We start from the raw sequence: 144,179 nt of genomic DNA, 5'->3' as shown, positions 1-144,179 counted from the left end.
TTGTAATTGCTGATGTATTTGATCGTAACCCAGAAGGTTTTACCATCAGGCACATTGCATGCAAACAATTTTTCTATGAATAAAGAGTTGTAATTTGGTATCAGATCTTGCATTGTTGTTGTATTTCCATTGTGTGGTTATTTTTTCGGGGCTAGGACATCTCATTTGGGGATTCTTTTGTCTTGCACTGTGTCAGGTGGTATTAGAGCAAGGAGTTCCTGAGTGTGTAAACAAATCATTGAAGGTGAGGCAATTTACACCAAGACTTGGGTTCAAGTTTATTACAGAAGAGTTTGATCTTATGGTGGATTGTTCCTTCTAGAGTCCTCGATATCTTTGTTGTGAAGATGGGAGGTTGATCTTGTTGAGTAAAGATTGGATTTGGTTGAACATTTGTTGCAGAGAGCTTCCAAATATCTTGGAAAATGCATTTAAGAAGATTGGACCCTAGGGTGATTACAAATCTATGTGATGTGGCAGAGAAAAATATTTCAAAGATGTCTACTTAGTTGGAAGCTAGTTTGACTAATCAAGTTAAGAAAGGGATAGTTGAGTTTCATGGAGATTTATGGAGCTAGAGTCCACTGATTTGGAAGCGAGTTGTCTAGCCAATTAGAAGACTTGTTTGAGAGAGAAGAGGGCATGGTAAGATTGAGGTGTAAGTTAGTTTTGTTGATCAGTTTTAGGAGTCTAATGTGAAACCTATAGAGCAACTTATGGTTGTTGTTGAGGAGATTCCTCACTAGAGTTCTTGAGTGTGTAAACATATCGTCAAAGGTGAGGTAGTTTTCACCTGGACCTGGGGTGAAGTTTATCAAAGAAGAGTTTGATCTTGTGGTGGATTGTTCCTTCTAAAGTCCTAGATATCTTTTTTTTAAGGTGGTAAATTATGGTTCTGACTTATAATTGCATAGGGCTCATAGATGGATGTTGATATGAAGAGATGGTTGTGAAGATGGAAGGTTAATCTTGTTGAGTAAAGCTTGGATTTGGTCGAATATTTTTTGTAGAGGGCTTCCAAAGATCTTGGAAGATGCCTCCAAGAAGATTGGACCCTAGGGTGATTGCAGATCTCTGTGATGTAGTTGAAAAAAATATTTCAGAGATGTCTACTCAGTTGGAAGCTAGTTTGATTGATTGATTTAAGGAAGGGATGGTTGAGTTTCATAGAAGCTTATGGAGCTAGAGTCTACCAACACGGAAGTGAGTTGTTTGGTCGATTAGAAGACTTGTTTGAGAGAAAAGAGGGCATGGTAAGATTGAGGTGGAAGTTGGTTTTGTTGATTAGTTTGAGGAGTCTAATGTGAAACTTGCAGAGCAACTTGTGGTTGTTGTTAAGGAGATTCCTAACCATGTTGATGCTGGGATGGAGACTTGTTCTCATGACTAATTGGTTGTGTCTGACATGAAAATTGTAGATCACTTGGTCTTGGATAATCAAGTTGTTGTGGGTGATGATTTACATGTTGTAGAGCATCTTGTTGTGAGCAATGAGATCTACATGAGTTTGGCTTGTGTTAATGTGGTTGGAGATCTACCTATTGTTGCTAATGTGGAGTTAGATGTACTTGTTTCTGATATGGATTGATGTGATAAGTTGCATGTTGATTGGTTAGAGGTGATTCGGGCTATTTTGATGTTTGAAGGAATGATGTAGATGTGGATGATTTTCATATTGGTTCCCTCGTCCCTGATGGATTGGAAGCCTTTGGTGAAGATGAAATTGGTTGCAAATTTTTCTTTGGGTATCCAAGTGTGGGACACACTTTTTTATTTACCTAGGGAGTCTAATGTAGGAGCATTGTGGGTTTACTCGATAGCTACTTTAGAGTTCTTGGAGGGTTTCTAGATAGTTGCTTTGGAGAGTACTTAGAGTATCACTTGGTCGAAGAAGGGTGGATGCTTAGTCATTATTGGGTGTAGTATTAGCCAAGGAGCTTGGTTTTTGAAGGGCTTGAAACATTATTTCTCAGCATGTGTTGGTTACTTGACAATGCTTGGGAGTTTGCTCACACTTGGTAGTGTGATTGCGTTGACTGGAGTTCTTGATATTTTGGTTAGCAAACTTGGTACATTTAATGAGTGTTGTAGGTAATTATGATGTGGATTGATCTAGGGATGTGTGAGGACCTATGTGTGTCCTTAGTTATATCTCTTATGTACATTTAATTAGTGTTATAAACTTGGGGTTTATCCTAAGTATTTAGGTATTTCATGTGGTTGTATAATGCGTTAACATGAGGGTTAACATATTGTATTTAATATATGTTGTAAGCCAACTTGTAGCTTAAATATGCATTTAATGCAAGGGTTTATTTAATTTGTAACTTTCTAAGTTGACCTGTGGCTTAGTTGGGTATAAGTAAGGGGGTCTTGTGAAGTCTTGAGTCATTATTTAGCATGGATTCAACGTGGAGAAGACAAGTAACTAATAGGAGCGAAGTTGAGTAGAGCTAGTGGCTACGACTGAAGAAATAAGGTGATTGCTTATTGGGGCTTACAAGCAAAAGTTTAGATCTCATGCAAGGTTTCTCCTAGAGTGTTTTATTACATATCTAGACTAGCTGGGGTTTAGGTTGGATCTTGAGAGATCTTGTAGAACTATTATTTTGATTGTGGATGTATTTGGTTGTAATCTAGAAGGCCTTACAACCGAGCACATTGCATGTAACTAGTTGTTTTATGAATAAAGAGTCACTACTATATTTGGGCTCCAATTACGATGGCAGGCCATTGCAATTGTGATGGTCACCTGTCAAATGAGTGATAGTAACTGGAATTGGCCCTCGTCAGAAGAGCTTTAGACTTTTGTTGTCACAAATTACGATGGCGTGGACTTCTATTGTAATTGCAACAAAAAAAGCAGTCACAATTTTCAAAAAATAAGGTAAAGATTTGATGCAGGCTCGACAGGCATCCAATAGAAGGGACATCACAATGGCAATATGTGTACGATGACAACATTGTTGGAGTGACACCCAACCATCGATGGTTGTCATCACAGTGGCAACAATAATTCTGTCAGAGCAATGACTACTCGTCAGACTAGCCATTGCAATTGTGATAAATTGCTGCATTATCAAAAAATAATAATTTGCAAAGCTCTACACATATTAGTTGTCATGCAATCATAGGTTAATATTGAGCTTCACTTGGTTTTGAGAATTCTCTACTAATCAAGGCCAACCATGTGAAGGTGCAAGCTCATTTGACCCCACCCCCCTCCCCCTCTACACACCCCCAACATCTAACTTCCCTACTAACATCTAAAATCTTTAAGAAATTATCAATCTTTAAAGTGCAAAAAAGGTTCTAGACTTGCAAAAGTGACATCATTTTCCCATCTTTTGGTGCATGTCATTTTTCTGTCACATCCAAAATAAGATTTTGCCACTCTGAATCGAGAATGCACATGCAGTTGCATTCTGTATGCATGGACAATAGAAGGAGCTAAAAAAACCCAACACATTTACATTTATTTAATAGGTCTATGCAAACCTCTAACATAAATGCAAACTTGTTGGGTTTTTTCAGCTCCACTTGATGTTGTATGCATATGAATTGAGATTACATGTTGAACTATGACGTCCTTCTGCATTGCCTAAAACCAATAGATTCACACAGTTAGTTGTCATATAATCATAGGTTAATATTGAGCTTCACTTGGTTTCAAGGATAGTTTAATATTCTTTACTAAGAAGGGCTAACCACATGAAGGTGGAAGCTCATTTGCACACACCCCCCCCCCCCCCCCCCAACATCTAAACTCCCCATTAAAATCTAAAATGTTTAAGAAATGATCAATCTTTAAAGTACAAAAAAGGTTCCAAACCTACGAAAGTGACATCATTCTCCCATCTTCTAGTGCATGTCATTTTTTTGTCGCATCCAAAATAAGAATTTGTCACTCTAAATCAAGAATGCACATGTGTAGTTGTGTTCTATATGCACAGAAAATAGGTGCAGCTGAAAAACCATGGCACAATTACATTTATTTAATAGGCCTATTAAGTTTTTAAAATTATAGACCATCATGAACATTAGAACTCTAGTTGCAATGGCCAAGAGAATGTTCGTTATGGACTATAACATAAAATACCTAATTAAAGACCTCTAAGAAAAAATGTAAACTTGTTTTATTTTTCAGCTGCACCTAATGTCATATGCATATGAATTGAGATTGCATATTGAACTATGGCCTCCTTCTGAATTGCTTGAAACCAAGAGATTCACACAGTTAGTTGTCGTGCAATCATACAAGGTTAATGTTGAACTTCACTTGGTTTCAAGAATAGTTTAATATTCTCTACTGAGCAGGGCCAACCACATGAAGGTGGAAGCTCATTTGCCCCCCCCACCCAACACACAACATCTAAATTCCCTGTTAACATCTAAAATATTTAAGAAAGGATCAATCTTTAAAGTACCTAGAATGTCCTCGTCACCTCTTGCTACTCTCATGGGAAGTCCATCTTCATTGCTCACAAGCAATTCATCACAATTCTTTATTAATTCTCGTACATCTAACACGGTTACATCCAGAAGTGTCCTCATCACCTCCTACATAAAATGAATCCAATATTACAAAATGCCCTCAAGAAATAATAGTTCAAGTGAAATAAACACATGAAAAATGAGAGAGAGAAAGAGGAATATACTTACCAATAGGCATTGCCATCTCATCTATGGCCATGCTATGTGTTGAGTGAGTTTTATTGTTTTTTTGTTGTGCCAAGATCTATTTGTTTATATATACATACATACATACATAGACACACACATATGTGTGTGTATGTATGTATATATACATATGCATATGCATATATATGTATATACATATACACATACATACATATGTACGTACATATACAAAGATCACAAGGGCACGACAATGAGATGCAAAGATCACAAGAGCACGACAATGAAATGCAATAATCACAAGGGCACATACATACATACATACATACACACATACACACATACATATATAAATACATACATACATGTATGTATGCCTATATATAGAGAGAGAGAGAGATATATATTTTTTAAGGTGCTAAGTGACTTACCTCAAGATCCTCCGCAAAAATAATGCAGACTAAGAAAAATAGGCAGAGTTCGCAATAAATTTTACAAAAAACATATGATAGCAAATATTTTTAGAAAGAAACAAGCCATAACCCAATTAAATAGGTATAGTTGTTGATTAGATGGGTTGATTACAAATTCTTGTAGAACTGCCATCATATTAGATACAATAAAATGAATGAGATGTAGAGATCAGAAGGGCACGACAACGAGATGTAGAGATCACAAGGCCACGACAATGAATGCAACGATCAAAAGGGCACATCAATGAAATCCAAGATCTCCACATGATATATACATACATACATATACATACATGCATGCATGCATACATACATACATACATACATACATACATACATACATATACATGTATGTATGTATGTATACAAAGAGATCTTTTTAAGGTGCTTATTACATCTTAGCACAACAAAAAAATTGATCCAGCTACATACATATTCCAGAATCCAAATGATTAAACAATAAAACTCACTCAACCTGTGCTAAGTCATTTAGTTCAAGATCCTGCACAAAAATAATGAAGAGTTAATGGGTAGTATGTATATATATAATGCATGTACATAGGGGAAATATAATGCCCATTAACAATGACATTAACTCTGCCCATTTTTCCTGGTCTGTATATATATGTATGTATATGTATATACATACATACATACATACATACATACATACATACATACATATATACATACATACATCTGCATCCTTTGCATGGTTTAGAGGTAATGTCATGGTCGCAGAGGCTTCTGCAAGGGAATGAGCCTCGCGATTATGACATTTACACAAAACAAATGGTGAATGATTAATGTCATGTTTTCTTTTCTTTTTTGTCTATTTTATGCAGTCCTCCATATGGCCTATAGTAATATATGTATTGCATTTGCATTTATTTTTCCATTGCAACAACAACAATAGTAGGTACTTGGGATCCTCGCAGGGAGAGCATACCAATACATGCATGGTTATATCCTTGGCTTCCATTGTTGAGCTAGCATATGGAGCCTTTATATCAAACCATTCGTTATAAATTGGGGAATGCGCTTCATGCCTGGTATTCAAGTGATGCATCTACATATGCAATTTTATCACCTTCGAAAATTGTATTTGATCCTACTAGCTGGGAACAACTAATTGCTTGTTTTATTGTACCTAATATAATGACAATTCTACAAGAATTTGTAATCAACCCAACTAATCAACAGCTAGACCCATTTAATTGGGTTATGGCTTGTATATATATGTATTTTTAATTGAGTTATGGCTTCTACAAAGGAATGAGCCTCGTGATTATGACATTTACACAGAAGTAGAACTTGCTTTTTGAACTCCTTACACTCAACTCTTCACTAAAGTTATGTTTTCAGTAGTGAGAAAAGTTGCTACAAATTCCTACGAGCCAAGGGATCCTAAACCTATGGTACATTTTTGGGAGACATGGGAGAAGTTATTACCGGCTTCAGTACTTCATAACATTCTGGATCATATAGGGATGCCCAAATTAATAACACTAGTAGATAGTTGGGATCCTTGTAGGGAGAGCGTGTCGATACATGCATGGTTACATCCTTGGCTTCCATTTTTGTGCCAACATATGGAGCCTTTATATCCAACCATTCATTATAAGTTGGGGAATGTGCTTCATGTGTGGCATTCAAGTGATGCATCTGCATATGCAATCTTATCACCTTGAAAAATTATATTTGATCTTGCTAGCTAGGAACAACTGATTGTTCATTTTATTGTACCTAATTTGATGACAGCTCTACAAGAATTTGCAATCAACCCAGCTAATTAGCAAGTAGACCAATTTAATGGGTAATGGCTTGGGAATTTTTATTCCCATTTATCATATGGTTTCAATGATGGAGGCAAATGTTTTTCCAAAGTGACAGTAGATTTTGTAAAACAAGAAGTGCTTGCACAATTTGGAGATAGATGGGTGATTGCATCATTGGAGTAGCTAGTTGAGATGCACCGTAACTAGAGGAAATCAATGATAAACCAAACATATAATAAAGATAAATCTTGAAAAATCAAACGTTGAAATGGCTATCAAGGATCAAACACCTATGCTAGAGTTACAACACAATGTAAGTTGATTTTAGACATGGTAGAGGAAGGTATTCAGAAGTTTGATCAAAATTTAAAGTCATGAGAGAGAGCGAGTTTGTGGCAATATATCTAGAAAAGTTTTGTGGTAGGTACTCTGACATTGGAGTCACTTGCAATTATCTTTGAGAATTTACAGTCCAAATATCGGGAGGACTACAAGTTGTGCAATTTATCATGTATAGCATCTGCATTTAGAGGAATAACAAATTGTTTCTCATCTTTGTCTCATTGTTGGACACAAAGTGTTCTTGAAATAACGAAGTTTAATCATCTACCATTAGTGGATAGATATAGTCCTCTCACATATATAGTCCACATAAACAATACCAAAAGATCTATATTTAAGTCTACAGATGATTTCTAGTAGCAGAAGTCAGACCCATAATGAGACCACAAAAATAAAATCTACAAGATAATTTACAACATACACATCAAATCATAAAATGAAATATCTATCTACTTCACCGTACCAAAAGATTTATAATTTACATATGAACCATTTCAACTTGAATGAAACTCATCTCCATTGTTAGATCGTCAGGAGCTTCTAATCCTTTCATAATCTGCACACATATGTACCAATTAAAGTTGCAATTAAGAAACTCATCTCCATTACCAAATCATAAACATGAAATCCCTTTACAATCCACACTACCAAAATCTCTATTGAATCTACAAATGAAACACAACGTACCCACCAATTCAAAATTAGTTCCACAGTTAGACGATAAAAAGATTTATGTTTATAACCCACAACACTAAATGATAATCCTTTACAGGTAACTTAGAGAAAATCCTAATTGAGTTAAATGTGGGATGTGTTTTAGTGTCAGCATACTCCCATTTTCTAAACATATAACTATACCCATAGGTTTCATCACCTAATGCAAAATGAGATGGATTCTTATAATAAAATTAATAAAGAAATGAATGATAACAAGAAAAATGTATATGAAAATTTAATAATGGAAGTCACCTTGAGGAACTTTTGTATGCTCTCGGCAAACATGTCATCGAAAATGTTCATGACCTTTTTTGCTTCTACATATTTTTGCATGGAGGCTTCACACACCTAGTGCTCACAAATGTGATGCAATGCAAGGTAAGATAATCTGCAAAGGAGATATCCTAGTCCCCAGTAAATAACTACACAATGGAAGATAAACAACAATGCAAGATTTGAAGTCAAAGTCACAATAATTTATTCATAGATATAATTGATTACATGCAATGTGTTAGGATGTAAGGCCTTCCCAATTACAACCAAATACAAAGCAAGTAATAGTTTTGTAAGATCCCTCAAGATCCAATCCAAACCCTACCTAGTCCATATCCACACTCTGGTAAAAACCTCCAAGAAAGATCCAACTGGTACTCGAAAGCCCACCATGCAATCTCCTTATTTCCCAAGCCTCAGTTACTAGCCTTCTCAAAATTGCACTCCTCTACCACCTCCTCTTCTCCAAGATGGAAGAATAATTACTAAAGACTTCACCACAACCCCTTCTTATACCAATCTAAGCCACAAGTTGGCCCAGTAACCTACAAAATTAATATTCCTTACATTAACTACTTGAAGAGCCCCAAGTTGGCCACCAACAAAACTTAAATACTAAATGCCTTTAAAGGCTTACAATACTTATTAAATACATAAAAAATAATTAAACAAGACCCAAATAGGTCCACTCAACTCCACTAAAATCCATTAATCATTCAAGGTAGCCAACTACCTCAGGATGCTCCTGCATCAGACCCCCTAGGTGTGAAAATATGTTCTCAGTAGATAGATTCTAACAAGATTACTCCTCTAAGAAGATTCTAGTGTCCTCTAACCAACCAACACTCACCGAGCTAGCAAACTCTCCCATTGCTTAGGTTCATTGTCTTCAACCTCATTCGCAATAGCAGCTCTTCTATCACCAACCTTCTGTGGACACTCATAAGATCTATGTCCTTCTTTATGACATCTGAAACAAGTGCCTTTAAACTCACCTCTACCTATCCTTATCTTCTAATCAGTAGGTTTTGGTTCATCTTATGTAGTTGGTGTAGCCTTTGCTGAGTAGTCCTACTTCTCCTTCCCTCAAGAACTACCTTGATTCTTCCTTTTTAGCTTCTCTTGTACTCTCAAAGCATACTGGTAAGCATCCTCAACTAAAGAAATATTCAACATACCAACCTAATTCTGAATATTGAATCTCAAAGCATTAATGTAATGTGACGCCTTCTCCTTTGACAATTCTCTATGCCCAGACCGAATTGTCAACTTTTAGAACTCCTTTGTATAATCTTTCACAGTCATGTCCTACTTTAGATTCTGCAACATCTTAAACAAATCAATTTTATAATTAATAGGGATGAACTTAGCCTTCAATTTAGTTACCATCAACCTCCATCTAGTGATCTTCATTTCACCTTCCTCCTCTTTGTTTCATTGCAGTTCCTTCCATCAAAGAGCAGCATGTCCCTTCAACTTAGTTTGTGCCAACCTTACTCTGAGTGGATCCTCAATATCCTCAAGCTCAAAGTAGTCTTCCAATTCACCAATCCAATCAATCAAGTCTTTAGGATTCAAAGTACCCAGAGAAATTAGAATCCTCCATCTTAGGCTTCAACTTCAACTAAGATCCAAGTCTAGCAAACTAACCAACCCTATTTCCAATAGGTCTCTCCACATGATTAGTTCTGGCCTTACCACTCAATCCAGCAACTTTAAAGTCTTCAACAAATTCCTCATAACCATCTTTAGTACCTGTACGTCGAGGTACACCACCTATAACACTTATGATCTCAATGATCATATCACTCTTCATCAATGCCATCTCAGATTTGAAACTAGCTTTAACCTCCTCTATTTCAGATCTAAAATCTACTTTAACCTTCTCTAAGATCCTTTCTTCCACAACATCGCTAAGATCATCAATCGCCCTAGGGTCCAATCTTCTCAAAGGAATCTTCCAATATTTTTGCAAACCCTAATAAATCCCCTTCACAAGACCTTGGTGCAAACTACCTTAACTTTGATTCTCAGTCTACACACTCAGGAACAACCTTCACTCTGATACCACTTGATGCAATGCAAGGTAGGAGAATCCCCAAAGGAGATGTCCTAGCCCCCAACAAATAATTACACAATGGAAGATAAACAATAATACAAGATTTGAAGTCAAAGTCACAATAATTTATTCATAGATATAACTGATTACATGCAATGTACTGGGCTATAAGGCCTTCCCGATTATGACCAAATACAAAGAAAGTAATAGTTCTACAAGATCCCTCAAGATCCAATCCAAACCCTAGCTAGTTCAGATCCACACTCTAGTACAAACCTGCAAGGAAGATCCAACTGGTACTCATAAGCCCACCAAACAATCTCCTTGTTTCTCAAGCCTCAACTACTAACCTTCTCAAAATTGTGCTCCTCTACCACCTCCTCTTCTCCAAGATGGATGAATAATGACTAAAGACTTCACCACAACCCCTTCTTATAAGAAAATAAGCCACAAGTCGGCCTAGTAAGCTAAAAATTAAATATTTCTTACATTAATTACTTGAAGAGCCACAAGTTGGCCTCTAACAGAAATTAAATACCAAATGCCTTTAAAGGCTTACAATACTTATTAAATACATCAAAAATAATTAACCAAGACCCAAATAGGTCCACTCAAATCCACTAAAATCCCTTAATCATGCAAGATAGCCAACTACCCCAAGATGCTCCTGCATCAAAATGTCTACTTAAGAATGTTTTATTACTTAGATTCTAGAATATGTATGCAGTTGGATCAATTTTTCTGTTGTGCCAAGATCTCTTTGTGTATATACACATATATATATACATTACATACATACATATGCATAAATAATAGCAATATATGTATTGTATCTGCATTTGCTTTGCCATACTTATAAGAGTGTTTCAAGGTTGGGAACCACTTCAACATCTTATATGGTTTAGAGGTAATGTCATTGTGGTAGAGGCTTCTACAAGGGAATGAGCCTCATGAGTTAACATATAATGTCTTAAAATAGTTAAGTGCTACCTAACTATGTCCAAGGCATCTGCACACTAGAGGCATACTCTACCTACCAGGCTGCCTATATACCCATATCCATAGAATCAAGACCCTTTAACTACTCACTCTAATGAATATGTAGTTTTGGTTTCTAATTTTTTTTATGTAGTTGTATTCTTATAACTACTAGTGAGTTTTACTCACCTAATACAACTCTTCACCATCATACACCTACTCGGATGAATTAGGCAATTTTCTATAATTACAATACTATAATACCCTTGTGCAACCTTTGTATTGTAGTGTATAGTTGATATAGAGTTAACCTATATATGTCCTAACTCACTCCTTATATAGTTATGTTTAAAAGTTGGTTTTAAAGCACATATTCCTTTTTTTAATGTAAGGTTGATTACCTAAACATCTATACGTGTATAAGCATGGTAAGTTACCTGGAATGTTACGATATCAATCTTTAAAGTACCTAGAATGTCCTCATCACCTCTTGCTACTCTTAGAGGAAGTCCATCTTCATTGCTCACAAGTAATTCATCATACGGGTACATCCAGAAATGTCCTCATTGCCTCTTGCATAAAATGAATCTAATATTACAAAATGCCCCCAAGAAATAATAGTTCATGTGAAATAGACACATGAAAAATGAGAGAGAAAAAGAGGAATCTGCTTACCAATGGGCATTGCCATTGCATCTGTGGCCATGCAACTTGTTGAGTGAGTTTTTTTTTTTGTTTGTTGTTGTGCCAAGATCTCTCTGTTTATACACACATATACACATATACATATGTATATACATATACATATGTATATGTATATATGTATATATGTATACATACATACATACATACATACATACATACATACATACATATATACATACATACATATACAAAGATCACAAGGGCATGACAACAAAATCCTAGATCTCCATTAATCTCCACAATCCACAAGATCTCTCTTTATATATACATACATGCATAGACACACACATATGTGTGTATGTCTATACACACACACACACACACACACACACACACACACACACACACACACACACACACACACACACACACACACACACATACATATACATATGTATATACATACATACATACATACATACATACATATATATACACATACTTACTTACTTACATACAACATACATACATCTGCATATGCAATTTTATCACCTTAGAAAATTGTATTTGATCCTGCTAGCTGGGAACATCTGATTGTTTGTTTTATTGTACCTAATTTGATGATAGTTCTACAAGATTTTGTAATGAACCCAGCTAATTAGCAACTAGACCAATTTAACTAGGCTATGGCTTGTTTCTTTCTAAAAATACCTGCTATGATATGTTTTTCTAAAATTTCTTGCAAACTCTCCCCATATTTCTTAATCTGCATTATTTTTGTGCAGGATCTTGAGCTAAGTCACTTAGCATGGGTTTAGTAAGCTTTATTGTTTAATTATTTTGATTATGGAATATGTATCTATTGGTAAATAGATTTATCTTTGAATAAAAATCCCAAAATGAACCTTATTTGCCCAAACACGAAGACAAAAAAATCCACCAATAGTTGGGTCACTTTACCATTGGATTGTGCAAGTGCCCTATGAATTTTATAGCGTACAACTCCTTGGTTAGATATGCAAAGAATGAGATTTAAGAAATGCTTTTAAACTGAAAGTGAAGGTTGCCCTAGCTATTCTTGGATAGGGGCAAATAACTAAACAAAAATGAAAATAGATGACTTTCATAAACAATAATGTATACACACACAATTCTTTCACCTCGTATATGTGATTATAAAGATCAAGAAATGATTAATCAAAGAAGAACAACCTCTACAATAAATGAATTCAGTAGTAAAAATTAACTCCATTATCAGTCCTAGAGTAAGATCAATTCGAAGCACATAGTCTTCAAAATAATGGAATCTTCATTCGACCCAAAAACTATCCAATTTCTAAAAACTATTGATAATCAAAATACTTACAAATGGCCACCATTCACACACGCCGCGCCCCCAGGGTCCTTGCCACCACTATCCCAGTGGTGGACATGGTGGCTGGAGGCGCCGCTCCGCTTCCCCACTGCCTGGTGGTTCTGGCTGGTCCTCGACTCCTCCCCTGGGCGGGCTTCTAGCTGGCCCCCGACTCCTCCCCCTGGATGGGTGCACTCTGGCAAGTTTCCTTGACTGGCCTTGGCAATTTCTCCTCCGCGGCCAGACACGAAGGATGCGAAGACTACGACTACCCCAGATCCTGCTGATGCTGCTGACGGCTAGACTGTTCCCAGTCCGCCCCACAATCCCACTGATGCGTGGGGATTTCATGATAAAGATGATCCTCCCTCTGCTGGCACTGCCTTGGTAGCTTAATTTTTTTTTGATGAATAGTTAATAGTATCTGGCTGAGTCCATGTTGTTTTTTCTGGCTTCGGCCGTCTGAACTCATTCACGGGGTGATCCTGTATCCCCCGACCCCTTTTTTGTGAATTGTAATCTTAGTAAATTTTATTAATTGAAAAGGACTATTCATAAAAAAAAAATACTTGCAAAAAATTGGAAAATAAATCTAACTTAAAATAGGCATCTTTGATTACAATAAAAAAATTGCCCCTTTCATACAATTTGCATTTCCCCTCTCACGCAACACACAATCTGCCTAAATAGTGGAACCTCCAGGACTCTCCACCCTTGAAAAGAAGAAGCACACAGTTTGCCTCCTTTAGAAAAACAAGAACTAGTTTACATACTTGTCATGGCATATTTATCTTCCTCTTCCTATTCATTCCCATTTAGTTTTAATAACCGATTCTTAGGAATGAGTAGTTTTCCATTTTCCTTATATCCTCATCCCCCAACAACATAATGTCCATCTCCTTTATAATAATCAAACATCATAACTTATAAATTTATTAAAGTTTCCAATTGATCATTAGGCTTGATGGACTTTATATTATTCATTTTAACTCCACGTGATGTATGAGGAGAAAAAAGGAGAAATGACTTAAACTGATCCTTTTGCAATATTTCATGGTCAACTTTGGGTATTAATTTTGATGTGATGTTCATATTGATCATATTGGAATGACTTACTCAACTTCACCTTGAGGTTTGCTTATATTAGCAATGATTTTTTATTGCTCTTGCACTCAAATGATTGCACCACTTGAGTCATTTATAATTCAATGCTCTGCATTGATTGAGAACCTCCCTTAGTCGATGACTTGTTAGGCTATCTCCATGGAAGTTCTCACACCCTATTGAACATTTCACATGTGTTGTCTATATTTTTGCATATTGGGTTCCATTCGATGATAATATTGCTTTACTGCATGGTCATCTCTGTTCTTTCTCTTTGCATCATACTGCAGCAGGTCCCTTATGCATGAAATCATCACCATTAAACCTTGTGGAAGGCTTGTTGCCACTACTCTTTTATGCTTTAATTTCCACCATGCGAGAGTTAATAAGATGAAAGGTCTGGCCTAACTATTGTGAGTAAATGTTCGACATTACCACCAAAATACAAACCCACAACATATGCTCAAGTGTTTACCACTTTATCTATTGAGCTCAGGTATCCTTGACACACAACCACTTCGTTTTGTGAGGATCTTTTCTACTCGCAGCTTTCACAATTGATTTAGTATTTTTGTACATATGTGTTTCTTTGTTTGTGCCTTTGTATATCAAATGATGTAACCCAATCTCATCAAAGCATACTTTAGAAATTGACAAAAGACAGATGTTTCAGGATACCATAACTCTTTATTAAAACTTTCACAACTCTACTCTACCTCTACAATGAGAACAAACACCTACTTATTACAATTCCAAAAATTACCATATTTGGCAACTTTTTAGGAAAAATAGATTTTTCCATTTTTGGTAATTTTAAAAACTCATCCTATGAATCTTGATTTTTCCCAATAAAAGCCCCCAACTAAGGCAAGACAAATTGCCAACTAATCAACAAAATCAAAAATACAATTTCAGATTTATTACAAAACAAATTTCTAAAAAAATTGGAAAAAATACAAAAAGCCAAATTTGGAGGTCAAGATGAGATTTCACGCTCTAAAAAAAAAGTTGAAACGACCACCTATTGGGTTGAGCTCCATCGGTAATCCAAAATACTCCTTCTAATGCAATTGCTTGTAAAATTTTAGCCGAAACCCACATCCGAGTCAAAAGTTATGACCCCCAGAAGTAAATCTCGACCAAAACCACATCTAAGTCAACAACCTTGACCTCAAAATGCCCCTGCTTGAAAAGAACACAGCTCCTACAAGTTCCAGTCCTCAAACTACTTCCATTTAGAGCTTCTCGCTTCTACAAATCCCATTCTATAATCCAAGTGCTATCTATCAGTGCCAACCCTTCCCACTACATGAGATATCTATTGTAGGCACCCTAGTGAGTCTGAACAGTCTTCTTGTCTAGAATATGTGCAACCTTTTCTCTTTTTTTGAATGGTATGGTGTGTCCAGTCTACCACATCCTCCTTTTCAACAGAGGTATCATCACCATGGAAAGTATACAATCAGACATATTAAACATATGAGATATATCAAGACCACTGAGGAGCTCTACCTCATAAGTATTATCATTAATCTTCTTCAAAATCTTGCAGGGACCAATTTTCTTATATTTCAATTTATGATAAGTCCCGGTAGGAAACCTCTCCTTTATGAGATAAACCATCACTAGATCCCCTACACAAAAAATCTGATACCTTCAAGTAGCATATGTAGAAACTTTGTACCACTCATTGTTGTCCTACAAATTTTGTCTTACATCTTCTTGCAACTGGTAGATGTGCTCTGCAAAGGCTTCTCCATCATCACTGACTCTGTCACCCAAGGGAAGTTGCTCCAAATCGAGAACACCCTGAGGGTTATGTCCATAAACAACTTGAAATGGTGACTTACCAATTGACCTATTCACTGAGTTGTTATAAGCAAATTCTTCCTGAGGCAATGCCAAATCCCATTGTGTGGGCTTCTCTCCAACAATACATTGCAACATATTACCCAAACTATGATTGACAACTTCAATTTGTGGATGGTAAGCACTACTAAACTATAATTTTGTTCCCATTTTCTTCCATAAGGTCCTCCAGAAATGACTCAAGAACTTAGCTTCTTGATCAGAGGTGATCATTTTTGGAACCCCATGCAATCTGACTGTTTTAGAAAAGAATAACTTGGCCACCCTAGTAGCATCACTAGTTTTCTTACAAGCAATGAAATGAACCATTTTTGAGAGTTTGTCCATAACTACAAAGATAGAGTTATTACCTTGCCGTGTATGTTGCAATCCCAATACAAAATCCATACTCAAGCTTGTCCACGGTCCTACTGGTATTGGTAATGGCATATACAATCCGATGTTCTGGGAGTGCCCTTTGGCTACTTGAAAAATTTGACACCTGTCCACAAACCTGGTGATATCTCGCTTCATCTTTGGCCAATAGTACTTATCTGCCACCAAAGCTATTGTTTTATCCTTCCCAAAATGCCCAGCCATACCATTGCTATGAAATTCTTGAATAATATTTTTTTCACATTGAGCCTACAAGAACACACAACTACTTCCCCTTGAATAAGTAACCATCTTGCATTAGATACTCACCTTGAATAGTGTCTATGTGCCTAGGTATTAGATTCTTCAACTAATCAACAACTTCCCAAACGTCACTATCAAATTTATACAAGCCTTTGATTGCATCGAAGCCAACCACCTCTATTTCCATGATGGTTAGAAGAACAACTTTCCTGCTTAAGGCATCTACAACTTGTTTTTGTTTCCCTAATTTATGCTTCAGAACAAAGGTAAACCCATGTAGGAAAGAGAGCCACTTTGCATGCCTAGTGTTCAATTTATTTTGTGTGTTCAAGTATTTTAGAGCAATATTGTCTATAGACAACACAAATTCTTTGACTACTAGATAATACTTCCAGTGCCTCAAAGCTTGCACAATTGCATAGAATTCTATATCATATGTAGAATGTTTCTTTCACACATCATTGGATTTCTCACTAAAAAAGGCAATGGGCTTACCTTCTTGGCTGAGTACAACACCAATGCCCACATGTGAGGCATAACAATCCACTTCAAACACTTTGTCAAAATCTGGTAGTGCTATTATTGGAGCTTTAGTGACCTTCTTCTTTAGGTATTGGAAACTCTCTTTAGCCTCTTTGGTCAATGAAAACTGTCGACCCTTATTGTAGTCTTTCATAGGTGCTACAATGTTGCTGAAATTATGAATGAACTTTCTATAGAAAGTAGCCAAGCCATGGAAAATTCTCACCTCGGTGATACTATGTGGACTGTGCCATTCAAGAATGGCTCAAACTTTCTTTCGATCCATCTTGACACCATCTACAGAAATGATAAATCCTAGAAAAGCCAAGCTTGCTTGCATGAACCCTCACTTCTTCAGATTAGCATAGAGCTTTTCTCTTCTCAATACCCCCAATATGATCCTCAGGTGTTGCAAATGTTCTTCCCTTCCCTTACTAAAAATTAGTATATCATCAAAATAAACTACTACAAACTTGCCAATGTAGGGACATAACACAATGTTCATGAGTCTCATAAAAGTACTAGGTACGTTGGATAAACCAAAAGGCATAACCTTCCATTCATACAAGCCATACCTAGTTTTGAAAGTTGTTTTCCACTCATCCCACTCTCATATGCAAATCTGATGGTACCCACTTCGTAGATCAATCTTAGAGAAATATGTTGCTCTAGCAAGAACATCCATCATGTCATCCAAATGTGGGATAGGAAAACGATGCCTAATGGTTATCCTATTGATGGATCAATTGTTTATGCACATCCTCCATGCTCTATCTTTCTTTGGAGTTAATAATCTTGGGACAACATAGGGGCTCATGCTTTCCTATACTAAGCCCTTTTGTATGAGCTCAGTCACTTTTTTGTCCAGTTCTGCATGTTGTGTTAGACTCATTCTATATGCCATTTGATTGGGGAGACTTGCTCTTGGAATAAGATCAATATGATGTTGGATATCTCATTTTGGGGGAAGTCCATTAGGTAGCTCTTCTGGAATAACATTTGAATATTCTTCCAACATTGTAGCTGCTTCTGGTGGTATAGTCAAGTCTACCTCTTTTCCCTTTTGTACTACCAATGCATAACAACACCTTGTCACTTTCATCTCCTTGACAAATTCCTTTTCATACAACATACTTCCAGTTTTTCCATCACCCTTGAGAGGTAATAAGACTACATTAGATCCTTCCTTCCAGAAGGTATAAGTATTCTTTTCCCCATTATGAATAACCTTTCTATCATACTGCCAGGGATGACCCAAGAGGACATAGCATGCGTCCATCAAAATCACATCACACCATAGCTCATCCTTGCAGACCTTCCCTATGGAAAATTTAACTAGGCACCTCTTATCTACTGTGACTTCACTTCCCTTTTTATACCATGCAATCTAATAAGGAAGAGGGTGCTTTTCACATAGGATATTTAGTTTATCCACCATTTCTTTAGAAACCATATTCTCACATTTGCCTCCATCAATAGTTACTTGACATACCTTTCCTCCTGAGGCACACCTTGTCCCAAATATGTTGGTCCTAAGCCATGAATCATCAATGCCTTTCTCCTCTACATCCTCCTTGGCTAGAATAATCATTGTCCTTCTCATCATGAGACTTTCTCCCATATCTAAAGATGCTTCTTGTTTAGATTCATTGTTAGCCTGGACTAGGTTCACTCTTGATGGCCCTCCTTGATTTATATCCTACATGTTGAAATCAGAACACTCAAAAGCCTTGTGGCCTTCTTCTCCGCACCTAAAACAAGTGGCCTTCTCTGGTTTTCCCAGCCTCTTCTACTTCCATAGTCTCAACCTTGCTGAAACCCCCTTCCTCTTTCTTGATTTTGAGGATCTTGCCTAGTGTTTATATATTTTTTAGAACCTTGAAAAACTCTCCCTGACCATTATTAGAACCTCCCCGAAATGGAGTTGAGGTACCCCTTTGTCCACCTCTATTCCTCTAGTTATATTGCCTATTCTGCTTTTCTTTAGCCTTCAAAGCTAATTAGTAGGCTTCCTCCATACTGTTAACATGATGCATGCTTAGTTCATCTTGAATAGAGAATTTTAGGCCATTCACGTATCTAGCAGCCATCTACTCATTATTTTCTTGATGCTCTATGCACATGGATAGCTTGTAGAACTCATTTGTATAGTCTTGTACTGAAGACAAGTTTTGCTTAAAATTTTAGAATCTGTGAAAGAAGGTTTGTGAATAATCCATGGGTAAGAACTTTTCTCTCAACTTTTTCTCCATCTTGATCCATGTCTTAATCTTCTCCTTGACATTTCTAACTTGTTCCTTTTGGAGGTGATCCCACCATATCATTGCATGTCATTTTAGTTTTTTGCATGCAAACTTCATCTTCTTTTCTTCTATCATAGGTTTCCATTTGAAAAATTTCCCCATCTCATTCAACTAGTCTATTAGTTCTTCTATCTTAAGACTACCAACATAGTCTGAAACGTCAATCTTTATTGCTTCACTCCTTCCTTCTAAAGCCCTGAGAACTCTATCTTCATAGCTCATTTCTCCCAGTCTTTTGTCTACATTTTCTTCCTCTTCATCAAATTCGTTTCCTCGTTGTATTCCTTAATTATGTAGTCGCTCATCGAGTCATTCAATCTCCCTTTGTATATCTAGTACCAATCTTTGCACCGACATGACACCTCCTCTTCCTCTTTCTCTTCGTCTCCCAACCATCTAACCTGGCTTTGATACCAAATGATGTAACCCAATCTTGTCAAAGAATAATTCAGAAATTGACACAAAATAGATGTTTCAAAATACCGTAACTCTTCATTAAAACTTTCACAACTCTACTCTACATCTACAATGAAAATAAACACCTACTTATTACAATTCTAAAATTACCATATTTGGCAATTTTTTGAGAAGAATAGACTTTTCCATTTTTAGTAATTTTTAAAACTCATCCTACGAATCCTAATTTTTCCCAAGAAAAGCCCCCAACTAAGGCAAGATGAATTGCCAACTAATCAATGAAATCAAAAATACAATTTCAAATTAATTACAAAAACAACTTTCTAAAAAATAGGAAAAAACGCAAAAAGCCAAATTTGAAGGTCAAGATGAGATTTCAGGCTCCCAGAAAAATGTCAAAATGACCACCTATTGAGCTAAGCTTCATTGGCAATCCAAATAACTCCTTCTAATGCAACTGCCTATAAAATTTTAGCCAAAACCCACGTCCGAGTCAAAAGTTATGACCACTAGAAGTAAATCTTGACCAAAACCCACATCTGAGTCAACAACCTTGACCCTCAAATGCCCCTGCATCATCGGGTTACACCTTTTGATTTATAATTCTCTCATAATGTAAAACACCCCATTTGGAAACATAAGAAACTCAATCTTTGGCTTAGGTTGGTGAATGTGCACAGCTGGGAAAAGTGAAGAAAAAGTGATGAACAATCGTTGAGAATGAGTTTTGAAGGCCTGCAACTTGACTCCACTCTTCATGTATTAGTTTTTGCAAACACCCTGAAGTGCTTGAGCATATGCCATTCAAGGAAACGGTTAATAATAACTATAACCACAGTGATGATATTAGTAATTGCTAAATATTTCGTACCATCCTCTATGCCTTTCCATGTGCTCGGTTCATGACTTGGAGCTATTGAAAGTGTCACTCTCTCAATTGGAATGAAGGTCTCTTTGAGGGACATATCGGGTCTTTCGACTGTATATCCGAGTGCTTCCAAATTTTGATATTAAGTATTTTGACTCAACCTTTTACTTCTGCACATCTACCTTCATGATCATATGTGGGCATTTTCTCAACGACACTGGTTGCATGTGTTGCACGAACATAAACTTTTCAAATTGCAAATTGGTGTAGAGTTCCATATTTTGGATGACAGTAATCTTAGTCCATTTCATGAAGACAAAAGATGAAAATGAGAGATATCTGATAAGGTATGCTCTCTTAGTGCCTTCATATAATGAGTTTTCCTCCATAGAAAAAGAAGGGCTCTGTATCAATATGACTAGGTTGAATTTTAGTCAAACACTTTGCAATGTGTCTATCTCATTTGTGATTTGAGCACATATTCTCCTCTACCTATTTATGTGTGGACATTAGATATCTTAGGCTTGGTTTTAGGACTATTTTACTGCATTCCATTAACTATTCCCATTCTTTGAGAAAGAATTTTAATTTGAAAAATGAAAAATTGTCATTAATATGATTGTATATGGCACTCGGGTTCACTTATGGGGCCAAAAAAAATTGATTGTGTGCACCATAGATGTCATTATGTGTTGGCGTATGAAGCACTCAGCTTGGCCTTTTCATGACTATGGAACTTCAATTCGTAAACCAATATAGTAACTCCTTTAGACCTTTAGAATTAACCACACCGATTATTCCCATTAAATAGAGGAACTTAGGGATCTGATTGAAACTAATTGACCCTTCATACTTTTTTACACCACCAAAATTTGAATTGAAGAAGTTGAATCTTTGAATTCTAGAAACTGTAACTCTAAAGTGATAAATTTCAAATAGTAACCTTTGGGCTCGAGTGCTAGAACTTAAACCATGAATTTTGAAATTGGACTTCAATCTTGAATCTGGGGTCTGAACCATAATATTCTTGAAATCTATATTTGGAGTATTGGACTTGAACCAAGGAACTTACATCATCGAACCACTGAACCTGTTGAACCTCATAAACTTTTGAACTAGTTCAAATGGTACAAAGTGGTTTGGGACCACTTAATACTAGTTCAAGACTATTATAAATTGGTGAGCTAATTCGAACTTTCATCTGAACTTAGGTCTTTCAAATATATAATTTTACAATGCATTTTCAATATAAACTAGAAGAGAAATCATGAGAACCAAGGAAAATACCATTAGGAGGATGCTATTTTCAAGTTTAAAATTAGGGTTTAAAATGCCAAATAACACTATGCAACAGGATCATTTTTTTTGTTGTGAAAAATATTTAATAAGCACCTTAAAAAAGATCTCTTTGTATATATAAAGACTACAAGATATGCAATTTGTCATGCATTGCATCTGCATTTGCTTTGCCATTGCTTATAAGAGTGTTTCAAGGTTGGGAATGTACTTCATGTGTGGCATTCAAGTGATGCATCTGCATATGCAATTTTATCAACTTGGAAAATTGTATTTGATCCTGCCAGCTGGGAACAACTAATTGTTCATTCTATCATACCTAATATGATGATAGTTCTACAAGAATTTGTATATCGTACCTAATCTGATGGTAGTTATATAGAAATTTGTAATCAACCTAGCTAATCAACGATGAGACCAATTTAAATGGGTTATGGCTTGGGTGTGTGCTATTCCCATTTATCATATGGTTGCAATGTTGGAGGCAACATTTTTTTCGAAGTGGCAATAGGTTTTGTATCATTGGATTTGTTCAAGTCTTGATTTTAATGAAGTAACAAAGTGGTTTTCAGGGTGAAAGGGTTGTCTAATGAAGATGAAACTTGCAAACTTGAATGTTGAAATGAAAGCTATCCATTATCAAACACCTATGCCAGAGTTACAACTCAATGTGAGGTTGATTTTAGTTATAAACAAAAAAGAAGAAAATACGACATAAATCATTCCCCATTTGTTTTGATTGTGGAGAGCTACATGTGAAAGATGGTGGAGAGCTTCGAATGAGGGTGGAGAGCTCTGAATGTTGTCGTGCCCTTGTCATTGGTGCATTTCATTGTTGTGATCTTCGTATTTCATTGTCATACCCTAGGTGGAGATCAATGGAGATCCACAATTTTGTTGTCATGCCTTTGTGATCACTGGATTTCATTGCCATGCCCTTGTGATCTCTACATTTTGTTTTTGTGCTCTTGTGATCTCTATGCCCTTGCTTTGCAATTTCATTTGCATGTCGTGCTTGTATATGAGCAATGTTAGTATGCTAATAGAAACCAAATTTAAATAAAGCTTCTACAAACTAAAAAAAATTTATAAACTTCAAGATAGACTAAGATGAGCTCTCAATTGAGAATATGAGCCATTAATGGGCTCTCTCAATGAGAAGCTCTCTTATTGAGTAGCTTTGTCTAAATAGATAGGATGTATGCTCAAGCTTTATGCTTCAAAAAGGGCTTCAAATGGAGTTGGAATCTAGGTGTGAGTGTATGGTTTTGATGTAAAATGGCTTCTCAAAATGGCATTATGACTTTCCTTCATGGATTGTGTTAAAATGGCTTGGGAGAGGATTCCTTAAATAGGCAAAGGGCTTAAGGGATCAAGGGCTAGGATGCAAGGATGGGAAAAAACTTATGGAAGGCTCAGATTGCATGAGAGGAGAGCACATGGATTGTGCTTCCTTACAACCAATCAGAGAGTGACACATGTCACAGGGTGAGAGGATGGAGGAAAGGGGAAGGATGAGTCAACAGAGGGGGCTCATGTAATGACCCTTACTATAAAGGCCACTGAAACCCTCAAACTGGACTTAGGAATTTTGTCAAACAGTTGGCATGTAACCGAATAAGGCTGCAATATTACTAATTGTTGTACAATGAAACCTCAATATATGATGCCAATAATGTACGAACAACAATTCCAAATTATAACACTACCAATCTAAGAGATAGATGACAATGGAAACTCAAATATGAAGTCCAATGCAATTCTAATTTTATGACAACAAATAGAACTAATTACAATGAGAGACTGTCACAACTATGCACTTCTAATACATCAAGCTCTTGACAATGCAATGTTATGACATGAACAATAACCCAGTTCAGATTGCAAATGACGAAACTTTTACAACCGTTATTAATGACTGGAAATAACTATTTATGCAATGACAGTGCTGACTGTTCTAATCCTTAACATGCAATATTTTGGCAATCAATATTTTGTGCACCTGGAATAGCTCCAATTTTGTCGGATATAAATGCTGGATTAATGCCACACGAAGACCTCACAATCTGCCCCAAATCGACTCACAAAATTGCTGTTGCTGCCCAACTGACAAGGCCGTACAGGTACGACTGCTAGATAAAAAAAATTGCAGCATTTTTTGTCACTCCAAAAGCAATAAATTTGGCCGCCTAGGGTTGCTGAATAACCCCCTAAAATATGAAATTCATCCGTCAAGCCAATTAGGAGTTATGAGCAAAAATGTGGGTCCAAACCCTGGACTGACAGTCTGAAAATAATGCACAACTGTGTCTTCAAACCCTGTTAATCAATCCACAAATGCTAGGGCACAACTGAAACCCTTATTCCAACCAAAGTAAACCCTTATAACTGAATCTCAATGAAGTCCAAATGAGATGGCTGCATTACCAACTCCTCAAATGCAACAATTCAGGTGATATTTCACACTCTCAAAGTCGCCAATCCAAGGGAATGATTCGTTCCCAAAGATCAAATAATAATTTGCAGACCCAAGAGACTACAAATTTGCTCCACAATGGAAGAAGTAAAAGAAATCTCAAATCCAAGCATGTCCAAATGAGAGGCCCAGCCCTCTATTTATTCACTTTTCTAAGAAGTTGCTAGAACTTCTAGAAACATCCTTTATAAAATCTCATTATAATGCACTTTTTATAATAAAGTAATTTTATAAAATAAAAAGTGCAACTCGACTTAAAATTATAACATGTAGGCCCCAATAACACATAATAATAAAATATAACCTCTTAACACTTCTTCAAGAGCAAGATATGACCATCTGATCCGCAGAATTGACTCTCTCTCCACACCATTTGCCTACGAGAGTCTGGAATAGGAAAATCCATGATCAATGCCATGTCGAACTAAAGAGGGCACATTACAGTCCGCCCCTCCTGAAATTGCTTGGCCTCAAGCAATCTCAATGCCGGGTGCTGCAAAATAGCTTCCCCTCCCAAGTTGCATCCTCAATAGGTAGATCTTTCCACTTAACCAAGTATTCTCTGATCACTCTTTTGCGAAGCTATTTTTCTCTGCTCTCCAGGATAGATTCTGGCACTAAAATCAATTTTCCCTCATCGTCTAAAGGAGGTAATATTGCAGAAGGCACCACATTCTGACCCAACGCCTTCTTGAGGCGGGACACATGAAACACATTGTGCACCCTGCTGTCTGCCGGAAGCTCCAACTCATAAGCCACCTCACCAACTCGCCTGATAACCCTGAATGGTCTGTAATAGCGTGGCTTGAGTTTCTCTGCACCACTCTTCTTAAGAGTAGATTGCCTGTATGGCTGCAACATGAGGTAAACCATATCATCCACCTCAAAACTATGCTCAGTCCTCTTCTGGTCTGCATATTGCTTCTTCTGGTTCTGAGCTCTTGCAATATTATCTTTGAGAGTAGCAACTATATCCTTACTCTCCTGTAATAATTCTCCTGCACTGGGTACCCGGCTATCGCCCAACAACAAATCCAAGAAACTAGGTGCTTCATAACCGTAAAGTGCCATGAAGGGTGTCATTTGTATAGTGATGTGATATGTAGTATTGTAACAATACTCATAGAGATATATCCATCTGACCCAAGCTCGCTGCTGAGCTGCCACATAATTCCTTAAATACCCTTCCACCCATTTGTTCACAATCTCCGTCTGACCATCGGTTTGTGGGTGATAGCTAGTGCTGGGTGTAAGCTCCGTGCCACATAACCAAAATACCTCCTGCCAAAAATGACTCATGAAACGACTATCCCTGTCACTCACAATGTTTCGAGGCAATCCATACAATCTGAAAACCTCTCGAAAGAAAACCTCTACCACCTGAGCTGCTGAGTGGGTAGTGGTGATAGGAAAGAAATGAGCATATTTTGTTAATCTATCTACCACCACATAAATACAATCCCGTCCTTGTACCTTGGGAAAACCTGTGATAAAGTCCATGGAGATGCACTCCCACTTCCTATCAGGGATCGGAAGTGGCTGTAGGAACCCTACCGGATAGGTGTGTTCTTGTTTGTTTTGCTGGCAAACAAGACACTCTCAAACGTACTGTAAAACATCAGCTTTCAGCCCCTTCCAAGTGAACCGCTCTCGAACTGGCCTGTAAGTCTTGAAGTACCCGGGATGGCCTGCTGTCGGTGAGTCGTGAAATGCTCTCAAAATCAGTTGCTTAACCTTCGATCCTGGGACTAGGTAAATTCTGTTCTTGTAAATGATTAAATCATCTACAAGTGTGTATCTGGTATCAATCACTATTCCCTCCACTATATCGGAGGCCCATGTATCCTTGGCATACTCTGCTATAATCAAGTGTCGCCAATCCTCTAATATCTGAACCATAAGAGTGAGGTGTGGCCTTCGAGATAGAGCATCTGCAACAACATTCTGAGTTCCCTTGACATATGAGATGTCAAAATCATATGCCTGCAACTTACTTACCCACTTTTGCTGGCGATCATTCAGGTCCCGCTGTCCCAAGAAATTCCTCAAACTGTTATGATCAGTTTTAATACAAAACTTGCTACCCACAAGATATTGTCTGAATTTGGCCAAAGCATGCATGATGGCTAACATCTCCTTATCATATATACTGAATGAACACTCGGGGCCTCTGAGCTTCCTGCTCTCATAAGCTATGGGGTGCTTATTCTGCATAAGTACAACACCTACTCCCTCTCCAGATGCATCACATTGAAGCTCAAATGGCTTCATGAAATCAAGTAATGCTAGAACTGGGCACGTAGCCATTATCTCCTTAAATCTCATAAAACAATCCTGTGCCTTCTAAGTCCACACAAATTCCCCTTTTTTCAGTAGATCTGTCATGGGAGTTGCATGTCATGAGTAGCCACTGACAAACCTGCGATAGAAACCACATAAACCAAGGAACCCCCTCAACTATGTAAGGTTCTCTGGTGGAGGCCAATCAACAATAGCGCGAATCTTTTTAGGATCCATCCGCACTCCATCTGCACTAATAATGTGTCCCAAATATAACAGCTCGGTCATCCCTAAGTCACATTTGGACTCTTTTGCATACAAGGACTCCTTCTGTAAAATGCTCAACACTGTCTCCAAATGCTCTAGATGCTCCTGCCATGATCGGCTATAGATCAAAATGTCATCAAAAAACACTAGCACGAATTTCCTCAACTGATGGTGGAAAACTCTGCTCATAGTGGACTAGAAAGTGGCAGGTGCATTGGTCAGACCGAAAGGCATGACTACAAACTCAAAGTGCCCACAATGACATCTAAAAGCAGTTTTCTCAATATCCTGTTCACGGACTCTGATATGGTGATATCCTGTTCTCAAATCAATTTTCATGAAATAACAAGCCCCATGCAATTCATCTATCAACTCATCAATGCAAGGAATGCGATACCTGTTCTTAATGGTTTTCTTATTTAATTCCTTGTAATCAACACACATCCGAAGAGTTCCATCCTTCTTTTTTACCAAAACAACAGAAGATGCAAAAGGTGACTTACTTGGTCGGATGTGCCCCATAGCTAGCAACTCCTCGATGGTCCTTTCGATCTCATCCTTGAGTCGCTTTGGGTGTCGATATGGTGTGATCATGATAGGCTTAGCACCTTCCTCCAGCTCAATAATATGCTCAATGCCTTTGTCTGGTGGCCTACCTGGTGGAATCTCACTGAATACCTTTTCGTACTTGATCCTCAATTTTTGAATATCAGGATGATATTCTGTCTTATGTTGCTCCTCCTGTGTAGGTGTCAAAGTACAAACAACTGCCCACTCTATATCATTATGCCTAGTTAATCTCTCCAGCCGCCTAAATGAGATAGTCCTGATGTCTCCATTACGGATAGCCTTAAGCACATGAGTCCTACCATTCACTTCGAATTGTATCTCCATATCCTCTAGTCTCAGGGTAATCACCTTCAATGAATGTAGCCACTGCATTCCAAGTACTATATCCATGTCACCCATGTTGACCACATGATAGTCCACCTTAAACTCATAGTTGTTCAGGCGCAAAGGTAGGTCTCGTACCATCCTATCACAACGAAGAGTGTATCCATAAGCTACATTGACTCTTAGTCCCACGAACTCCTCAGTAATGAGTCCACACTTCTCCACGAATCGTGCATCAATGAAATTATGTGTGGCACCTGTGTCCAATAATGTAATAACCTTCTGCCCAGCCAAAACTCCCCGAAGTCTGAAAGATCCCTCTCTCTGGATACTAGACAGTCGTGCTTCCTGTAAGTGTAGCTTTGTTCCCTGCTGTTGCCCTGCACTGTCTATCTCCTGCTCTCCCTTTGCTTCATCAGGATCCTCATCATGATGTTCTGAACTATCTGAATCTGAGCCTTCGTAATAAACCCACATTGCTCGGTTGGCCTTCCCTTTTGGCCTCATAGGATAGTCATGGCCATACTCATACGGGCCTTTGCAATAGAAGCATAGCTTCTTCCTACGCAAGTCATTAAGTGTCTCCTTGTCCAACCTCTTACTTTCCTCCTTAGGTAGTTGTGCCTCTCTATGAAAGGGTTTCCTGTCCCTATCTTTTCCTGAAGGGAAACTCTTTGCCTGGAATTTATTTTTAGAAGCTGAAGAGGAATCCATGTCACGAGCTTTCTTAATGGCTTCCTGAAAAGTGGGAGGGTTGAGAGCTTTAATCCACCCTCTCAACGGATCAACTAGCCCATCCATAAATAAAACCAATAGCCTCCGTTCAGATACATCTGTTACTAACACTGCAAGTTTTTGAAACTCTAAAATGTATGTTTCCAATGATCCCCATTGTTTAAGCTGAGCTAACTCCTTGAAATGGAGTTCTGGATCCTTCTTATCAAAACATTCAATCAGTCTCTCCGTAAACTCCACATATGAGGTAATGTGTGCATGACCCATAATGATCATACCATGATGCCACCACTCGTGTGCTAACCCATCCAGGTGAATTGCTGCATACTTAATAGCTTCTTCCTCAGACATAGGGTTCAATTGAAAGTATGTGTCAAGTTTTTGAACCCAAGCTCTTGCTGTAGACTTCCCCGAGCCATCATAATATGGTAACTGAAGTTTCCCTACTTTCTTTCGTAGCTCATAGCTCTGAGTCCTATCATGTCCACGAGGCATATGCTTCATCCGCACATCCATATACTCTCTAAAGGTGATTGCAGCTGTAAAATCTGGACCTCCTGCTTCCCAATCTCTCCTCAGCTGATCCTGTATGTCAGTGATCTGGGATTCTGGTACTGGCTGCTCTGGAGCTCTAGGAAGGAACGTGGGAATCATAAGTCTCGAACTCACTATCCTTGCTTGCTGGGGTGCATGACCGAAATTGTTCCCAATTTGTTCACCTCCATTATGTATCCCATCCTGATTATTCCCATTCTGATTGTTACCATTCTGATTATTTCCTCCACCTATGTTAGCGTTCAACCCCATTTGACGAGCCATCATCTGCATCATAAGCTCCATTCTCTAATTCTTTTCCTGTGCTCTTTGTTTGGCTAATCGTTGTCCTTGTGCCAAGGTGTCTAATAACTGTAAAAATCTTTCCTCTTGCTGATCTGGACCGGCATTCCTGCCTCTATCCATATTGTAGTCGTAGTCTTGATCAAAGAATACCTCCCCTGTGTCTGTATGATTGGATTCTATGTCCACCTGTATAGATGAGCTAGACTGTTCGCTCTGCAGGTCTGAAATCCTATCTTGTCTTGCTTTGGTATTGCAAAAATTATAAAGCCTCTGTCGCATGCTCATAAATGTTCTGATTTTAGTGTTTTGACATTTTGTCAAACACTTTCCCTTCTATCCAGCTATTCCAAATTCCCTATAAGACCTCCACAGGATGGCAGGACTTATAGCTCTGATACCACTGTAATGACCCTTACTATAAAGGCCACTGAAACCCTCAAACTGGACTTAGAAATTTTGTCAAACAGTTGGTATGTAATCGAATAAGGCTGCAATATTACTAATTGTTGTACAACGAAACCTCAATATATGATGCCAATAATGTACGAACAATAATTCCAGATTATAACACTACCAATCTAAGAGATAGATGACAATAGAAACTCAAATATGAAGTCCAATGCAATTCTGATTTTATGACAGCAAATAGAACTGATTACAATGAGAGACTGTCACAACTATGCACTTCTAATACATCAAGCTCTTGACAATGCAATGTTATGACATGAACAATAACCCAGTTCAGATTGCAAATGACGAAACTTTTACAACCGTTATTAATGACCGGAAATAACTATTTATGCAATGACAGTGCTGACTGTTCTAATCCTTAACATGCAATATTTTGGCAATCAATATTTTGTGCACCTGGAATAGCTTCAATTTTGTCGGATATAAATGCTGGATCAATGCCACACAAAGACCTCACAATCTGCCCCAAACTGACTCACAAAATTGCTGCTGCTGCCCAACTGACAGGGCTGTACAGGTACGGCTTGGTACAACTGCTAGATAAAAAAATTGCAGCATTTTTTGTCACTCCAAAAGCAATAAATTTGGGCACCTAGGGTTGTTGAATAACCCCCTAAAATATGAAATTCATCCGTCAAGCCAATTAGGAGTTATGAGCAAAAACGTGGGTCCAAACCCTGGACTGGCAGTCTGAAAATAATGCACAACTGTGTCTTCAAACCCTGTTAATCAATCCACAAATGCTAGGGCGCAACTGAAACCCTTATTCCAACCAAAGTAAACCCTTATAACTGAATCTCAATGAAGTCCACATGAGATGGCTGCATTACCAACTCCTCAAATGCAACAATTCAGGTGATATTTCACACTCTCAAAGTCGCCAATCCAAGGGAATGATTCGTTCCCAAAGATCAAATAATAATTTGCAGACCCAAGAGACTACAAATTTGCTCCACAATGGAAGAAGTAAAAGAAATCTCAAATCCAAGCATGTCCAAATGAGAGGCTCAGCCCTCTATTTATTCACTTTTCTAAGAAGTTGCTAGAACTTCTAGAAACATCCTTTATAAAATCTCATTATAATGCACTTTTTATAATAAAGTAATTTTATAAAATAAAAAGTGCAACTCAACTTAAAATTATAACATGTAGGCCCCAGTAACACATAATAATAAAATATAACCTCTTAACACTTCTTCAAGAGCAAGATATGACCATCTGATCCACAGAATTGACTCTCTCTCCACACCATTTGCCTACGAGAGTCTGGAATAGGCAAATCCATGATCAATGCCATGTCGAACTAAAGAGGGGACATTACAGCTCAAGGGATAAAATCTTCATAAAGACCCTCATAATGGCTTGTAAGAGCAATAAAAGGGCTTGGAAGAGTCATTTATGGCCTAGTGGGCTTCATAAAGTTTTATGGTTGAGATATTTTGAGGGAGATGAGAGCAATTTCGACTTGGGCTTGATTAGGAGGGCTTTAAGCTTGCTTAGGCTTGTACAAATAATTAGAGGATGGATTAGGATGGTTTAGGATTAGCTTAGGGATAGGCAAGTGGATGACATTTAATGAGGGTGGGTGAAGGAGGAGATATTTGTTAACTTTGGCTTGGGTTAGTAAGTCTTAACCCATGTTTAGGGAATGTGACAAGGTTAGGAGGGGATTAGGATTAGGTTTAAAGACATCTTCTATAAGAGTCTAGACTTTGGATGAGGATAAAGACTTTCTAGAATAGTCTAGAACTTCCTAGGATGAGGATGAAGACTTTCTAGAAGAGACCAGAACTTCTTAGGATGAGGATAAATTAGATTTTAAGAAATAAATAAAGTTTTATTTATTTCAAGGGTTTGGGTTGAGGAGATATTTATTAAAACTTTTTAATAAACACGGGGATTAATATTTAATCTTTAATTAAATATTTTGAGTTGGGATTAGGGGTAGGAAATGATGGGATTAGCCTTTAATCAAAATTAAAGAAGGATTAGAAGATTTTGGAAGAGGTTAGTGGTCTTAAGGAAATTGGCCAAGTTTTGGGCAAAAAATATATTTTTTAATTTATTTTGGGTTTTTTGGTCAATTTATTAATTAAACAATTAATAAATAAGGAAATAATGTTTAAATAAGATTTAAACATTTTTGGGAGGGATTGCTTAATTAAATATTTTAAATTAAGATAAAGGGATTTAATGGCATAAAAATAAATAAATTAATTAAATAAATAATTAATTAATAAATGATGATGTCATCAGGAATTTTTTAGAAAATAAAAGTACTTTATTTTCTAAAGGTTTTTAGGTGTCTATAGTGTCCTTTGCAATACTTCAACATTTGGGGTTCAATTGCGATGACAATTTGTGATGACAGTGTAATTTGTGGTGTACTTGGGCCCAAATGTAGTAGTCCTCTGTGATTTTCTTCAACGGGAGAAGAGGTACCTATCTTCTAAACATGTATCTCTTTATATTTTCCCCAACAAGTGATTAGAAAAGCCTCTCTTTATGGATATGTATGTGTATATATACATACACACACACACATATGTGTGTGTCTATGTATGCATGTATGTATGTATAGAGAAGCTTCTCTTTATGTATGTGTACATGTATATGTACATACATACACATACATATGTGTGTGTATGTATGTTCATATACACATCTATACATATACAAAGATCACAAGGGCACGACAACGAGATGCAAAGATACATACATATACATACATACATACAAACATACATACATACATACATACATACATTTGCATATGCAATTTTATCACCTTGGAAAACTGTATTTGATCTTTACACAACCACCAAGAGATAATATAATATGTAAGTACATTTTTCTGCATACTTAGTTTGGTATGAATAGTTTCGATTGATTTCGTCTAGTAAAGGGAGTCTACTCATGATGATAATGGCTCCATGTATTGGGTCTTTAGAGGACATAGACTTACATAAGATTAGATATTGTTTATGGATATGGGATTTTTTGTTTATGATGCCAATATATCCTCCTCCATATTGAATTTCTATATCAACAAATTGCTCGATACAAATCACTGGACTTGGTCTTCTAAAATAGTATGGGCTACTTGAAATTGTCAAACTTGAAACATTGAATTGTACATTTAGATTGACGAACCAACACTTTGAATCACTAGTTTCATGTTCAAAACCTTTGGCCTTTGAAATGTGAACTTTGATTTTGATTTGGGGTCCATGGACTATTATGAACCAAAATACACCTAAATTTTCTTGGAGACATCTGAAAGTATCTACACAAATTGATATGGACCATTAAATTTAAATTAAAAAGTCTTTGAATCTTAGAACTCTGATCCAAGCTGAGAGCCTTTTGAATATTGAAACCACTAAACTGCCTAGGACACTAAACTTATTGAACATATGAACCTCCTTGAACCAACGTAACCATTTTGAAATAAGTTCAATGGGGTTCAAAACCTAAGAGGGACTAAGGTATAAACCTCAAACAAGAGCTGTGTGTTATGGTGGGGTAGGAGAAAGATGGTTGTATGAATGGCTGATATGGAAAGTTGCAAAAAATTAGGGTGTTAGTTGTAAGTAGTTTCATTAATTTGATAAGGGAATAAGCTTTGAAAGCGGGATGATCAAAATTGGTATGTCCATCCTTATGATAGATGTCTCTATCTTAGAATAGAAAATTACCTCAAATGACAAGTGATAAATTATTAAATGTATGGAAAATCAGAAGAACATTCACCTATAATATTTTTGGAGGACAAAAATATAATTTGGTGGACAAAGCCATGAGCTATGTGGCTCCACATTGTGGCTATTCCATTTTTTAGTAGTGGAAACTCTTCATGTTAAATATGAAGATCTTGAAATTAAAAAAGATAACTATTAGAGATATATATTTGTATTTTAGTGATAACAAATATACAATCTAATTATAAGAAAAATAATAGTCTTAAATGTATATGATTAAAAAAATAAACAAGAGCACTAGTTGTAGCTATATAATTCTAGTATTACTGATTATGTTAAACAAAATGTTCAATAAAACAAGTATGAAGTCACATAAATGGATCATCCGCTTGATCCTATTATGACTTAATGTGAATGCATCCCATCATTACTTGGACAATATTATGCCCGAGATCTTTACTCAATCACCAAGAGATATTATAATCTATAAGTACATATTTTTGCATACTTAGTTTGGTATGAATAATTTCAATTGAATACAAGGATAATTGCTTGTGTGAATTCAAGACATGAATGCTTAATTTAATTTAGCACAAGTACTATGCAAGTATGTATGTATGCATGTAAAGCAGTTCACATAGTGAACTGATATAGATAGATACATGCACATATCCATACAATCATCATAATCAGTTATCCTTGAATATGACCAAATATATTATATATGAATAAGAGATACATGTTTAGAAGGAACAAAAAGAACATTTACATAGGTACCTCTTCTTCCCTTGAAGAAAATTGTAGAGCAAGGGCATGGAGATCACAAGGGCACAACACAATAACAAAATGTGGTGATCACAAGGGAACGACAACAAAATCCTATATCTCCACTGATCTCCACCAATGTTCAGAGCTCTCCACCCTCATAAATAGCTCTCCACCCTCTTGCGTGCAACTCTCCACAATCAATCAAAATCTTGTAGTGTTATTGTGTTTCCATTATGTGGTTATTTGTTGGGGGCCAGGACATCTCCTTTGGGGATTCTCCTGCCTTGCACTACATCACTTAACTCTTAAACCCATGAAAGAGAATAGTTATTCAATATGCAACCTTGGATCTTAAGGTGTTGCTTATGATTAGTTGTATTCCAAAATGGTTAGCCAAGGCCATAGTCAAGTAAGTAATTTTGATGAATTGAGCTAAAAACCTTTAGACAAGTTTGAACTCAAAGACAAAGAATAACATTTTAAGAAGTAACAAAGTTAAAACATATAAACACCATTAATGACTATGTCATTAATATAGGTTGTTACAATTTATTGATTATTTTAGTGATGGTTGGAGATTATTGATGTATGCCATTATATTGGGATTTGATTTATATCATAACATATTAGTTAGTGTGAGATATCATGCGTTGATGATTATGTATTCACAATTACTTTTACATTGTTATTTATACATGATGATGATGATGATGTTTTATGTTAATGATTATGAATTGCTTATCTCACACTTGCATGTGTATAGTGTGCTTGTTTATTTTATATTTATATTAGGCATGCTTGATGTGGTTGAGGGAGGGAGTTGTAATCACCTACAAGTCAAGATCTACACAATGTAATCCCTTATTTTCTTGGACCAAGAACATAAGAGGAATTTTCAATTACAAAGACAAAATTTATACACACTTTCCAGAAATTGTCTCATCACCAAAATTCTAATATAAGTGTTCCCCTATTCCAAAGTCCAAAAAGTCCCTTTACAAAGTAAAATAATCCCTTACATAGACATTGAGGTTAAGAAGTACTCCTTCATGATAAATAACTACCTCCCAATTGAAATTAATTAACCTCACAAAAATTAACCAAACATACATTAGACCTTCCAAGAAGGGTTGAATAGTCAATCCTTACTATTCCTTTCTAATTTATAAATCATTTTTCCTAATTACAACAAATAACCATCTTTCCATGCAAGGATCAAGAACATACGACATATACATGTCCATCAAATATTGACTTTATGTTCACCATGTCTCTAATTTGTTTCTATATATGCCAAATGTGCTTTTCTTCCATGATAACATTTACTGAGAAGGTTGGTCCTGCATAGTCACATGCACCAATACCAATGAACTCTAATATTTCCATCTTTCACCATTGAATTCTTCTCTCATATCTTGCACGTACTCAAGGAGTTTGTAACTGAAGTGTGAGTATTCAAGGATTCAAAAACTTTGAGACAATCTTCTCAGCAATATCCATAAGAGTAGTAATAGTACATATTCACAACTAAGCTATGGGTGTCAAGAAAGCATGAGCGCATGAAATCCACCAAATTCCAAATGGCATTTCAATAATAATATTTGGAATGTATTACCGATAGTCACCACAGGCATGGAGGGAGTATTTGTGCATCATGATTCATTTGCCCCCAATATTTAGCTGATTTGAAACTTCTATAAAATGGCTTCTGGCTTCAATGCTTGCAATCTTTGTAATTAGTTGAGGCATTTAGTCAAACGCTTGGAACATAGTCTATGCTTCCATCTTCTAGGGGCGAGCTTGATATGATTCTGTTGACTATAGTCAAACACTTGGAATATAGTCTATGAGTCCATGATTACACGATCTTCCCAAGGCATTTTGGAAGCAATTCATATGGCCCACCTGTGATTCAATCAACCTCGATGTTTCTCTGTAAAAGAGTTCACCCTTTTTTTTTTCTATCATGAAATCAATGTATAAATTAGACATTGTGCAATGTTCCCTCATTATATCAAACATTCTGTAAACTATTGAGGAATGACATACCATGGGTTGGGAGTTGGTATGAGTTGCTCCTTACATTCTTTTAAAACTATGAAACAACACTTATCTCTTATTGGAATTATTTCATATTTGTCATGGATTCTAATCTTTAAACCATCGATTCCTTCCTTTCATGTCTTATATGTAATTTTCACCATATATAGGATTTTGAGATGACTTACCTTTCAGTTCTTAGCTTTCTATCACTTAGGCAAATAGGTTAATAATAGAACTCGAACCTAAAACACGTGTTTGAACTCCAATCTTAACCTTTTCTTATATTTTGGAGGTTAAGGTTAGTTTTTGAGAAGTTTATCTTAACTCACTTTCTTGGTTGAGAGATTAAGATTTTGGATCAAAACGTGCATTTTCTACTAGGGTTAATGATGTGGATGAAAAAAATAAGTATTTTAACACCTTTCATTAACCTATGATATCTTGAGACTGGGAGCTGGAGATGATTGAGAGCCATCAAGACCACAACTCAATTAAAAATGCAATGAATCACATATTCATTTAAAGATTGAATTTCAGCACACTTAACTCTTTTTGATTCAAGATGATGAAATTTTTAGAATTTTGGTAGGCACAAGAACTATGCCAACAACACATAATTTATGTTTACCAAACATACACACATAATTCATGTTTATCAAACATTCACAAATAATTTTTTTATCTACAATTAGCTAAATGCAAGTGATCAAGAATGCCCTTAAGTATTTATCCCATCGATTTAGTAATGTCATAAATAATCTATACTCACTAAATGTTCACACGTAATCCATGTTTACCAAACATTCACACATAATCCATGTTTACCAAAAATTATTAGCTAAATACAAGTGGTCAAGAATGCCCTTAAGTATTAATCCATGTCTACCAAACATTCACACATAATCCATGTTTACCAAACCTTCACACATAATTTTTGTAATAGATACATATCATTATAATCATGTAAATAAAAAACAAAAAAAAAAAAAAAAAAAAACATATCTTTCAATCACATAAGACCCCGCAAAAAACAATTCTTTACCTTACTATAAAAACTCTTTTTCTTTCCCTCTTTTAAGGGTCGATATTTGTATGACATGGTTTAATGGTCCACAGCTATATCAGCGGGCTGGTCTCTATTTAGTGCTGGTGGCAGCAGATATCGGAATACTCTTGTAAAAATATACTATACAGCTACATCATTGGGCTGGCGTCTATTTATTGCTGTTTGCTGCGGTTCTGGACAGGGTAGCAAAGGGAAATGAAGACAGTGAAAGTAGAAGCAAAGGATGAAGACAAGGCGAAATCGTTCTCCTCTTCATTGTGCGGGGATAAAATAGTGGTGAGTTGTTCATGTTGCATAGTTGTAGAAGTAACAGATCTTTCCGTTGTAAACTTCTCGTCATCAGATCTTTCCCTGTTAAAATTCTCGTCATCTTATAAATACATTGGCGGTTTCTCAGGCATCAGGAAACATAGTTGTAGACCTGACAAATCTTTGCAACTGGACACTCAGGAGTGGAGCGGGTGTTCGTCAGGTACTTCATTCAGAGCAAACGATATTAATTTTGTCTATTTTGATCTCTGTTAACATTAAAACGAGAGTCTTTGCAGTTCTAGAAAGATTATAAGAAGTGTCTTAATCTTATGGCATGATACATAAAGTGATAAGTTTCGCCCACATAAGGTGGGAAATAATGTCATAATGCTGGGAATGTTCCAATGTGGTCCCTAAATATACCTAAATAACATGCTTGTTTAGGACCTAGGAGAAGAACTTGCAAGTTAGAACACTAAGAACATATTGACCCAACAATATTGATAATATGACTTAATTAAGAGTTAGGGTAACCACATGCTGACTACTCATAATCATTTTACCCTACAGGGTTAAGGGCATAGCAAAATGCTAGAATTCAACAAACACTCGAGAGGGAAGCTTACTTTCATAGAGATAAACTTTATTGAGATATTTAGGCTTTGTTATAAAAGATAGCAAGATTATGTGTTTAAAAAATTTGTGTAGGAAATATTGAACAATAAAATTGATGTGTAGGAAAAAATGAGCAAGTATTATTGCATTATGAATACAATTTAAGAACAATATTGATTTAATTCTGATTCTTTTCCTTGAAAAGTGTCGCTGCTGAAACTCAACGCGCCTGCAAGGACAAACAGTCATACTACTTGAAAGAATTGGTAATCCGCAGCAGAGAGGCAACACCAAGTTGTGCACAAGACATGGAAACAACTGTGGAAGGGAGGAAAAATAACTGCGGAAAGCGAGAAAGTAAAACCCACGCAAGAACAGAAGAAGTCCGTGGGAGGAGAATAGCCATAGGAGGAAAACACCCGCGGGGAGAAAAGAGAAAGCCCGCGGGGAATTAAAAGTCGTGAAAAGCAATAAAGGCCGTGGGTGAAGAACGTAGAGCCCGTGGACACAAAGCAACAGCTCGTGGTGAAGAAACAAGGAGCTTGTGGACATAGAGCAACTACCTGCGGGGAAGCAAGGCACCTGCGGAAAAGGAAGGGAAATGTGATGCAAGGAGATACCCTGCGGAAAGCAAAGCTTAAGTGCTGCGGAGATAGCTTAGCCGCAGGGATTAAAACAAGCCATCCATGGGAGGATTAAGGACATCCGCGGGGGAAAGAAAGCATCCGTGGGGGCCACAAGGATCATCCGTGGGGAGAAATACTTCAAATTTGTAGTTGTCTAGTCTTGGCTAGGGAGACTCTTCACTTGTCGAATTGGTGACTCCCCATTTGACACTATTCGTTTTTAGAAACCATTGGAACCATCCATTCAACTTTAGTAGCAATTCATGAGGCTAGGTACGCGAACAAATATTCATAGGCATTTGAACCATCTATCAAGCATTAAGGATTCTAAATATTAAACTCAACACAAAATATTGAATATTTACCCAACAATAACACTTCATGGTAGGATCACTTGCATTTTTTTTTTGAAATTTTTAATTTTTACAACAAATTCAACTCTGCCTCCGGATCCCGTCGTTCTCTGAGGGAATCATTCCGAATTCCTCCTTCTGTGATGATGCAGGAGTCTTCTTGGTATGATATATTTTTAGCTTAGATCCATTCACTGTTTGAGGCACCTCTTGCCCGTCTAGAGTCCATAATTTGATTGCTCCATTATCACCTACCTTCCGGATCTGGTATGGCCCGACCCATCTGATTATGAATTTGCCTGGTTTGACTTCGTTCCTTCCGTCATACTTTAACACCCACTGTCCCGGCTGGAATTTATTCAGCTTCAGATGTTTGTCATGCCATGCCTTACACCTGTTCTGCATCACCTCTGTGGCCCATTGTGCCAGTAACTACTTCTCCTCGAGCTTGTTCAATTTGTACAGCTGCTCCCTTAAGCTTTCCATGTCGCCTAGCTTATTCTCCAATGCTATCCTCAGGCTCGGTATCATGAATTCCATCAGTACCACTGCCTCCTGTCCGAACATTAATTGGAAAGTTGTGTGCCCTGTCGTCACTTTGTATGCTATACGATATGCCCACAGAGCAGAAGGTAGCTTTTCCTCCCAATCCTCCCCTTCGACTGCACAAGACTTGTAGATAGTTGATACCAGAATCTTGTTTGTAGCTTTGGCCTGTTCGTTTACTCTCGGATAGTACGGGCTCGATAATGAATGGCAGATCTTGAATTCAGTGGTAAGCACTCTGATGACATGATTAACAAAATGTCCATCCCTATCACTTGTTAACTGTAATGGAATTCCATACCTGGTAATGATCTGCTCATAAATAAACCTTGCTGTGTTGACGGTTGAGTTATCTGGTAGTGCGTGTGCCTCCACCCACTTCGTTAGGTACTCCGTTGTGGCAATAATGTACCGGCACCATCTAGTCCTGCTCACCTTCAAGGGTCCAATGAAATCCAATCCCCACTGTTCAAAGAGTTCTTGCGCGTGTGAGGGATTGAGCGACATAAAGTCTCTCTTCAGCAGCTTCCCGGCCCGTTGGCAAGTGTCACAATTGACGACCCATTCCCGCGCGTCGTTGTACATCGTCGGCCACCACAATCCTGCCAGTAGTATCTTCCTCGCCGTGGTGTCGGGTCCCATATGTCCACCTGTTGGTCCCTCATGTGCTTCCTTCAGTACTTTCGGTATTTCCTCCTCCAACATACACTGTCTGAGAATATGATCTGGTCCCATTTTGTACAGTAGTCCATTAATCAACTGGAATGTGCGGCTCCTTAATACCAATTTCCGTCTTTCACTCTCTGGCATCTCCCTCGATGGTTGTCCTGTGGACAAGTACTCCCCAATACTAGCGGTATTCTTCTTCCTCCACGTTGCGTATGTGTCTTCCATGGTGGTATTCCTTCCTCTCCACGGGTGTTGGTTTCTTCTCCCATCCTGTGGCTTCTTCATTGACGTCTTTTATCCCGTAGTTGAAGATTATCTAAAGCAAGGCGGAGTGCATTTTCTCCAAGCTCAGTTGCTTGTGTTAGTGCTCGCACACCTGGAGAATCAGGAATGCCCTTACCTGCAAGATCAACCCACCCTTCTCCTTTCCGCAGGTAGTGTTAAGGCAAATTATTCTTCTGCGGATTGTTATGAAGCTTGCACTTTATTCTTGTAGCCGCGACTTCCTGCCAGTTCGTCTTTCGCGGAGTTTGTTAGTTTGACGGGTTGTGGCGCTAGAACACGAAAAGCTCAATATCACTTCCTTGCTGTGCAATTGTCGGAAAAGAAGCACGCAGCCAGGACATATTTTTGAGACATATTAACCGCCGGAAGAACCTTACATTATAAAGGCAAGAAAGAAGCCATTATTGCATGGAATTGGCTGGGAAACGGAAGCAGTGGAAGAATTAGCTGAAGACTAGTATGGAGAAGAATGCAAGGGTTTTAGCCTCTGGAATCCAAGTCATAGGGCCATCCGCTTCCAGTAGCAAGAAACAGAAAGTCAGGGCAGAGCTCACTCATCTCACTATCCAGTTTGAGGGACTCAATGGCAGCAAATGCCAAAAGTGGTGACAGGAAACTCCCGACACCAACTTGGTTAAACAAATTTTGATACGGGCACAGGTGCATTGGGCCATCCAACTTCCAGTTTTTTCTATCCGATTATTTGAATCAGTTTTGCAGACCATGGTAGAAGCATATAATTGGCACAACAGAACGAGCACATTTTTGTACAAAAAGCATCGGATGACAGTTTCTTTTAATCCTAGGGATTTCATGAGGGTTTTTGGCATTCTTGGTCCTGGAGGTAAGAAGGTGGAAATCAAGAATCACAAGCTCTCTCAAGAACGGAAGGAACACTAGATTTGATTAGTAGGTCGCGATCTTACACGGGAGGAGATGGAGTCAGTAATAAAGGGGTCTAAATGCAGAGGGCTTCGGCGGGATCTTATTCGGGAAGGCCATTGGAGGTGCATTATGGACGTTATCAAGAGCAAGTTGATAGGAGCAACTTGGGCGTTAGATATAGCATTAATGTAGATAGTATTCATGAATGGCATCATGAATGACACGGTGTATGATTGGGCTACAATTCTTGTTGACAGGATGGAGGAGTTCATGACACTCCAACACCGCACATTCTTTATACCGCATAGGTTAATTGATTAATACACACAGACAATGAATAAGGACAGCAACAACAGTACTCCTTTATTCAAATATGCCAAGAGATTACATACAGAGTATAAGATCAGATCCGATAAGATGATTTACAATGATCTCAGACGGGGTATAAATAATTTCTGTCGAACCTTCCTGAAGGGGTCCATCGGCTACATAACAATCCTAATCTAGTCGTCGGCTACAAATACAAAATCTCCAACGACATAACCCAGTTGGCTACAGAATGCAAAATCTACCCATCGGCTACAAATACAAAATCTCCGACGGCATAACCCAGTCGGCTATAGAACGCAAAATCTACCGACGACAAAAAGCATTGAAAAAGTCATGACATTTGATGCATCATTAATGTGTATCATTTTTTAAAAATGTGGATTTTAATTTTTGACTATATTAAAATAGTATCTTTATTATTCCTTATTTAATGGTCAATATTGTAGATCCTGTAAATATTTGATAGTTTCTAATTCTACGATTGCTTCATAATAGAAAACACCGTCTCTTTGTAAACTATAAATGTTAGCTTGATCATTTACTCAATTCATTCAATATTTAACCAATTACTTGGATAATATGGTATCAAAGCAATAATTAAGATTTAAAAAGAAAATATAAGTTCTTCATGAAATTAATTTTTTAATTTTTTTTTGAAATTTGTTTGCTTGGGTTTCTCGGAACTCATGTTTTTTCGAGTTTGTGTGTTTATTATGCATATAGTGTTTGTATGGGTGGAGAAACCTTATTTGCAGATTTTTTGTGGCTTGTAGCTTTTTCTTTGGAGATATACATTGCAATTTCTTGCTCATGTTTGTCTGTTTGTACGACCATATTTTTGGTTGTTTTTTCTAGGTAACGACTCCAAATTTGCTTTTCTTCTCCATGCTCGAAGTCTTTCTCTGGCGTGTTCTATTTGCCTGAGTGCTCCATGTTTCTGGCTCAAACAATCATTTTTTACGAATGTTTTCTTTGCTTATATGCTCATGGCACATTTCAGGTTGGTTGTGGTTGCAAACTAGATGTAAGTGTAGTTTATTTGCTTCTTCAGCTCTCACAATCATAATTTGGTCATTTTCTATTCGTAGATAGGTTTTTTGTGGTCTTGTAGAGTGATTTTTATGGCTAGGATTTTCAAAACTTATTTTTGTTGGTCTATAGTCTTCTATTGCAAATACTCTCCAATTTCCATAATTTCTCAAGTGACTTCAAACTGTGTTTCTCAATCCACTAGGGCTTTTAAATGAAACTCTGATTTTTTGAGAGAATTTTTTTGACCTTCATGTTATTTGTGGGTTTTTCATGAAGATTTCAAGGTCTTTGTCAAAATTTATGGGTTGTTCCAAAATCTGTACATTGTGATTTGTGTCATCAATACTTCATCTTCCTAGAAGTCTGTACTTGATGCCTATATTATTACATTGGGATCCATGCCTTAGATTCAAACAACCATTTGTCACTTCTTCAATGTTTCTCCTTTTTGTGCCTTGAAAAGTGTGCAGATGACATCTTTGACCAACGTAATGTTGGAAGGCAATCAATGGTTTGACGATAAAAATTACAACACACGAAAGAAAAGGATGATGATGATGATCTTTAAATACCGTCGCCTTGATGAAATTGTCTTGGGTAAAGAGACTCGTCTGCTGAAGTTGGACAAGATCAAGATAAGTTTGACAAGTGCAACTAAGAAGTGATAATGCTTATTAAGCTTTCTATCACTGATGATCAGTTGCCACAAGTTCCATTAGGGAAGAGAGGTGTAGAGATTTGGACTATGTTGAAGGATCTTCATGACATTAGATAAGAGCCATGTGTATTACGATAATAGATAAGCGTCTATTATTAGTTAATGGTAATCTATTTGTTATCTATTGTAAATATTAAAATGCTTCTAATATTCAGTTAGCTGTAGATAAGTGCTAGTTTTCTTTTAGTTGGAATAGAAAGTTTCTATTCTTTATGATCGTTTCCTAAGGAAACATCGTTCCATTCATTTGTATATATAGACCTCTTGGTCTCTGTTAATAACAAGCATTTTACCAATTATATCGTAATATGGTATCAGAGCCTAGTTTATTTTTTGAAAATAATAATTTCTTGTGGAAATTATCTAAACAGTATTTTTGAAACTATTTTCTTCTATATTCTTTACTTGCTTCCCAACACCCAGTTTCGGCTAGGGTTTCAAGAACGAATATCTGGAAATTGCAATTGGTTTTTTTCATGACAATTTGCATTTTCAAGTTTGCAAATCGTGACTGTAAGTCCTGACATCAAAATCGCGAGCTTTAGAGGGTCGTTTTGTTTGCTAACGCTGGGAAAGTACTTGTTTTTACTGAGAATCTCTACCCAACGCCGTTTTTCAAGTATTTGGAAGCTGTTTTCTCCAACATGGACGTTCTATACACCATCTTTGGTGTCATTTCTGCAATCCTCAGCCATAGACACCCCTCTTTGAAACAAAAAAGAACGTACTCTACCAGAATCACCATTTTTCTGCAACTTTGACCTTCAATGGCCACCGACTAGAGTTTTCTTCGAAAACACTACTTTTTGAGCTTGATTTTTTTTCTAAATATAGATTCTTGATGGGTTTTTTGAGAGCTCAATTGGATTGTCATTAGATTTTTCTAGGTGCCTTGATTTTTGTGCCTTAATTTTTGAGCTAGTGGATCCAAAAACCGATAACATATTCTTTTTGGTATTTCGAGCTCTCTTCTGGGTCACCCTTCAAATTTTTATGGGTCTTCCGATTTTTGCCTCGAAGTATCTGCCTTCATAGTTTTTCACATTTTTCATTGAAAACATGCCATGGTATCTCTGACAAATATTCTACTCGAGGTCAATTCAAAATTCAATGGTTGGAATTATAGCACATGGAAGTAGGAGATATTAGCAATCTTTGAATATCAGAATGCCGATCAAATTGTTCTAGGAGTCGCACAGCGTCCAATTGCACCTGGTCCTAATCAGGGTACATGGGATTTGAATAATCGGGAGGTGGTGATGCTTCTCAAATTATCCGTAGTTGATGGTTAGCTCCCTCAAATCCCATCTGACAAGACAATAGTTGAGATATGGGTGTATCTCAAGAATCTATATGAAACTTCTGACAAAAGCAGAACCTTCTTTTTGAAGAACACTCTGTTTTCTATTTTCATGGATGAGCCAACATCGTTCCAGGCTCACCTGAATCGGATTTAGGAAATCCGCGATCAGTTGCTTGCCATTGGTCGCAAGATGGAGGAAGAGGACATTGTGGTCGTAACCCTCAAAAGTTTGCCCAAGTCCCATGAGCATTTTATTGAAACTCTCAACATCACTTCTACTGGTGTTGATTTGAAGTTCACGGATCTCTGCACACTTCTGCTTCAGCAAGATTAGTGGAAACAACAGTTTGGTAGCAGTTCCAGCTCCACCTTCGCAGAGCAAGCCTTTGCTGCCAAATCCTTTCAGAACGATAAAGGCAAGTTTTAACAATCTTCTCAAGAGAAGTCTTCTTCTCCAGCTTCCGAAGGCTCCCAGAAGAAAAATATTCAATGCAACTATTGCCACAAGTTTGGTCACATGAAGGTTGAATATCGGAAACACTTAGCTGCCCAATCTAAGCAATCTGGTTCACAGCCCAAAGCGAATAGTGCAGAGCACACCGAGCAAACAGAATCTGCCTTTTATGCCTTCATGGCTAAAAGACCTGTAGATCATGTGAAATCGTCTGCCTAGTACATTGATTTAGGTCCCTCTCGTCATTTCACCCACCGCAGAGACTGGTTTATTGGCTACTAGCTTTATTCAGGTTCTATTACTTTTGATGGCAGAGAAGAGTACACTATTGTCATCAAAGGCAACGTTCAGATTCAATCTGCTGGGAGGAATCTCATTTTGTGTGTACTATATGTTCCAGGGATGGAACTAAATCTACTCTTAGTTAGTCAGTTACAATGACGTTCTCCACACTTAGACTTCACCTTCAGTTCACATCAATTTACCATCACCGATCGGGCGATTCAGTCTACTATTGCAGTAGGTGTTGAGGATCATGGTCTTTTAAGACTTATTGATTATGGTGATTCTCGGGACTTAGCTATGGCTGCTAGGCGGTCTTCTGTTAGCACACTTTGGCATCAATGATATGGGCACTTAAATGTGCATTATCTTTCTCAGCTTGCTCGGGATGAGCTTGTCCTTGGATTGCCAGAGATTCGGACTCAGAAGCTTGGAGTTTGTGATGCATGCCAGACTGGGAAGCAACATCACACACGTTTCACCAGTGGCGATTCATGGTGAGCTTCGCAGATACTTCAGCTTGTTCATGCCGATATCTACAACCCTATGGCCACTCCTATTCTTGGGTCCAAGTATTTTCTATTGTTTGTTGATGATTTCAATAGAAAAATGTGGGTGTATTTTCTTAAAAAGAAATCAATGCATTTGTTGTATTTCAGAAGTTTAAACCTTTAGTTGAAAAAGAGTCTAGGAAATCTCCTATTACTCTTAGGTCAAACGGGGGCGGGGGGGGGTGGGATTTTGTTTTGATGAATTCTCTAGCTTCTTGGATACTCATGGCATCAAACGTCAGTTAACCACACCCTACACAACTACAACAAAACAGTTTAGTTGAATGTTGGAACAGAACAATCACCAAGATGACTTGATCCATGCTTGAACATAGACATGTTCCGAAGAAGTTTTGGGTAGAAGCAGTTAACACTGTAGTTTATCTTTTGAACCAGTCACCCATAGTGGTGGTCAAAGGTAAAACTTCGGAAGAGGCCTAGTTAGGTTGTAAGTCCAGAATCAACCACCTGAAGGTTTTTGGCTCCCTTGCTTTTGTTTGAATCCTTGATGTGTCATGCACCAAGTTGGATTTTAAGAGACAAAAAATCATGCTTGCTAGATACACTAGTCTTCACAAAGCCTACCGCTTGATTGACATTGAGACATCTCATTTCCTATATAGTCGTGATGTAGTCTTTGATGAACAAAGAGGATCATACATGCATGTTTCTCCAGTTCCTGATCCAACAAACCAGTCTATGAAGGCCCATGATTTGGGAGTTAGGCTTCCATTAGGTCCACCTAATGGGAGGGCTCCAGTAGCTCTTGCAACACTAGTTATACCAGTGATCCTTGTACAAACACCTCCAATTTCTCCTACAGGATCACCCAGATTTGTAGATACTTCACCTTAGTTTGTATTACAATAATAGATAAGACGTCTATTATTAGTTAATGGTTATCTTGTAAATATCTTTAGCTTTAGTTTGCTTTCGTTTTTTGCTTTCTCTGGAATAGAATGTTTCTATTCTTTACGATCGTTTCCTAAGGAAACATCGTCTCTTCCTTTTGTATAAATTGACCTTTCGGTCTCTGTTATTAATAAGCAAGTATTTACCAATTACCTCGTAATATGGTATCAGAGCTAAATACTTAAATTTTTTCAGAAAAATTTATAATTTCTTCTTGAAATTATTTGTTTAAATTTTTCCAAAATTATTTCAGCTAATTTCTCCAAAACCCACCTAGGGTTTTTTTTGCTTGGAGAAATTCCCGAATTACGGGTCTGCAAATCGCGTGGAAATCGTGGCCATTTTTTGGAGACTCGCGTTTTTGGGGTGAAAATCTGCATGTTTCTGTATCAAATCTTCATGCTCTTAGCCGTCTTAGTCTTTCATCGTGCTCTGGGAAGCAGATTCGACCATTTTTCATCAAGAAATCTGAAGTTTTTTCAAGCTTTTTTCAGCTAGGGCTGTTTTTTTTCGAAACCCTAATTTTTGGGGTCGAAAAATTTTTTTGTTTGCAAATTCTTGGTGGGTTTTTTGAGAGCTCAACTGGGTTGTCGTCCGTTTTTTTTGAGTGCCTCAATTTTTGCACCTCGATTTTCGAGCCAACGGATTCAGAAAACGACAGCAGATTCCTTTTGGGTTTTTCGAGCTCTCTTTTGGGTCATTCTCTGATTCTTTTGGGTCTTCCGTATTTTTGCCTCGAAGAACGTGTCTTCACAGATTTTCACAGTTTTTCATTGAAAAACGTGCCATGGCATCTATGACAAATATTCTGCTCGAGCATAATTCCAAATTCAATGGTCGCAATTATGGAACCTGGAAGCAGCGCATCATCGCAATCTTCGAATATCGAAACACCGATCAACTTGTTCTGGGTGTTAAGCAGCGTCCGACTTCTCCGGGTCCTGATCAAGATACATGGGATCTGAACAATCGAGAGGCAGTAATGCTTCTCAAACTCTCCGTAGCTGATGACCAGCTTTCTCAGATTCCATCCGGCAAGACAGCGGCCGAAATTTGGACACATCTAAAAGGTCTTCATGAGACTTCCGACAAGAGCAGAGCCTTCTTTTTGAAAAACACTCTGTTTTCTATTGTCATGGATGAGCGCACCTCGCTCCAGGCACACCTGAATCAGATTCAGGAAATCCGTGATCAGTTACTTGCCATCGGTCGCAAGATGGAGGAAGAGGATATTGTGGTAATCACTCTTCGGAGTTTACCAAATTCCTATGAGCATTTTATCGAGACTCTCAACATCACATTTACTGGTGTTGATCTAAAGTTCACTGATCTCTGCACCCTACTACTTCAGCAAGATCGGTGGAAACAACAGTTCGGTAGCAGCTCCAGTTCCACCTCCACTGAGCAAGCCTTTGCTGCGAAATCCTTTCAGAAGGATAAGGGCAAGTTTCAGCAGCCATCTCAGCAGAAGTCTTCTGCTCCAGCATCCGATGGTACCAAAAAGAAGAACATTCAATGCAACTATTGCCACAAGTATGGTCACATGAAGGTTGCATGTCGGAAACGCTTAGCTGCCCAGTCTAAGCAATCAGGTTTGCAACCCAAAGCGAACAGTGCAGAGCACACTGAGCAGGCGAAATCTGCCTTTTACGCCTTCATGGCTAAAAGACCCGCAGATCATGTACAGTCATCTGCCTGGTACATTGATTCAGGTGCCTCTCGACATTTCACTCACCGCAGAGACTGGTTTACTGACTACCAGCCTTATTCAGATTCTGTTATCTTTGGTGGTGGAGAAGAGTACACGGTTGTTGGTAAAGGCAACATTCAAATTCAATCTGTTGGGAGGAAGCTCATATTCCTTGATGTGTACTACGTTCCAGGGATGGAACTAAGTCTACTCTCGGTCAGTTAGTTGCTGTGACATTCTCCACACTTGGCAGTCACCTTCAGTTCACATCAGTGCACCATCACTGATCGGGCGACTAAGTCTACTATTGCAGTTGGTCTTGAGGATCATGGTCTTTTCAGACTTACTGATTCTGGTGATTCTCAGGACTTAGCTATGGCTGCTTGGCGATCTTCCATCAGCACACTTTGGCATCAGCGATATGGGCACTTAAATGTGCATTATCTCTCACAACTTGCTCGGGATGAGCTTGTTCTTGGTTTGCCAGAGATTCAAACCCAACACCTTGGAGTTTGTGATGCATGTCAGGCTGGGAAGCAACATCGCACACCTTTCCCCAATGGCGATTCTTGGCGAGCTTCTCAAGTACTTCAGCTTGTTCATGCTAATATCTGCGGCCCTATGGCCACTCCTTCTGTTCTTGGGTATAGGTATTTTCTGTTGTTTGTAGATGATTTCAGTAGAAAAATGTGGGTGTATTTCCTTAAAAAGAAATCTGATGCATTTATTGTATTTCAGAAGTTTAAACCCTTAGTTGAAAAAGAGTCTGGGAAATCTATTATTACTCTTAGATCAGACAATGGGGGGGAATTTTGTTCTAATGTTTTCTCCAGCTTCTTGGATACACATGGCATCCAACGCCAGTTCACCACACCCCACACGCCACAACAGAACAGTGTAGTTGAACGTCGGAACAGGATAATCACCGAGATTGCTCGTTCCATGCTCGAACACAGACATGTTCCGAAGCATTTTTGGGCAGAAGCAGTTAACACTGCAGTTTATCTGTTGAACCGGTCACCCACAGTGGCGGTCAAAGGTAAAACTCCGGAAGAGGCCTGGTCAGGTCGCAAGCCCAGAATCAGTCACCTGAAGGTTTTTGGCTCTCTTGCTTTTGTTTGGATCCCTGATGCTTCACGCACCAAGTTGGATGCCAAGAGTCAGAAACTGATGCTTGCTGGATATAGCAGTCTTCACAAAGCCTACCGCCTTATTGATGTTGAGACATCTCGTCTCATATACAGCCGCGATGTAGTCTTTGATGAGCAGCGAGGACCATTCATGCCTGTTTCTCCTGTTCCTGATCCAGCAGTCCAGCCTATGCAGGTTCATGATTTGGGAGTTCGGCTTCCATTAGGTCCACCTGATGGGAGGGCTCCAGTAGCTCCTACAGCTCCAGTCCTGCCAGTGATACCTGTACAGCCACCTCCGGCTTCTCTTGCAGGATCACCTCGTTTTGAAGATGCTTCACCTGAGTTTGATCCAGATTCTTCTGATCAGGATCCTGCTGATCAAGCATCTCCTAGTACTACTGTTGGTCATTCTCCTCTCCGGCCTAAGTGGTGGGCTAAGACACTTGCTGATCTTCATGATGATGAGCTCATTGATGGGAGAACTACTCGGAAAAAGAGCAAAACTATAGATTCTGTTAACTTTGCTCTTATGGCCAACATTCACAGTGTGTTTGAACCTCAAACATATTCCGAGGCTAAAGGAATTCCAGAGTGGGAACAGGCCATGCAATCTGAACACCACAGCCTACTGAAGAACAACACTTGGGTCCTTTCTGATCTTCCCCCAGGGAAGAAACCCATTAGCTGCAAATGGGTCTACAAAATCAAATACAAATCAGATGGTACTTTGGATAAGTACAAAGCTCGTTTAGTGGCAAAGGGCTTTTCTCAGCGTCAGGGCATTGATTATGAGGAGACCTTTGCTCCTACTGCAAAGATGAGCACCATCAGATTAGTCCTAGCCATGGTAGCACAATTTGGCTGGAAGGTCCATCAGATGGACGTAAAGAGTGCTTTCCTGAATGGTGATCTCCATGAAGAGGTCTACATGACGCAACCTCCTGGTTTCAAGGTTGCTGGTAAAGACCATCAGGTTCTCAGATTGGTAAAAGCTCTCTATGGTTTGAAGCAGGCCCCTCGGGCATGGTACATCAAGATTGATACGTACCTCAGTGATCAAGGCTTCAAGAGGAGTTCTTCAGACTCAAATCTGTACATCAAGACTACTGACAGTGACATCATCCTTCTGGTTATCTATGTGGATGATCTGATCATCACTGGCAGTTCGGCATCTTTGATTCAGGGAATCAAACAACACTTATGCCAGTCTTTTGATATGACTGACCTTGGGCTCTTGCATTATTGCTTAGGTGTTGAAGTTTGGCAACAGTCTTCTGGTATATTCATCTCTCAGTCCAAATATGCCAGAGCCTTGTTAGACAAATTTCGAATGCAGGATTGCAAACCTGCATCTACACCTATGGAGAAAGGTCTCAAGTTATCAGCCAAATTTGATTCTCCTTCCGTTGATGATACTACGTATAGGCAACTAGTAGGCAGCCTCATCTACCTATCTGCTACTAGGCCTAATATCAGCTTCGCAGTCAGCTATATTTCACGCTTTATGACAGCTCCTAAGGCTGATCATTGGATGGCAGCAAAGCGTGTGCTTCGTTATGTGAAGGGCACTTCTGATTATAGACTTCTGTATTCTCGGAGTTCTAATCCTAAACTCAGTGGGTTCACAGATTCAGATTGGGCAGGCTCTGTTGATGATAAAAAGTCAACATCTGGATATGTGTTCAGTTTGGGATCCAGTGCAGTCACATGGACCAGCAAGAAGCAACAGGCAGTTTGTCTCTCTTCTATAGAGGCTGAATATAGAGGGACTGTTAAGGCAGGATGTGAAGCTGTCTAGCTTCGTTGGATGCTTGGGGATATGCAAATGTCACCAGCAGGACCGACTACTCTGTTTGTTGATAACGAAGGCGTTATCAAGTTAGCACGGAATCCAGTCTTCCATGAACGAACCAAGCACGTAGATGTTCATTGTCATTACATACGACAGCTGGTTGAAGACAGGACTATAGATCTGCAGTATGTTCCTACCTCAGATCAGACTGCAGACATTCTCACCAAGCCTCTTGGTCTTGATAAGTTTGTCAAATTCAGAGGACAACTTGGTGTGTTAGATAGATTAACCATTAAGGGAGGGTATTACAATAATAGATAAGATGTCTATTATTAGTTAATGGTTATCTTGTAAATATCTTTAGCTTTAGTTTGCTTTTGTTTTTTGCTTTCTCTGGAATAGAATGTTTCTATTCTTTACGATCGTTTCCTAAGGAAACATCGTCTCTTCCTTTTGTATAAATTGACCTTTCGGTCTCTGTTATTAATAAGCAAGTATTTACCAATTACCTCGTAATAGTTTGATCCAGATTCTTCTAATGAGGGACCTGATCACCAAACATTTCCTAATACTAATGTTTGTCTTGCCTAAGTCGTGGGCTAAGACACTTGCTAATCTTCGTGATGATGAGCTCATTGATGGGAGAACTGCTCGGAAAAAGAGCAAGCCTACAGAGTCTGTTAACTTTTCTCTCATGGCCAACATTCACATTGTGTTTGAACCTCAAACATACTTCGAGGCTAAAGGAATTCCAGAGTGGGAACAAGCCATGATATCTGAACACCAGAGCCTGCTAAAGAATAACACCTGGGTCCTTTCTGATCTTCTACTAGGGAAGAAACCCATTGGCTGCAAATGGGTTTATAAAATCAAATACAAATCTGATGGTACTTTGGATAAGTATAAAACTCATTTAGTTGCAAAGGGCTTTTTTTAACGTTAGGGCATTGATTATGAGGAGACCTTTGTGAATTGAAGTTTATTGGTGGAGGAAATTGAAGTTGAGGAATAGAGTAAATGTGAAATTTGCAAGAAATGGGGACATGGAAAGGAAACATGTACTTCTAAAGGAAAAGGGAAGGAGAAAGAGGAAAACTTAGTGGAAACCATTTTAGCTAGAGCCACAAGGGAGGCCATGGTTCAAGAAGGTAGGGTGAGATCTATAGTAGAGGTCATGGAGGGCTTCGGTGCGAGAATGGCAACCAAAGATAAGGGTTAGGAAAGAGATGTAAGTGCAAAAGTTGGGACGATGGTGGAAGGAGTCTTTTCCACAGTGGAGGTGGCAGGAAATAAAGATAATTTCTTGACTTGCCCTTCTTAAGAAGATGTTAGAGTTTCTGACAAAAATAAGACAAAAGAGGACAAAATAGTGGAGTAGGAGTTTGGAGGAGCTAAGGTGACAGAGCTTGTAGTAGCCTTGGATGGTTTGGGTTTGGGTAGTCAAATCCTAGTTTTCTAGTTAGAAAAGACAACAATGTGTTAGAAGAATATGCCCTTAGGAGATTGCCCTAATGCAGAGGGGAAGGACAAAACGAAAGTGACAATTTAGCAATTAATAGTTCCGTCCATGGAGAATTATTTGGGCCCTATGATAGAGGACAATATTGTAAGAGAGGTAGAATTTAAAGACATTCAGGTCTCTCTAGCCCGGGGAGAGGTGTATGAAAATTCAAAAGATACAAGGGAGGAAGTACCTTTCGGGATGATCTAGCAGAGGATCAAGAGGAATTGGATTTGAATCCTTAGAAGAGGAGGTTGTTCTTTCCTCAAGATCCTTGAAGAAAGAATCGATAGCTGAAGGCAAAAATGCCAACGGGAAACAAAAGAGAGGATGCAAATTGGTTTAGAAATTGTTAGAAGAAGCTGACAGTATCAAGGGCCAAACGAAACTTAGATCTGGGAGGGACCTTTTCTCTCTTGGGGAGTAATGAGGTTTCAATATGTGGAATGTCAAGGGATGCAATGCCCTTGACAAATGTCGTTTGATCAAGCATTGCTTTGATCAGACAAAATCAAATGTTGTTTGTTTGCAAGAAACTAAGGTAAACAAAGAAATGGCGGAAAGGTTTTTAGGAGTAAGGATAAGGTGGTCAGGTTGTTTTATGGATTTGAATAGAGCCTTGAGGGGTTTGGGGATATTGTGGAATCCTAGAATAGTCAAGGCAGAGTTAGTGGGTAGAACTGGATTTTGATTAAGATCCAATTTCTCTTGCAGCACGCGAGTTTACAACTGATCAATGTATATGGCCAACAAAGACATAAGAGAAGAAGGCTTTGTGGTGCAAACTCACAAAAATAATTGAGCCAATTCAACAAAACCATGTTATAGCTGGGGACATTAATGCAATGTTGGAGGTGCCTGATAAGCGTGGAGGTGTTGGGCAGAATAGGAAGAATCAAAACTGATTTTCAGGACTTTGTCTGAAAATGGTCTTTGGGAGATTAATCAAAGAGTGGGAAATTTACCTAGACTAATAGGCGTGCAGGCTTCTCTGGCATAGCTGAAACATTTGATCGTTTTTTTATGGTAGGTGAGTGGGATAGGCTTCAGGTGGTTTTTGATGCGGCTATCTTTCCATATTTGGCTTCAGATCACTTTCCAATCTCCATCAAATTGACAAAGGACAACACCCCTCCTAGAAATCCCTTCAAATTTGAGAAGATATTGTTCATGGAAGAAGGTTTTTTTGACATAGTAAAGAGTTGGTGGGAAAACGCCCTGGTAGAAGAAGGTAACAAAAGCTTTATCTTTTTTAAGAAACTTCTGTATTTAAAAAAATGTTTAAAAGTTTGGAACAAATCCCATTTCAAGAACATTTTCAAGGAAAGGGAAATTCTAGAAGGGTAGTTAGTGGCACTAAATTGTATAGTTATTGAGAAAGGGATGGATGATATTGATTTTGAGACAAAAAGGATCTCAAATCAAAATATGGGGAAATCCTTGCCAGGGAGAAAGTTTTCTGGAAACAGAATTCTAGGGAGGCTTGGTTGAGAGAGGGAGCCAAGAACACCAAGTTCTTCCGCTGCTCTGTTAAAAGAAGAAGACCAGTTAATAGGATTTTTAGCCTACGACTTCCAGATGGAAGAGAGGTTTCAGAGGCTGACGAGATTAACGCTCAGCTTGTGGAATTTTTTCTGAATATTTGGAGTGCTGGTGTTGCTAGTAGGGATAGGATGAGTGAACATATTTTGGATGTAATACAACCAGCTTTGTCTGAGGAGGATAATCTTATGCTCATGGAGCCTATCAATATGAAACAGTTGAAGGCGATGGTCTTTGGCTTGGTAGGTAACAAATCCCTGGGTCCTGACAGGTTTCAGGCATTCTTTTACCATAAATTTTGGAATGTCTTGAAAAATGAATTGCTTGGAGTGGTGGAGGAATCCAGGTTTGGAGGATTTGTGTTACGTGACTTCAACAACATTTTGGTTGCTTTAATTCGTAATGAGAAAATGCAGATAGGTTGGAGGATTTCAGGCCAATTTCTTTGTGTAATACTACTTACAAGATAATCTCAAAAATTGCTGCAAATCGTCTGAAACATGTGCTGGATAAACTCATCTCCCTAGAACAAAGTGGTTTTACGCTTGGTAGATGCATAGTGGATGGAATCATTGTGGCACATGAAGTTATTCAAATTTCACACCATCTCTATCAGTAAACGCAGTGCAATGCTATTAAAACTAGATATCAGAAAGGTGTATGACAGAGTGGACTGGGGCTTTTTGTATGAATTCTTGAGAAAGTTCAGTTTCAATGGGAGATGGATAGCCTAGTTAAAAAGTATGATGGTAGACTATAAGCATCGGTGCTGGTGAATGGCAACTCACAAGGGTTCTTCGCTATGACGAGGGGCTTGTGTCAGGGGGATCCCATTTCACCTTTTTTATTCATCCTGCTGGCTGAAGTGTTGGGAAGATTCAATGCAAAGCAAAGGATGCAGGGCCGGCTGAAGGGAATCAAGATTGCAGAGGGCTTGGATCCTTATACTCATTCTCAGTTCGCCGACGACACATTTATGGTTGGTGAAGCATCCATGATAGAAGCTAGGGTCATGAAAAATGTGCTGGACACCTACAAAGTGATGGAATATTGATATTGATGTCAATAGTATAATGAGAAAATCATTGATGTCAAAGATGCAGAAACTAAAAAAGGAGATTGATGAGCATGATAACGATAGTTGAGATCTACAACAGTGATATATTGAATGATGTCTATGAAGAAAAGAAACAGTGCTTGTATTTGAAGAAGATGTAATTCATAAAAATATGAGTTGAAGCTATGGGTGCTACTAAATAAAGATATCAAATATGAATATACTTCATATGTGAGCAAGGATATATAAGATATAGAAGACTACGTGAGATACAATTTGATTAAATAGACCCAAAAAATAGATACTCCAATATGTGTTGTACACACAGAAGAGAAGACTTTAGGAAGTTTTATTGTTATAGATTGGGCTATGTTAAAAGACCAATAGTCTAATATGGATGTTGATCAAAACCTGGCATACTGTTGTTGAAAAGCTAAGCACAAGTTCGAGCAGTGTTGAAAAGAAATCAAATACAGGCTATGATATCTCAATTACAATGATATATAGTTTGAGTCAGTTACAATTAAAATAGAAGTCACATGTAAGGTAGCATCGAACAAGACAAAATGTAGAGGTGTCATTTATTATCAAAGAAAATTATATTTGCAGATTGTGCGACACATAAAAAGACTTCCATTTCAGATTTCATCAATTTATAAAGGTTGTCACTGAGGATATTATACAGCAACGTGAAGAAAGAATACTTGGCGATAAGTGAAGTGCTGTAGATACACAAGTGTTGAGAGTTTCCAGTCAGCAGCAATACTAAACGGCAGCAAAAGAAAGGAGCCACGTTAGTAATTACACAGTGAGTTAGATGTATTGGAGACAAATACATCTGCCGTGACACTTAGTATGAAACAAATTCTGTTGAAGCATTCAGTGACTGTATATACCGATAAGGAGTGACACCTTGTTGATAGCTGACTAGCATCTTTCAGAAGTTCTGTATTTTACGTAGACAAAATCTTCAAAGTATCTAACGACACCAAAATCATTGATATGGATTTATTAACTGCAAAAATAAACCGAGTGTGACACAGTGATGCAGCGATGTGAGAAGTCTGAACTATAAGAGACAAATCAGTATGTAGTAAACACAAGCCAGAATAGAATGAAGTTTCTGCTACAAGCAAAGTCAGAAACTTAAAGAACAGAGTCTGATAAATATAATAAAAGCATGATATGTGAAAAAAGCATCATCAAGTCAAATATGATAAAAGCCACGATAATTGGAAGCCAATAGGTGATGCGATCGCAGAGTAAATAAGACAATTAGTTGAGTATATGCCAAACGTCATTACAGAACCTGCAAGGGAAATAAGTAAAAGATGAGAAGCGATAAAATGATAAGCGAGAGTTTTTCATGACAATCACAAAAGACCATAAAAGATGACAAATGATTCAATACATATGATGGCAGCATCAGATATTATGCTTCTTAACTGGGCACGAGAGTGTCTCATTAAAAAGCTCTAAATAATCACGATTTATTAAAGGAACATTATGTTAAAGAAAAATTATTTAAGGAGGTGCGATTGTTATTAGAGAAGGTGCAGTTCATTTTTTAAGAGACATGGCTTTTTGGATGTACAAATAGATAAGATATAAATATGAAATTATTTGAAAAGAAGAAGTATGAAGTCAGATGTGGAGAAGAAAAAGAAGAGAGGAGGAAGAATAAAACTAAGAAATATATAATCAGATAGAAATTGTGAAAAATAACAATAAGAAGTAACATATTTGGATGTTTTAAATCTGGTATCTATATAAATATTTGTATAATGATAGAAAAAATAAGAAGAAAAAATATGTTATTGAAAGCTAATTTGAAGTAAAATAAACATAAGAAGGGTGTGTGAATAAGCAGGGATTAAAGAAATCATAAGTATCAGATTGAAGAAGAGAAAATGTGCAATAGAAGTATCCATTATCAGTTGAGCAAGCAACACTATCAAGGTGGAAGAAAGTTTGTGTGTAGTGGGTTAGTGCTCACAAAGACAACAATGGGGGTTGGTGCTTCCAGTAGGTCGGTGCCTGCAAAGTGTGGGAGTCGGAGCTTCCAGTTAGTTGGTGCTCATAAACATTGGGGTTTGAGCCTACAAAACATTGTAAAAGAAGAGTTTATATAAGAAAGAATTTACTTGTCGTGGGTTTCCACATAAATATTGTGTTATTGTGTTCATGTGCATAATTGTTGATTCCAACATTTAAAGTTATTAAAGTTATTGTTTGGATAAAAGTTTTTATTATAGCAATTCCACCCACCTAGCCTACTCACGTGCTCTTCATAGTGATGTGTTAGGTCCATGTTGTTATGTGGAGCCTAATCAGATTCAAATGTATTCTTCCTACTTTATTTGGTGCAGTTTCCTACCAGAATATTCTACAGGGGTTTGGGGGTAGCGCCCCTTGCGTAGTCCTGGGGTGGCGCCCTTTGTAAACGATGTTGTCTGCTATTTTTCTATTGGATGACTTATTCTAGTCCTAATTTCGTAAGTGGCAAAAAACTTGTATAAAATGGCTTAGGGATTTCATATTGTATGATTTAGTAGCTTCTTGCAGTGGTATTGAGCTGTAAAGGATTACAGATTGTAATAAGGTTGTAATCATAGGATAATAAGAATATTGGACTTGCTATTTGGTGGACGTAGCCCAGGGATTGGGTTGAACCACTTTAAATCTTTGTGTCTTGTGTTCTCTTTTGTGTGGTTTATTATTTTATGATATTGGTTATATTTGCATGTAATTGTTATTTTTGTCCTACTAATCCTAACTGTCAAGACATAAATTGGGCAAAGTCTGAGATATACTTTTTCAAAGTGCCAAAGAACCTTCAAAAGGACATTGAGGGAGTGTTTGGAGTTCAAAAAGGGACTCTTCTAGGAAAGCTTTTGGGTGTTCTTGTTTTTATTGGGGCGAGGAGAGCAAACCTATGGAACCAGTTGGTTGATAGATGCTCTAAAGTCATGGAGGGGTGGAGGTGAGATGGTTAACTTTGGCGAGCAAGATTATTCTTCTTAATTTGGTAGTGTCGGTACTACCAATTTACTCCATGTTTTGCAACTGTCTCCCACAAAAGGTTATTAATATTATTGAGCAGAGAATGAGAAAATTTCTTTGGAATGACAATAGTGAACAAGATAAGATCCTGTTTCTAGCTTGGGACAAGGTTTGTAAACTGAAATTGGATGGTGGAGCAGGGATAAGGAATTGGAGAAAGATGATTGTTGCTTTGGGGGAAAACTAGTATGGGAAATGTACAACAAACCAACACAAAGATGGGCTCAAATTCTTAATAAGAAGTACTTAGGAGGAGCAAGCTGTGAAGGAATTTTGAAAGTGATTGACCCACTGAGGGGTTTAACCCTGTGGAACTTCAGGGTCAGTTGTAGACTGATTATTATAGATCATGTGTCTTGGCTTCTTGGGAATGGTAGAAAAGAAGATTTATGGGGAGATTAATGGAATGATAAGGAGCCGATGGAGTCCTTGGTAAACGATGATAGGGTGGTTGAGATAGCAAAGAGAGATGGGGAAGCAAGGTGAGGGATTATGTAGATTTGGAAGAAAGAGGAGATGGAGATCCAGTGAGATGTTAAGACTTTAGCACGTTAAGGATTGAGGTTGATAGGACCAATGCTTTAAAAGGGTTTCTTGATCAATAAGATATCTCTCTTGTAGAATCTGAAGATAGGATTATTTGGTGCTGTTCAAAGAGTGGGGAGTACTCAGTCAAACAAGGATATAATTTGCTGGAAAAAGAGGAGGCTAAAGAAAAGTGGGCATTGCGGATATGTTGGCACCAATCTTGCCTTTCAAAGGCAGGTGCTTTCACGTGGCTGGCTAGTGAGGGAAGTATCTTGATAGGATAGAGACTTAAGAGGATTGGATTTGCAGACCCCTTCAAATGTTTTTAATGTCACGAGGCAACGGAGAACGTAGATCATCTGCTCCTTAGTTGCAGGTTCTCAAGGAAATTTTGGGAATTTGCTCTAAGTAAATTGGAGTAGGTTGGCTCACTGCCAAGTAGATTAAATGATTGGCTAGTTTCATGGTCAAGTATTAGTCACAAATCAACACTTGCAACTTTATGGGTGGTCATCCCTTTGATTGTAGTGTGGGAAATATGGAAGGAGCGGAACATAAGGATTTTTCAAGAAAAGGAAGAGGATTTGGACAAATTTTCATTAAGATTAGCAATCTCACAATTGGTTTCTAATGCAGCCTCGCTTGTCAATGTAGCAAAAGTCCCCTTTACTACTTTTGACTCGAGGATTTAGTCTAATTGGCCTCTAGATTTGGTTCCAGCTTGTTCCTGGGCTTCCAAAGGGTAATCTTGTTCCCTCAGAGGGGAATTCTAGGGAGCAAGAGCAGAAGTGGAAGAAGGTTGGATTAGAGTTCATTTTGATGGGGCTTCTAGAGGCAACCTGGGTCGGTGTGGAGTTGGTTGTGCAAACTTGGATGTAGACAATAATTTCTTGGTTCTAGGAGCAAAGTCTTTAGTGGATGAGACGAATAATGTGGCAGAATGCCAAGCGACAATCTTTGCTCTCAATGTTGCAACAAAACATGGAGGAAAGAAGATTCAAATAGTAGGTGACTCACTAATTATGATTAATGGTATAATCAAGGGCAAAATGGAGGCTTGGACTTTGGACAAATACATTAAAAGGATCTGAAGATTGCTGTTGTCGGTAAAATGTATAGTGTAGCGAACGGGTAGAGTAGTATCCGAACGGGCGTGTGACGCTTGAGTCACCCCTTCTACGTACACGTCCGAGATGGACTTTGGAATTAGGAGTTATAATCGATAGATCATTGTAGTCATTGTAATCAGCAAGCGCATACATGAATAAAGTACCTGCTCTGAATTGAATTGTGTTATACATGTGTTGAACTTCTTACCTTATGCGGTAAACATTTGGCACCATTGCTAGACGTACCTGGAACGAACGAATGATATGAAGATTAATGCCGAATTTGCCAAACAAAGATCGGAATAAGGTGAAAGATAAGAATGAACTAATTACAACAAAAGAAATTTTAATTTTAACACAGCAAGCAGAATGCAGACAGACTTCAGCAAATTGCCGAGGGGCACCGAAGGGGTGAAGAGGCACAGACGGAGGGAGTGCACTCACCTAGTAGGCTGAGGAGTGCCGAGGAATTGCTGGAAGAAACTTGACAACACTTGAATTTGGTGGAGGAAACAAGGGAAGAATTCCTTAACCTGTATACGTTGAGGGGAGAGTGTCCAAACAGAAGGGAAGCAACTCGCACGGCTCGGAGTGCCGAGGGAGCACGAGCGTGGTGGGATCTCTTCGTTCCCGATACACCGGATGAACGAATACAGGGGGAGAATAGAACGTCACTTGGAGACTTTTCACCAGACAACGCAGTTGTTGGAAACAAGACTGTTGTTCAGAACAACGCGGGAACACAGAACAACGCGAGAGTCCAGAACAACGCAGGAACACAGAATAGCGCGGGAACACAGAATAGCGCGGGAGTCCAAAACAGCGCGGGAGCTCAGAACAATGCGGGTACACAAGTACCTTTGAATCCAAGACAAGTAACGATGGCTGGCCCTAAAGAAAAGTTACCCAAGTTTCACGGTGATGGTTCAGTAGACCCTATCAGATATTGTAAAACGTGTGAAACCATATGGATGGCAAATGGTGTGATAGATGAGGATGATTGGGTAAGACAATTTCCAGCGACCCTGCGGGGTGTGGCGATAGACTGGTTTTCTGACACTAGTCCTCAGAAACTTAATACATGGGAGAATGTTAAAAAAGAATTTATAGCAGAATTCAGATTACTCCGAGATGATAATGAAATAGTGGCAGAAATCTACAGCACCAAACAAGGAAAGAATGAGACAGTTCAAACCTATGCCAGGCGACTGAAAGAATTGATCGGAAAGATGGAGAGTCAACTAGCGGATGGGTTGAAAAAACGGTGGTTCGTGGAGGGGCTACGGCTGGCTCTTAAAAAGAAAATGAAGATTGTACCACCGTCATCGTACACCGATGCATATACTCGTGCCATGGATTTAGAAAGCGAACAGAAGACGAGTAAGAAGAAGAAACATAAGTCCTCTGATTCAAATGATTCATCCTCGGAGAGTAGTAGTAGTGATGAGGAATCAAACAAAAAGGTGAAAGCGCTACAGAAAGGCATGCTATGGATGATGAAAGAATTCAAAAATTTGAAAAAGAATCCAGATATAGTAAAAGGAGAGCTGTGGTGTACAGATTGCAAGGAGGACGGCCATACAAAGGGTTCATGCTCGAAGAAGCAGTTTTGTGATATCTGCCAGGTGGTGGGGCATTCCCTGAAAGAGTGCCCGTTTAACTTGAAAACAAAAGGACACCAGCAGGTGTTACTAATGCAGGAAGCGTCGAACAATAGCAACAACGTGGGCAATGATGCAACTTCAGGTGGATATCGATATAATAATAGAGGCGGAAGGGGTGGAAACAATAACAATAACAATGGAGGCCGAAGTAGAATACAATATGATGCGAGTGGACGACCGATGATACAGTGCCGGGCATGTAATCTTTGGGGTCACTTCGCGAGGGACTGTACTACGGAAGAGACGCCCAGCTACTGTGCAGATGGTGTGGTCCAAGGGACCATGAAGATTCAAAATGTCCAAAGCAAGGCATAAATTTATTAAGTATTGAAACATTTGATGAAAACGTGTTGGCGATCACGCGGGAGCAGGGGAGGAAAGCAAAATATCCGAATGCGGAAGAAGAGAAGGAGAGGTTACAAAAAGCCCGAACAGAGATAGAGAAGCAAATGAAAGCGGAGAAGTTACAAGTAAAAGACACTGCTGAAACTCCGAAGAGAAACTTGGGGGAACAAAACATGGTGAAACAAATAATGCAAACGGAAGTGCCAATTAAATTAAATGATCTTCTCACCATGCCACAGCTGCGTACGGCTATTATAAATATGACACCGTCCCCGAGAGTAACGGAGGAAGCAAAAGATATTATGGAAACAACCACAGCAGCAGCAACAGAACCGATGTTATTAGCACTTACGACAGGTAGACACCCAGTAGTGGTGGAGATGGGCATTCTGGGTATGGTGCTAATGGATACAATAGTAGATGGAGGATCGGGAGTGAATGTGATGCTGAAAGATATCTGGAAAAAGCTTGGACAACCAACACTATGGCCACCCACCTTTCAGTTACTAACAACAGATCAACATGGGATAAAACCCTTGGGCACTCTGATGGTGCAGCCGGTAACAATTGGGACACAACCATTTTTATTGGATTTTGTTGTCATTCCATTAAAGAAAAGAAGGTATGACGCCATCCTAGGACGGGGGTGGTTGGTGCAAGCTAAGGTAAAGCATGATTGGAAAAGGAATACTCTGTCAATGGAGAAAGGAGGTAGGAGATTTATAATCGATTTGCATACATAGATGGTAGGAGAAGAAGCAGCGTCGTTGGACTCAAAAGGTGAAGGCAAGAATGATGACGAAGGGAAAAAAGGATGGAACTAGATGATGAAGGGGTGCTAAGATTGGAAGGAGGGTCAACTGATGATGACTTAGATTCCGTGAATGGACTGCTACGTTGGCAAATGGAAGATTATGAGGTCTTTCCGAGCTGCAATATTTTGAGTATCGAGGAAGGAAAAGAAGGCCATAAGTTTCCGAAGGAGTACAGTGAACTGAAGGAAGGAGAAGCGTAGGTGGATGAAACACCGGTCCATATGTTTAGTAAAGATAAACCGATAAAGTATGAAGAGCCGACAGTGAAAGCAATGAACTTGGGTGATGAGGAAAATCCGAAGAACATTTTTGTAGATGAGTGGAACCCAGTATTAAAGACAGCAACATTCAAAATATTTATGGAGTACAAGGATGTTTTTGCTTGGATGTATAAGGACTTAAAAGGAGTACCACTAGAGCTATGTGTCCACCAGATACCATTAATTGAAGGTGCGGTACCCTTATGGAAGCGGCCGTACCGAAGGAATAAGAACGATGCAGCATGGGCCGTGGAAGTTGCACAAAATAGGTGGAAGGTATGGCGTCAGAAACGTTTAAAATTAAACAGATTTCAACCTAGTCAGTTAGTACTAAAGTATAATGGACGAAATGAAATAAGGCCTGAAAAATTTAAAGTTAAATGGGTTGGACCGTACAAGATACAGGAAGTTGGGTATAACGGAGCAATTAAATTGTGGACACTGGACGGAAAAGAAATACCAGATGCCGTAAATGGATCAAAGTTGAAAATATATAGAGAAAGAAAGGATCCTCCGCCGACAGACAGCTGAACGAAGAAAAGATGTCTGTAAATAATGTATATATGTAGGAAGTGTATATTTTGAAACGAAGTTAGGATAGTTTAATTTATTAAAAATAAAAATAAAAATAATAAACATGATAAAAAACTAAGCAAGCAAAGTGAGGAAATAAGAACAAAGTAAGAGTTTTGATGACTGTACGGCCCCCCTAGATGACCGTACGACCTTATTGAACGACCGTACGGCCTCAAACGGAGTTATGTTGGAAATAATAATAAAGCAAGCTTAAAATTTAACATGACCGTACGGCCCTAGATGCCCGTACGGACCCAAGACTTATGTGATGGGGAAAAAATGATAATGAAGTAGAAGAAAAGACTGTATGGCATATCCCGTACGGACTGATAATGAAGTAGAAGAAAGGACCGTATGGCCCTATCCCGTAGGAACTTGGAGAGCAGTGGAAATTGGCCATATGGCCTTAAGAAGAGTTGAGAAGAAGTTTACATGACCGTACAGTCTCAAACAAGTAGAAGCAGATTTCGCCATACAGATTGTGGCAAGGAAGCACAGGAGGGGATGAATTGAAGCCGTACGGTCAAAGAATATGAGAAGAAACTTGGAACTGTACGACCAAAAGTAAGAAGAATTAAGACCGTAGAGCCAGAAGAAAAAACATTGTAAAAGGAAGACCGTATGCCAAAGGGGAATAAGCGATCCATGTGGGCCATACGGTGTCACCGTACGGCCAGTAAGGAGTAAACGTACGGCCAAAAAAAAGAATAAGCAACGTACGGTTGAGAAAAGAGCCTTAAACTTGAAGATGCATGCATGAGCCAAAGATAAAGATTGTGCGTTAACAACTAGTAGAAAGAAGGAACTGAGGAAGGCCATAAATTAAGATTCGTACGGATGCATAGAAAGAAAGATACATAACCATACCAAAGAAAACCGTACAGCACATCTGAAGGAGAATTAAAGGGAAGAGTTAAGTTGTTTCGGAATAACAAGGAAACCATACAGAGCAGAGAGGAAGCCAAGCCATGCCATCATAGGAGTCGATTCAGTAAGGAAGAGGAATTGCAGTGGCCGATTCACAAAACAAGTCCGCAGGAAAGAGGAAGTGGAAGAGCAAAAAAAAAAAATGACGACAGATTGAAACAGTTCGAAATGAGTAATGCATGATGCCAAAGGGAAGGGTAGACATAAGCAGTTGCCAGAAAGAGTGTGGAATCGGAAAAAATGACAGAAATGGTGTGTTCCGTGCAATTTTGTGTGGGTTTCGGAGTGCTAATTTGGTCTTGGCGGTGAGGGGCGCTGCCCCTCAACCCCGCTGGGGGCATTACCCCCTAGACCCCCAGTCGTTGCGAATATCAGTCATGGGAAGTGTGACCAGTTGATGAGACCTAGAGCTGTTGCTGTAGGCATGAGTGTTTGTGTGTTAGAGGAGGCACTTGGAGTAGGTGTTGGGCATGAGGCTGTCTTGGTGGATGCGTAGAGAGCTCGGGAGGAGCTGATAATCCAGTTGAAGGCAGTATGGCGACACTTGGCTCAGTGTAACCAGGAGTTGGAAACAGAGAAAGCAGCACGGGTGGCTATCAAGGTCAGCTAAGGAGATAGTATTGTGTTAGCAGAGGCTACAGATGCAACGTGGGTTGGAGATCAGTTTGGTGCAGGCATAGGATGAATGTGAAAGTGATGCGACAGAAACGGATCTATCTTGTTGTAGTTAGTCAATTAATGTATTTTGTTGTTAATTTGTCTTAGATATTTTGTAATTGTCGTCCTGAGAGGACCTTTCTTTTGGGGGGGGGGGGGGGATGATGTTGTCGGTAAAATGTATAGTGTAGCCGACGGGTAGAGTAGTATCCGAACGGGCGCGTGACGCTTGAGTCACCTCTTCGGAAAGGTATATGTACACGTCCGAGATGGACTTTGGAATCAGGAGTTATAATCGATAGATCATTGTAGTCATTGTAATCAGCAAGTGCATACATGAATAAAGTACCTGTTTTGAATTGAATCGTGTTATACATGTGTTGAACTTCTACTTCTTACCCTATGCGGTAAACAATTGCTAGATGGCTTTGAGAGCTTTTGTGTGTCTCACACTAGAAGGGGAGGGATGAGTTGGTAGACAAAATGGCCAACATTGGTGTTAGTCTTGGGGAGTGTCAAGAGATGGTTGAGGACTTTACAAATTTTGATCTATTTGAATTTCAGAACCCCCAAGGTAATCAACCAAATGAAAGGACACTGCAATGATGGAGAAGTGAGGTGGTATGTTGGCGATCATTGTCCTTCCTTTTGGCATGTGTTGAGGCTATGGAGATAGTGAGCAAAAATCAGACGGAGCAGGCACTAATTATGATGACGTAGGGGACTGGTGAATTTTCTAGAGAATGGAAAAAGTTAAATTGCAGTTTTTTCTAGATGTTACTATCTTTCCACAGTGAGCTGGTTCAAGGATTAAAGAGAAAACGGAGGCGAACTTTAACTTTTACCTGACTCCTAAGAAGAAGCAAACTTTGGGTTTTATTAGTGAAATCACTCTATGCCATTTAGGTGAGGATTTTTGCATTCAAGAAGATGAATTTGAGTCTTATTGAGCGACTGCTAGGCAAGGAATTTATGGGCAAGGGTTTCCGCACACGAATAAACCTGGACGTCTTGTCCCTTTTTTGTGCGTGGGCTTTTTGTTACATCCCAAATTTTGCCCTAAAATTTTAAACTGAATTATAGCTGTTGAATCAATTATTTCTTCATGATCGTATGAAATTGAGTTAGTTAATATAGCCGTTGTTTACTTCATAACAATGTGAAACTGAGATAGTTAATTATAGTCGTTGTTTATATCTTCATGATCATGTGAAAATTAGTTAGTTAATTTTAGCCCTTGTATCGATTTAATTATCATATGAAAGTAAGTCAGTTCATTATAGCCGTTATATCAATCTATTCATGATCATGTGAAATTGAGTTAGTTAATTATAGCCGTTGTACGTATATGATGAGGATGTAAAGTTAGCTATTCTAACATTGATGAAATCCTTAACGGTCACTTGATGATTTTGAATTAGCAATTTATAAATCTTGAATTGATGTCTTGGTGAGAATGTTGTTTTGAATGATTACATGATGAGGACTGAAGAGAGAGAGGAAGCATTGCGAAATGGGGTCATCAGAAGGGGATGGTCGAATAGTTCCGTCATCAGAATCGACAGGTTTGACCTAAAACTATCTTGGCAAGGTTACTAGGACTTGGCAACATATTTCATGGTGTAACCACATGAGCTATAAAATGGAACATTATAATAAATCAATGTTAAATAAACGTAAATTCTTACCTTTAAAATATTATCAAATATTAATATTATTTAATTATTATTTCACATTCTCAATATGATCATATGTAAATAATAATAAGATGACACCATTACATTATAAATCAATAATCCAATGATGACATCCTATCATTATGTACACATAAGCATAGTAAGAAAATAAAACAATAATAAAATAATATTAATTTTAAAAACCTTTCATCTTTTTTCTTTCTCATCTTTCCCTCCTTTCTTTCTTTTTCTTTTAAACCGATTTGAAAAGCTTTCGAATATAATCTTGTAACTGAAGGAAGCCGAAAAGTCTGGCTCATTTTATATTATGGATTCCTTGGTCGATTATTGGCATTCTTTCCTCCTTTAGCCATCATGTTATTTGAGCAATTGAACTCCCTGCTAGTTATCCTTATTTGTATGTAGAGTTAACCCGATACATACTGTGCAATCTGACTAAACATTCAATTGGCGCGGGTCTCATAATAGGTTGGTGGATACAACCCAAAACGCAGGGCTCTTTACAGATATTCAGGCAGTCACGTAAGACAACTTGTGGATTCCTCTTCACTCTTTTTATTGATAAGTTTGTTTATCAATTTCAAACCTTAAGCTGACATCTCTATTCATCGATTCCCATATAATAACGTATGATGTTATGATATGGTCTTAGCATATAGCTTGTCGTATCCTTCACTTAAGTCTATCATTTTCCATTAAAATATAAGACACTGTTTAAAGCATAACGATTTTATTTTCCCTTTTCCAAGTCTGAATTTTTCCTTGTAATAATATGATATTGCCCATAATAGTCTGCTGTATATTCTTGTGACAATATGATATTGTTTTAAGCATGAAAGTCTGCCGACTTTCTCATCCATTTTATAATCGTATATGTGAGATGACTCAATAGAAGTACTCTGAAATTCGTTTGCATAAATGTTGTCTTTCCAAATAGAATCAATCTTTATATATATATATATATGTTTGAGAGAAGATATTAAAACCAGAACACCAAGGATTTCACCAGGCTAAGATGCCAGTATGTGGTGAAGAAGGTGTAAAGCATCTTCTGAATAATAATCTGAAAGCACCAAGGAATCACCGGCTTGATGGCCTGAATATGGTGAGGAGGTGTAGAGATATTTGCAAAACAAGAATGATATCATAATTAAATAAATAATAAAATAAACAATGCATTAGCTCATGCATGTTCCACTCATGAAGTAAGTTGTCAAGCCGAGTGGTGGAGATCGGGTTTGTCAACCCACATTTTGAAATCCTTGGCTAGGGTGGATTTAGGCAGATTTGCTAGAACAAGTGATATTTGTTGATTGTTTAGACGCTTAAGTTATTTTGTCGAATAATTGTTGGGACTTCAACCCACCTGGATACTTTGATGGCTGGATTAATGAACATCCCAAGCTCGACCTCAGGGTAGGGAGGGCCGTTCTATTAAATTAGAATAAGTGGGGATAAGTAATGGTCCGCAGTTGGGAGGTTAAGCCTATGTCAATGCTTCTCCTCTCACCAAAGCCAGGGCTTGGACAACCAATAAAAGAAGCTTCACAAAATAATCTGTATGTTCTTTTAACCTCTGTATGTTTAGTTATTTAATTTCAAGATGAAAGTTATTTACTTTATAAATAGCTATTATGTTAAAGTAGTTAAATGATCACAAATATCTCAAATTGTATTTCTTTTTATCTGCTAATTAATTTTGGATAAAAAACTAGAGGTAGTTAAATGAATACATCTGATATTTACTTTCAGCTGATTAAGTTAGTTAATTGTTAACATCTCATTATGTATTCTTGGTAATTCAGCATTGTAATTAGATTTTAATTCAGTTTAAACAGCCGTTGGAAATCTTAGTCATGTTATTAGAAAATCAGTTTATTTCTAGATTGAAACTTGATTAGGAAAATTGGTATGTTAGACTTTCCTTCTGGCCTAGAACAAGGAAGGCTGCAAAGATAATTGAAATGTGTGTGGAACCTAATTGGCGCCAAGGATATCAAAGGTGGCTTGACATGGCAAAAGTAGTGGGATTCGGTTTTTTGACTACAGAGGGTGTTTGGTGCTGTGTGGAAGGACCCAAGGAAGGGTTCAACTGTTCCTCATTTTCAGCACTTCGGTCCCAAGTTGGAAGCGAAGGGGTGAGGCTCTTACAACTTGGATGAATCTGCTCCAGTTTTTAGCTAAATGGGAGGAGGACCAAAAGCGTATGGAAGAGGAGAGGAAGCGGAAACAAAAATTCACGCTAAGCAAGGTCAGGGAAAGGGACGCAGGGGAAATGGGAAGAGATTTGCCACCTTCGGTGCTGGGATGCAAGATGGGGAAGATGCCTATGGTGGATGAGTGATCATTGAGTCTATTGGTTCCCAAAACTGCAGATTGGAAATCCAAGAACCTGCCATTTCTTCGATAGGATTCCACAATAAATTCTGGCCAACAAACAAGAATCACCTTGATTCCCCTGCAATTTGGCTCCGCTACACCCAAGTGGGTAGATCTTCACCTCAAATGCAGACTGCCCGATTCAAGACTTTTCTATAGCGAATTTAAGCTTTGATGAGTTCTTTAGTTGACAAAGTCCTCGAACTCGATCTAAATGAAACTGAATGCTTTGTATAAGGTTTGTTAATAATGGATTTGAGGTTTGTAAGTAGGAAGTTATAGATTTTTTGACTTCAAATATAAATCCAATACTTCAATGATAAAAGGACCAATACAGTCAACTTCAGGGAAGATTATAACATACAACTTTATAATGTTCTACGCACATAAACTATATACAATTTATTTAGAAACGACTAAATACTTCACAATATCTGTGATGTTTGAGTTTAATATGCCATAAATGACATCTTCCACTTATCTGACATAAATTGTTTACAATTTTTTTTAAAAAATGATTATAAAGGACAAATCAACTGTAGTCTAATTCTCCACGCCATTAAATAATAAAAAAAGCATCAAACTTATATAAATCATTAAAATATAAGATTTGAATATTATATTACAAAGTCATCCTTAAGTACCATATTCCTCCTTACAAATAAAGTATAAAATGCTCTTCTTCTTATAAATGTTGAATGTGTCTTGCTCTTTCAATACATCCCCTATTTATACATTGATAAAAGGGTGTAATGAATGAATGAATGTATTTCAATGATGTCCACGAGACCAGCCAGCCTATGGGATCCTTTTCATGTTCTTTTCATGTTTGTAACGATTCTTTACAAACCATTGCACATTTTAAAAAATTTAAATCTCTTAAGCATAGATAATTAAGGGTCTCTTAAACACAATTATGAATATAACTTTCAATGATCTTATAATAATTGCACTCATCTAAATGAACTGGTACTTGCACATTGACAAACGCGTAGATGTATTTTGAACTTCTCCAGAAGGCCAAGGTTATTCCTTGCTTCCAGTTTATAATATATGGACTGGTATTCTATTTGTATTCTTCAACATGATGACGCTATCTAAATACTATGCCTGCTGTCATAACTCTCCAATACTTCATCTTGCTTATCGGAATTTTATTGAGAATAATAGTTTTATTTGTCTCGATAAATAGAAGGATCATTATTTCCAGTTTTTGCCATTGGACCAAGGCTGTGTTCTTACTCTTCTTCCACGTCTCACAAAAAGCCTTTTATCTTCACAACCAACTCCTTCGTTTGGTGTTCTTCTATATTCATTCCATAGTATCAAATATGATATGGCTTCAAAATCACCGTTTAAGATAGCACATGATGTGTCATTCTGAGATTCCATCCATGTATTTGATATTATCTTGTTAATACTGAACTCTCGACAGTCGCTGCTAGTACCGCTGCTTGAGTGTTTGATGGCAGATGGACATCGATTCATATTGATACGAAGTTCAATTTCGTCTTGAGAAAAACTTTGAAGCTTTCTGAGTGTGTCTATGTGGAAGAAATCGTCATGTTTCTCCCTATCATATTTGCTTAGTGTTACATCACATGGTTTTGTGAATTATTCAATCTTCAAACTCCCTATAATTTCTTAATCTCATTAATTAAGTTTTAAGAAATCAATTGCCAACGTGGGAAGGCATAAAAAGTGCGGAAGACATGTAGCTTAGTAATTTTGTGTCTCAACTCCTCGCGAGGCTTTCATATTTCATTCCAGTGCAATTTTCTGACGATGCATGATTCTTATATGTAGAATGAGAGACCGAGGGTCATATGCCGGCAACAATAATCTATTCGTTCCTTCTACCGTGCATCCTTTAATACCAGACCAGAGGTGTTATTGATTGGAGAGTAATAATTTCATCTCTGCACACTACCTCCTTCATCGGTTTCTAATTCTATATTTTATTGCTCAAATATTCTTCATTTAATATGTTGTCTATTGACTTTGATGTCTGTATATGCTGTTTATTTCCTCCATTCGTCATTGTCTAGATTATCCTCCAAGAAGCTTCCGACACTTTGATTATTCAACACATATATCACGATATAAATGCATAGATAATTTTGTTCGTGTTTGGATATTGATTGGATAAATTCTAAGTTGCCGGTTCAGGTTCGGTTCCAAGTTCGAAGTTCGAGAACCAGTTCGCAAGTTTGACAAAATTTTGGAAAGGGGTTTCGGTTCGTTAGTACAAAAATATGTAAAATTGAAAAATAAATAAATAAATATATACATTTTTATGAAGCATGAGTTAAAATTAGAATGTAGCATAGTAGCATAAACACATTTAAACAACAAAAACTTTAAAAAACCATAAACAGTAACATATCGTAGTGATCATACCATCATATAGTAACATAGTTCAATCAACTTCAACATCAAATATTCAAAACATTTAAAATATCAAGTTCAAGTATCATTGTTTCATGTTCATTGTTTAACAAATGGAATGAAAATCTATTAATATTCAAAATTCTTAGTTCTAAGTTCTTCAATCTTCATCTTCTTTGTCATATTCATCTTCTTCTTCATCTTCTTCTTCTCTGCCTTCGGTATTACTTGCACGAAGGCCAATGGGATCAACAACAGAATCAACAATGGTATTTACAAACCTATTTAAGACAAAATAACCTATTTAGGAACATCAAATGACAATGAGAGGGCACAAAACCAATTAATAACACCTTTTTAGGTTTCATGGATGCCAAAAAATAATAAAAAATTGCAACTAAAATGCTTTAAATGCCGTCCATAGCAGCGGGTTCGAACTGGGTTTGTTTTTTTTAAGGTGGTTCGCCCAAGTTCGAGCCCAGTTCGAACTAGATTGAACCAGGTCTAAAAAGAGGACCTTGGTCAAATCAAGTTCAAACCGGACCTGAACTTCAAACCAGTTTGAACTTATCTTGGTCCGGAGGGGGGGGGGGGAGGTACCCATGCAACTTAGGATAAATTCTGACGTTTATCAATGCTGGCTTCTTCAAATCTCAATTGGAGTGGTCTTTCAGACTTGCTAATGCTATATTCAAAACATATTCTTGATGACATCCTCCATTTGATTCATCTTTGCTTATTGGGTGCTCGCAGCAATCATCTACGGCTGACCAAGCTCTCTTTGACTTCCAATATTCTCTGGCTCTAGTAAACACATGATACCTTTATTTCTTATCACTGGCCTTCATTGCGTATATATCAATTGATTTTGTTATTGACTGCTACAAAATTGGTGACTTCAAATTTTATCTTCGACGTCACCCTTTAACTTGGGACAAGATAATGATTTACATATCCTTTTTCAATATACCAATCCTAGTCCACATTTTCTGATACATCAGTCATGAACTTCATGTAAAGATCCTTGACAGTTGCTTGGTAAGCCCATGTCTATGAAATCAAAATATTGTTTGTAATTATGAACAAAGAGAATCTACAGAGAAAAGATAGTGGATTTGGTCAGCCTTTGAACTGATGCAGATGCCCCATATTATGCTTCAAAAGTCACATGTATTCATCTTGTTGTGCCTTGTCCAATTATTTATCGAGCTATCTTGAAACTTAATGATTCACATCAATCTTTTAATATTATGTGAATGTCATGACACTCCATTGTTTCACAGCGGAAGACTTTATCATTATAATATGCATGGATAACTCTATCCTTGCACAAACATTATTGTTTTCCCAGGATCGAACAATCACTGTCCACCTCTAAGAGTAATTCATTTAGTCTTTGTATATTCATCACCAATCTATACTTAAGCATATCCATCATATTTGTATTTACTTCATCTTAATAGCTTTAATATATATTTCAGTATTTTCTTTCTTTTAAAATGGAGGTCCAATTTTTGTAAAAAATAGGGCTCCATTAGAGTTTAGGGAGGAAATTGTTGGGTGTATATGAGAAGCCCAAAGTCTTCCATTTATTATTGTTTACCTCCAATTGTTTATGTCTCTTCATTTCTTTCGAGACTCTATATATATCTATTGGAGGTTTATTATTATATGTTGTATTCGAAGAGTTGAAGCTACAGCTGTGATGTAAAGTTCATACTTTAACATTAATAAGAGATCTTCCCTACAGTGTGGATGTAGCCACAATATATGGTGAAACACGATAAATTCGTGTGTTTGTGCTTTTCTTCTTTCTTGCTGTTCTTTTCTTTTCAGTTTTCACTTTCAGTGAACTTCACAATTGGTGTTAGAGCTTGGCGTAGACACTGGGATCGATTGTGGTGTTTGAAAATCCGGAGTCATGGGAGATTTGCGAGTGCAAAAATTCTTAGGATAGAATTTCAGTTTGTGGAAAGTTTAGATGCGTTCATTGCTAGTCAAGCAAGACTTGGCGGTAGCAATTAGAGGAAAAGCTAAGAAATTAGCTACAATGAAGGATGAAGACTAGGAAAAGACTGATGAGAAGGCAAAGGTGACAATCTTTCTTTCATTATCACAGAATGTTTTGTTCAATGTATTGAACGAATCAACGACCAAGGAAGTTTGGGATAAACTTCAAAGTATGTACGAAACGACATCAATTGCAAATAAAATATTCATTATGAAGAAGCTCTACAAGCTGAAAATGAAGGAAGGGACTGCGATGTCAAATCATATAAACGATTTGAACACTTTATTATGTCAAGCAACCTTGGTTGGCATGACTCAAGGTGATGAATCTAAAGCTATCATCTTGTTGTGTTCCTTACCTGACAACTGGGATCCCGTAGTTACAGCAGTTAGTACTTCAAACTCCTTAAAGAGCAAGTTGGTTTATGATGAAGTAATGGCCACTCTACTTAGTGAGGATATGCGAAGAAGCAACAAAGAATCCTCATCAGTGAGGCTTTGACGGTGGTCAGTATTGAAACTAGAGGAAGAAGCCAAAATAGGGGAAGAAACAACCATCATAGGAGATCAAAATCAGCTAGGTGCTCGAAGTCAAATGAGAGGACAAGAGGAGACTGCTGGTTTTGTGGCAAAAACAGCCACGTGAAGAAAGATTGTAGAGGTTATAAAAGAGCACAAGAATGAGTGCAAGAAAGTGAAGCCAACATCGTCTATGACAAAGATGATGGTGTACTGACTTTATCTACAGCTGAGACTACTTCAGCCTCATGGGTTTTGGATTCCGGCACATCATAATTATCAAGAAAGTAAGTTCGGTGAAGTACATTTGGGTGATAATAAGGCATGTGAAATAGAAGGCAAAGGAGATATTTTATTATCCTTGAAAGGAGGTGTTAAATGCTTATTAAAACATGTGCATCATGTTCCAAAACTAAAGAGAAATTTGATTTCCATAAGTCAGCTATATGCACAAGGTTTTCTCACTTCTCTAACCGATTCATGGAAAGTCACAAAGGGTTCCATGTTAGTTGCAAAAGGAGACAAGATTGGGAGTTTATATATTGTAGAAAATATCGGTGAAGTGGAGGCTGCCATGATAGTTGAAGATAGCAATTCAGAATGTGGCATCAAAGGCTCGGTCACATGAGTAAAAAGGGCCTTGCTGTTATGCATAAAAGAGAGCAATTACTAGGGCTGAAATCAATTGATTTACAATTTTGTCAACATTGTCTTTATGGAAAATAGAAGCGGGTCAGCTTCTTGAGGACCAGACATGAAAAGAAAGGCACTAGTCTATTCCGATGTGGTCGGACCCACCGAGGAAAGCTCCATTGGAGGAGCAAACTACTGTCTCACTTTCTTTGATGATTGCACAAGAAAGGTATGGATTTACATGTTGCATTAGAAATCTGATGTTTTCAACACGTTTAAAGTTTTTAAGGCTTTATTTGAGAATTAGATTGGCCATAAAATAAAGTGCTTGCAAATGGATAATGGCGGAGAATTTTGCTCATTGGAGTTTGATTCATTTTGTGCAGATAATGGCATCCGTAGAATCAAGATTGTTCCATTCACCTTGCAAGAAAATGGAGCAGAGGAGAGGATAAATAGAGCAATCCTTGAGAAAGCTCGTTGTATGCTCTCTAATGCCAGTTTAGGCAAGGAGTTTTGGGTAGAGGCATGTAATACAATAGTTTACTTAATCAACCGAAGTCCCTCTACTCGGTTGGATTTTGACATACTAGAGTAAGAGTAATTGGGAAAGAGAATCTCATATTCTCACATCTAGGTGTTTGGGTGTGAAGCTTATGTACATGTTCCGAAGGAGAAAAGAACGAAGCTTGATCCAAAATCAAAAAGAGGAATCTTTGTGTGTTATGGAGAAGATCAATTCGGTTTCAAAACTTGGGATCCAATTGAAAAGAAGATAATCTGGAGCAGAGATGTAGTCTTCAATGAAAAGGTATTTCCAGCATTACATAGGGAAGAAAAAATGGTATGTGAATAATGCCCCTTTCTCTATTTTTGATAATAACACTAATGCTGGTAGAAATTAGAATACTGTTTCTTCAAATATTCTCTCTCCCACTTCAGTTTTAGCTCCTGCCCCTCTTTCCTCTTCTTCTACTAGCATGTGGAGTCATAATAATGAATTTGAAGATCAACATACCAGTGTTGATAATCACAGCTATACTGATAATACTCTAGTTTCAATTTTAAATTAGAACATAGATGATAACCCTCTATTTGAGTATAGAGACAATGGAAATTATGCTGATCAAGTCACTAACATCTCTCCTACACTCCTTGCCGATGCACTTGGTCACAGGCACTTTAATGCTCCACATATTTCACTCATGGGTAAGATGGACTCCACATAGGAGCCTCACCCTTGGTCTTCCTTACACTGCACAAAGAGTGATTCTGACATCAAGTTTGGGTAAGAACTTCCAAACGATGAGCCAACTCATACAACCGGCCACTTCCACCACACCCTTTAGATAGGCCACGTAGGAGAAGTTCAAACCGTTGACAGACAACATGCCCCAAAATGTTTTGAATTGAGCCTGCTTGTGGATGAAGTTGCACGGCATAATCACAGGATCTCCCATATTGATGGGGTTGAAATCAGGGATGATTTGTATAGATAGCTTGAATCTACTCAACCATAGGATCATCACCACCACACAACTCAGACAATGCATGAATTTGGTAATATTGTTGTCAGACCTGCAAGTGAGTTGGATGACTCGCGATCTCTTTCTCATGCTGGACCAAGTCCACCCACGAGTCAGCATGAATCACACAACTGCAACACATCAGGTCACGATGAAGCAAGGGCTCAATCTATAAATGAGCAAAGTCACTCACATAAAAATGATTCAAATATGGGGATTGTGCAAACAAAAATGAATCACACTAATGCTAAGAAGAGTTATTTCACATCTTCTAAAGACAATGACTATGAACTTCTGAGAAAGAATTCTCAAGAAATTAGAGAAGGGACACACTAATGATAGCTTTCAGAAGGGGAATAATGTGCAGGGATTTAGAAAATCCACCAGACAGAGAGGGCTTCCTGCCCAACTCTCTGATTATGAACTCTTGTATTCTGAAGAAGTAAAGCCAGAACTATTGCTTTTAGACCAAGTTGAACCAACAAGCTTTAAAGAAGCTTGCAAAAAATCAGATTCTCACAAATGGGAGGCAGCGATGTAGGAAGAGATGGATTCTCTATTGCAAAATAAAACTTGGGTTTTGGTTACTTTGCCACCAAATCGGAAAGCACTCAAAAATCGCTGGATTTATCGGTTGAAAGATGAAGGGGCAAAAGTTAGAAGCGTTACAAAGTCTAGCTTGTTGTTAAAGGTTTCGATCAGCAAAAGGGCATAGATTTCAACGAAATCTTCTCACCCGTGGTCATGATGACTACAATCCGGGCTATTCTTGGTTTTGTTGTTGTTCATGATCTTGAATTTGAACAACTAAATGTCAAAACGACATTCCTCCATGGGTACTTGAATGAAGAAATCTACGTGATGCAGCCCAAGGGATTCATTAAACATGTTAAGGAAAACCTATATTGCAGATTGAGGAAGAGCTTGTATGGTCTTAAGCAAGTTTTGAGGCAGTGGTACCTCAAGTTCGATTGATTCATGACTGAAAATAACTTTATTTGATGTGAATCTGATCCACGTGTCTACTGCAAGAAGTTACCTGATGGTTCCTTTGTTCTTTTATAGCTCCATGTTGATGACATGCTTGTCACCGGTTCATCTATGAAGTTGATTTCAGAATTGAAAGAAAAGTTGTCACGAAGGTTTGCTATGAAGGACTTAGGGGCAGCGAGACGAATACTTGGCATGAACATTATTCGTGAGAGACACAAGAGGGAAATAAAGCTTTCTCAAGAACACTATGTTTTCAAGGTATTAAAAAGATTTGGCGTGGCGGATGCCAAACCGGTCAGCACTCCTCTTGCTGATCATTTTCGATTATCTTCAGCCATGTGTTCCAAGACACAAGAGGAACAAAACTACATTAGGAACATCCCATATTCTTTAGCAGTGGGTAGTCTTATGTATGCAATGGTTTGCACTCGTCTGGATATTGCCCAAGCAATGGGGGTTGTTAGCAGATTTATGAGTAATCCGGGTAAACAACATTGGGATGCAGTTAAGTAGATCTTAAGGTATTTTTAGGGCACTTCTGATTTTGTATTGTGTTTTGGTGGCAAAGATACTTCACTGAGAGGTTATACTGATTTGGATATGGCTGGAAATTTAGATAATAGAAGATCTACTACTAGTTATGTTTTTACTTTTGCTGGAGCAGCGACCAGTTGGGCATCAAAGGTGCAACAAGTGGTCTCACTTTCTACTACTAAGGTTGAATACATTGCTCTCACCGAAGGAGCAAAATAGTTGATTTGGTTGCAACGTTTGTTTGGTGATTTTGATTGTCCTCAACAAGGATCAGCCTTGTATTGTGATAGTAAAAGTGCCATTGACTTAGCAAAAAATGCAGTGTTTCATAGCAGAACTAAGCATATTGAAGTGCGTTATCATTTCATTCAAAGTAAGCTTGAGGATGGCAAACTTCAAGTCATGAAGATTAACACCAAGGAGAATCCGGTTGATGCACTTACAAAGGTTGTTCCACGAGAGAAGTTCGAGTTCTGCCGAGCTTCTCTCGGCATTGTAAAGAAATAACAGTAGGGGAATTCAGGGGAGTCATACATTACAACGGTTGGACTTCAAGTGGGGGTTTGTTGGGTGTATGTGTGAAGCCCAACAGTCTTCCATTTATTGTTTACCTTTTATTATTGTTTCCCTCCAATTGTTTATGTCTCTTCATTTCTTTCGAGACTCTGTATATATCTATTGGAGGTTTATTATTAGTTCCTGCCATGGCAGGATACTATTGCATCCATTAGATGCCATATTAGTTGCTATAACTTTTTAACTAGCCAATGAGAGTCAACAATTTTTAACATATACGTCTATCAACTATATTTTGAAATTTTCTATCTATTTAAATGATTTAAACAAAATAATTTATCTCTTCTTTGATTGGCTTAGAGCAAAAATAGTAGGGAGTAAAATTAATTTTCTTCATACAAAATTAGCATATTTTGTACACTCTACTTTTCATATATTAATTATAGCTTATGTCATCTTTGCATTATTGATAGCTTATGTCATCTTTGCATTAATTATTCATACAAATCTTCTTTTACCATAGAAAATCATTTTTACAACTATTTTAAACATAAAGTAATTATATCAATGACATGACATGTTGACTATTTTCTTTATATAAGAAATAAAACTTAAATCTTAATATTTTTAAATATAGTTTTTATTTTATTTTTAGTATTTTATATTATTATGTTCAATTTTCTATTTTACTTTTTCAATTATTGATTGTGAACTATATACTTATATAAATATTTAATCACAATAATTTAATATAAATATATAAGATTTTATTTTATTCATAATTATTTATTTATTAAAGTTTATTTAAGAACATTATAAAAACTTGAATTTGGTGCTAATATACTAGGCTCAAGCTAGATTTTCTATCTAATGCAAATAAGCTATTTTACACTGTTCAAACCATAGCAAGTAATTATCAATGTTTGAATGGGAACATTGCTTCTTCTATTTTGTTTAAACTAAAAATTCAAATGGCAGGAACTATGACGCTTGCGTCACTTGTTGTATGTTGTATTCAAAGAGCTGAAGCTACAACTGTGATGTAAAGTTCAGACTTTAATATTAATAAGAGATCTTCCCTGCAGTGTGGACGTAGCCACAATTTGTGGTGAAATCCGTGTTTGTGCTTTTCTTCTTTCTTGCTGTTCTGTTCTTTTCGGTTTGCACTTTCAGTGAACTTCACAGAAACGATGGCACACTAGAGGAATGGGTGAGCCATCTTCTGGTTCACAATAGGCAGCCCATTTTCAGTAGTAGGGCATATATCTCGCAGGTGTGCTTGGTGTCGTATCTCTGTTAGTCTTTTGGTCTTTGTGGTTTTGTGGTGTCTCTGCTGTAGTGGGCAGACTGGGTGTTAATGATCTTGTTGGGTATTGATGTTGCTGCTATGCTGGTTTGTAATGTGTGGGAATTGAAAATCTAGGCATGTAGGCTTAATCTTGGCTGCATTTTATGGGGGAATATGAAAATCAAGGCTGGTAGGCCTGTTTGTTTGGCAATTTAATCGTTTTCAAAATATCAATAAAACCTATCACTTATCAAAAATAAATAAATAGAGAGGAATTAAATCAGCAACATGTGACTTTTCCCAGTCCTCTTTTTCGTGCATTGATAATGCATTTAGAATAATAATTGTGTTGATGCAATTTTTTTTTCGTATTATTTAAATAGATCAGAGATTAATGTGTCTCCAGTGCATAACTTATTCTATTATCAATAAATGAGAATGCAGATCCACACCAATCTTTTCACATTCAAGCCTATGAAGTGCAGGGGTATAAATCGGATGATGTCGTGATACATACATTCGGTGATCAATTTGCAAATATATCCAGCCGGATCATTGGGAATGTATTCCACCATCTGCATTCATTCTTTCTGACCTGAATGGCTGTATTCAACATAAATAAGTTAGTCAATTTACATACAACATTAAAACCATTCCAATTTAATCTCACAAAAGCAGCTATCAATGCCATAGTGCATTTGTCATATTTAGAGGTTGAACAAGAATAGAAAAGACATACCTGCAAAATTGACTCTATGTAAGATGAAAGGTGTCAGCCTTCACAGAGTTCTAAGCATAAGCTCCAAATGTATGTATGCTGCAGAACAAAGGTAAAGAAATGCACAAAGATTCTAGAGCAGCTAGAGTCTATAGGCGCACTAAAAGTACCCCAATTTTAAAAACTTTTAAGTTGCCACCCATGATAAATTTCCACTAATGTATTCCTTGATTCTAAGAAAGTTTCTATGAAGGATTGAATTGTTTTTAAGTCCAGATATGCAAAACGTGGAAGCAAAATGGTGAAAATCCGACAAAGTTTTAAAGAGATGGATAATTCATTTTCCGCTACAATTTTTGAAGTCAAAGTTCATTTTTCCACCATAAAGAAGCACTTCTTGAATTTTCCACAATGGAGTAGTCAAATCGGGATTTTCTACCGAAGGAAAAATGCGTAGTGGAAAACTCATATTCCGCTGCACCTTTCATAGTCATTTTTAGATTTTCCATTGGAGAAGCAAATGTTTCATTTTCCACCAAAAGGAAAAATGCGTAGCGGAAAATTCATTTTCCGCTATGCCTTTCGCAATCAAAGTTCAGTTTTCCACATGAGGAGAGAAAAGGCAAATCTCAATCCACAATGAAGGTATATGTGGTCTAGTATCAAGATCACTCCAGAAAAGTAATTTGTGAATCAATCTACATCAAAATTGTGCCCACTACATGGAAATGGAAAATTGAAGATTGGGTGCGCTTTTTGCACTCAAAAATGAAATTTCCACCAAGCGTCAAATCCACAATAGAGAGATGGAAAAGAGCTCTTAATTGATTAAACAGAGAATGGTAATCTCATAATGATTTATTGTTTGAAGATTTGGGCATCAACATGACATTAAATATGAAGCGGAAAATTCATTTTCTACTACGCCTTTCGTAGTCAGTTTGGAGTTTTCCACAAAAGGAGAAGACAAAAGTCAAATTTTCACAAAGGATGAATTGGAGTGTTCCATAACCAGTGACTTGATAGCAAAGAAGAAGTATTGCTTGTTAATTATATTCAAAGTGTAGTTACTAGAATGTGTGAATTTCACCTACAACAGAGAATTGGAAAATTGAGAACTTGGTACGCTTTTCAACCTTCATTTGGGATTTTCCACCACAAGCATTCTAGAGAATCACTCTCAAAATTCAGCAAGGAATAAACATGGTAAGCATGGAAGATAACATACTGACAAATTGAAGACATCTGAGTTACATAGCATGTGAAAGAAGAGTGGCTGGGAACTTTATTTTATCAATTCTGATTTTGTAACAGTCATATAGACCAGCATTTAGTAGCTCATATCTTTTGACTAAGTGATTATTTTTCTGATCGCTCCGGTCAGAATGAAGATAACCAGGTTTGGAAAAACATATCCAAAGATGAGCTCGATCCAACGGTGGAATCAAAAGATATGCCCCCCGCAACGAGACCCAAACAGGCAGAATTATTTTTCAGTCCGACCATCAAAGGAACATTTTGATTTGAATTTAATATATTTTGATATCACTTGTCCAAATATCATTCAAATATGTTAATGTATATCCTTATAAATCATAGTTTATAAGTATGTTAGTTTTGAAAAGGAAAAATATGGGAAATCAAAGAGACAAGAGTCAGTTATAGAACTGAAAAGTCACCAAAAGAAACCAATTGGAATGTGAAGAGAATCTCTAGGAAGAAATAGTTATAGAACTGAAAGGTCACTGTTGGAGAACCGAATGGTCATGAAGAAGTCTATTTATTGTATATCTTTGCTGATATGGAGGGTTCTTCTTTTCGGCGAGAGACAGAGAAAAGGAGTAGGGGGAAGAAACTTAGTTTAGTTTTCTGCATTTTCATTATGTATGTTAAGAGTTTGAGTTTTTGTAATAGATTTAGCATAAGCTGTGAGAAAATAAAATCTGAGCATTCTTATTTGTGATGTTCAAGGCAACAAGTGTTTTATTCTGAATTGGAGCATTCAATCTGAGTATTGTTATTTTCAATTTTGGGCATCATCTTGCATCTCGTGTTGAATAATGAATGGTTTGTATATCAGAGTATTTGCAGACATTCCTATTACAAGAATTGGGATAATTTAACCTTCTCTTTCATTTCATTTTTCATTGCATTTGCATACATAGCATTTACATTGCATTACCAATGCTAGGGAGTCATAGGAAGTGTGAATTCCTGGGGTTGGCTAGGTGTAGAACTGAATTCTCTGCCTGAGTTAGTTCTATCTAGGGCTGGCTTGGTTTTCCTCTTTCGTTCTCAGGTTAAGAACGTACCGAGTTAGTTTAGGAATAAACAAGATTCATTGAATATCATTGATAAGGGAGCTATACCTTTTAATTAAGAGGAAATCTATCATCCTCATGATAGATTATCCAACTGTTGGTATCAAATTATTTTTCACAGGTTTGGGCATTTAAGAGTTACATTGGAAAGAACAATCTGTTTACCAACAGAGTCATAGGACAGAACTTTTTCCAGGCACATTGAGCACAGAACGAAGCAAAACTCTTTATAAGCGTAGAACAGAATAGTCCAATGTAGCACATCCTCTGCCCAGAGAGAAAAATGAAAACCAAACAAGATTTCAAGAGTTGAGCTCTCTTCCATAAGATAGGTGGCAAAGATTAGCTTATTGCCAAAGGAGTTACTCTTGCTATCTTTCAAGATTGAAGGCAAGATAACTCTTGATCATATCAAACCATTAAAACATGCCCCCCGATCAGATAGGCAAGCTCAAGTAATAATATCTCCACATTAAAGAATGGGATTTAAACTTATACAAATTGGAGATGATTACACACACACACACACACACACATATTTATAATATATGTATGTGTGTGTGTGTGTATGTATTTTCCTATACATATATCCATCGAAGATAAAACATGAAATAAGCAAATACTTTGGATGATATGAAAAACATTCAATTAAAAATTAAATATTTAATTACTGAGTTTGTTAATTAAAATTGACAAGGTACCTTAAGCCTGGGGACTAACTAGACCAGCTAGACATTGGAACACCTCTATCTCAAACCTAGAAAACTGACATTGATCAAGGTTCTAATTCCTAACTTTTACCCTTTGCTCATGCATTCCTGCACTGATGATATTCTTTCCCTGCTCATGGGATGATTAGCTTCTTGCATCCACTGACCAGGATGAATTAGATATCCATTCGATCATAATAAACTCACTTTCCAAACTAATCATACATTAGCAGCAGCAATTCATTTTCCTATTTTTTCCATAAATGAGGATTCAATTCCTTCTATAATGAACTATTTGTTAGAATCCACATAACCAAAATTAACAAAATTTACATTTCTATTCTCATTAGATAATATTCATATACCGAAATTTGACTGAAATCCTTTTAACAACCATAGTCACATTTCACAGGATTGCTGTCCTATCTCCTTGAGCCTGCTTGTTCCTCATTAAAACCACTTGGATCCTCTCTTTTCACTTGCTGTTAGTCTTGAAATCTTTCTCCTTTTAATGGATCTTCTATAGCATTGAATATGCTGTTCTTTTTGAAACTTCATTGCTTTCAGCAGACATGAGAGACCAAGGCATCAATTTAGGGCCTGCTTTCTCTTTCCACCCTCCTTTGACCATGAGTTAGGGCTTGGAGTTAAGAAATCAGAACAAAAGGAAAACTAAAATTCCCTCCCAAAGAGAAACATGTGACCTCTTCATATTTTTTTGCTCTCAAAGTAGCTTTTACAAGGAAATAAAAGCATAGTATTCACACATTTGACATTTGGGGTAAGTAATAAAAGCCTTTGGCATATTTAAATGCACTATTAAGGTCTCTAAGGATATGAAGCTTTTTTGAAACAAGAAAAACTTGTCATACACCTAGAGCCATTCAAATGAAAGACTACATCTGGGAGAGAGAACATCCCAAGAATATGGCCAAATGAAAAACTAAGGCAAAAAGTGAAGCTGTAAATACAATTAAGTCCTAGGGACCGAATTGGATATAATTAAGTCCTAGGGCCTTCTCTTATTACTTCTGATTGGGCTTTTATTGAGTGGGTTCGGACATTGTTGTTACGACGTATCACTAGATGTCACAGATTCACCCCTCACAGCATTGTCTTGGCTGAGTTTGGTGCTCATCCTCTCAAACTTGCCGTCATTTTTGACTTGATTTGGTTTCTTCATCGGCTTTGTGCTTTTATGGAGACGTGTTGACCGGCTTAGATACTCTCATCTGGCATACTGTTCTTCGATGGAGATTATAAGATTTGAAACTTCTACTAGGTCTCGATGCTGGTATATTCATGCCACCTCTTTGTTGGGTTCGATCGGGATTGACATTGATCGTCTTTCTCCTTATCAGTTTTCGCTGGATGCTTCTGCTCATCTTCTCCCCTCACGTTAGAAGTTGAATGAGCATGTTTGATAGGATATTTATAGACAGTACATTACCACTACTTGGAGTAATCCCCCGGGGGGTCTACGACCTAGGATGGCCTTCTATGCTGAGCATTTTCTTGAGATTTAGGATGGTATTGTTGTTCGCCCTGCTTATCTCTATCGACACTAGAATTAGGCCTTACGGTTTTCTGTAGGCTCATTTAGAGTTGGTTCTCATCGCCTCAGGGTTTGGACTGACCACCATATGGATCAGGCTGATAGGTTATGTCAGCTATGTACTTTGGCGAAGGTTGAGACCGAGATCCACTTCATATTTCGTTGTCCTCTTTACTATGAGATCAAAGGGAGATTTTATTGCCTTTTCAGAGACTGTTCTTCTCTTTCGATGTTCTTTAGCTATATTGATTAGTGGTGTCTTGCACTTTTTCTTCAGGAGGCCACCCATCTTCGAGAGATTACCCTGCAATCTTTTATTCCTCAGGGGTGTACTTCAGATCAGCTCATTGCTGCCTTTTTCTCTCCCTTGTCTCCTCTACAGGGTTTGAAAAGGCCTTCCACTACTTCTCATTCCAAATCGGTCAGACATTGTACCAGTCTCTCTAGGCAGCGATAGTCCTATAGCGGTTCTTCATGGCATTCTAAAGCCATGGATAGTTCACAGGTGTACCTCTCTATTACTGATTTCTTTGTGGCAAGGAAGGACCCTTAGTCCTTACCTTGTCTTCTTTATTGTTTGTCTCTTGCTTTTGTTTCTTCTCAGTCACCATTTGGTGCTTTTGCTTTGGGCAGTTCTTCTGTTGTATGCCCAGTCCCATAAACCGTTTTGATTTTTCATGGACATTACTATTATTATCTTATCTTATTTTGTTGATTTTATAGCAGCGGGAGTTATCTTTTGTAACAAACGAATTTTCATAACCAATTTAAAACACCTAATAATCTGATTTAATAAGTAACTGATTCCATTTCACATGACAATGACTTTCATTAACTAAATATAACTATGATAAAGTAACTGATTTCTATTCTAACTGTAATTCATGTTCAGCTGATATAACGAAATAAAGAAATAAATACATTGCTAACATTTTAATCATTTCTAACTAATAACATATTCAGCTGAAAATAAAATAACGACTATCTTCTATATCAACTAATATATTCATTCAATTTATGCTATTAGAAAACTAAACTATCTAATTATTCTTCTAAGGATTTAAAGGTAAAAGTGCAAAAGAAACATACAGAAATAATGGAGAAATTCCTTTATCTTATTGTTCAAGCCTCGACATTGGTGAGAGGAGAAGCGTTGACATAGGCTTAACCTTCCAACCTCGGACCATACTTATCCCCACACATTCTAACTTAATAGAACGACACTCCCTTCTTCGGGATCGGGCTTGGGATGTTCTTAAGTCCAGCCATCCAAGCTACTCAATGGTTTGAGTGCCCCATCAATTATACCTATATAACTGATGTCTATGGATAAACAAAAAGATCTCATGATTGGCACATATGCCTATAACTACCTTGGCCAAGGAGTTCAGTTGGGTTTGTGAACCCGATCTCCACCACTCGACTTGACAATAGATTCTATTACCAGGGCATGCATGAGCTATTAATTATTTATTATTCCAATCTAATTTCATTGTTGTGTCTGCAGGTTTATTTCCACCTCTTCACCATTCATTGGCTTCTCTGTCGGGTGAATTCCTCGGTGTCCGCATGATTCTGATTTTGTTTTACACCTCTTCACCAATTCTATGGCTTCTTTGTCAAGTGAATTCCTCGGTGTCAAAGTGTTCTAAATATGCTTGGAAATTTTATTGAAGCATGTGTAATGATGTGGTTTCATATAATCAATCAAGTTTATTACAACTTCCAAAGGATTTCATAAATGATGTAAACTTAGGAAAACTTGGTGAATGATTTCATACACCTCGGATTACAAACAGCTAGTACTATGGATTGATCTCTACTTAACAGGCTTAGCCGGCTGTGGGTGGAAGTCGAATTAGAAAGAGAAAGAAAAAGATTTGGCAATCATATGTAAATTATTCTCTACCTATCTTTATGTATCAGCTGAGTTAGATATTGAATTCAGTAAGATCGATTTATATTTTGCATTGTTTCTATGGTATTCAATCTTGCAATTAGAATAACCATTCCAGTCGGTTTATCTTGGAATACATAAACAAGAAAATCATTATCAGAAATCGTGACTTGAGATTTGATTGTATCTTTTGCTCTAGCCAGGCCTCTTGTCCTCCCACAAATTTGAGGCTGATTCCAGACTTCAATTCGTCAACAATAATATACTGGAAGAACAACAGTGATTAATATATTGGAAGATCAGCAGGGATTCGGGGTATGAGAAAGGAAGGTATTCGGCTGAGAGCTCAAACGTAGACGTATGGGTTTTGGAGAGAACAGGAGATGGAAGGAGTATGTCTGCCTAATTCGATCATGGCTCCTTAATAACTTATCCAAGACTCCTCGGCTTCCATCAGTTTTCAAGATGACCATTCAGATGCAATAAGAATTTTGATTTTGAAAAGAATTAAAGCGGGAAAAGAAATGAGGAGGAATTGAAGATTTTAATCTTTTATTTAATTATTATATGCTTTTATGTATGTTTACATATATATATTGATGAGGTGACATCATTAGATTACATTATTATAATTTATTGGTGCCATTTCGTTTTTATATTTGTATGATCGTATTTAAGTGTTTATTATAATGATAAAATAAGAAGATTTAATATTAAATTTCTAAAGGTATGAATTATATTTTAATTTAGATTATTTTATGTTTTTATTACATGGTTTTCCAAATAGCTCATGCGGTCCCATAATGCAACCTATGGTCAAGTCTTCGTATCCTTTCCAAGGGAGTCTTAGGTCATACCTGCCGATCCTGATGACTGAACCAAACAACCATCCCATTTTGATGATCCCGTTTAGCAATGCTTAACCTCTCTTCAGTCTCCTCCTGTAATCACCCAAGCAAAAGCATTCTCGCCAACACATTAATTCAAAAATATATTGATTGTTAATTCAAATCAAACAACTACTAATCATCTAATAACAGTTATAGGTTACTGGTTATTTCATCAATGTCTATAATAACTAACTCATTTCACATGATCATGAAAGAAATAATTCGTTATCAGTTGGTACAACATATATAAATAACTAACTCATTTCACATGACCAAGAAGAGAAATAATTTGTTAACATTTGATACAACATATATAAATAACTAACATTTCACATGATCAGGAAAGGTAATAGTTCGTTAAACCGACAGTTACGATCAAATTTAAAAATTTAAGGCAAAATTTGGGATGTAACATCTTTCTCTCCTATATTTGAAAGAAATAGATATATTATTGAAGACAACTCAACAGATAACATTAGTTTCTTTGTAATGTCAAGGCAATGGAGGTTCAAGACAACAAAGGGTCTTGTCTCCACTTTTTAATGACAAGACAATGAAGAGTCGAGACAATTTTATATATTCTTCCACGTGGAATTTGTATGATTGCACATTGATATTTTTTGTTTCAAGAAGATTGATAATAAGGAATTTTATTAGTGTTTGTACATTGATTGATGCAATAATCACCACCTCAGCTTAGCCATGTGTTTAGTCAAATTGTAAATCAGTTTTTCTGTACATTCATAAATATTTATAAGTGATATATTTGTGGCTGTGTTATTCTCCCTTAAGTTGGACTGTTTTCCAGGATAATTCATTTGTGTCAAATGTTGAATCTGTTGTGTCTTATTGTTCCTTTATTTTGTTTGTTGTTCATCTTCATTTCTGGCATGAAGCATTGACAATTTCAAGTAGTAGGAATATAAATGAAATACATGTGAATACAAAAATATACAAAACCTAGGTTTACAATTCAAAAATTAATGCATTCCCTAAACCAAGTAATTGGTTAACATTTGTTTACAAGTGAATTGTTTTACTTATGTACACCTTAAGATGAAGACATTAAGGTTTCTACACTATTTATCAATTAGTGTTATTGTGTGCTTCTTTTCTTTTCAAAAAGGCAATAATCTACTCTAGATTGATATCAATTGATTACCACATTTTTTTTCTAATTGATCTATTATATTTTTTGTAGATATTTTTCACACAGTTCTTGGACTATGACTAATTATACATGGAAGCAGCTTGAATTGGATGAATGTACAATCACTCTTGTGTTGGAGATTGGAAAATGAAAGAATGGAGTTATAGTAAACATTAAAATTTAATGTCTTATAGACAAAGTTGTTGTAAAGTGCATAAAAATGAATAATAATGATGCAAACATACAAAAAGTAAAAACTTTATTCAAGTTAGATTCTCACACTAATGGTATTAGCTATTATGGCTATACAAAAGACAAAGTATTTCTATATTGCATTTGAGAAATCTGATTGCACTGTAAGAGATTTTGTCACTATCCAAACAAAATTCATGTTTTGACCCAAAAAAATTACAAAATGAAACAAAAGATGTGGATGTAAGATAAAAATTCAAGTTTATTAAAGATATTTGTCAGTATAATTATATACAAATACTAAACAACGAGAGGTGCCCCGTGAGGATCCCTATTTATCACATATTGAAATTGATGTGGTTAGTTGGAACAACATTAATATTTTAATAATTATTATATGCTTTCTCTTAAATTTATTAGTAGATTTTTTTTTTGTTATTGAGTTATTTTAAAAAGTTTTTAGCTTTTTATGTTTTCAAATAAAAAATACTAATTAGGTTTTTTTTTCTTCAATGCAAAGCCATTCTGCACAGTTTTTCTTCTAAACATTAACAAAAAATTTATCACTGAGATTTGACTCTTGAGAATATTTTGTTCAAGTTTGATAAAAATTATCTTTGTGCGATTTTTTTTGATTTCAATATAAATAATTCAATTAAATATGATTCCAACTTCAACTACAAAAGAAATAGTAAAGTGTTTTTATTCTTCATTTTTATAATTATTTATTATTTCTACCTATTGATATCACTAATTTGTTTTAATTGTTTGTTGAGTCCAAAGTCCTCTTTGGATTACTGATCTGCTAACTCAACAAACAATTAAAACAAGTTTGTGATCTTAAAGAAGCAGAAATAATGCATAATTATAAGGAAAAGGATAAAAACATCTTACCAATGTTTTTGTAGTTAAAGTTGGACTCATATTTAATTGGATTACTTATACTGAAATTATAATTTTTTGCGCATTGATAATTTTTATTTAACTTCAACAAAATATTTTCAGGAGTCAAATCTCTGTGATAGATATTTTGTTCATGTTTAGAAAAAATACTGTGTAAAACGACATTGTATTGTAGAAACAAATTTCATTAGTGTCTTTTATACGAAAAAACAAAAAACTAAAGACTTTAGAAAATAACTCAATAAGAAAAAAACAATCTACTAATAAACTTAAGGGAAACCATGTAATAATTATAAAAATACTAATGTTGTTCCAACTAACTTAAGCAATTTCAATGTGTGATCTGTAGGGATCCTCACAAGGAACCTTTTCTTGTTCAACATTTGTATATTATTACGTTGACTAATTTTTTTAATACACTGAATTTTTTTCTTTCTTCCACATTTTTTGTTTCATCTCGTAATTTTTTCTATTCAAACATGATTTTTCTTTGGATAAATATAAAATCTCTTGAAGTACAATCACATTTCTCTAATGCAATATAAAAATACCTCATCTTTTGCATAGTTATAATGACTAATAAATTAGTATGAGAATCTACTTTAGATAAAGTTTTCATTTCTTGTATGATTGTATCATAATTCATCATTTTTATGTGCTTTATGACAACTTTGCCTCTAAAACAATAAATTCTAATATTTACTATAACTCCATTCTTTCCTCTTCTGATCTCTTGTTCAAGAGTGAGCAATCTTGATGAATAATAGCAGAGTTTCAAGCAAGAGCAGTGGTCATTCATCATTGAACAACAAATCTGGTCAATGGAACAATTTATGTAATGAAAGCAGTGAGTATCTTGTGAAAAGGGGCAGATTTACAATAGTGAACAACCGATGTCAAAGAATGGAAGGCAGTTCTGCAACTAGGAATAGCAGTGGACATTGATTTATCTTTAGAATGAGGTAGGGTTTAAGAAAACTCACAGTATCCAATGCATTCATCTGTTCTTTTGTGATTTCAAGCGTTTTCATCATTGTTGAAGGAATTATCACTGTTTTTCTAGACGTTTGTTGTTGTTGTTCCTTGTGTTTGCTAGAGATTTTCTTGAGATTAGTGTTTATTTCCAGACGTTATGTTTCTATAAGAGTTTTTCACTAGGATACAAAGTTTTTACTACTTTATTGAGTCTATATTTTCATAAGAATACTTTAATTGTCCATGCATAGGGATGCATTGTATAATATGTCCTGTCCATTTCTTTTGGAGAGTTTTTGTTTTTGGAGATTCATCATTGGCATGTGAAGAAGTTTTCTATTCAAGAAGGTGCAATATTGTCTTGATACTTTCATTAATAGAGTAGACGACAGTTTTGTAAAAGTTTGAAAAGCATTGTCATGGCAAGGTCTATGTACTGTTATAGGGCACAAAAGAAGACAAAGGGTGTAAAAGTTTTAGAGACCAACAACTGTTGATTTTTCTATGAAAGGATAAATCACTATTTTTTGGAGGTCTTTCTTTGTTCTAGAGGTTTTCATTATTTCCATAGCATGTTTGACTATTTTATCAACGCTTTTGGCTGTCACACAGTTGCAATCACTGTTCTAGGAGAGAGACGTTTGTGTGCAAAAGTAGTGATCCACTGTCACAATGCTTTACTATGAAAGAGTGATCAAATTAGCAGTAAAGATAGCATAGATAAAATAGTAAGTGAGAGATTAATATGCCATGATCTTAGAGAAAGACAATAACAAATCAATGTTATGAATGACAATGATATGAATAATGTCGAGTTGGTGGCCAACACGTCCTTTGAGATTCATGACATGTCTTAATCGTCTCTTGTGGGTTGGGTTAAATATAACAGTTATATTGGGCATTGACAGTGCAAGCTTTTGGTGTAATGAAAATGATTCTTACAATTGGCATCAGAGGCTTGGGTCATGGGTTCGAGTCTCCTTTTAGTGGGTGCTGAATGTGATGTCCCTTTACTGGTTTTGTATGATATTTCCAACCTCTAATCAGATCTTTAAGATCAAACAACTAATATCACAAAGATCCACCAAATTTCTCAAGAAACCCCAAATCGGGTATGCCAGAAATAGTGCCAAAAGCTTCACAGCTTCACCTATTATTAATAAATCCGAAAACCCACAAATCTGCACTGTTCAGCACAAAGGCAAACTCTGTATGAGCATGCACATGGAATGGCTTCAAACTCCCGTCCTTAGCCTTCCTGGAAACCTGCAAACTCCCGTTCTTGGGTCTCCCTGGAAACCTGCAAACTCCCGTTCTTGGGTCTCCTTCTCCACAGGTTTGGCAGCCTCTGAAGAATAACAAAAAATGAGCAAAAATCAAGTTCTGGAAATCAGCCCAAAATGCCTCCAAACCCCTTAAAAGAGGGCATAACTGTAACTCACGTCCAAGAGAGGTTAATGAAACATATTTTAATAATAATTTTCATTTATTAGTCCAACGGTTTCCAAAGATTAACCCCCTTTTTCCGAAACTTCACTTTCTTGGGCCTGCCTGCCTTAGCAAAGATTATTATTTTTTAATTATTTGAAAAGGGGACATGACAAGTCCTCCCCTCCCAAACATTGCTTGTCCTCAAGCAATGGTTGAACAATAAACCAATCAATCCACCCGGATCCCAAATGTAGTCATGAACTATACTACTACCAATTAACACAGGCTCCTGCAATATCCTCTGCAATATGACCAAGAGGAATCCATAATCAAACTGACAATTATAGCTCAACCAAACTCCAAAATCACCACTACCACAATAAAAAACCCATGAGACACAAACTCTTAGAACATCAGAACCCAAGTAAAGTGGACAAATCAAACTACCAACACAGTAAATACCATCAATGCATCCCACTGGCCTATACAGAATGTACAATCCAACTCTGCAACAATGGTGAACGCTCTCGAATGAACTGTACCAAGTATGGAGAATCCACACACTGTACAACTCCTGCAGTCAACACAACTTTGCAAATCACCGGCCACTATCTCATAACCATAACTCCCATGCACTGCTGATGGTGAAAAGACATTACAAGATAAAGAGTAAGAAATGGAATCCAAACCAAATTTTCCTGCCATCAACTCCTCAAAACAAGGATTAAATGCTAACTGATGTACATACCCTGCAATATAATGTTGATTAAAAAAACCAACCTTAGTCAACAGCTCACCATGAACAAGTGATACAACCCACTGTGACTGATCACTAGCTAAGTCAAGAGATGTCATAGCCAAAGGAGTAGAATCAATAACAACACCCACTGAAGCATCACTCCCAAACTCCTGCTCTAAGTCACATATTATCAAGCTGTCAACTGCAGAACCTATCACCATGTCATGCCCATCACAACTCTCATCTTGAGGCATCAAACTGTCCCATAACTGATGATAAGCACTAGGAACCAAAGTACATCTCTGTATCATCATCTCATCAACATGGTCATCAAAGGTAAATTGATGAGCGTACCTCATAGTGTAATGCCGATAGAATGCGCCAATCTCAATTAGTGGCTCAAACTGTAATCCAGATGAAACTAACTGCAATTGATCATTAACCATGTTGGAACTGACTACTACCTCTGAAGATATCACTAAGGGAGTAGTATTACTAGCAGGAACCATGCCAACTCCCGACTCACCAACATCACACATGATCTTTGATACATCTCTAGTCTCTGTGCCATCAGTACTAGAGGCCACCACCATGTCAGGCATACAACAATCTGCTACAACACCCAACTCAACTGAACCTGACTCTAGTGGGAATGAACCTGATATGCCAATGTTAGTATCAAGGATGGATGCATCCCCATCTGCACTGTCTTTGACAATCTCGGCCATGGACATCCTCGGATCACCAAACACCACAGCTTGTGACTGTATAGAATCAGGTAAAGACTGTAGTCGCTCTAACTCCATGGTCACCTTAGCCAAATGAAACTGTGACTCCTTGAAATCCAATTGTGTACTCTCAAGAATCTCAGAAGTCACCTCAAGCTGCTGAGTAAGCTCACTCACCTCATCTTCCTTGGCCAACAATGCATCGTATGCTGTACTGCCCCACTCCATAAGATAATCTCTATCGGCTACCAACTGCATATAATCCTGTCTCAAAATTCGGATAGCCTCCCATAAAGAGTCAAACTCTGTCAAGGAAAGATAACTGCCTTCCTACTCATCACTAGTAGGAGAACCCCATCCATAAACTGCTAACAACTGAAGAGCAGCATCAAAATGCTGGCAAGTGATAGCAATGTCTTGGTCACTAACTCTCAACTGATTAGACACATGATGGCACTGGCTTGACTTTCTCCGACAAACCTCCTCTGATGCACTGTCTAAAGGAGTATCCTCAAAGTTACTAGTCTCTAGAGTATTACCATCCATGTCCTGTGAATCATCTGTAAAGCTCATATCAACATACGGAGTATCAAAAACTGTAGCACTGCTGTCCAACTCCTCTGTACCCAAAGAAACTAAGTCTTCAAAACTGCCCACTGCATCCTCCTGGATGTCATCAATGCCAATATGATCCTGGGACTCATCTGTACACACTGCCAAATATGAAAGATCATCAACACATTCCAGAAAGTATGGTCGACTGGATATATGAACAAAGCCCAACACCGGTGTATAAAAACTAATACCAACATCGGACAAGCTGCTAGCACAAGAAAAGACAACACCGTGCAATCTGCTAATCAAATCCATGATAGCACCCAAACAAACACTGCTACCAAAAAGTGTTAAAGATCTCCTATCAACTGAATCCCAAATGCCAATATAACAATCTTGAGTCCATATCTGTAAACTAGAATCAACTGGTAACTCAAGAAAAATCCTCACTTGAGTAATATGACCAATACCAACTAACTCCACATACCTGTCATGATGAGATAATGAAGTCTCAATATTGTCTTCACTCACCTTCAGCTGGCTGGACAAATCATGTGAAGTACTACCAGCCTCAACCTTATGTGATGAAGCATCTAACTGTGCCTGGTACTCTTTCTCAGCAAAGTCATGAATGCTCAATGTCTGCTCATCTCTACCAGGTATCTCACCATCCTGCACAACAACATCCTCATAATCATCATCTGAACCCACTACACTGTAGTCACTACCTGTTGTAAATATACCACCCTGAATACCTGTGGCATCACCCTTTAACGACCTGTATACAATTGTCTCAATTTGAGTATCAAGTTGACCATTACTATCAATCTGTGTAATATCTTTTCTCACTGCCTCCTGTGGCGGAGTAGAATCTGAGACCTCTGCTTGGCTATAAGCTAGTTTCTCAGACTCCTCATGCAAATTCTTGGTAATTGTGTCATCTACCCTGTGAGAAAATTTGCCAAATAGAAATCTAGTCAACTTATCCACCTTAGCTGGGTCGGAAACCATGTCATTCATCATACGGTGGTGCTCAACCAACTGTTCAGACATGTCATGGCTTATTTTCATAAGTTTATCTCGAATGTCTAAATAACCATCCTTTTTACTGTTTTGACTCTGGACATCAATTGTCCAAGATCGTGTCCTCTGAGACTCTGTACTTGTCCATTCTGGATAAAGTAGAGTGTAACCCCAATAGGATATAACTTCTTCAAACACCAAGGACTAACATGCAAATGATTAGAAGTAGCATGCAACCATAGATTTTGACATGCAACTGATTAGAAGCAACATGCAACCACCAAATTCACCAAGAACTAACATGCAAATGATTAGAAGTAGCATGCAACCATAAATTTTGACATGCAGCTGATTAGAAGCAACATGCAATCATAAATTATGACATGCAAGATCTGGGTAGTTGTCAAAACTGACATGCAAGATCTGGGTAGTTGTCAAAACTGACATGCAAACTTCTACAACCACCAAATTCACCAAGAACTAACATGAAAATGATTAGAAGTAGCATGCAACCATAAATTTTGACATGCAGCTGATAAGCAACATGCAACCATAAATTATGACATGCAAGATTTGGGTAGTTCTCAAAACTGACATGCAAACTTCTACAAACCTTCAGGCTGGCAAGATCATGGCTCTGATACCACTGTGATGTCCCTTTACTGGTTTTGTATGATATTTCCAACCTCTAATCAGATCTTTAAGATCAAACAACTAATATCACAAAGATCCACCAAATTTCTCAAGAAACCCCAAATCGGGTATGCCAGAAATAGTGCCAAAAGCTTCACAGCTTCACCTATTATTAATAAATCCTAAAACCCACAAATCTGCACTGTTCAACACAAAGGCAAACTTTGTATGAGCATGCACATGGAATGGCTTCAAACTCCCGTCCTTAGCCTTCCTGGAAACCTGCAAACTCCCATTCTTGGGTCTCCCTGGAAACCTGCAAACTCCCGTTCTTGGGTCTCCTTCTCCACAGGTTTGGCAGCCTCTGAAGAATAACAAAGAATGAGCAAAAATCAAGTTCTGGAAATCAGCCCAAAATGCCTCCAAACCCCTTAAAAGAGGGCATAACCATAACTCACGTCCAAGAGAGGTTAATGAAACATATTTTAATAATAATTTTCATTTATTAGTCCAACGGTTTCCAAAGATTAACCCCCTTTTTCCGAAACTTCACTTTCTTGGGCTTGCCTGCCTTAGCAAAGATTATTATTTTTTAATTATTTGAAAAGGGGACATGACACTGAAAGCTCAGTCACTGCCAAGGGCGAGTTTGTTTACTTGGTGGTCAACTCCTTGAAGATTCATGAAATTGCTTAAACACCTTTTGTGGCTGAGGTTAAATACGACATTTGTACTGGGCAATAAAATTGTAGCTTTTGGTGCAACAACAAATATTCCAACAAATAAGACCATTATAGGATCATAGGACCATAATAGTGAAAACAAGAAGTCATGAAGCTTGGAAGCCCTAACAAAGCTAGGGGTTTCATATAAGAGTCAAGGATAGTCATTAAAAAATTCCTTAATTGCCATGTCTTATAGAAGAGAAATGTTTGAAGAACCTCATCAAGAGCACTAATACAAAAGAGTAATGATGAAGGCACTGTTTAGATCAAAGAGGACAAACACTTGAAGAATAGGGAACCACTGTAATAGGTCACTGTACCAACAAATAAGACCATTACAGGATCATAGGACCATAATAAGACAAAATAAATAATAGGACCATAATATTCCAACAATTAAGACCATAATATGATAAGAGAACCATAATATTCCAACAAATAAGACTATTACAGGATCATAGGACCATAATAGTGAAAACAAGAAGTCATGAAGCTTGGAAGCCCTAACAAAGCTAGGGGTTTCATAAAAGAGTCAAGGATAGTCATTAAGAAATTCCTTAATTGCCATGTCTTATAGAAGAGAAATGTTTGAAGAACCTCATCAAGAGCACTAGTACAAAAGAGTAATGATGAAGACACTGTTTTAGATCAAAGAGGACAAACACTTGAAGAATAGGGAACCACTGTAATAGGTCACTGTACCATGAAAAGCAGAGACCACATTTGGTGTGAAACTGTTTTTGAAAAGGAAATGTTTGTCATGAAGTTTAGAGGATATTGTTGTTATAAATGTTGATCTCGGATCTAGTCTCTCACTTAGATTGGGACAATTTAGAAGCTTTGTAGGGGCGGGATAGGGATGCATCTTGTGAAGCAACCTCTGGATGTTAAAGAAGCCGGCACTTTTCATGTGGTTTGAAAAAGAGAGGCATCTCAAACAAAACCAAGGCGATTTGCCAATGATGTTAAAACCCTTTGAGCTTTCTTCAACAATAATGAGAACACTAGACCCCCAAAATGAACACATGACACCACAAACTGTTCATTGTTAGGGAGAGAACGCGATGGCAAGATACTGGACACAGACCAAAGCATTCATATCCCCTTGTGAGAAGCATTTGTTAAGTTTCGCAGGGAAGACATTCTCATTATACTCCCCTAAAATAACAATTTAGAGAATCTCGTTCATTGTAATGGCATGGTATAACCTTAGGTCACAAGCATTGGAGTGGTAAGCAAACATGATGCAAGAACTTGTAAACTAATTCATTTGTAAGAGCCTAAAAAGCAACAAAAAATAACTACATTTGTTTAGAAATGACACAAAACCTTAAAACCATCCATAAGATAAGATAAGATAAGATAAGATAATGATATTAATGTCCAACAAAAGACCAAAAAGAGGTCTATGGGACTGAAAGGATTACAACAATGAAGCGAACACCAGTAGGAGCACACAAAGGTGTTTGAACAAAAATGAATACAACCAAAGTAATAGCAAGAAAGAATAGAGATAGGAAAAGCGCTAGTTGTCTTTCTTGGGCTAGAAGAAATCTGTCACTGAATGATACAAATGCCGATGTGCAGAGGCACTGCATTGTCTCTGGCCTCTCCTAGAGGAGTGTCGCTGGTGCAAGTAGTCAGAACAGGATCTGACACATCTGGAAAGCTTGGTAGACCGAATAGAGCTAGAAGACCTTTTCACACCACACAAAGGGGATAATGGTGTAAAGAAGGCAGTAATGAGTTGAGTAGATGAGTGCCGGTGGGGAAGCAGTGTCTGGATCGTGCTATCACAGAGCATGGCGGCCTCACGAAGATAAAGTGCAAGACATCTCTGATCATAATAGCTGAAAAAGTCATGGAGAGAAAAGCACTCCCTGAACAGACAAAAGAATCTCCCTCTAATCTCATAGTAAATAGGACATCGCAAAAGGAAATGAGCCTCATTCTCCACCTCCCCTAAAGTGCAAAGCATATAGATCCGCTCCCCACTATCAATATGATGATCAGTCTGGGCCTGAAGACAATGAGAACCAACTCTGAAAGAACCTAAAGAGATCTGTAGGGCATGAGACCACCATCGTGAAAGATAGCTGGGATGGGCAATAATCCCATCAAGAATCTCTAAAAAGTGCTCCGCATATAAAGACATACGTGGACATAATCCGCCAGGAGGGTTAACCCAAGTAGTAGTAATGTAACGTCTATAGATATCAAGACGAACATGCTCATTTAGCTCCTGTCAAGAAGGGAGAAGATGAGTAGGGCATCCAAAGAGAACTGAAAAGGAGGGAGACGACCAATGTCAATCCCAATCAAACTCAACGAAGAAGAAATCTGCGCATAGCAACATTGCGTGTGAGAACTAGACTTAGCATCCGCAATGGAAATAGAAGAGCAATAAACTAAATAGGAGTAGTGGTTCGGGTCCCCAATAGTATTAGGAAACCTACGAAGACGATGAAGGAACCAAACTAAATAAAAAATGGCCGCGAGTCTGAAAGGATGAACAACAAACTTAGCAAAAATGACACTGTGAGGAGTGAACCTATGACATCTAATGATGTGCCTCAAGAACAAAGTCTGAACCAGCTCAATCGAGGCCCAGTTTGAGCTAAGAAGAGAAGGGCCCCAAACCACAGAACCATAAAAAACAATTGGCCACACCAAAGTGTCTAAGAGGGATAGCTTAGACAAGGTATCCTAGAAGTGATGTCTGAAACACTGTTTCTCAAGCAAAGCAAGAGAACCCATTCCCTTATTAACTTTGGGCTGAATAGCAGGTCTCATACTGAACCGCAGACCGAAAAAATGACCCCCAAATATGTGTAGGATGAAGTGATCTCAATCTCCTTACCTTGAAAAATGAACTGAAGATGAGAAGTCTTTAAACAATTAAAGACCATGACCCGAGTCTTACCCAAGTTAACCACAAGCTATCTGTGATCACAAAATAAAGCCAAGCCATCAAGAAGTCTCTGTAACCTGTCTGGAGAGGAAGCAAGGAGAACCACATCATCTGCAAAAAGAAGGATAGAGATCAAAACTTGATGAAGAAAACAACCATCCCTCGGGAGTGAAGACTTCAAGAGAAAGTCCTCAAGCTCATCAATATACAACCCAAATAAAGAAGGAGAGAGAGGACACCCCTGCTTAACCCCAATGGTGCTATGGATTTGATCCGAGAAACCCTCAGGGGTCCGGAATCTATGAACCACAGTCTCATACAATCTCATAATAGCGATATGTAGCATCTCAGAAATACCAATCTCCCTAAGTCTCTCAAACAGAGCCACCCTAGGAACAGAATCGAAAGCTTTGCGAAAATCAACAAAGCAATAGTAGACCACCTCCGATCTATGTCTGGCCTCCTCAATAATAGCTCGTAATGTGAAGATATGATCCATAGTTTGATAATCTGACCAAAAACCGGCCTGCCCTCTAGCCCTACAACCAATCCTGTCGAGCTTCGCAGATAGCATAGCATTAAGAGCTGTCGCATATAGTTTGGCAAAAGTGTGCCCAATCATGATGGTTTTGTAGTTCCCCAGATCTGAGACAGGACTGGTCTTGTGAATGGGAAAAATTAGATGTCTAGACCAGGAGGTCGGAAACCCAGTGTGAATCACTCTATTAAAAAGAATAGAGAGATAGGGGCCTAGAACTGAGGCACTGAACTTGAAAAGCTCAGCTTGGAAACCCTCCTCATCAATAGCTCGACTACACTTCATGGATTTGATAGCCTCATAAATGTGGGAAGGGGTGAAAAGGCGGATGAAAGGAGGCAAAGAGGGGTGAATGGAAGGCTGTCCAGGAATGTCATAAAGAGCCATGGTGTGCAAGGTGAGGGAGCGAAAGTCGAGGGTGGAGGGTGGAGGGGTATGGGGGAAAAGAGTGCGCCAAAAGAGCTGGGGATTGTGGATCAGCGTAGAACAAAGAGATTTACACTTAGAAGCAACAAAGTTACACTTCTTATTCCGAAGAAAACGAAGATAAGACGAGCGAATACTGGCAAAGTCAGTGGAGTGAGCCTCAAAAGCAGATTGCGTAAAATGATGGAAAGATTTGCAGTTCGAATCAAACCACTGGTTCATGGGGCAGGTACTACGACGCTTGCTGCGAAGGAGCAAAGGAGGACGATGCAGACTTAAGGATAGCCGACGTGAGCAAGTCAAACATGGAGGCGGCCTCGCATGAGTCCGAGAAGCACGAAGGATTGAGGAGTCTCGAGAGATGAGCGGAATAGAGCTCAAAATCACCATCGAGAAAATGGAAGCAAATGAGTGAGCAAGCAGTGATAGATGAATGATGAGGTGACATGAGAGGGGAGAGGCTAATAAGAGTATTGAGGAGAGCATGATCCGTCAGAGGAAGGCGCAAAATGGTAAAACTGCGAATGCAAGGTATGAAGGAGGGACAAGCCAGGGTGTAATCAATGACACTAACACCACCACAATGAGGCCAACAAGTGAAGATCTTAGAACCAAGAAAGCAGGAGAGGCCGTTCAAGATCACCAAGCCAGAAGACTCGCAAAGCCGCAACAAATGTCTGCCATAAATAGATAACGGCCCATGCACATCCTCAGAACTCCTCTGAAGCCCTAAATAGGCAATATCAATCTCAGTGGAGCATATGGAATCCAAACTGCGATCATAAAGTGGAGTCTGGAGTATTCTGGTTCTCGCATTAAAGTCCCTGAGTAAAATAATGCCCCCTAGAGCAGCAAACTGAGAAATGGTCTCACAAAGATCGATAAAAGGGTCTCCGTCATCGGTAACATGAATAGCATAGTGAGAGGAGGTTGGTAGAAAGTAGCAAGCAACGAAATAAAGATCTCTCTGATGGTGACACTTACGGTCAATGCAGACCCACATAAATTTGGCAAACGTGTCTGAGTGTACAATAGAAGTGGTACTAAAAATATCATCCTTAATCAAACAAGCAACACCACCGGAGCCCCGTACACCTTCAGAAACACGAACCTCCTCACGACAAATAGATAACCACTAAAAATTGGCAACACTTGGAAGAGGACGTGCGGGACTCTCATGAGTCTCGGTTATGACACGAATATCCACGGTACCCACAACATCACAAAGAAGACTAGGTAATGACCATAAAGAACCATTACCATTCTAGCAGTTAACAAGAAGGGGGCAAGTGGGGGTCTCCCTCTTGTCCGATTGCTAGTGGGACCGTCATTTGGCCTTGGGGGCTTGCGTCTCTTCCCAACCACTGGGAGGGGAATCTCTAATAACTACTTTTAGGTGCCACCTCACCTCAGCAACAATTCTGCTAGCCTGTTTGAGCTCTATAACCTGAGCCTTCGTGAGATCTTCATCTAAGAAGATTTTAGAAGGAAGAGAAAATAGCTTCCTCTTAGCACATAGAGCCCAGAGCCTGTCAGCAAGTGAAAGGAATCTGATAAAAAGAACATCACCATGACCAAACTAGCACTGATCCATTGTAATGTCAGTAAGACAGAGAGAACCATACATAAAAAGCAACACTAGGCATAGTCTAGTATATTTTTTCTATTAAACATGCAAAGAATACAAGACTAGGGTTGGAAGAATACAAATATAGCTATATTATGTTGTTCTGCTAATGAACAATCCTTGTATGAATAAAAAATCTAGATCTAACTGAATTCTCCAAATGGCCTCCCCCCTTTTTTACAATGTTTAAATAGGTCTTTTATAGAAAAGATCCCTTAACTGAATCTCAAAAACATTGCTAGAATAGCTTGTGATCACACCATTTGGAAGGACCATCATGGTGGTTGTTACAATCATTTTGAGCATTTTGGCTTTGTAATCATTGTCCTCTTTCTGCGTGTGGCATACGTGATGACTATGCATTGATTGAAACTCCTGCCATCAAAATGAAAAGATGTTCATGTATTGTGGGAGTGCCTCGATTGTCACTTTTAGATGATCAAACAACATAGTATATTGCATAACTATTGGGGGCTCTTTGGATCTCGGAAAGGTCCTATCATAGGTTGGACACATGGCGAACCGTTAGACTTTCTATGGCCCTGACTGTCCTCCTTCCCTTAAAACTCCACAACTTCAACACATGGCATTCTCTGCAGTGAGTGTGCGATGGAAAGCAAGATGAGGGCCTATCGGGTTATTAGGGCTTTGTCGGAATTTTGCATGGTATCGTTGATGAAGGTGACTCCTGGAATGGCCTCAATTTTAGAATCAATGGCGAAAAAAACGTCAACAATAACAAAGGAAAAAAATATTACAAGGTAGTTTCAATCAAAGTAGAGGTTATTCAGAAGGTTTTAAGGAGTCTCTTCATAGTTTACATTCACTTTTGACAAACCATTCTCATTAATGAAAGTGCATCTCTTGAACAGTGATAGAGAGTAATGTGAAGGACAACATGAGTACTAGTAAATAAGGTAGTAATAATACATGATCATGACCATAAAAAGAATGGTCACTATTATTTACAGTGGAGAGGGATGCAACAATAGTGAAACACAGATATATGACTTGTAATAGTGGTACACCAAGTTATTACGAATATATTTTGCACGTTTTTGTCACAAAATATCAAAAAAATGCTTTTCAATGGTTTAGGACAACATTTTTGTAGTTCTAGTTCAATAAGGGAGATGTAAGTGTTTTGAACCTTGAAAATGTGAATGTCATGATGAAGTCAGTTATTTTTTGATATCATAAGCACTTAAAGTTTGAAGCAAAACATTAATCCTCGTAGTCCAAAATCCTTGCCAAGGGAGGGAAAATATAAAATTTGTTAAAGTCTCTACATTCATATCCTATGAGAAAATAGGGCTTTAGTTTCTTTACAGTTGGAGGAGTCTTCAATAACATGGGCATTCATGGCATGTTGCACTATTTGGGAGGAGAATAGACACGTCACAGCCATCAAACAAAAATTTAAGTCACATAGATGAAGGTTATGTTGCCCACGCTGAAAGAGTGGGGTTTTGCTGTTTGTTAATGAACAAGTCCTCATCTTTGGACATCAAGGAAGAGATAATGTTGGAATATTGCATGGGATGTTGGAAAATTTCCAGAAATTCGTAGACTTTCCGTCCACATTGCTGAATCCATGCTTTGTTTTTCTCATCTTTTGCTAGGTATGCCCTTGTCAAGGATTTAAGCTCTACTAAAGTTTTCAAGTCTGTGTGAAGTTTTCAAAGATGAGAGATATTTAAAATCCTTGAATCAGGTCTTTTTTAGCTCATAAAAGTTTCTTTTGAATACTTAATCAATGCCCATGGTTGTCTTGAAGGTCTAGAGTATCATATGGTTCAAAGAAAACGACGTATATCACAACAGTAATACTCATTGTGGCAAATGTAAATGATTGAATGATGTTGCTTAAAGTTATGTGGAGAGAGTTTCGGTAACAAGAGAACTGAGATGTGATAAGGTGGTCTGAGGAAGGCATAAGGGTTTGTGAAAGCAATGGATCTTTACATGATATCAAAGAAGACAACCATGATCACACTCAAAGCTAAGAAAGTGAGTAAAAGAGGAGCAGCTATGGCATTATAGTGGGCAATGTTTCCATCAAAAGGAAATGAGTATAAAAAATGAAACATGAACAACATTCAACAAGGAAGAAATGGCAGTTTCTTTACAAGGAAGAAATCATGTGTGTTGGAGTATGGTGTTCAAGAGTATTATGGGACACGCTTAGTAAAAGGAGATGAATGCATAGATAAGAGTCTTTTGAATAGCAAGAGTGGACATGTATAGAGGCATGCCAAGTGAAATTTGCCGTGGAAGAAGAATGGAGCACTGGCAGTCTGATGTGGCATTTCATGAAGACACATTATTGAGAAACAAGCACTATGATGTGAGTCAAGAACATGAAAATGATAGGCTCCTATTCGATAGTGACATGGCAACCAAAGGATGAGTATGTCAGGCTGAAATAGCCATGTTATAGAGATTTCTAAGGAAAAGCAACCTTGTTATCCATTGGTTTTTTTCTTTTGTACAAAGACTGGCCTTCTCAAGCAGTAAAGAGTTTCATTGTTCACTATCTCAATAGGTATTGAAAATCTCAAATGAAGAATATAAAGTTGTAAATAATCATCATTCATGACTGTCTTGAATAACAGAAGAGAAGATTTTAAGCATGAAAGATGGATGGTATAATGCACACGGTGATAGTGCTACGAAGTAATGATATGAAGATGATAGTCTTCCATGGATGAAGCAACAATTGAGAGTCTTGGGGTTTTCAAAGATTTGTTGATGCATAGATAGAAGTTGCAGTTCACAAAATTTCAAACATTAATAATCTACAGGGATTAAGAGGACAAATTATAAACTTGCATGTGTACATGTTCATAATACTTGATAAAAGTCCACACATCATCATAGAGCATAATAAATTCAATCATGTAGTGTAAAAGTAAGGCTTGGACCAATGAAATGTTGCCCCAAACAACAAATGGCATCATAAAGCACCCATGCATTCAAGGAACTCACAAATCCTTTCAAATATATGTGGTTCAGTCAATGGATCAAATCTATATTGCAATGAAGTTGAGACCACAAATAGCTGCCACAAATATTTGCATTCAATCTGGCCAATGCACTATCCAATGGGAAAATAAAATGTGTCTGAGAATGATTCACCGAACACAAAGAATCAATGGCAGGAGCAATTACTAAACCATGTGCTGGAGCTGCTGGAGACTACGCCATTTATTGACAGTCTAATGCAGCGATCCAGGTGCACAGAGTAATCATGCTGATTGCGACTCCGAGCAAATGTTCTGTTCAATGAAATTATTATTGACAAATTTGAAACTACTAATGTGAAGACCATAGTTCGGTCTGATGAACAAACAAGATATGAAATGCAACATATTTGAGGCTTCTTATAAAACACCACATGCCAACAAAATGAATGCAACACAATATTCTCAATGAGCAAGATTGAATGGGCTGCTGCTATCTCAAATTGCTATTATTCTTGATTCAACACAGACATTTCTGCCTAATTAAAATCTGCTATGATTGGCCTATCCTTATGCTTAAGCTCTAATACCATATTAGGAAATATGGTAAAGATAGTGAAGCTAAATAATTAACAATATAGTACATCCTGCACCCTATTATTGAATAGACGTTACATATATAAGATTTTGATAATCCTTTTTTGCAGGAAGCTCAATAAGCAACTTTCCTAAATATAGTTGAGTTGTTTTAACAACTCAACACTAACATGCCACTAACACAATAGCATATCAAACTTAATAAGTTGTCATATCTTCTAACAATAATACAAAGTTATTTGTCAACAAGTTTATAGCTGTAATGCCCCCATTTTTGGAAAGTTTGTGTAGTTGATGGAGTTAGCTCATCATAGCGACCCTCGTGAGTTGACATGGTGTTTTGGGGGTCCTAGTTCTTGACTTACTATTTTTAGTAAGTCTATTTTTGGCAGTTGCTATTTTTGGTAGTGTAGTGGGTGGCTCTGGCAGTTGGTCGTCACTTGCAGTAAACGAGGTTAACAATTGCATGAACTTTTATTTATTAATGAATTATTAAGTTGCATTATTATAATAATATTTATGTTATTATAATGACATTAAGAGATATTTCTAAAAAGTATTTTGGAAAGTTTCAAGTGTTGAGTTTGATGGAGCCCTACTTTTTAACAAAAATTAGAGCCTCCACTTGAAGAATAAATTTTGAGAGTTGATGAAGTTTTGTTATTGATAAACAAAGATGGGGAATATCAAGCAGTTAATAAATAGAAATAAAAACAGTAAGTTCAGATTGGAACAACGAAATTCAACACAAGTAAGCAATAAAAGGCAATGCTTATTGTCCACTGAAAATTACTGTTGTCAAGATACAGTGTTGAAGCAATTATTATAGTTGTATTAGACTCTGAATTCATTCCCCCCTGTTGCTTGTTGAATGAGGGTTTCCAGATTTGCATTCTAAATTCTAATACAATATGACCCACTCAAGAGCATCTTCTACAATAACATGAAATATTCTCATTATTTAGCACTTTCATCCATATTCCATCCTCCACCTTTAGTCAGATTTGGACAGGCTAACTCTTTGATGTATCTAGCTACACTTGCAGCTTCCCTGAAGTTGAATGAATAAAACCTATCCATCACCAGATTCAAAACTAAAAGTCTGTCTATTGTATTCTTGAATCCTTGAAAGCATGAATAGAAACAGTGGCAACGAACATGCAATCCCATCAGAGAATAGACAAGCATCATCCAGGAAGCAGGCTTGAATGGCTTGAAATTGCAGAAGATATTGCAGCCCAATCAGGGAGATTAATCAGAATATTGATACCAGGGATGCTGAAGTCAAGATGTCGAGTCACAGAGATAATATTTGTCCAACTATGGTGAATTAATCATGCACCTGATAAGGGTTCAATATGTATCTTGTGTTAAACAAAATAGAGTATAGCAAAATTGTCCAGCCGCACATCAATATTGGCCCTTCAGTGTGCAATTTGAGCCCTCCAGCCAGTCACTTGTATATGCAGAGTTAATGGACACCAAGCAACCCTAAATTCGATACCCAACATTTCATATACCTGTGGCGACAATGTAAATGAAAACTTGTTCCTGCAAAATGTGTTCATCTCGTCTCTACTGATGCACTGTTCAATAAGGAAAACAAACAATACGTGGATATACAAATGGATATCAAGTCACAGCAACGGTGAAGTGGTAATAAGTAGATGTGCGTATTTTGGTGGGCACGAGTACACTGTGGTACCTTCGACATTAGCAGAGGAGAAGTCATCCATTTTTGTGTATTTTCAGTGCTGAGATCAGGGGTTCTTTAAACACACCAGAAACTGCAAGTGAAGCTGAAGCTTTGGGTCGAATTCGCAAGGCAGAGGACACGCTTTAATCAGTCCATTATTTTTCAAAGTATTCAAAGAATATCAATATAGATTGTGACGGGTATGTTTGGAAAACCATACGATATCAGAGATCAATGAACTAGAATTGAATAAAGTGTCCTTGCAATGGGAATAATTAAGTCGACTTGTTAAAGGGTGAAATAAAATAATATTGGAATTAGCGATAACATGGTAGTGAAAATGTTTTCATGTCACCTATTAAAGTCAGATTAAAAGTTACGAAAATAATTTGTTAAAAAAAAATGGGACACGACTTCTGATTTGAAAAGTCGCATCTTACAATGGATAAGATATAAAACCTATTTCATTTTTGAAGAACAAGTAAGATAGGACAACTACATTCAAATTTACTCTGAGGAAGCATTTTTATATTTATATATTTTGTAAGGAGGAATAAGGGCTCAATATGACTTTATAATGAAATTTCATTATTTTATTATTATAAAATTATTTTATTTTAATAATAAAATAAAAATGTTCTTTGTTTATCATTAATGGCATGGAGATTTAAACTACAGGTGAATTGTCCTTCGTAATTATATTTTAGAATTCTGTATATGATTTTGATATCAGATAAGTGGACATGGTCAATTAGCATTTTAAATTTGATTATCATAGGTGTTGTGAGATATTAAATTGTTTCCGTACCTCTGTCCAGTTTGTCTCCTTCTCAGCAGAGTTAAAATTCAATCTGGACTAATTTAAGATTGCATTATAATTGGTTTGTTGCATATGGATTATTAAAATTGTTTGCAGTATAAGTGCATTGAACATTATAAAGTTGTACGTGAAAGTTCACCGAAGTTGACTCTATCGCCGGGATTAGTAAAGCATTGGTCTTTTGTTATTAAAGTCAGAAAATTTAAAATATCCTTCTTACAGAAAATCAAATTCATTATTATTAAAATTTTATCCAAATACTCAGCATCCAGTTTTCCAATCGAGTTCAAGGGATTTGCCAACCAAAGAACTCCAAAATTTTAAATTCGCTAGAAAAACCTTGATATAGTAGTCGGTGTTCAAGGTGAAGGTCTACCCGCCTGGGTGTAGCGGAGCCTGAAGTGCAGAGGAATCGAGAAGTATTCCCGTTCGTTGGCCAGAATTGATTGAGAAGTCCTATCGGAGAAGTGGCAGGCTCTTAGATTTCCAATCTGCGGTTTTGGGAACCAACAAAGTTCTTTTGGGAAACTTCCACAATTTTTGAAGTGGACTTCTTTAGGAAACTTTGGCCAACAAAGGATTATAAATAGGAGCTCATTTCATTGGGAAACATGCGTGGATATTTATTTGCTTTTGTTGCCTTTGTGGCTTTTTCTGATGTCCTGAATTTTGCTGCCCTTGCTGAGGTATAAGGATCTGAAGCTGAAAGTTGTTCTAAGATTGTTTTGCAAATCGCTGCTGTTGTATAGCAATCTGCCATCACTCCTTACTGTTTTACTGTGTCTAAAGGAGGAGTTTGTTCTGTGGTAATTGTTTGATTGTAAGAGATTTTAATTCCTGGAGATTGTTACTGAAGCTGGGAAGATATTGGTATCTGCTGTTGGATATTCCTGCCCGTGAGCTAGTTCTGGAAAATTATTGTGCTCACATTGAGGCTACCGTCACCCTTTCAGACAGTAGTTGTCACTTTTCTCTATTGTTGCTGCCTTGGGAAAGGCTGTTAGTCAACATTGAGGGCCTGCATTTCTTCCCACAAGAGCTGAAATCAGATTTCTAGGGCCTGCGATATATTGCAGGGTCCTGTTGCATGCTTCACGGCCACTGGTAAGGGCCTGCAGTGATTAACTAAGGACCTGCATTTGGATTGAAGATTGCACCTGTACTTTGTGTGATTAAAGCCAGCAAATCTCGATGCCAAGCAGACTCCTGAGTTGGTAGTTGATGTATATGATTGGGTGACTGAAATTCTGATTTGGAATGCCTGTGATTGATTATTCTTCAAGCGTTTTGTGTCAATGCACTGTAATTGGCGTTTAAGCTAACTATAATCTTCTACAGCTGGGTGGCTACACATCCAAGCATTGACACCATTGGGCATGTGCAATCTCTGCCTTCATGTGGGACAGGACATGACATAGCATGTTACAGGTTCATTTTGTTTAAGTTCCTTTCCCTCGAATTCTAGACAATAACTCTGCTGCGGTAAACATTGTATAAGTTGTTAGCTGGCTTAAATTTTGAATAGTTTCAGAACACTGGATAAGGAAATTAAAGTTCCAGTAGAAGCTTTGAATAATTGAAAGTTGGGATTGTTTGTAATGTTCGCTTCCGTAATTGACTCTGCAAATCAAGGGCAAATACTTGAAAAGCTTCAATTATCAGACTTGTATGCAAATTATGATAAATTATACATAACCAGCTGTGGTCGGTTATTTCCATATTCCAGTATTGCATTTGTAATTTGAGCATTAACAAATATTTGGTATAGCGAACCAGTCAGGGTTATTACAATAGCTAACCTAAAACTCTAATGTGAATCTAATTCCCACACCCCCCTCATGCTTCATCCTCCTCAATGATTATTTTATCAATGCACTAGAAAAATCCAATGTGGTTCATTACACAAATTCAAAATTCAAAAAAGTGAGGAAATCTCTGAAAGATCTCATCTTGATCTTGTTGGAAGCATTTTCCGTTACATCAGAAGCTTGAACTGTTAATGCCTGATACAAATGCCAGAATTAACTCGATCCATGACACGAATCTCCAAGGAGGTTCTAACCACCATGTCAACAATCTCCCTCAACACCGAGCCTTCAGCACCAATTGCAGGGAGACTTGAACCTGTTACCTAATGCTTTGATACCAATTGTTGGAAGCATTCGCCGTTGCATCAGAAGCTCAAACTGTTAATGCAAGTTTTAACCTGATCTACAACACGAATGTCCAAGGAGGTGCTTACCACCAAGTCAACAATCTCAACAAATCCCCCCAAGTAGCACTATCTTCTCCGTGTTGGCCCTATTGGAGCTTGCATTGGTTCACCTCATAGTTATCTTAGTGTAACTTACATACCTCAAACATTCTGGGTAGCTCTATCATTACTATTCCTGAATCCTGTACCTACAAGGAATTCTAGTCAATTCAAGCTCAAAATTTGGTTTATATTTCTTTAAATATGAGACATAAAAAACATTGTGCAACTGGGTGAGAGCTGGTGGCAGAGCAATTCTGTAGGCAATCAGGTTGATGACTTCCAAGATCTCAAATGGTTCAACAGAGTGGGGTGAAAGCTTGGATGACCTTCCACACTTAATAGAGCTTTAGTGGTCCTTAACCCTAAGAAAGATTTACTCCCCAATCTCAAACTGTCTAGGGGTGCAATTTGCATCAACATAACTCTTTTGTTTGTCATTGGCTTCAGCTAGCCATTCCTTAATTAGTTGCAAGTGTTCTTCCATTTTTGAGAGCATCTCAGGCCCAAGAACTATTTTATCCATTCTTAAAAGAAATTGATAACATCAGATACTTAGAAATATTTCCACAACCCTTCATCTGCACTCTTATAGCTTATCTTTTATTGATACCTAAAAATTTATTTGGTTATAATCATCAATAGATCACTGCCTTACAGGAATATGAAATTGAACCTGGTATAATTTTCAAACCTAAAATATGAGAGAATGAGATTCTGAAAATAGAGATCTGGATTGAAATAACAAATCTAAATTGGAAGGGGAAAATGAGCTGACTGTAGAAATTTGAAAGTACAATATGATGAAATAGGAAGCAATGTCATATCTGAAATCTGAAACCATTGGGAACTCAAAACTAAAACTTCTGAGTTTAATCTGAAATAGTTGAAATTGATATAATTCTGAAACCTAGTAGTCTTACAAATTTTAGATTTTTGGAAAATAGATTTCCAAATTGAAACAACAATCTAAACTGATTGAAAATCTCAATAAATTGTCAAAACTTGAATTGCAGTTATAAGATCTGGACAATGTAATGTCTGAAATCTATTATATAACTAAAATCTAATCAGCCGCACAACAAACATCCTTATAATTGCAGTTTTTAAATCAACTAATGAAATATGCATTGTGTAGATCAATTAATAAACATGCCAAAAATTAAGAGAATTAGGGGAGAATTTCTGAAATTAGAAGAAAACTTCGCCTTATCTTGACTATTCCAGTTTCTGGCCCATTTATAATAAACTAAAACACAGGAAAAAGAAACAACTTTAGCAATTAATTTCTTAACACATGTTAACAGTGGGCAAACATTTTTCTAAAAGCATGGGATTGAGGTTCTGTAATGCCTACCACCAACCATATTTATCTTGTTTTTTTTAAAACTTTTGTCATTAAACTTTGAAGTTTAAAGATAAGAGACAGAAAAAACAAACATATGCTGCCCACTGTTGAAGATGGCAGCTGCAATAGAGATCTTTATCTCTGGAAATATGGACGTTATTACCGTTATTGTTACCTTCATCTGAAAAGGACCCTTATATTTAATTTATAATGTAATGCCATGTGTCATTTGACATGTGTTGAGGCATGGAAAATCGTAGAGTTGTAATTGTAATTATAATAAAGAGTCACGTTTTTGGAATTTGGAGAGACTTTCGGTTGGAATGTGAAGAGTCTCCCCCTGAGTTTTATATATTGCATCAAGTGATAGGCATTGTAAACTTTTGAACTTTTATGATTACTAAAATGATATTTTGTTGTATGGTTGGGTTTTTCTCTTCATTCTACAAGGGTTTTCCCAGGATATTGCTGGTATTTATTGTTTCAGTTCTGACTCCTTATTGTCGTTTACTTTCATTGTTTTCCAGGCTCTAGATTTAACATGGTATCAGAACCAGGTTCTGTCAAGAAAGGAGCTTTCTCATAGCATCTTCAAGAGGACTATGGTCTTATTGTATTGGATGTAGCAAGCTATCAAACTATTCGATAGTTACTTCTCCCTGTTTTCTGTATGGTTTGAAATGCCGTCCGCATCACTCCAATTGCACCTAGATTGCACTCAGACCAGTTGCGGTCTTCAGGACACCTAGCAGGATGATTTGTTTTTATTGCCGTTAGTTTTCGTCTCTTCTTTTTCGGCTATTTCTTTGTATCCTTCGAAAGATGGAGGACTCTACTCTCTTTCTTGTTGGGTTATTTATCATTCTTGTTTATTTAAGGATACCGGTTGTTGAGTAGAGCCGTTGGTTTCAATTTCAGTATCACATCATCTGAGATTAATTCTTGGCCTCATTGTAACCACTGATTCCTCTTCTCCTTCGTCAGCTTGTGTTTGTGGTGCAGGGCACCTCTCTAAAATTGAGTTTTTGGTGTGATTAGGGGTTGGTTAGGTGTGAGTGTGTTTAATAAATTCCAAATTTCCTTGGAAGACAACTACTCCAATTGTAAGAGCTAAAATGCTCACTAGGTATTAGTTGCTCAAAACTTGCTCAATAGGGAAAATATGGGAAGGGATGAGTAAATGGGGTCTTTGATTAGCCAAATAGGTTTTAGGTATTCTATCTAAGGTCCTAGGATGGTTCTAGGTGGACCCATTTGGCCACAAAGCATTGTGAGCAAAAAGTTGCTTCAAAATTGCAAAATTGCTCAAAAGTTCCTTGAGCAACTTTTGTAATTTTTTCAAGAAAGTGCATTTATCAGTTTTAGAGGTTGTAACTACCCATGCTCGGGTATATGAATAGGGTAGATCATATTTTGAAGGGTTGGAAGAATTACCATCAAGTTTGCACGTGTGACAGTACAGTACTGTCACGCGTACAAAGAATTACCATCCAAGATGAGATAACCATGATGGCTCCTGACAGTATGCATAAATGCTTTCAAATGGCCTTGAGAGTAGAGGAAAAGGCTAAAAGGAGGGATGAGTCATATCAAAGAGGGAGAGGCAATAATAGAGGGTTTAGAGGCAGAGGTAACTTTGGAAGAGGACAAAGTCCTAATAGGATTGATGAAACACAATTTGTTGACAATAGTGGGAACAACCAGTATAGGGAGTTATCTCAAAGAGGAGGATTTAGAGGAAGGGGACCACCAAGAGGCAGATTTTAGTCACAATGCAGGGGTAACACTGTTTTTACTGGCAGGTGTTACAACTGTAATCAAGTGGGACATACAATGGGGAGATGTCTAGAGAAGGCTTCTTCATCCATGGGAGAAAGGATGAACCAATTAGTGCAAGAGGATGATACTCAAAGTGTTACATCACCCATTTCTAAGGCAGGGCCAGTAGTAGATGATGAGAATCTAATGCTAAGGAGGACCTTGCTGAAGGTACCTAATGTGGTTGAACCACCATAGAGGAAAAGCTTGTTTAGGACAACTTGTAGGTCACATGGCAAGATTTGCAAGGTAATAGTGGATTCAGGTTCCACTGAGAACATAGTGTCAACTAAAATGGTGGACAAGTTGAAACTTAGGAGAGTACCCCATACCACAACATACAAGATGTCTTGGTTGAGCAAAGGTCAACAAGTAATGGTAGATGAACAAGCCTTAGTGGAGTTTGAGATTGGGGAAAACAAGGACAAGGTCCTATTTGACATAATGCCTATGGATGCATGCCATCTCTTGTTAGGGCGCCCATGGCAATATGATGTAAAGGCCATCCATGATGGTGAGAGGAATAGTTATGTTATAACCAAACAAGGAAAAAAGTATCAAATGGACCCTTTTGTAGAACCTAGTGGAGAGAAGCAAATAGGAATTAGTGTTATGCTATTCAGTGGCAAAAAGTTCTTAAAGGTCATGAAGAAGGAGAAAGGGGTATGTTGTGCAGTGATTGTGAAGCCAAAGGAAGAGACCAAGGGAAAAGTTAGTATGCCTCAAGAAGTGCAGCACTTGTTGGAGAGATACCATGAGATAGTGGATAATGGGATGCCAAGTGCACTACCTCCTATGAGGGAAGTGAGTCGTCAAATAGATCTAATACCAAGGGAAAACCTACCTAACAAGGCAACCTACAAGATGATACCAAGCCAAAATGCAGAGAGCAAAACAAATTCAAGATTTGTTGGAAAAAGGGCTCATAAGGAAATGTTTGAGTCCTTGTGCAGTCCTTACAGTCCTTGTACCCAAGAAAGATGGCAAGTGGATGATGTGTATGGATTCTCTAGAGCAATAAATAAAATCACCATTAGATATAGGTTTCCTATGCCAAGGATTGAAGATTTGTTGGACAATCTAGGAGGCTCATGCTACTTCTCCAAGGTGGATTTCAAGTCAGGATATCATCAAATCAGAATGAGGCCCGATGATGAGTGGAAAACAACCTTCAAAACAAATGAAGGGTTGTATGAGTGGCTAGTAATGCCATTTGGCCTATCAAATGCTTCAAGTACCTTTATGAGACTAATGAATGAGGTGCTAGTGGGATTTATTGGTAAGTTTGTAATTGTGTATTTAGATGACATTTTAATCTTTAGCAGGTCCAAAGAGGAGCATATGAAGCACTTGGAGATTGTATTGAGGAGGCTACACAAAGAGAAGTTGTTGATTAATCAGGACAAATGCGAGTTCCTAAAAACTGAACTAGTATACCTTGGTTTTGTTGTTGCTAATGGATGTATCAAGATGGATCCTGATAAGATCAAGTCCATCTTAGAATGGCTAACTCCCAAATGTATAGGGGATGTTAGAAGTTTCCATGGATTAGCATCCTACTATAGGAAGTTTGTAAGAGGTTTCAGTCATATATGTGCACCTATACTGAACACCATCAAGGGGGGAATGAAATGTCAGTTCAAATGGACATGCAATAGATAGGTGATTTGAAATGTTGAAGAAAAGGATAGTAGAATTGCCTACTCTAAGGTTTCTTGATTTCAATCAATTGTTTGTGGTGGAATGTGATGCTAGTAAGCTAGCCATTGGAATAGTTCTAACCAAGAGGAACATCCTGTGGCATTCTTTTCAGAGAAGCTAAATGAAGCCAAATAGAAGCAATCCACTTATGATTTGAAGTTATATGCAATGGTGCAGGCCTTGAAGAAGTGGAGGCATTACCTCCTTCCAAAGGAATTTGTGGTTTATATAGATGATCATGCCCTTAGTTTTTTGAATGGGTAGGAGAAATTAAATCAAAGACACCTCAAATGGGTGGAATATTTACAAGCCTTCACCTTAGTGATCAAACATAAGAAAGGTGTGAGCAACAAGGTTGTTGATGCTCTTAGTAGAAGAATTCTAGCCATCCAAGAGTTGCAGTTGCAAAGTGTGGGAATGAGGGATCTAAGTGACCTCTACAAGGAGGACAAGGATTTCGAAGAAGCATACAAGGTATGTGTGAAATTTCAACAAGGTTTTAAAACTGATTTTACTAAGTATATGTTGTAGGAGGGTCTGTTGTTTAAGGGACATCTATTGTGCATTCCCCAATGTTCTATGAGGGAGAACATCCTCAAGGAAAAGCATCAAGGCAACTTGGGAGGACATTTTGGAATAGACAAAACACTAGAGCAAGTTTCTAGGTACCATCATTGGCCTAGATTGCAAACTGATGTAAGGAAGTTTGTGGAGCAATGCCATGTGTGTCAGAGAGCTAAAGGACATAGTAGTAATGCAAGATTATACCAACCACTCACCATACCACAAAGACCATGGGAGTGCTTGAGAATGGACTTTGTTTTAGGACTTCCTAGAACACCTAGAGGGCATGATAGTGTGTTTGTGGTTGTAGACCATTTCAACAAGATGACACACTTCATTCCATGCAAACAAACAAATGATGCTTCACATATTGCAGGTCTATTCTTTAGGGATATAGTGAGGATCCATAGTTTGCCACTTAACATTGTGAGTGATAGGGACACTAAATTCATAGGACACTTTTGGAGGACTCTTTGGAAGATGTTGAGAACTAATTTATCATTTTCTTCAGCTTACCATCCTCAATCTAATGGGCAAACAAAGGTAGTGAACATATGTTTGGGCAATCTATTGAGGTGTTTAACCAAGCAGCATGGTCAATCATGGGATCATATTATAGGACAGGCATAATTTGCTTATAACGACTCCATCAATAGGAGCATTGGAAGGATCCCATTTGAAATTGTGTATGGAGCTCAACTCACCCTAGGACATGACAAGAGGAGTGCATAAGGGGAGTCATTTGTTGAACAAATGAAAGAGCTACATGACCAAGTGAAGAAGACATTGCAAAACCACGTGGACAAGTATAAATCAAGGGAAAATAAGAGAAGGAGGGACTTCCAGTTCAAAGTGGGGGATTTAGTACTTGCCTACCTCAGGAAAGAGAGGTTACCAAAAGGACATCCACCAAAGTTGCTGATGAAAAAGACAGGGCCTTTGAAAATCCTACACAAATATGACAACAATGCCTATGAAGTAGAACTTCCTCCAGACATAGGCATATCTCCTATTTTTAATGTGTGATTTGTTTCCATATAAGGGGACTCCTGTAGATGCTGATAACCATACTCCTGCAGATGTGGAAGGGGCTGATTGGGTACAAGACTTACCAATGCCCCGACCTTTACAACTAGAATGCATTGTGGATTCTAAGGTGATCAAGAAGACTAGGCAAGGTACCTACAAGAACTACTTGGTGAAATGGAAGGGACTACCAGATATTGAGGTCACTTGGATGATTGAAGTAGACATACTAAAACACGGGGTCACCATTGAAGACCTCCTAACTCAAGGGACTTGAGTTCTGTGTCCCAGGGGAGTATGGTGCAGGGCACCTCCCTAAAATTGAGTTTTTGGTGTGATTAGGGGTTGGTTAGGTGTGAGAGTGTGTTTAATAAATTCCAAATGTCCTTGGAAGACAATTACTCCAATTGTAAGAGCTAAAATGCTCACTAGGTTTTAGTTGCTCAAAAAGTTTGGCTCAATAGGGCAAATATGGCAAGGGATGAGTAAATGGGGTCTTTGATTAGCCAAATAGGTCATAGGTATTCTATCTAAGGTCTAGGATGGTCCTAGGTGGACTCATTTGGCCACAAACATTGTGAGCAAAAAGTTGCTCCAAAATTGCAAAATTGCTCAAAAGTTGCTTGACTTTTGTAATTTTTTCAAGAAAGTGCATTTATCAGTTTTGGAGGTTGTAACTACCCATGCTCGGGTATATGAGCAGGGTAGATCATATTTTGAAGGGTTGGAAGAATTACCATCAAGTTTGTACGTGTGACAGTACTGTACGAACATTTCTGCAGGGTCTTCCTTTTGTTTCATACAGTAGTACAGCCTTGTACGGATTGGCACAGTAGATCTAATTCATGTTTTTGCTAGATTAGTTTTTGCTAATTCTTTTCTATATTCACATTGATGCTGGAGCTCTAGGGTTTGCAAGTTACAAGTTTTTCTTGTTGACTGGTTTGTGAATCAATTCACAATGCTGTTTGCACAAAAATGTCTCTAACCTAATCACCCACAGTGGAAAATGCATGAAACTAGGTGGGGTGATAGGTTAGAAGGTGTACATAATGCTTTGCTTTTGTTTTGCATTTGTTTGATGGGATTCTAAGTCAAACAATAAAGCCCTAGGTTGACTACTTGGAGTATGTGAGCCTGGACGGTTTTGCAAATGCTAATGTAGGGCACATCCATGATCATGCTAAGGTGAACCAGTGCCATACCTAGAAGCCCTAGGATGTTAGGTTGAACATGCAAGTGGAATGGAAGCTTGTTGTGAAGTTTGAGGAGTTGGAGAGATTTTTGTTTGCTGATTGGACTAGAGGCCTAATATTAAGGCTGAAAACTAGGGCTTGGTACTAATTGGGGTTGTGGGTGTCATAGAGCCTTGAAAGTTTGGATTCTTGGTGTGCTAGGGGATAGCTACGAGATTCCTAAGTTCATTGTGGGGATTGTTTGGGAAAATTTGAAGAATGAGAGCAAAACAAGGTCACTAGACCTAACAGAGAATAGGCCTAATTAGCCTATGCGAAGAGTTTGAACTTCTTGGTGCTTGTTGTGACCAAAAGTGTTGAGTGAGACCAGGAAGGTCATGAAGAGCATCTACATTATCAGTAGACTCCAGGGCGATGGAAGGATAAGATCCTAAGTAGGGGTTAGTGTTCTATGAAGAGGAGGATTAGTGAGACTAGTACCTTAGAAGAAAGTTTGAGTCCACACCAAATCAACTATACCTAGGAGGCAAGTTGGTGAAGGAGCCTTGGAGGCTTGTATTGGTGAGAAGGACAAAGGACAAGAATCTTTGAAAGGTTCAAGATTAGACCTTAACCTAAGGTTGTTTGGATAGGATCCTAAACCCTCTACATCAATTTGTTGAGTGTGTCATTATTTTGTTTGGTATTCTGAAATGCATATCATGGCTTCTTCCTTGCAATTGTGTTGGTCTTGCTGTGCTTAGCGTCAATTTTTTATTCCCTCAAATGCTATTTATTGACATAAATCATCTTTGCTTGGCGAAGCTTTCTGAAGATATAATTTATTGAGTCTCACAAGAGGATTCACTCCTCGTTCAGGGAAGACGTCAATATTTTTGCCTTTGTATATTATGCGCGAGATTACTATTTTTGAAGAGCTTGTTGGATTTCCTTGTTGGGTGTGGAGGTAGTGCCTTTCCAAGAGGATGGTTATTTGTCTTAAGCATTGGAGATTCTTCTATGATTGCACATCTCTGCACTCATCTCATCAAAGTAGCTGTCTCTATTATCAAGATAATTTGTCATCATCATTGCCTTCAGAGAACCAAACATATCAATACAATTTTGACGATTTTGTGACTAGTTTTAGACAAAAATCTATAAGGAAAGTGTAAGGAGCTGAGGCAGGCTGTTCCTTCAACTGTCAGAGCATTATTCGCGTAGATAGGGTGATTCTTTAATAAAATTCATCTTGCATTTTTTTTTAGTAATTGGCAAAGTTGTTGTGTCGAGAGTGACTTATACCCCATCATGAAGAAGCGATCTATTTTGATGTGAGAGTGGGCGTTATGTCAAACTAGCAAAGAATAAGGAATTATAATGCTACTATAGTTGGGTTGTTGGAGTCGCTAGTTGGTGCTTGGCGATCTTCATGAACATCTAGTGAAAGTTGGGGAACAAATTGACAGAGGTAATTGTATGCCTTTATTAGGCATAGTGGTTTTATTTTAAATATTGTAGTGAGTTATCTTGCAATAAGTATGGTTTGTTGGTCTATCAAGTATGTTTTACAACCCTTTGTGGCCAGAAGAGGTTTGAAGGTATATTTACTAATATGATATTATATTCACATTTCAATAAGTGTTTGATTATGTTTAGTCTGAAATAAATTTGTAGATGTTAGACTTCTATTGTATTGGTTGAAATCTGTTGTAGGGTTGTGATTGTTATAGTTGAACCATTTTGCATTAGAATATTTATTCATGTACAAGGAAAATGTCAAAATGGAATTATTATGTTCATATTTGAACATAGGGGTAGTTTTGTCTTTGACATTTTTTTATAGTTGAATTTGATTTGGAATAGGAGCATTGCAGTAGACCATATTGTTTAAATAGGGAAAAATATGGAGATCAAAATTTGTAAAGTCAATAAAGAGATAAGTTTTTCACATTCTTGAATGTTGATTTATATTATTACTCTAGGAGGAATAGTGTATGCTTTTAGCATTGATCTGTGTATATCTTGTCATGAATAGTATGATTTGGGAACTTGTTCTTGCTTGCAGGATAAATCAAGAAGTAATGAGGTGATAAGAGAATGCATGCAAAGGCATGAAAAAATTCCCTACAAGCATGGAACTGAATTTATGATACAAAAAAAGTATATCAAGCTCTAGAGGGAGGATGCAACAAGATAGGGATTTTAGCCTCAGAGGAAGTCTTTGCAATTAAGAGGGAGTGCCTATGAAATTTCCTTCATTTTCATATATGCTTTTAATGCTTGTGATATTTGTAGAATTTGAGACTTAAATGGAACTAAGTCTTGTTTTGTTATGTCTATTTCTATTCATGTGAAATCAACAATAAGATTGTAAGAACCAGCTATGATAACTCTTTCACTATGCGATAGTGAAAATCATGTCGAAAGAGTCCATGATGTCATCACGTTGAGAGATTCTTTGATGGAGTTGGATGTCATGTTGAGAGATTTCATGACACTAAATATTGAGAGAGTCTGTGATTAAAGGCTTAGCTGTGAGTCTTACAAATCTTTTCATGTTGAGTGATTCCATGAATATGAGTATTTGTTGCAAATCTTTTCATGTTGAGCGATTTCATGAATATGAGTATTTGTTATAGGTTTTCATGTTGAGTGATTCCATGAATATGAGTAATTTTTACAAGTTTTCATGTTGAGTGATTCCATGAATATGAGTAATTATTACATGTTTTCATGAATCTTATGGGATCTATGTGATGAGATTTTATCATTGACATTTTGGTTGCAGTTTTGTGTGATTGTTCAGCTAAAGATCTCTCTCTGGCTAAGAGGGAGCATTGAAGATGGTTGCAGTCTTATAGGATTTAATTTGTAATATTAAATGTAATGACATGTGTCATTTGACATGCGTTGAGGCATGGAAAATTGTAGAGTTGTAATTGTAATTATAATAAAGAGTCACGTTTTGGGAATTTAGAGAGAGGTTCGGTTTGGAATGTGAAGAGTCTCTCCCTGAGTTATATATATCGCATCAAATGATAGGTATTGTACACTTGAACTATTATGATAAATAAAATAATATTTTGTTGTGTGGCTGGATTTTTCCCTTCATTCTAGAAGGGTTTTCCTAGGATATTGCTGGTGTTTATTGTTTCAATTCTAACTCCTTATTGCTGTTTACTTCCATTGTTTTCTAGGCTCTAGATTTAACATCACTAGTTCATATGAGAAGTCTCCTTTCGTGACTTTGAAAAATGAGAAAAATTTATTTGAGTTTGTTGAACAACTACACAAGCATTTGTAAATGCAGCTTCAATGCCATTATTTTGCTTCTCTTCTCATTACCCGTCATTATTGTATTGTAAACAATGTTTCAAAACTATCATTATATAAGTGTATAAAATTTTACATTTATTTTACAAGACAATCTTTGTATTCTCTAGAGACAAGATATACTTCAAAACTTTAGCTTTTATAATTTAGAGTATTTAAATGAAGTCTTATATTACATATTGGGATTTCACTTTGTAAATCAATCATCGGTAAAATCTTTCGCATAATTCATCTTAGTATTATGGTATATCTTTATCTCAATATCAGTGGATTTCTCTTTGTCATCTAAAATTGATTATTAAAGTAGACATTATAAAAGGAACCGAACCTCTACTATTTTATTATTTTAATGCACATGTATTCATGCTCTTTATGATTTCATGCCAGTGGAAAGTAGACTTTCCTTAATAGGTTAATACAATAAATTGCATACAAGATGCGTATAATCCATTTAGATTAATTAGTGACAGTTGTGGGCAAAGAATGTTGGTTGATAAAATAATGTTACATAGTTCATAGAAGAAGAATACTATATGTACTAAATAATTTTGGATGTCTGTAACAACTAGTTTTTTCGGGTCTAATTATAACATCTGTCATAAGCATAGAATACAGTTTTAACTTCGACTTCATAAGAAGGTAGTTACATCATTCATGTTCATGTGAAGAAGATTACCGTTAAAGTCAGTTAAACAAAATTTCTTAACTAAATACTTGAAATACCTTTTAATGAAATTACTTCAGAAATTGAAATCACATACCTCGGAAAAACTAAGACTGAAATTCATCTAAGTATGCTTCTGCAACCACCTGGGTTAGTCCACAAATATACTATATCAATTTCTCAAATCGATTGCTAACTCAAAAATCATTTGATGAATACCACTAAATACCAATATAACTTAAATTAGGGCATCACATATCATCTTACTAATTAGGGCATCAATTACCATCGGTTTATTTAGGGCTTTTGGTACTACTTTACCACTTAGGGCTTTCGCGACCACAGATTCAATTTAGGGCTTCCGCGACAACGGATTTTATCTAGGGTTTTCCACGACGATGGATTCAATTTAGGGCTTTCGCAACCACGGATTCAAGTAGGGTTTTCGATACCACGGATTTAGTTAGGGCTTCCAATATCACCATATCAATCAAGGTTCCGATTGTCACGCAATCAATCAGGGCTTCGGATTTCTTTTCCTTGTGATTGCTTATCTGTGACAATTTCTCAAGATTAGATGATTACTTATATTCAATATGCATTTATATGAAGTAAAATGATGATAACAATGAAATACCTCAAATTAATCTTACCTTCTCATAAACAAAAATGATAATACCTATTTCCGATAAACAATTGAATTCATGGCTTATCTCTGTTTGACGCATATCTAACATCTTGAGAGAGGTGTAACATTGCCAGGGGCTTTACCACCCAACCTCAGACCACAATATATATATCCCCACATGATCTCTAATGAGAAAGGCCCTCCCTACCCAGAATTCATAGGGAACATCTTACCATTCACTGGGCATCATGATATATAACACACCATACGACTTGGCAACATGAGATCATCATAACAGGAATATGTATGAGCTATTATTAATTCATATTAAATGATAGCTATTAAAATGTCATAATTGATATTACTGGTTCTTATTGTTGATGGATCTTTCCTCACGCCCCCTCAACCTCATCAGGCCTCCAAGCCTGTGATTTCCAGGTGCTTGTTTAATATTAATAAATTCACTCTTGCAGGGTATGAATGTTTGTAATACATTCTGAACTGAATTAGTTAATCACAGTTTTTCATTGCATATCCATATCTTTTATACATGTTTAATACTTTCTTATGAATAAAGAAACATTTATGGTTTAAGGCAGTTTTCCAAGAACTAGAATTCTTTTACTGACCACCCCGATTCAGTCTGCAATTATATTAATGAAAAAGAGACACATTGAACATTCTTGATTCAACAGTTGCATTAGAAAGAAAAACACGATTGACCATTCTAAATTCGGCAACATTCTTACTTGTCTCCTGTGCTTATATCTTCAACCAAATTTCAATATCTATATCCTTGAAAAACAAATTCTCAATACACACAGATATAGCAAATGAACTCATATTATATCCAACTTGCAAACTAGAAAAGGACAACTCATTGCACTCACTAATCATCAACAGATCTTTAGTTCGGGTCTCCTCGGTGCCTGAACCGTTACATCTTATACCTATTCATAAAATTAAGACTACATTCTCAGAAATTTCCTTGGTATTCAGAGTTGATCATTAATACTGGTTGTTTATTTGAGAACAAAACAATTTGAAGACAAAATCTACAGATTCTAGACATACGTGATTTGATAAAGGTATAATCTACATTCAAAAGTATTTTTTGAATTGAGTGATGGCAAATAGTATTATCGGACAATGAATAAGATGAGAACATAAAGTTTTTTTATTACTTCCATAGTCGGCATAAACATCAACTACTTCTTTACCACCCCGTAAAACAAGCTCTATTGGCATTCTTTAAATAATCTGGGCATATAATAACAACAAGACTCAATAGACCCTTATGTCTAAATCAATCCGACTTAGAAAGGACAAAACACGAGTAAAAGTTGGAAGATAAAAACAATTTATCACATCCTTACTTGGCTTTGGCTTCACAAATAGTTTACTGGATCTGTTGGGCGGCCTCCTCTGATATTTGCTGAAACCAATGAACAGAATGTGCAAAATGATTTCGTGGAAGTTCAAAGATTATAATGTCGCGGCAAGGTAGGATGATATTGCAGGTGATGGATGTAATTGCAGGTAGGTCGACTGATGTTTCAGGGTGATAAATGTGAGTGTAGGAAGAGCTTGAGACGGATATCTCAAGATCAAAGCAAATGGACACTCTCTGATGACAAACTCAGGTTGCAGAATGGTAAGTTTCTGAGACTATGGTGGAACCAAGATCATACGGGTATCTTGTTGATGGTGTCCCAAAATGACAAAGGCAACATATAAAAAGATATTGAATGGCTTTTCAGCTTCTGCCGTTACAAGACTCAAATGCGCTTTGAATTCCATCAAATGGAAAAATGAATCATTGGAACAAAGGTGAAAAAGTTTTATTAATATTATTATAATTCGACAATTTATTAAAATCTTATAAGTATTTTAAAACATCAATCTATTAATTTATTAACATATAAAGATGCCAAAATATTTTTATATTCAAATGCAAATGCATAAACTATTAAAAAAAATAATACGACAAAGGATAATTTAAATTTTTTTAAGAATATGTTTATATTTAAACCTTAATTAATTAAATTTAATTAATTATTAACAACTCATGCAGTTCCAAAGATGAGTCCTGTTACAAATCGCTTGGTTCTCTACCTATCTATCCAATGATGGTGATGTCCTACCTAATTCTTTTCTGACAATGCTTCCACCCCCTTCGACAAGCTCCCTGCGAGGAATTTCTCTGTAATTAAATTATAAATTATAAATAATCAAATTAGTTAACCTTTCGTCTTAATTCCATGAATTCGCAATTAACGAATAACTAGCATGTCATCTTCACTTGAAATCATAACAACTAACTATCTTACCATTTTGCCAGATTATATCAAATTAAACTACCAACTGACTTCATGTGAACTTCAACGTCTATATTTCAAGCTAGGTCAAAAATTGGGATGTAACAATGTCTCATTGAAATAAACAATGGAATATTAAATAATTTCAGATGTCTCATTGTAAGTAAAGGATGGAATATGGCAATTTGTAATTAATTCACTTTGGAATTTGGATGGTAAGTATTTGTCAATACATGTATGTATTGAAAAGTTTGATTTGTCTTTATTTATTTATTTATTTGCATTAGAAGATGAAACACCATCTTTCCCTGTGATTTCTAGTTGTGACTTCCTGCCAAGAGGACCAAAACTTCCACAATTTAAGCCCATCTTAGGATTTACTCTTTTAAGGCCTTTCCTTTTCAACCATTTTTTGGTGTTTACTAAGATGGATTGAAATCTGTAAATGATAGACGCAACTTCCTTTTGTTGCCATTGGATAGGAAAAGGGCACTTCTTATCAAAATCGACTTAATGAATCTTCGGATCAAGGATGTTGCCATCATTTTCAACTTGGAAATTTGAAGGGATTTTCAACATGTTAAGATCAATTATCTACTGCAAAGTTAATCTACAATAGTCCATCTTCATGATGTCAAGCTCTGTCCTCATATCAATCCAAATGTCCTCAATGCGATGAACATGAGTGTAAGCTCTTTTCATTTGAGAGTTCATCTCTTAATAGTCAAAGTCAAATCTGGCTTTGAACTTTTTCAAGGTGACCAACTGCAACTCTGCTTCCATGTTCTTTGCTTTAGGTACAAAAATAATCGAATAGTTGCCAATGGCCAAAGGTTTAGCTGAGGTAATGCCGAAACCTGGCCTATGCATTGCATGCTGATCACTATGCACATCCATGAGTTATCTAGCTAGCTCCATCAAGATGATTCGATCTGTAGCATACCTAGGTAAGGTATATGGCTCACCTTTGAAACATTCTACTCTCAAGTATGTGAACATGGAAAATTGAATGAAAATACAACCATATTGGTTCACCTTCTCCCATGATGCATCAGATACTCTTTTGACAGATAACTGTTTATTGAATAAGCATTGAAATTGCGCAAAGAAAGCATTTTGGATTCTTCTATAATGAAATTTACTATTTTCCAAAGTGATTTGGTCATAGTAATCCCAAATAGAAACCTGAAGACGATCTCCCTTGGTAGAAAGACTAGAGAAAGGTCCCATGGTAGCAACAATGTAAACAAGATAAGAATTATGTAGAAGGGCGTTGATGTTCCCATGTTGCCTATCTATTGGCAAAGTGCAGTGCTGATGAGCTTTCCTCAAAAGATGTGTTCTTTATTCTCCATGATTTGAAACATGAATTTATACATCCATGGCTTGAAATCAGTAGAATCTTTAAGGCCACAAATTCTACTGAGAAGGATGATGAGATCCTTATATTCTTGTTTAAAGTTAGACCAATGAACAGTCTTTGGCCATTTGGAGAAGTTGCTTCTTTTATAGTCTAACCAGTAAAGGTTGACATACTTCTGATAATCACCCTTTTGCCCATTCTAGCATGCCAAAGATGATTCTTTGATCAAATCTACACATTCTGCTTTATGTGGAACCTTGAAAATTTGTTCTATGACCTTAGGATCAAGGCTAATGATAACCTTGCCATCAACATCTTTGATAGTCTTTGTCTTCAGAGTAAAATGCTGTGCACATCCGAGAATGATGTCAGGTTCTATAGCCACCATAGGAAATGTAGACACTAGGTGAATGTTGCTTCTCTTGATACACTTCATTTCATGACCAACTAGAGTTTCAACTCTCTGTAGAAAATCAACCATGTCCACATGACCAATCTTTATGTCCATCACATTATCCAGAATATATATGACCGATGAAGGAGCTGCATGAGCCAATTCTTTATCATACTGATATTTCATTTTGCCTTTGGATTTTGATGGTGAGGACATTTCTTGTGCTCGTACTGCAACACAAAAATCCCAAAACATAAATACATCATCAGATAAAATTGCCATACAAGTTGATTTGTGATCAACAAAGATTTGGAAACAAATTGGAGACTTGGTAGATCCAACGAAATGATCTAAAAGAAATCATACGCATATGCAATGGATGAAAATGAAATGAACGGAATATGGAATGAAGTGTTATGGAAGTGAAAATATGGAAGATGGAATGAAACAAAATGAAATGAGAATTTGTGAAGGTGGAACACATGGGAATGCATGCAAATGAAGATTGCTGATTTCAAAAGTGACTTAGTGTTTTCAAGACATTATTATGTGAAAAATGAATACATATAAGTGCAACATGTAAGGAGAGACGAAAGGTGAGATAAGATGCGAATGCGGGTGGAGGATGCACTTCACATGTAAGTGCGAATGGAGGATGAGATGGAAAGCATGGAAATATGCAAAAACACGTATTTGCTTTTGGAGGTGCAAATGCATATGGAGGGATGAAAATGGAAAATGGAAGAGGGATAATGAGTTTTATAGTCACTATTGGTGAAAAAGGAAAGTCAAAGTACATGAGAGATGAAAATGACATCTTTTTGACTTTTCAAAAAGTGACTTCTAATCAAAATCGAACCTTTTAGATGCAATTACACGTAAGACATTCCATGTAATTGTGTCATGTGAATGAATGTGAAAAGCGAGATGAGTGAAAATAGAAACGAAAAATGAGATTACATGCATGTATGGATGGTGAATGAGATGGAAAACATGTAATCACATTTTTCGGATGAGAGGTGAGCTATTGTGACATGGAAACGAAATATGAAATGTGATGATGCTTTTGCATGAAGTGAAGCAACAACAAGCTCTTGAGAAAGTACTTGTGACTTCTCCAAAGTGGAGAAAACCAACAAGCAAACACAAAACACAAAAACACAAAGGAAAACATACCTTTAGAAAATGACTCAAACATGCCAAGATGCATAACACTTCAATACTCAAATTCAAAATTGGGACTTGGGAAAGAACCAAAAACATGAAAATGAACAAAATCTTTATTTTTAAAGGAAAAATGCACTTTCTATTGCGAAGATTTCAACAAATGGCAATTATCAAGCAATTACGTGCATAAAATTAGCAAAATAAATACAAATTAAATAGCAAGAAAGAAAGAGTCCATTTACATGAAGATTAAGTGCCAAAAATGAAGGATAAAGATGCTCCAATGATGAAAAATTCTCCAAAAACGTTTGAATCTTTCAACCTTTTACAAATTTGAATTGAAGAGGGCATAAAACAAGGAAAAGTTGTTGAAAGATGCCAAAACGTGCCCTAAGATTGCTCCAAAATCCAACGTTTTCAAGATGCATGAGCTTGGGACATTTTTAGCAAAAAATGTTTTTCACCATGGTGCATGAGCAAATCAACTTGGTGTTTAAACCTTAAATCATGCACCAAGATGCCATGTAAACACCAAATAAATCCAAATCAATTTGGTATGGAACAAAAACATGGATAAAAAATGAAGTTATTTGCTGATTTCTTCAAAAACGTGCCCTAGATTGGAGGTTCCAATTTTTTTTTTATAAAATTTTATAATTTTTTTTTATAGCTTGTTGAATCCATTTTGAATGCAAAAAAACCCATTGCCCACCAAAAATGCCTCAAATGGAAAAGATTTCATGTAAATCCATCAAGAAAATCTCCACTTATGATCAAAATTGGGTTCTTGGAAGACAAAAACATGGAGTTCTTCAAAATCAGACTTTTTGGGGGCCAAGACATATATTAAAACATGCTTTAGTATAAAATTGAACCTTTTGGAGTCAAGAGCATGTTTTAAAATACGCATACAAGCAAAATCACATTTTTTGGAGGAGGATGCATGTTTTAAAATGTGTCTCAAATTTTGGATGTAAAGACAAAAACTTCACTTTCGATGCATTGGCATCAAAAGATCCACTTATGATAGCCTTTTGATGTAATGACATCAAAAAGGTCTACCAAAATGAACTTTATATATAATGACATGTAAAATGTCCACTTTTGATGGATTTTACATGTAATTACATATAAAATGTCCACTTTTGATGACTTTAAGTCATTTAAAAAACTATAAAAATGTTACTAAATGGGACATAAACAATATTTATCTATCATAATTAAAAATATAACATATAAGCATCATTTAAAAAGTAACATTTAAATGAGTATTTGATTTAAAAATAAAAAATTAAAGTAAAACTATATAGTTATATAGTTACTTTAAGCGAAAATTAAAAAGTAACTCAACTTAAAATTATAACATAAAGTGCACTATAGTCACTTTAAGTTAAAATTTTAAAGTTAAAGTAACTTAAAAACATAACAAAAAGTGAATATAAGTTATATTTATCAAAAAATGAAAGTCGAATTAAAAATATAACATCATATTTTTAATTCGTGTTGTTGCACCAGAAAGGTCCACTTTTGAGGCACTAAACCATACATATCTCTTGACTGACAACTCCGATTGAGCTCTAGGTTAGACCGAATTGAAGGAAAAAGCGAAAGGCATGACATGAGCAAAACCAAATGACAAAAAACCAACAAATGCAAACTCAAAAGTAAAGAAAGGATGATGAGGGCATCAAAAATCAAGCAAAGGCTCAACAGAAAGAAAAACAAAAAGACTTGACAAAGGCCTTCAATAAAATGATTTGATATATGCATTGAAATGGATTGATCGATCAACATTAAGAAATTGAATATCAAATTCAAGGTTAGAGAAATGTTAAACTAGCTTAAAAAAGTTTCGTGCTGTTACCAACATTTTGTGGTGACAAAATGCAGGACAATAGATATATCTAAAGCTATTAAGGACAACAGCTAAATTATGGGATGGGGGGGATTGTTATGTGATTTTTTCTCCAAGACAAAATTAAGTTACAAAATAATCTTCTAGGATCAAAAGGGAGATTAAAATAAAAGATGTTGTAGTCCTTTGATTTAAAAATATATTAATAATAAATATTTATCAAAAACACTCTTAAAGGAGAAGAGTGATTATATTTATTCAAAGATAATTAAAGTTTACCGTTTCAAAAGGGTGTTATGATTTAGAAGCTAACCCTTAAAAAAGATATAAGTCATTTTGAAGGAGGAATCAAATTACTCATGGAAAAGACTAGAAAAGAGGAAAATAAAATAAGAAGGAAATAATTTATACAGTGGGTACACATGGTGTATGAGGGTCTTGATTGGGCTTTTGAGCATTGGAGAAGGGGCATACAATGTGTCTACAACTAGGTATGGTGTATGACTAGGGTTGTGTTATTTTCATGTGTATGACGTGTTTCATATCATGAAGGTATATAGAGTTTTGAGTAAGTACTGATCCCCCTGTGAATGCTTCTTGCCCACAAAAAGGCTAGGACCTATTGACTGAGTCTAATTGTTTTACAAAATTTGGTCCTCCATAATTCATTTCACCAGGAGATACATACAAAGCCATAAAATTTACTCAAGCAATAGTTTAGTATATCACATGAGCATCAAAGCAATCTGGACATAAATTGAAGGGGAGTTATGCTGAGGGAAATAATTAACACAAAGAACCATTAAGGACTCCATTCATTACAACCGCTCAATCTATCATCAACCATTTGGTATAATTTGATTGCACAGTGAAAGATGATAACTAGGGATAATAGAATATTTATAAATACATGGTCATGTCAATATATTAGAAGTGATAAAGATCAATTTGTAGTATGTGTGCGTTGACAGACTAAACACTATATGCTTGATAAATTATAGCTATTACAGTGGGATTTGGAACTGTCTATGCGTATGACTTGGACTCTTATTAGACTGAATCTAGATGTATTGTATTGAATGATTCCAATCATCATTCAATGAGAGGCTTAATGTGCTACAATGGTGATTCAAGGAAGTTCTTATGCAAAAACCTCCTACAATAGTAATATGGAAGATCTTAGAGACGCTTAGTGAATGAAAAAGTGTTTACGATGATGTGCGATACATAGATTGTGTGGATTAAGATATCTTCGTGAGAAGGGACTTCACAAATCTATCATGTATGGCAAGCAAATAATGAAATTAGTTTAAGAGATGCTACATAGAGCCATCAGGATAAGTTAGTAACTCTCAGTCTTAAAACATTTTTCATTCCCTTCACAATGGAAAATTTCCAAAAAGTGTAATACGGGGAACTACTAATCAATTGGAAATGATAGAGCTTGCCCACAATTTTGATTTGGGAGTGATATAAAACAATGAAGAAATCAAACTTTGCACAACTGAGCACAGGATAGTCCTATCCTCAACGATAAGGAAGAAACAAAAGACACGGTTTTGAAGGAATTATTGTTGGGATAAGAAGCTCAACAGTCATTGTGACTGCTCATCTTTTGTGGCTCTTTTCTTGAAGGATATATGTAAATGCATAAATAGACATAAACTGTCATGTACTAGATGCATTGGTTATTGATTAATAGTAATTCTCTGTTAGAGTGTGGACGTAGACAAGTTTGGCCAAACCACGATAAACCTTGTCTCATTGTTGTAACAACCACTTTTCCCGGGTCTTAACTAACAACTAATATATTAAAGAAATATAGTTATTACTTCATTTTCATAGGAAGACAGTTATATTAGTTACGTTCTTGTGAATGAGATTAATGTTTACAATTAGTTAAATGAAATTTCATAACTAATAATTGAAAACATGTCAATGAGTTTACTATGGAAATTAAAATCTACATACCATGGAATTTCAAAACCGAAATCAATCTAGGGATGCTTCTGCAAATACCCAGGTTAGTCCATAAATACCACTTAGGATCAAATGTCGATTACCATCCAATAACACTTTATCAAAATCAAATGATGATTACCATTAAATACCACTTATATCAATTAGGGCATTGATTACCAATGGACCATTTAGGCATCCATACCACTGTATCAATTACCTTTGGATCATTTAGGGCATCAGATACCACTGTATCATTTATGACATCAATTACCATTGGATCATTTAGGGCATCAGATACCACTATATCAATTAGGGCATCATATATCACTATATCACTTAGGGTATTAGATACCACTGTATCATTTTGGACATCAGATACCATTGTATCATTTGGGGCATCAGATACCTCTATTTCATTCCTTTTCTTCCTATTGCTAAATGTGGCAATAACATAAGATTAGAAGATATCCTCATAATCATTATTCTTATAAATTAAAGACTGAAACAACAATCCTATAGATATATTCCATATTCAATTGGAAGGTTAACTGATCTAAATGGTTACCAATTACATTGACAAGAAATGTTGCTTTCATTAAAGGAAATAAATGAATTCAACAATATAAATTAATTCATCTTATCTTCCACTTGTATAAATATCATAAAAGTAAAAATACCTATTACCAATAGATGTTTGAATGCTCAACTTATCTTTATCTGATGCACGTCCTAACATCTCGTGGAGAGGGGAAACATTGTCAGGGGCTTAACCTCCCAACCACAGATCTCATACTTATCCCCACACTTTTTCTATCCAGAAAGACCCTCCCTGCCTAGAATAGACATGGATCACTTTGTCAGCCACTGAACATCCTGGTACTTGATCACACCACTCGACTTGACAATAGAGAATGTATTGGACATGCATGAACTATCAAATGATTCTTTTTAGAATAATAAATAATTGTTATCTCACATCTGAATTCTATTTTCATGCTAATGCAGATTCTTTTCTCTCACCTCTTCACCCTTTTCCTTGGCTATACAACTGGGTGAGTCCCAAGTGATTGAATCTCAGAGAAACCAACTCTTTCTATTAATCCTCAACTGATATAAGAATATTATATGTTTCCAACTCATCACAATCTGTGATTCCGAGAAATGTAATCTTTAAGACTTGCAGAATAAAATATCATTTGATTTTGACTTTCAACGGTATAAATAAAATATGATATCATGTCATGGATACTTGGCTCTGATTCATCATAATCGACTCCTTCCTAGAGAGGGTCTAACCGATGATACTTAAGCAAGATGAATATAAACTGTAGCTTACTGATATGGTAATCAAAATGCAGTAATAACTGGTAATGAAATATATTGCAATACTTGGAATACGAATAACCACATAACCTGGTATAATTTGGAAATGAATGGAGTCTTGCTAGACGCTAATGATTTAGCTCTTCCTCAGGATAAATCTCTAGGCACAACCTCAGTGTGATTGATAATCATGTCTTCAGCAAAATCTCAATAAAAAGGGAAAAACGTGGAAGAGAATTACAATGTTTAACAATGGTAAAATGTAGAGATTGCGTACGATATTTGCAGAGGTATCCGCAATATAGAAGGGAGACGGTGCTAAAAGAAATTAGATGGTATGGAGAGGGAAATCGAGTGTAATAAAAAAAGTCGGATGATATGTATATTGCCTTCCGACTCTCTTGGCTCCATAATATAAGAGGTATCAAAGTCTCTTTGGCTTCCAAGAAGTCGTAACACATAAAGAAGAGACTTGGCTCTTGGATTCCAAATAAATATGCCAAATGTTCATTCGGTTTTAGCCAGAAACTTGAATAAATATGGAAAAAATATTTGAAGGTTATAAATCAAGATTAATTATCTACTTGCATGTAGATGTACTTATGAGTTGACATCATATTATTTATTAAAATAATATTATGGTGTCACTTTTATTCCTATATCTATGTGCACGTACATAGGTATACAATATAATGATGTGGTGAAAAAATCAATCAAAAGCCATTTGAGGTACGTACTATTTTTAATTAAAATAATTAATGTTTTTAAATATTTATTTAATAGCTCATGCATGTCTAATGTGTGTATCCTATTATGCAGTCGCTAGGTCCTCAACCATGGTGATTCATGATTCATACCCATTTTCCTAATGATGGTGATGCTCCTGTGCTCATTTCTTTTCTAATAATGCATCCACCCCTTTGACATGCTCCCTACAAGGAAATTCTCCGCAGTTAAATCATATTATCATGACAAGTTATTAATCATAAATAATCATAACGGCTAATTGCCTTTTCAATTCTATGAATTGATGATAAATAATTGACTAGCATGTTACCCTCATATGAAATTATAATGATTAACTATCTTACCATTTTGTAGGATTATAACAAATTTAACTATCAACTGACTTCTTGTGAACCTCAACGGCTATATGAACATTAAGTTGGGTTGAAAATTGGGATGTAAGAATTGTGCATTTGTATTTCATCTTCTTTGCTTTCATGTTCATGTTTTTCTTTGCTTGTTTTAATAATTACAATTGGTATCAGAGCATGATTGGGTGGTTGGCCTTTAGGGGAGAGATTGTTGGGATATGAAGTCCAACATTCATTGTGATTGTTCAACTTTTGTGGCTCTTTTCTTGAAGGATATATATAAATATATAAATAGACATAAACTATACTAGATGCATCGATTATTGATTAATAGTGATTCTCTACTAGAGTGTGGACGTAGGCAAGTTTGGCCAAACCATGATAAACCTTGTGTCATTGAGTATTTGTATTTCATCTTCTTTGCTTACGTGTTCATCTTTTTCTTTACTCGTTTTAATATTTACGATTATAATCATACCCGATAATGAAATGAGATCATGTCTCTCAACTTGCACAGTTCTTGAGTGTACCTATAGCAAAGTTGTCAGTAAATATAAGGACACCACCTGCTAATAGGTTTCATTGCATTCTACCAGAATGACTATTGACATGTAGTATGGATAAAACTTTTCGAAGACTAGGACATTAGTTTCATGAGGCGCTGGCTAATCTTTAGACAAAATGCACCAAAGACAAAAAAAAGTCAAACATGATTCTTTTTCAGATTCTCGAAAGCACAACGAAATTTTCTCAAAATTTTTGTTGTTTTTGATCACAAAATATACAGATCATGAAGATCAAATGCTAACAATTTCAAAAAAATTCATTGTGTTTTTATTTTTTTAAAATTTAGTCAATGGTGCAATTTGTAGGGAGGATAGTGTTACATTCCAATTTTTGACCTTATTTGAAATGTTCATATAGCCGTTCAGGTTCACATGAAGTCAGTTGACAGTTAAATTTGTTATAATCCTAAGAAATGGTAAGATGGTTAGTCATTATAATTTCATGTGAAGATAACATGCTAGTTGATTATTTATCACAAATTCATGGAATTGAAAAAGCGGTTAGCCGTTATTATTATTTATGATTAAATAACTTGTTATGGTAATATGATTTAATTGTGGAGAATTTCTTTGTAGGAAGCATGTATAAGGGGTGGAAGCATCGTCAGAAAATAATTTGGCACAAGAGCATCTCCATCATTGGGCAAATGGGTATAAATAGTGAATCACCATGGTCGAGGATCCAACGACTTGAACATTAGGATACATTGAACCGCATGAGCTATTAAATAAACATTTTAAAAACATAAATTAACTTAATTAAAATATAATGCGTACTTCAAAGGTTTTTGATTGATCTTTTCTCCACATCATCATAATATATACCTATGTACGTACACATAGATATAAGAATAAAGTGACACCATAATATTATTTTCTTTATAATAAAATGATGCCACCTCATAAGTATATCTACATGCATGTAAATAGATATAAACCATAATTACTTTCGATTTATAACCTTCAAATCTTTTTCCATCTTTTTTATTCTTTTTCTTGTTTGAAACCGATTGAACACTTGACACATTTATTTGGCATCCAACAACCAATACATTTCCTTTATGTTACGACTTCTTGGAAGCCAAGGAGTCATGTTACTATTTATATATTATGAAGTCGAGAGAGAGGTAGATGAGATATATATTTTTACCAAGCACCCGACTTCCCTGTTCAAGCGTCCAACTTCCTTGTTTTTCACCTGACTCCTTATTACTCAACCACATTTTTATTAGCATTTGATACCTTTGCAATTACCATCTAGTAACCATTGCATTATTTTCCTTGCCATGATTTCCTTGTTATACTCAGGTTTTGCTGAAATCGTGAGTAGTGTTCATAATGGAGATTAGCATTCAAGAATCTCTCCTATAAAGAGTGAGGCAGATTGATTAAACGTCCAACAAGACTTCATCTTCTTTCCATATTATATAGGGTTATGTGGTTAATCGAAACCCAAGTATTACAATATGTTTTCTTTATTAGTGGTCGCTGCATTCCAATTATACAGTAGTAAGCTATAGTTTATATCATGATACAAATCATTTGCTTAAATATCGTTAGATAGACCATTTCTAAGATAGGGTTGTTTATGATAAATAGAAGCCAAGTATCCATGACATAATTTCATATTTATTTACGCCATTGGAAGACAGAATTAAATGATATTATTCTGCAATGCTTATAGCTACTTTTCTTGGATCACAAAAATGTGATAAGTTGGAAACATATAATAATCTTTTATTAGTTGAGGATCAACTGAAGAGCAGGTTGCTTTGAGATTCAAACACCTGGGACTCACTCGGCTATATAGCCAAGGAAAATGGTGAAAAGGTGAGAGAATGGAATCTGCATTAACATGAAATAGAATCATATGTGACAAAATAATGTTTATTATTTTAAAAAGGAATCATTAATAACTCATGCATGATCATGTTTATTGTATTCTCCTACTATCAAGTCGATTGGTGTGATTAGATACCAGGATGCTCAGTGGCTAAGAAAGTGTTCCATGTCTATTCTGGGTAGGGAGGGCCTTTTTCATTAGAGATTGTGTGGGGATAAGTTATGGTCTAAGGTTAGGTGGTTAAGCTCATGACAATGTTTCCCCTCTTCACAAGTTGTCAGATGTGCATCAAATAAAGATAAGTTATGCATTCAAATGTTTGTCAAAAACAAGTATTTTTACTTTTATGATGTATATTAAAGTAGAAGGTAAGATTAATTGACTTGTATCATTATTACAGTTATTTCTTTAAAAAAAAGTAACTCTTATGATCAATATAATTGGCAACTAGTTAGATCGGTTGATCTTCTAACTGAACGTGGAATATATTTATTTGCAAGAGATAGATTTATCTGATGAATTGTTATTTGAGACTTTCATTTATAAGAATAATGATTATGCGCATATCTTCTAATCTTAATATATTGCCAAAGTTAAGCAATCAGAAGGAAATGAATGATACAGTGGTATTGACGCCCCAAATGATAGTGATATCTGATGCCTAAATGATCCAATGGTAATTGATGCCCTAATTGATACAGTGGTATTTGATGGTTATTGTCATTATATATTGATATTGGTGGACTAATCTGGATGATTCACAGAAGCATCCCTACATTGATTTTTGGTTCGAATTCCATGGTATTTAGATTTTAATTTCCATAGTAAATTCATTGATGATGTTTTCAAATGTTAGTTATGAGTTTTCCTTTTAAGTAATTGTAATTGTTAATCACATTCACATGAACATAACTGATATAATTGTCTTCCTATGAAAATGAAGTAATAACTATATTTCTTTGATATGTTAGTTGTTAGTTAAGACTAGGGAAAAGTGGTTGTTACATATGGTATTAGAGCACTAGGTTTAATGTTGAAACCTTGGGCCCAACACTATTTTTGAGAAACTGAAAATGTCATGTTGAAAAAGATTTATTTTTATATAGCTGGATATTTTACAATCAAGCTGGAAAAAAAAAACATAGTGAAAAATCATCCAGAAAATCCAGAAAGGGCTGAGATGATGGTGTGATGCATATAAAATGGATAGATGGATAAACTACAATATCATAAAGATGAAATAGAACTAAGAAAATGACATGATTGGCATGGTGGTGATCAGGGTGTTCTGATGGAGGTACGCTCTACTACCACTGACAAAGTAATGTAGACACGCTTTGCTACCACTGACAAAGGTATGCTCTGATACCACTTGATGGGGACACAACCCAAGCACAGAATGGACACAATAGGCAAAGGGAAATTGTATTAACTGTGAAAATAAGCTAGTACATTCAGTACAGAGAAAATAGACTTCAAAACATGCCCTAAGGGCTTACAATAGCACAAAACTGGAGATAATTTCTCCTTTTGGTACCTCCTCTCAATTTCCACTCCGAACTGCCTTTTACAATGCTAGAAATGTCCTTAAATAGACCCCGAAGGGTTAAGGACTAGGAATACATTCTAGAAAGTGCTAGTAGGCATCCACCGACCAAGTAGAAGGCTCCAGAAGCTGCGTTAGAAGTTGGTGCAAATCTAGAAGAATCCAAAAACGGTAACCGAACTTCCAAGAGGCATAACTTTTGAACTGTAGCTTTGATTGACGAAATGTTTACATTTTTGAAAAGCTCTCGAAGTGCTCTATAGCCCTATGCACCAGCTTCGCTCGTCCCCCATTTTTTGGCCTTTTTCGAGGTCATTTAATGCCCCTAACTTGACTTTGAAGCATTCCTAGGAGGTCTCCAAAATCTAAAATACTACGATAACTTTCAAACTGTGGGGCCTTTTGACCTGATTCTTTTCTTGGAATGCTCTAAATTACAATTACATTCATCTGGCCAATTTACACCTCCTAATTCACCAAAATGATGGCTCAATTACATACTCCTATTTTTTTGGCATTTACACATATCCCAAGGTGTTCAAATACTCTATCCTAAAGCACTGATAGTGGAACTGTAAGAGTTGGAACCTTTATTTGACCCGAATGGGTATCCAGAAATGGAAGCACATGAAACAAAAACTAAGTCTAAGTACATTTTTTTTAGGTGACACAGGATTGCCCTTATACCTCTGGATGCTCCTGCATCAGACACCCAGGGTAGATTGAAAAGTGACCCTGTCACTTTATGAATGGTAGAGGAAATCCCAAATGGGAAACCTCAGCTGCTGAAATCCAGGTTGAGTCCTCTATCGGCCGTCCTTTCCACTTGACCAAATACTCTTCATACTGCCTATTTCTGGTGCTCCTACCCACACGATGATCTAGAATGTCTTCTATCTCCTCCTTCTTAGAACCAGGAATTGGACATTGCTCTAACACCAGCTCCTCATCTGCACCATCATCATGATACTCTGTTAAGTCTGCAATGTTGAAAATAGGAGAAATGTGAACACCATCTGGTAGCTCCACCTCATATGCATTTCCTGAGTCATGTTTCTTTAGAATTTTGCAGGGGCCAAATTTTTTCATTTTCAACTTGTTGTAAGTACCGGATGGAAATCATTCTTTTCGTAAGTGTACCATGACTAGATCCCCTACTTGGAATTCCTTATGTCTTCTCCTTTGATCAGCCCTAGCTTTATACTCTTGATTCATCTTGGTAATTTGTGGTTGAACCTCCTCATGTAGACGCTTGATATGTTCAACAAATTCTTCATCTTCAGCACTTGTCCTTTCTCCTTGCTCTATCTTCCTCAATTTTGGCGCAATCCTTGGGCTACTTCCATATACAATGTGGAATGGTGATCTACCAGTACTCCTATTTACAGAGTTATTGTAAGCAAACTCGGCTTGTGGTAGAATCAAATCCCACCCCTTGGGCTTATCCCCAATTAAACATCTCAGCAAATTGCCTAGACTTCTGTTTACCACTTCTGTTTGGCCGTCAGTCTGTGGGTGATGTGTGGAACTGAATTTCAAATCTGTTCTAAACTTTTTCCACAATGTTCTCCATAAATACCCCACAAATTTAGTGTCTCTGTTAGAAACTTTACTCCTTGGAAGACCATGTAGTCTTACCACTTCTCTGAAAAACGAGTTTGCAATATGGGTAGCATCACGAGTTTTGTGGCATGGAATGAAATGTGCCATTTTGGAGAACCTATCAACCACCACAAATACTGATTCATTACCGCATTGTGTCCTTGGCAATCCAAGAACAAAATCCATACTTATGTCCTCCCATGGCTTTGATGGAACAGGCAGTGGCTGATATAGTCCAGTATTGTAACTAAATCCCTTGGCAACTTGACAAACCTGGCAACTCTGTACAAACTTCTTCACATCCTGTGAAATCTGAGGCAAAAAATAATGTTCTGTAAGAATGGGAATGGTCTTATCTCAACCAAAATGTCGTGCCATCCCTCCGCTGTGTTTCTCCTTTATCAGATTTTCCCTTATGGAACTCCTTGGAATGCACAATTGACTACCCTTGAACAACATGCCATCTTGAATCAAATAGTCTAACCACTTCGTTCTATCTACAACAACAGGCTCTTTACAAGCTTTCCACGCTTCAGCAAAATCAGGATCTTCAGGGTACAGATTCTTGAGTTCATCAAACCCAACTACTTCAACCTGCATTACTATAAGCAACAACTGTCTCCTGCTTAGTGCATCTGCAACCCTGTTAGATTTTCCACTTCTATGTTTCAACACAAATGTATAGCTCTGCAAGAACTCTACCCATTTCATATGCCTCTGATTCAATTTACCTAGGCTATTTAGGTATTGTAATGCCCGGTGATCAGTATACAAAAAAAATTCTTTTGGCAACAAATAATGGCTCAATTTATTTAAGGGCTGAACTATTGCATATAACTCTTGATCATAAACATATTACTTCTTCTTTGCATCATTCAATTTTTCACTAAAATATGCAATAGGCTTACCTTCTTGGCTCAATACAGCCCCAATAGCGCTGCCACTAGCATCACAATCCTCCTGGAACACCTTTCTAAAATCTGGAAGTGCCAACACAGGGTGTTGTGTCACCTTCTTTTTCAGCAATTCAAAACTTCTCACAGCTGCTGCAATCCATTTGAACTCTTTTCTATCCCCTCTTATTGTGTCAGTTAGGGGTGCACATATGCCACTAAAATTCTTAATAAACTTCTTGTAAAAACTAACCAGACCATGAAATGATCTTACCTCAGTAGCAGACCTTGGAGTAGGCCATTCCAAGATGGCTTTTACCTTCTGTGGATCCATTTTGAGACCTTCAGGTGATATAACAAACCCCAAATAGACTAACTCCCTTTTTGCAAAGATACACTTCTTCAAATTAATTAACAGTTTCTCTTCCCTTAACCTTTCAAAGACACTAGGAATATGCAATAAATGTTCTTCCAAAGTCTTGCTGAAAATTAAAATATCATCCAAATAGACAATAACAAATTTTCCCAAGAACTTCTTAAGTACCTCATTCATAAGCCGCATGAAGGTGCTTGGGGCGTTCGTCAATCCAAAGGGCATGACTAACCACTCATAAAGACCCTCCTTGGTCTTGAAGGCCGTTTCCCACTCATCTCCTTCTCAAATCCGTATCTGGTGATAACCACTCTTGAGATCTATCTTTGTGAAGTACTGAGCTCTGCTCAAGCAGTCCATAAGATCATCCATTCTTGGCAAAGAAAACCAATATTTGATGGTTATCCTATTTATAGCTCGAGAGTCTGTACACATCCTCCACTCTCCATCCTTTTTTGGTGCCAATACTGTAGGTACTGCACATGGACTCAGGCTCTCCCGAATCAAGCCCTTCCTCAATAGCTCCTGAACCTCTCTATTTAGCTCCTCTGTTTCAGTAGGAGTCATCCTGTGAGTAGCCTTGTTAGGCAAACTAGGACCTGAAATTAGATCTATCTGATGATTGATTTGCCTTACTAGTGGCAATCCTTTTGGAACATTATTAGAGATAATATCTCCAAACTCATCTAATAAATCTGAGATTTCAAGTGGTATTTCACTATTACCTTCTTTTTCTTTCTTAGGAATCAAAGCATAGCACATACGCTGATGTTTCATTCCATCTAAAAACTTTCTTCCATCAACAAGACAAACCCTAGCACTACTACATACCTTTTCACCTTCCTTTTTCATGGGCTTCAGTTTGTGGCGAACTCCATCCTTTGTTAGAGAGTATGTGTTTGCATGACCATCATGTACTGCATGTCTATCAAACTGCCATGGTCTACCCAACAATAGATGGCAAACATCTATCGGAATAACATAATAGAGAACTTCATCATGGTAACTCCCAATTTTGAATTTCACGAGACATTGTTCACTTACCAGGACCTTATGATCATCTTTTACCCAAGCAATCCGATAGGGCTGGGGATGTCTCTCCCTCTTGAGCTTCAGCTTAGAGACCATCTCTTCTGATACCAAGTTATCAGTGCTACCACCATTAATGATCATGTCACAACATTTATCCTCACACTTGCATCTGGTACGGAACAAACTCCTCCTTTGTCCTGGTTCAATCTCACCACTTAGTAGGACCCTTTCATTCACCAAGGTCTCTCCTCTTTCTACATCCTCTCAATGTGATGATTGTGCATCCTCATCCACATGAGAAACCCTAGCTTGGCTCTCAGCTCTCCTATCTGTCCTTCCTTGTCGTTGAGGGCATTCAAAGGCACGATGACCTTCTTCATTGCAATGGAAACAGGTACCACGAAAGCCTCCTCTTCCTTGCCCACGTCCTCTACCTCTTCCTCTCTGATTTTCAAAGTCTCGATCACGGGAGCGGTTGAAACCCTCATTCCTCTGGTTCCTGCTAGTACCCACATCTTCATTTTTCTTTTGGGTTTCATTTCGACCTTCAAATGACCTACCGCTTCCCCTTCCTCCTTGACCATGCCCTCTTTGTCTCCCTTCAAACCTCTTATTCAGCTTCTCTTCAACTTGTAGGGAAAACTGGTATGCCTCTTCAATGCTGGTCATTCTTACCAGACTTAATTCCTCCTGGATGCTAGGTCGCAACCCACTGACATAACGAGAAACCTTCTCCTTATTTGCTTCTGCATGCTCTGCTTTAATCAAAAGTCGATAAAACTCCTCTGTATATTCTTGGACTGATCTTCCTGCTTGCTTTAGCCCATGCATCTTCTTAAACAAATCAAGCTCGTAGTC

At 37.1% G+C, this 144,179-nt stretch overlaps 1 long non-coding RNA gene across 3 annotated transcripts; it reads left to right on the top strand.

Annotated features, from left to right (window-relative positions):
- The first annotated feature begins 37,813 nt into the window (after window positions 1–37,813).
- On the top strand, window positions 37,814–122,451 carry LOC149570798 (uncharacterized). Of its 3 annotated transcripts, none has more exons than XR_016358361.1 (3): window positions 37,814–38,071; window positions 38,193–38,267; window positions 122,151–122,451. It is a non-coding gene; the product is annotated as an uncharacterized LOC149570798 (long non-coding RNA). The 3 variants fall into 3 exon arrangements; XR_016358360.1 differs by lacking the exon at window positions 122,151–122,451 and adding an exon at window positions 121,428–121,956; XR_016358362.1 differs by lacking the exon at window positions 122,151–122,451 and adding an exon at window positions 90,043–90,801.
- The last annotated feature ends 21,728 nt before the right edge of the window (window positions 122,452–144,179 follow it).

The sequence above is a fragment of the Cupressus sempervirens genome, chromosome 2 (assembly GCF_028749045.1).
Source record: "Cupressus sempervirens isolate cs-2001-9-10 chromosome 2, ASM2874904v1, whole genome shotgun sequence".
Lineage (NCBI taxonomy): Eukaryota > Viridiplantae > Streptophyta > Pinopsida > Cupressales > Cupressaceae > Cupressus > Cupressus sempervirens.
Note: the sequence above shows the minus strand (reverse complement) of the source record. Positions and strands in the feature narration are given on the sequence as shown.